Source organism: Lissotriton helveticus, chromosome 5_1 (genome assembly GCF_964261635.1).
Source record: "Lissotriton helveticus chromosome 5_1, aLisHel1.1, whole genome shotgun sequence".
Lineage (NCBI taxonomy): Eukaryota > Metazoa > Chordata > Amphibia > Caudata > Salamandridae > Lissotriton > Lissotriton helveticus.
Window position 1 is genome coordinate 2,006,722,546 of NC_136065.1, and position 144,179 is coordinate 2,006,866,724.

General features: G+C 45.2%; 1 protein-coding gene across 2 annotated transcripts; it reads right to left on the reverse strand.

Moving 5' to 3' along the window:
* Positions 1-5,889: 5,889 nt before the first annotated feature.
* Positions 5,890-119,608, reverse strand: LOC144756169 (E3 ubiquitin-protein ligase TRIM39-like). Of its 2 annotated transcripts, XM_078645749.1 has the most exons (6): positions 119,141-119,608; positions 63,061-63,156; positions 48,967-49,197; positions 44,630-44,652; positions 42,400-42,518; positions 5,890-7,701 (listed from the first exon to the last, which is right to left on the reverse strand). In XM_078645749.1, exons 1-6 carry the CDS (start codon positions 119,546-119,548, stop codon positions 7,133-7,135), a joined length of 1,446 nt encoding a protein of 481 aa, XP_078501875.1. In that variant the 5' UTR covers positions 119,549-119,608; the 3' UTR covers positions 5,890-7,132. The 2 variants fall into 2 exon arrangements, with proteins under 2 accessions (XP_078501875.1, XP_078501876.1); XM_078645750.1 differs by lacking the exon at positions 63,061-63,156.
* Between the last annotated feature and the right edge of the window lie 24,571 nt (positions 119,609-144,179).

Consider the following 144,179-nt stretch of genomic DNA (forward strand, 5'->3'; position numbering starts at 1 on the left):
TTGGTCATACGTAATAGCATCTGGGTATGATCAAACATTTCCACTGGTCTTTGACTGAGAAAGTGGTCCAGAGCACGTAAACCTAGACTGTGATCAATAATGGTATATAAGGATACCACGTCTAGTGTAACTAGTAACATACCATCATCCCAAGTTATGTCTTCAAGTAAATTCAAAACGTGTTTCGTATCTTCAATAAAGGACGGAAGGTTATATACATATTGTCTTAGGAAACAGTCTATGAATTCTGATAAACGTTCCGTTGGACCACCTATGCCAGAGACAATAGGCCGTCCTGGCGGTTTGTCTCGGCATTTGTGGACCTTTGGAAGAGTATACAGGCAAGGTGCCCTAGGACTACTCAAAGTTAGGTATAGGAATTCATCATGATCCAAAAGTGCTAGATCATACCATATCTTAATTTCCCCATTAATCTTGACAATAAGTTCAGGTAAAGGATTGGTGGTAAGTTTCTCATAGTAAACAATATCATTGAGCTGGGAGTAGACTTCATTGTTGTAGTCAAGGGTGTCTAAAACAACAACGTTCCCACCCTTATCGGCACTGCGTATTGTAATAGACTTATTATTGATAAGTTCTTGTAGTGCCTCTCTTTCACCAAAGGTAAGATTATCATGAAACCCTCTCTTGCCCATCCTACGTGATATGTCAATTTCTCTATCTATTTCAGTTCCAACCATTTTAAAGAACACATCTATCGTGTTACCTGGTATGAGTGAAGGGGTCCACTTTGACTTAGTCTTGAGTCCACTCCCTTCCCTTTGAAACCTAGTAATTTCCAGATCTTCCATAAGTTGCAACATTGTTATAGGGTCATCTTCTCTTTCAGTTAGTGACAATAAGAGTTGAGTATCTTTCAATTCCTGTATAGTCAATTCACTCAATACTTTATTAGAGGATTGTTTGTCTTTCTCAGGTACATTAGCAAAGAACTTCTTTAACTTCAACATTCTAGTAAATTTAAACAAATCAATTTTAGCCATACACCAATCCATTCTTGTTGCAGGACAAAAACCCAAACCCTTTTTGAGTACAGATAACATGTTATCGGACAAATCACAAGAAGATAAATTGATCACCTCTATGTCACATGCTGTGGTATCATCATTGGTTATTATTGTTTCCAAGATCTTAGAGTTCTTATCCTTGCGCCTGGATCTCCTGCCGCCCCTGCTACCTCTCCTTGTCTTTTTGCTGTCGAATCTCGACTCCTCAGTTCTGAGTCTCGATTCCCTCTCCTCAACCTCTGAACTTCCTCTAAAAAATTGTTAGTATTAACGGCCGTGACTGTTTCTTGTGCATCTTCATTCTCACTACTCGATATTATTGATGAAGCATCTGTATCGCTCATCAGTGGGGTGCTGCCACTAACAGTAGTAGGGGAACTTTTTTTCATTAAGTAGTCAAATCTTTTGGCGAATGTATACACTCGTCCCATTCTATAATCCCTCTCGTCACGTTTCAATTTATGTGCCTTCCTTCTCTTGATATCCATTTGGAGATCATTCAATTTCTCATCAAGAATTGTATAGTTCTTGATAGTAAGTTCTGGTAGATTCATTTCCTTAATCTCATCCTCTAATTTGTTAATTTCCACAAGTAATTTGGCTATCTTTCTATCTGCATTATCTATCAAAATTTGAATGAGATTACGCGAGCTATTATTTAGTTCCTTCTCCCATATATCATATAAATCAGGTTCCAAGTCTTCGTAAGTTGGTATTATATTGGATCTAAGTCCCCGTGGTATCCTATTAAGGATCAAATATTGTTTTAAAGTGGCCGCATCCCACCATTTGTTAAGTTCAGTGCGTTTCAACAGTTCTAATTTCGCGAATTTGGCTCTAAGGCCTTCTTTCTTAGTACTCATAGGAGGACCCACAGACTTACCTATGGTACCACCTGCAGCTAAATTCCCAAAGAGTAATTCTGCCTCCTTATCCCTATTCATATTGTAACCTGAGCGGCTGCTCTCTCAACCTTATGACAACAGCAAAAATTGGTAACGGTTAATAGGAGCGCTCCTATTAACCGTTACCAATTTTTGCTGTTGTTGATGTGCAAGGTGTTGGCGGTGTGCAGGTGTTTGGTATGTAGGGATGGTGTTGTGGGGGTTGGTGTGGTGGGTGTGTTGGTGTGCAGGTTTAATGTGTGTTGGTGTGTGTCTGTTGTGTGTGATGTGTGCCTCTTTCTTGCAGCTGTGCTGTGATGCAAAGGATTGTGGTAATGGGAGGGATTCCTTTTATACTCTGTGTGGTGGTTGTGTCCCAATGGTTTTTTGTAGTCAGGTGATCTGTGGGTGTGGAGACTTGGATGCTCTTGTTTGTGCTGGGGGTGTGTCATTGGGGCGTGGAGCTGTTGGGGATGGGTGTTACAGGTAGGTGTTTGTCCTGTTTTTTTGGTTTACTATTTACTTCCGACTGCCATTTTTGTTTCGGTTTGACGGCAGGGGTGATGTTTGTTTGGTCCTTCCGCAGCCAAGTTCCGTTTGTCAATGCTTTTTTTCCGCGGTGGTCTTGGACGGTGGCGAGTTCCGTTGGAATGGCGGGGTTATCCTAATCGTGCGGGCGGTCCCTCCGCAGGCCTGGCGGAGGTTGGGCCTGTTTCCGTGGGCGTTGCGTCTGCGGCGGACGTTTTTTCTGTGGTACCGTCCACGTGCGGCGGTCTTTGGTGTGATCTGTCCACCGCGGTCCGCGGTGCGGTCGGGAGTATATTTGCCGCGACCATGGTGGTCGGACCCGTTTCCGTCCGCCATCGTAATCGACCTCATAGTTTTGTATGTTATCTGTTACTATATCTGCAGATGCTTAATTACTCATATGCTTGTGTGAGAATGGGGTCACCTTGACTGTTCCACTGCCATGGTGTGACTGGCAAGGACAGTTGGAAGACCTGATGGATTCAACAAGGTGGGTGTCCCTTTTCCTGGGGAGGCTTTATATTTCCTTCTGCTTAGCCATCTATTACTAGCCGTGTTTATCTATTAAAGAGCCAACAGAGAACCTGCAGTTTCCAGTAGGTTTCTACAGCACACGCCTCCTCTTTGGATTACAACCCTGGATCCAGGTGAGAACCAAGGATTGAGAGATGTGCACTTTAGGAACTCTTAAGAAATGTGAAACAGAAAGAAAAAAAACAGGGGGAATGGAAGGTAAGGGCAGCCCCACAAGTGCCATCACATTATGTGGGTGCCCAAGAAGAAGGACCATCTCTGAGCTTTGTGTAGAGAGAAAGAGGTGCAGGCCAGGAAGCCTGTCCATGTGCATTTACAAGAGAAACAGTGGCTGCAAGAAGTGATGAAGCTGTTCCTAAGAGAATCTGGTTCCACATGCTGCATAGCTGCCAAGGTTTCAGATTGCTTAAATGGGATATTTTCATAATTTGTGTGAAATTCAACGACTATGAGAGATACTTTCTCGCAAGCAAAATCAAGCAATGAACTGCGCGGCAAGGAAGAAAAATACAAGAAGTATGGTGCTGCTGCTCTGCGTTTCATCGTTCTGTAGACAGGATGCTGAGGAATAGTAACAGATAGCCTGTTTTTCCTACAGCATGAAAGCAGGAGCCAGGTGTTGCTTACCTGGGATTAATGTACAAATACCAAAGTGGATGCTGGTTCCATTATCATCGGATGATCCGAGTCACCTAAAGGGGTTTATGAGATGTCCATCCATTTGAAAGATAGTGTTTATTTTAGGCATATCTTTTCTGAACGCTTTGCCAACATCAATTTTGTATGCAGAGACATATGGCTAGCCTGAAACTTGTTTTAAAAACAAGCACTGGCAATGCCAGTAGGTCTCATCTGTAGGAACTATTGGCATCCCTAATGGTTTTTAGCAATGTTGTACAGCATACTCAACACAGTGCAGAAGGGCTAAAGAGAAAACAAGGTGCAGTGATGCAGCTCATGCGGCTGCATTGTTTTGTAGGTAAGGGCCAAATAAATGATAATTTTGTTATTTGCCGACCCAAGATGAAAGGGTAATTTTTGTTTTTTTAAAGTATATTATTTTCTTTCATATATATGGGGAAGCAACACTGAGGGCTCATGTGGGGGAAGATAGATGGGCAGAAGCAACTTGGAAGAAGTGGGAGAAACGCTTGCGGAGAGACAGCAATGTGGGATAGAAAAGGCATGTGGTTGAGTGAGAGAAGCACACAAGGGAGCACACAAGGGAGACTGCTGGAAAACACATGCACTCTTGTGAATGCTTAAGCAAAAAGAAAAAAAAAGTTGTTCCCTAAAAGCAAGCAGTGGAACAAATGTAAATGTAAATGTTGTAGTATTTGTATTTGTATTTTTTTTTTATAAAGCGCTAACAATCATCCTGAGTAGGATATCACGGCGCTGCAATACTGGGATGAGCGCTGGGTTGACCAGAGTCCTACAATTTAGTCTGGTTTGGGGAAGAGGAAGGTTTTCAATTGCTGCCTAAATGACAGGTGGCAGTCCGTAAGTCAGAGCCACAGGCAACTCATTCCATTTGGTTGCGGCTATGTGGGAGAAGGCTCGCTCTCCCATCCTAGCTCTCTTCACTCGAGTTGTTCTAGCTCTTGCTGTGAATTGAGAGCGGAGATTTCTAGTTGGTGCATAAAACTTAATTCTATTTCTTAGGATAAGTGGGGCTGTTATGCAGTGCTCTGTGTGTTATACACAGCATTTTGAAGGTTGCTCTCTGCCTCATTGGCAGCCAATGGAGCTCTCTTAAGCAGCTTTTGGCTGGGTCGAATTTCCTTTTCTTACAGATTGCCTTAGCCGCCACGTTTTGCACTATTTGTAGTTTGGTGAAGAGGTAGTCTGCCATATCTACAAACAGTGAGTTTCCATAGTCCAGCCTGCTCATCAATAGTGACTGAACCATAGTACTTGTATAGCGCCCGAATCACCCCACATGGGGTCTCTCCGGTGCTTGTGTGCATACCGCTGTGGAACCCTTCCTGGTTTTTCCCTGTGAGGCGCCCACTCCTGGGCACCCCCATGGTGCAGCCAGGCATCCTAGCGCTGTTGGGGCCGTTGTGGAGATTAAGCAAGCTATTGCCCAGAGTTGCAGAGTGGGACCCATGATTAGAATAGGCACCGAGGTGAGAATTATCAGGTCTGAGGAAATTGAGCCCAAGACCCGCTGAGGCGGGAATTGAACCCTGGTCCCAGGCCAGACCTCTGCATCAGGGTCTGCTGCTCTAACCATTGAGCCACACTTCTCCACAACACACAAGCAAACAGACTATGCTCCATGGGAGGGACAGACACAAGATGAGCAAGGCAAGCCATTGAATAAGAAGCAAGAAAATCAGCGCCAATATTGCCAACCAATGGTAAGTTATGGGCAGGCGTTCAGCCCACTATAAGCTCTGGTAGCTTGACAACATGTATTTTGCAACCAGATAGCTATGCTGATAGCATTGATCTATAAAGAGGTTCAGGCAACCACTTCTCTCCTGACAACCCAGATTCTAAATAAAGCTAAGAAGGAGATAACCAAAATAATCACTAAAAATTACCCTAGGTCTGAAAGCCTTTCTGTAAAATAGCAGGATGTGCAATATAGCTATATGTTCAAATAGTCAATGCATACAAGTCTCTGTTAACTACTGGACACAGTGATCGCCTTATTTCCCAATAGTGCATCCTTTTATAAGCTGCAGCTGCCGTTCCGGTAGGGTGCAAGAGCCTAAACACCTTAGCAAAGTTAATCTGTGGAATAAATCTGAGAAAACAATCGCTCGATTATGCACCATCACATGACTCAGGGACAGTGGATCAAAAAGTACATTCCCACTGCATTCAATGTATTTAGTGAACAAATATCTATCCACGTGGAACACTTGTAAATCATGGTTACCCGAGGAAACATGACAAGATGATTTTATTGTGTTAAGATTTTATTGTATTGTGATATTAATTCATTTATTAAAAACAAGTAAAAAGAAAACCGAACAAAAGCTGATATTTGATGCCAAATAATGTATCACAAAAAAGCTGGTATTTCTGGGCACAATTGTTATATTTTCAGAAAATGCCAAAATATATTATGAAAATAAAATGAAAAGCTGGTCTTGAAGAACAAGAATATTTTCAGAAAACTGCAAGCTGGTTTTTAAGACCCAATTAGTGCATTGGTGGAAACTGACAAGCTGGTGTTCAGGGGCAAAACATGTGCATTTTTCAAACTATATTAACACTGATAGTTGTGGGATAGCTCATGTAGAATTTGGGACACATATTGTAAATATAGGCCCTAATTAAGAGGAGCACTGTACTATCTGCCTTACGTTTACCTCTACCACGCAGTCCAACTGCTACAGGGACATGCAATTATAACTTCAACCCAATGGAATCGTGGATTACAAATTCCGTGATGTCCAACACTGAGCAGATAGTAAATTATGTGGGGGCTTCTGGGTGGGGTGTACTGAGTGTGTATTCACCACCCTTTAAAAAGGGTGAGACCTGGCTGCCAAAGCCTCGAGCGATTTTACAGTGCAACCTTACCAGATGATAGAACCAGGGCTAGTGTTCAAATATACCTGGTAAATTCAAGTCAGGAACACTTATCACACTGCACCATTCAACCAGAAATACATATGGTAATCCTCCTCTGCCTAAATGAAAACCATGGCCACACTGGTATCATTTTATTGGTTCCAGAGGACACTTACCTGTGACTTTGGAAATGATTTCCGGTTTCCTCGTCAATATCTATAGATTATCATGACATTGCTGTCTTCCTGCTGTCAGAAGACTGAGCCTTCCATGTCAATGGAACCTAAAGCCCCTGGTGCTATCTGAGCATGAATGATAACTCTGCATTATAAGGCAATACATGTACATTTGATAATCTGGGCAACAGATTAATTGCCCAAATTGATATGTCTGTGCCATTTTAAATTCTCCATTGCCACAGGACTGAGAATATATTTCGAAAAACCAGAATGTGAAAATGAAAGGATATGCACGTTAGAGGTGAAGGTGTAAGCCTTGCGAGAAAAGGCAGAATGCCAGGTCAAACAGTTCTTTAAGTGCCTGTTAACACCAGCTTAAACACCCCCATGGAGTAAGAGCTGAACCTGACAGACGAGGAGTCCCGAACAGTTTAGGAGCCATCCTTCATAACGGCTTGGGATATCCATGGCTTTTTGGCAGTCTGAAAAGATATTTCACATCGGATTCCACAAAACCTGTAGTAGAACTACCAGTGGAAGCGTAGGGCACGTTTCCACTTTTAATTATTCTGGTGGACGGGGTGAGGGCACCGCAGAAGGTTCTCTGGGTGACATCTAAAGGTTCTTTCGCCAGGGGCTGAGCCGCGTCTGTTCTTTTCACAGGCCTCTTCAAAAAAATGTTTTTATTCTTTTTGTTGCGAATAGGATGTATAAATTCATCATATTTCAATTTGGAAGCCATCTTTGCGCTTTCCACTGGACTCTGGCAGATGTCAACATTACTCACTGCAGATAATTTGATGACCGAGCCTTCTAGGTTCTCGTCTGCGTCTGCGAAACTCAAACTAGTAAAAAAGGGGGGCGAAGAATCTTCATCTGCGCACAGTTCGATTGTTGAGTTAATCGATTCAGAGAACATGCGAAAATCCAGGCATACTGTCGATGGTTCTTTTGCAGGTTTCTGAGATCCACTCTTAGGTAGAGCAGCTGTGTCTGGATCCCGAGTCAACACCTCTGTAGAGAGAGGAGAAAAAGAACAAATAATGAATACGGCTACATAAACAAGAGACAACCAAGAGCTGTAGTAAGTAAGTGTTAAAATAAGTGCTAACATAGCTCTCAGACTGGGCCTGCACTGACCAACATGCTATTGTCAAAACAGCTTTAAAAGCCTTCATTGTCCTTAGAACAATTCTAAACATATAGCAAAAAACAGTTTTTGACTGAACTGCTAGCCGCTTCGGGAACTGAGAACATAAACATTCTGTATCCTTTCAAAGATTCATAGAACATTCAAAGTTATTTTGACAGTTAAAACATATGAACTGTTTTAAAAATAATGAATGTTTTCTGCCCTCTGGAGACTTAGCAGAGGTTTTGTGGTAACACTAGCTCAAGACACAAGCCTTAACTTTTGCATTTTCCGAGTTTCGCCTTCCTGTGATTTCACCGTTGTCTTTCTTAATGACACATTATTTGTTGTATGAATGTTTAAGGCTGTGTGATGTGCATCGATGGAGCTGTCCTGAGCTGGTGACGTCAGTCGTGTGACGCAGAGGGAGCCTCTAATCTCACATCAGAATGTTCTGAGAGAGAGGCCAGTTGTGACCAAGAGAAACCAGAGTTCAGGAATATGATCTACAGATCAGCAAATATTTTGCACAGTGTGTATTTAAAGTCCTCACCACTGCGCCCACCGTGCTCTTTATGGAGAGGGCGCAGGCTGCCATTTTGATAGTCCGTAGTGGCGGGACCACCTCATCTTTTGAGCAGTGCTGATTGAGAAGTTGCTGTTTCAAGAAGCTGGCAGTATACTGCAAGATTGGTAGGTAGACAGAGGACAGTTTGAGTGTGCAGCAGGAGCAAAAAAATAAAAGTATGTGTGAGCAAAGGGTTATTGGGTACTTGACTTGTTTACTACTTTGTTGAGGCTCACTATGAGTGCCCAGGTATCAGACCTAGTATTCCATACCCCCCCCCAGGAGTTACCAATACCAGGGGCAATCACTAACTTGGGGGGGGGGGGAAGAATTACCAGTTTTACATAAATTAATACATTAACAATGGAATGTGTCATTCCATACCTAATGCTCCAGGTAATCCTTCAATCTCCCCTTTTAGCTCATTGGTCAGTCGGAAAGACAACGGATCTAGGGAATTGACACAGATCTTGAAATCCTGATGGGGCCGCTCCCATTTGAACGAAAGGACAACTCGACATGATGACCCAAGTGTCTAAAGAAAGAGGTTCCATGGGCACACGTCTCTAATTACAGAGATTTTTGGGGGGTATTCATGTTTGCCCCAGATTCAGCTGTGTGTTTCGGTCCCAAGAGTAAAGAAATGTTCACAGTTTGAGAATTCAGATTGACAAGAGAATATGGATCATATTCTGATTATACGGTATGCAGCTACAGAAGAAGAATAAGCTTTTTACTACAGACCAGTCTCTGATTATGCTCACTTTGAATTTGAAGAAATTATAGCTCTAAAATGATGAAACTAAGCCGAAGCTCTCTCCAGTGGAGGTTTCTTTATGAGGAGAGGTGAGGACAGGTGAGCGTCTTGCACAGCTAGGTGGAGACCAAGCACAGGCCTCTAGGGCCTGAAGAAGCGTGAGATAAACCCCCTTCATCCAATTCTGGCGCTGCTCTCATTTAGCATGAGAGCAGCATTTGGATTAGTTAGGGGGTTCTTTCCAGTCTTCATAAGGACAGCAAGGAGGACGCGGAGCCCACGGTAAAAACAATTTGGTTGCATTTAATTAATATAATGTGCAATGCATGTACTTTTTGTTTTATTTTGGAGAGAGTGGTTGTTTTTATTTGGCCATTTGAGGGAGTTTTCTTTTTAGCATGGGTTTTGTAGGGAGGGAAAATGTGGTTTTGTTTTTTGTAAGTGGTGTCACTTATCTCGCCCCCCCACCCCCAACCCCACCCACCACTCTGAAAGGTCACCAGTTACTCCTGGTTCTGGCTAAGCAATGCGCTATACAGAGGTTTACTGAGCTTGAAGGCAGACTTTCACTTATGCTTTATGTAGCATGGAATGTGAATGAGATTTACAGCTATTGTCTTAGTGACTGAAGGAAATACATAAATACCCAGATGAACAAAGAATAGCATATTGGTTTAAACAAAGGACTGGAGCAGTACTCAACTAATTCGTAAGTGGCTGGGGAGACACCTTTCTAGGATTCTGGTTATAAATGTGGTACTACATGGTACTTCCGTGGCTTGAAATCTCTATAATTATGAGCAAGGAGGCGGCACAAAATTAGAACAAGAAATAGGTCACACTAGGCGAGGCAGGTTATTTTGCAGGCGCCATTGTGAATTGTACTGCCAAGAGTTTCATGGTCAACAAGAACTTAGGTAGCTCACCATCATCACTATAAGAGAGCCAGAACCATCTCTCATCTTGCCAAGAGCAGTAACGCAAAGTTGTTAGCACCCACAGACCAATTATATAGCTAGAGATGAGCTATTTAAAAAGGGCACTACATTTATTAGGGGGTGTTACATTTCGATATTATGAAGTCACAAAATATTCCCTTTCAAATCATAAACCCTCAGAAGAATGTATTTGATATTGTTTGAACTCACATAAATCTCAAATTTATCCACAACTCATACACACAACCCCAGACCTACGTAGAGTGCTACAAGAGTGCTACATATATCAAATATTTGATAAAGTTATTACATATCCCAATAAATACATAAAATCATCTAGTCCTTCATGTTCATAGCAAAACATACATTTAAAAAAGTGTTTTCCTACTTCTCTTTTGTTAGAAATACATGATATCATAAACATCACATGCAATTAAAAGAAGATCTAAAAAGAAAACAAGCAGAGAATACACCAGACAATACAATCTGGCTTAATCAATTGCTAATTCACACAAATAATCATACAGGCACTTTATTATAACGGAGTTCCCATCTAGTGTGTCAGTATGTTCCATAAATGTAGCACTGTATATGCGTTGACATGTTTAGGTGGTTTAAAGCCAGTTCTGACCACCTTCTTTCAGACCACTAAATATCTCTCCCCAATCATTGCTTATCGTTAAAACCAGGGGGCACCCCTAATTCAGTTCTTTTTTTTTTTTTTTTGTAAACCTTTATTTGTACAAAAAGGAAATACAAATCCGGGCCTACAACCAGACCGGCCGGCCACGATACAATAGAGCAATCCAAAAAATACAGAAGAAAAATATACAGATACAATCAGGATAATATGCAGTCAATACAGTTCGAAAAAGGAAGGGGGGGGAGAATCTGGACGGCACACAAACAGGAAGAATGAAGGTTAATTTTTATAATATTACAATAAGGAGTATAACAGGCTCGGATACAGCATAAATGAATCCAGGTTCCCAGAGCAAACTATTGGCCATAAGAAAACTAAAGGGGCAGCAATGCGGAAAATTATCACTACAGTCTACATCAATACGAAAGCAGATGCGGTTAATTCAAATCAACATACAAGTAGACTCATCGTGTGCACCTCTACCACCCAATAGCACAGCAGAGATAGGACGATGGAACCGGAACACTAACATCACTAAAGCCAACCCGTCATACTAACCCTAGGGAGAGAGAGAAAGAGAAGGGAAGGGGAAAGAAAAGGGGGAAGAAGAAAAATACAGACTGAAAGAGAAGAGCGCCGCGTCGAGACAAGCATCCCGTAGTAAGGACACAGAAAGAGCAGGAGTATTAGCAACAAGGAAGGGATGGGAGTCGGCACCGAAACGCAGCATAGCCACAAAAAGGAGAGAAGCAGCAATCCAGATCCCATCCCTATAATACCACGGGAGGCAGGGACAGCCGCGGCGCTCCTATAAAGGGATACAAAAGGGCCATAGAACAAAGGAAAATAAACCGGGAAAGAAAACCCATCCCACCCATCCCACCCAGCACCCCTGCAGAAGGCTACGGCCTACCCCCCCAGCAGCGTGCCTGTCGCCCTAATCCCGAACCCGAAATGTAGGAAACACGAAAGAGAAAAAGAATAAGGAGACAAAAAGAAGAATATGAAGACAAAAAAGATATGAGGGAGGAGTGAAGAAGTAAAAACAAAATGGTCGGCCTCAGCCCTCCGCCCAACCAGTCAATCGTAATACGTGTAGACGAAAGCGATACAACTCGAGCATCATAAAACGTACAAGGGGGTCACCCACCGCACTATGCACACGGGAAAGCTCGCCACGGATATGTATACCAGCAATCCACCGGAAGCAATGTATCTCACCCCAGGCCTTCCTTAGCTACAAGCAACTCCCACCATACGACAGCGAGAAGCGAACAACTCGGTGCAAGGCAATCACACAAACAAAAAATAGTCCGATGAAGACGTAGGCCAGGGAGGGCAATCCATAAGCAAAAGATCAAAAGTCCGGGTATACAGTTCAAGTGTCCCAACAATGTTAACAGGGGCAGGAAAAGACAGGATTTCAGTCTCGCCGCTCGGGAAAGCGGGGGTTCCCCTGCAGAGCAGAAACACGACCTCATCAAGGCAAAGAGATGTAGCAAGCCATCATGTTTCTCGGACACTCGAGTAGGATCCGACCCCAGAACGACATCCGGGCCCCCAAACTCCAAACAGTGAAGCGCAGGAGGTTCAGAAGCCAGTCGTTCGCATACCTGTCGATGGCCAGTGGCAGCAGCTCTCAGCGCAGCCGAGGGGGGTGAAGCAGAAGCATCACCGAGACGAGAGGGGACCGTGAGAGACCGGCCCTCTAAGATGGCGGCGGACCGCTCCGATACCCCAGGGGCAATGGGGGTCAAGGCCGCCTGCAAGGACCGCAGTGCTTCCAGAACGTCACCAATTGTAGGCTCGCGCACACATGTCCAGGTCCCCGTGCAGTCCAGTAGTCCAGGTCCGCCGTCCGGAGGATATCCACGGCCTATCCCGATGGCTGCCATTTTGTGGATTCAGGCTCGTCACCACCTCCCACGACTCCCGGATCAGGGCCTCAGATGCGGACCTCCACAGAAACCAAGGGGGTCCAACTAAGGCAGCCTTGGTGCAGAAAGGAGAGCCGCCAAAGTCGGGGTTCAGCCTGCAATACCTTTGGCGTGGTCGAAAAGCAGATCCCGGGCGCGAGGCTCCAGGACGGATGGACGGAGCCGCGGCAGGGGGGCCCCCTTAACACGAGCAGCCCTCTGTGCACCGTGCCCCACACCAGCTCCACGGCCGCCAAGGCAAGTCCGGATCAGGACCACTGGAATGCTCGCACAACGGTCTCCCGCCAGCAGCTCACGCTCTCGGCCGGGACCGATGCGTACACCAATGCCAGGCTGGGTCCAATAGGCGAGGCCCCGGCTTCACCACCGCGGAGGCCCCGGTTCCTCAGGAGGCACAACTTCGGAGTCGCGGCACGTAGGAGCCTCCAGGTCAGACGGTGAGTAAGAGCAACACGTTGCGTTTCAATCTCTGCTCGAGTGCATCGTCCCGGGGCAGGATATATGGCAGGATTTGCGAGTCAGGCCGGAAGGCTGACTCCTAATTCAGTTCTTGTTCTGCCTATTAGTGTTACTCTAGGTCCGCTGCATTTACATAGGCGGTCCAGAATATCTGACACATTGCGGGAACTCACACCCTCAGCCGAATCAATTTCTATCTAAAAGGAGTCTCCTTTTTTCAGTAGATACATAAGGATCTCTTTTGGAGTGGTGAGCCTCACGATTTCTTGGCCTATTCCTGCACAAGAAGAGGATTATTGGTAGCCTGATCAGCCTTCCCACTCAATGATGGGGTGCCGCTTATATGCGTCCGCATGCCTTCCTTTTTCGGATTTATTTTGTATTCAATATTATGCCACAATGTTCAATCAACTACAATTTGGGATGCTGTGTGAAAGATGAATGTGTATGATTAACGAACCAAAGACAACTCTTAAGCAAGAAGATGCTAGATATTTAATTGCTCACATGTAGGTACCCGTACACATACTCAACAATTGTATATCAAAGTACAAGACAATACCATCCTAACAATCACAAGCTATGTCCGCCTCCTTCTATGACACAACTATGCAGGAATTGCCTTTAATGAGTAGCAAAAGTACAACTTTTAATTAAATTACTTGATTTTTTTCCATTTCTTGATATTGAATTGACTTTAAATACAGTCACCGTTTAACAACTTTATTTGAGACATTTAAGCTACTGTTACCGGAGACATGTTGCTTACTGGACTATAAGTTTGTTTCACAAGCAAAAAGTTACTTGTTGAATTGCAAGACATAGTATAGTACATCCCTTACATGGGATCCTGGGTTATTAACATCCTTCATTGTCCTTCTGTTGCCCCATTTGATGGAGATCACATTGTGTTCAATTTCGCGTTTTAAATCTATTTGGGTACCAGAGTAGAGTTTGCATCTGCCATGCTGTCCCTCTTCATATAGATTTTAAGAATACATGTTTTTGATCCATCATCTATAGTTGCTCATAATTTGTGAAGTGCCTACATATGTTCCACATTTTACCCCACCACACGTGAATGGGGGAGGGGAGTAGCGTGCTGCTTCCAGGCCTGCACAGAACGGTCATCAAGGATGTAAATTCAGATGTTGCAGTGAAACTATCAATATTGTCACAGGTCATGTCATGAGTAATGCAATATGTGATGTAATTCGAGGCGCCTGGCGAGGGTGCGAATTATACTCACATTAAAGCACAATTTATATCTATATAAGCTGAATATAACTTGTGGATTTCAGCAGTTTTGTTAGTTTAAAACGGTAGCTGTGAACTGATATTTTCACCTAGCTATAACGTCCCTTTAATCTTTGGGTTTTCCATTCAAATTCTAAGGCTTTTTTTTTTACATAGAGAATGATATTATTACAATTCCTGACTATAATGTGACTTAACCCTTTATTTTTTTAAGTGAATTATTATCAGTAAGATGTCTCTCAACGTGCACGGTGTGGGGTTAGCCACAGGGCCTGTAGCCAAGCCCTGTGCCCAACCCCTTTCCGCTGCACACGGCAAAGGGTGTCGTTCGAAGTAAAGCAGACCTTCTGACATTGTCAAAGGGGCTGAACACCAAAATATAATACAAAGTGGGGCTTTTGGCTTTATCAAGGGGTCAGGACATGAACATATATTAAGCAGACTTATTGGCTTGGTCAAAGAATTACAAATAAGTGCAATAAACTGAATATTTGATATATTCACACACTGCAATGTTTAATAATCATTGTCAACAATTTTCAATAAAGCATTTGATTTTTTTTTATTGTTTCGGAGTATTTAGTAAAAAAAACCTTTTTGAGACCACAAACCATTTCTATACAACCAAGTACGAGCTGTCCCTGCACTCCAGCAGAAGAGCATATTACCCCAGTTGGAGTGCTTACCCTTTCGCTGCTAGGCCTCCCCCCTCCACCTGTTCTAAGCCTTTTTTTGGCTATTTAACGCTTAGGCCCATGTAACTTTATCCACATAAGGTCTCCACCCCAAATTTGCGTTCTTTTCTTCCAACATCATAGGTATTTTAAAGGTACCCAGGGCTCGTGGGTTTCCCTGGAGGAGACTCAGAAATTAGCCAAAATACAGCTAAATGATGTTTTTATGGAGGCAAAAATATGTGAAAAGTGCGGGAGAAGAAAGCGTCTGCTTTTTTCCTGCAAATGGTAATAAAGGGCTTGTGGTGCTTAAATCACTATCTTCCCAGGACAGACGGACTTTTGTCAGAAAACCAACAATTTTCTATACAGTTTTGGCATTTTACTGGGACATAGCCTATTTTTGCAAATTTTTAGGTTGAGCCTACAGCGCTTGCACTGTCAGGCAATTTGTTGGATGTATTTGTGGGGTCCGACTCCTCCCACGTTTTTGGATAGGCTATTGTGTTTGTCCTTTAAACATCAAAGACTGCAAAAGGCTAATTGTGGGTGTATGTCCCACCTCTTTTCAAAAGTTATCTCCCCTGGAGTATTGCCACGGTAGCGAGCAGCGGTGCGTACAGAGGCAGCTGCTGCTACTGTGGGAGACACGCTTTGCTCCGATAGCTCTGGTTAAGTATTGGGCGGGAATTATCTTTTTAAGCTGCCAAATATGAATTAGCTTGACGACTTTCTTCCCAGTTTTGCCAGCATGCTTTTGATTGGATTCCTGTACTTTGTAGCTCCTTTTTTAATATCGAGAAAAAGACAGGCACCTATTTGCATATATATTTGAATGTTTTTCACTCCAGATTAGCGCTTACTATGGACTTCTGACAGCAGCCCGCATTTACCTAGTGAATGTTTCTTCTTTACACGGCGGGGATGACTGACATCCGAAGCTGTACTTCGTCTGCCTGCTCATCTAACTGAAAGCCCAGATGAAATAAACAATATCAGGTTTACCATTCAGTTGGTGCTTGACCCACTAAAAGCATAGCATGTATAATTTAAACAACACTTTGCTATAGGTCTCATAGTCTTATTGATAACAACACAGCAGAGTCAACAATGGACTAAGGGGACATATGCCATGTGGGTCCCATAAACTGGTGAGGAGTTGATGGTCCCGGGTGCTGTAGACCAACAAACTCTGTTGGGCATCACAATTAAATTAATTGAGAGGAGGGGCTACTTTAACTCAGGTTGGGAGCATCAGGGAGTGCTGCATCCCATTCCCGCAACCAGGTTTTCAAAAGCTCCCATATATCTCTCAGGCGAGACGCTGTCTGTATCAGATCCCAGAAGGTTGCCAGCTGCTCCTTACAGCGACATCCCTCACCCACCTGGCCACACAGGGAACTCGAGGGGTGCCCCAGCATATGGCAAGTCTGCATTTAGTGAGCAGAAGCATCATGGCCACTAAATGGCGTTTCTCAGGTGGGATCTCCTCTACATGACCCAGCAGGCCCACCAGCGGGGTAAAGTTCAGCAATACTCCAGTGACATCTTGTACGGTTTCCTAAATTCAGCAATAAGAGGCCAACTCCACGCAACATGCAAGAAGGCAGCCGCCTCACGTCTGCACTTCCAGCAGCGCGAATCAGGGCGCAGGCCTAGTTTATATAACTGCAGGGGGGTGCGATACATCCTAGGAATGAATTTAAAGTGAATCAGTCTAAATTTGTAATTCGGGGATAAATATCTCAGCTGCGAGCAGCAGAATGTCCATTGGTCATCTGAGGGCAATCCCTCCAGGTCAACTCTTCACTGTGCTAGTGCCCTAAAGGGATCACAAGGGGTGGTAAAACAATATTCAGTTATATAAGGATACCTGCGGATAACTCTTGCATTAAGTGCGGCAAATGAGGGGCAGTTGGCATGCATTGTGGCGGCAGGACTACGTGAAATGACTGGTTAGCGCAAATACTAAATAGTGTTTTAACTTCCATCAAGGAGAGTTTGCGCATTGTGGCATATTAGAGCTTAACATTGTCAAAGTGAAAACACAGTTACTGCCACTTGAAAAACAACTGTTTACAACATGCCATCATGGTTCCCTCAGGTGACAACAACAAAAGGGAGATTGCTGTAGTCCTTCGCTGCTATCCATGAAATGGAATCCTCCAATGGGAGTGAAGATTGAATGCTTCCAAAATCGTGACTGTTCTGTGCCAAGTGTTTTTTAATCAACGAGTACTAAGGAAGGCAATGTAGCTGAAACATGTATGCTGTGATTAAAAGCATTTTTAACTTGACCTTGTGAGTGTGCTGCAGTCTCTCTGTCCAATGCATGTATCCATGAGCCTACCCTCACGTCAGCAGCAGCACCAGTTGCAAGTTCGACACGAGTGGGTGGGAAACGTTTTGGAATATATCTATCTATCTATCTATCTATATGTGTATTATAGTACAATATTGCCATCAAGGCAATATGATCACAGGGCTAAAGGTGAGGAGACTATATGTTATCAGAACTACGAGATGGCAAAATAGGACCATAATATTACCTATGTTACTTGTCACAACCCATTCGGGGGTGACCACAGTGCAAACAGAGGCTACTGGCTGCAGCTGTAGGGTCTGAGGTCGTTTGATGTTCTGGGATCTGTTATACTGTGAATCTGCAAACTAGACTAAGTACAACCCCTTCAAACCCTGATTCGCAGTGGTAGCGTCTACCAGCAGTCACAGGCTTCGAAGGGGGTGTGGTGTGGCGAGTGCGTTTTTCAGCCTCAGAACTCAAGAGTTGCTCAGCAGCACCTTAACTGATTGTCCAAACCAGTGCTTGCAGTACTTTAATACACTTTAAAACAGAATTTCACTACAATATGTAGACCGATTCAGCAGTGGCACAATTCCACTAAAAGAACAAATGTACCACAGCAGTGCAATCTGCTTTGACACACTTCGACAGTGCCACGGTACAGCCGCTTCAGAGCCCCAGCCAAGCAGGTGGCCTCAGGCACACTTCAGGACAGTGCCAAGGTGCAGGACACTTTTAGGGCCACAGCAGCATAATGCGATCAGGCACATTACAGCAGTGCCTTGGCACAACTGCTTCAGGGTTATAATGGCACATTCTGCTCTGGGCACAGTTCGCGACAGTGCCATGGTGGAGGCCACTTTCAGGCCACAGTGAGGCAGTTCACTCAAGCGCACTTCGGCAGTGCCACAGTGCAGCAGCTTCTCCACTACAGAAGTATATCAGTCGATCTTTCGCAAATCCCTCAGGGTGAAAGGACGCACTCAGCTCTGGGGTCAGTTAGCTTCTCCTTGCCCTGGTAGCCAGCACCTCATGGAGGGTTGGTACTTCCTTCCCGTTTCTTCTCAGGCAGTTCAGCCTTGGTTCTTCCTAACAGGCCAGACTCTAGGTGATGTCTCTTCATCTCTGGGAAATGGCTCTCCGGCAGACACCAGCTTTAGTTGCACAGCAGTCCTCTGAGTATTCTGCAGAGCCTCCCTGCTTTTTGGTCAAGGAATACTCGAAACTGGAAGAAGTGGGGCAGCATATCCCACTTTTATACAGGCAAAGCAGACAATTTGGATTCTCTCGCTGCACGCTCAGAACCTGTTTGAATTGGTTTTTTAGGTCTCGGAAGTCTGAGAATTAATGTTTCTTAGTGGGACTATTAGTCCCGCCTCAGTTTATGCCTCTCTCCCATTGGCTGGCTTCCTAAACGGAGGCCAGCCATTTGAGGAGAGAGCCGTCACTCGGATTTAGCCCCGTCTTTCTCGGATTTGGGGGCTTCATTTTTGCTGTTCTTTAGACAGTGACGTCATCCGTCACTCAGAACAGCAAAACCACGCCCCCCAAATTCAAACTTCTTCGGGCTTTGCGGCCGCCATTTTTTTTTCTCGTCTGGGGAGGATCGTCTTGTTCGTCGTGATGGCTGGCCCTTGCATCCCCGCCGCCGCCTGTCAGAAGACTGCAGTGTGCTCTGTCTGCCGTTTTTTTTTTTTTTTAAATTTATTTCACCGGAAGCCCCGCGAGTCGTCCTCAAGCCCCCCCCCCTCTCCCCCCCCCCCCTGCCGGCCCGGGGATTCTCTGAGAGGCGCTGTGGCCGCCTCCAAACTCCAGGGCCGCGGTGCGATTGGTTACCGCAGCCGCGACCCGGAAGTACAGTGGGCCAGGCAGGAAGCGGACGGGAGGTCTCCCCCTCTCTCCTGGCCGGCATGGAGAAGAAGCTCGTCCCCAGCCGAAGCCCAGCAGGCCAGCCCGCGGCAGAGAGGAGCCGCCGCCTCTCTAAACAGCCGGTGAGTGCCGTTTCTATCCCCTCTGAGGTAAGCGGGCGGTTAAAAATTAATTTAAATCTATTTTGTGGATTGTTTCCTGATTGTTGCTAAATTCAAGGTAATTTAGCAACTTTGGGTACTAAGTTATCACTACCATTCACTCACAGGGTAGGGACTCTCCCTCTGTGACCATCATTATAGAGAGGAGTTCCCGATTGGAGTGTGAGATCAGGAGGCGAGACAAAGGGAGCGAGTGTAGCAGGATTGATACAGATGGTGTGCGATCGGCAGCGGTTTAGGCTGGAGAGCAATATCAAGATATAGAGCTATCAAAACTATAAAATGCAGGCCACCAGGTACGATGCATGGACGGGGTTGAATCGGACCCTGCATATCAAGCTTCGATACACATTTGTGAAGGTGGCGAGGGTCTCAAGTCTGGAACATTGCGAGACAGTTGTCTTGCAACAGGTGCTACTAAGATTGGTTATTTCCAGACTGACCTATGGGACTTACATACAGACAGGAAGGGAGTCCGGCTAGATTTTGGTATTCCAAAACCTACTAAATTCAGCAGCGAGACTTATCACAGAGGACAGAACACATCTCACCAGGACAAAGACATCTGAACTACTGCTTTGTAGAGTCGTGCTGCATACTCATAACTGCATGCATAACCTACAAACCCATATATTGCATTTCCCATGCACACCCAGCACAGAACTACACCTCCTGGGGAGGGACAAACTCCAGGAGCAAAGGAGAAAAGGAGCGAGCACCCGCACCGGCACCACCGGCAGTCCGAGGATGCGAGGCTCTCTCACTAACTCACTCTCTAGCTCACAACTTCACTTACTCGCGAATTTGTAAGTGGAAGTGAGTTAATTTACAAGTTCAAAGTCACTTTCAGTGAAACGCTGAGATAAATTCCCACTCATAAAGGATGGTGTTTGTGGACCGAAGTGTCGGATAAGAACAAATACTGGCCCAAAAACCTTACTACGGGAAACCTTTCAGAGCAATACACCCGATATAGTGGGCTGGCCGACCGATGGTGATAAACGCAAAACCAGTGAAAGGCTGTGGGCAGGGATGTCCTGTGGTAGTTATTGCGGCTGAGCGCCGAGTCGGACATACTTCTGGTGAAGGCCTACACATAAAGGCACTTGGCATAGGGTGCACTGGTTGCAGATCCTAAGGAAAAGTCTCAAAAGTAACAGCCTGCGACATAAACTTGGAGAACTGAAAGGACTCAACTCATTGAAAAGCTGCACAGCTTATAATGAATACCGGAGAACGTGTGCTTCATGAACCAGTGGGTTGGTCTGACAGGTGGGTGTTGAGTGAGCATTCGCAGAGGAGACAGGCATGAAGGTCAAACGGCATAAATCTGACAGAAAGCAAGCCAACTAATGGAACTGAACTGAATAACAACACGGACAAGCAATTTCACAAGACAGTGGGACGGCTAACTAGAGAGAGGCTTGAAGAGGCATTGCAGAAGAGACTGGAATTTACATCAAGCTCTCCTTTGCCACCAGAAAAATAGTCAGACAATCAGGCGGCAATATTGTGGCTCATATAGGAATGCATTACAACCACTGCATTACAACCAGGGCTGCTTTATCCCTCCCTCTTTTTGGCTCACAACTACCTCACAACTTTACTCTCTATCTCACTCTCTCTCTATCTCACTAGCTCACTCTATCTATTTCTATCTCAATCTCACTATCTCACTCTCACTACCTCAGTATATCACGACTCACTCCCTCAAAAATTCACTACATCACTCTCTCACTAACTCACTCTATCTCACTACCTCACAACTTCACTCTCTCTCTCTAACTCACTACCTCACTCTCTCTCTAAAAAGTTTAGAATAACATAGCTCTCTTTCACTCTCTTTCACTACCTCTCTCTCTATCTCACTACATCACAACATCACTCTATGCTTATATCTCACTACCTCACAACATCCCTCTCCCTCATAACCTCACTCTTTCACTACCTCACTCTCTATCTCACTACCTCACTCTCTATCTACCTCACTCTCTCTCACTACCTCACTCTCTCTCTATTTCAATACCTCACTCTCTCTCTCTCCATCTCACTACCTCACTCTCTCTCTGCTAATGCAATAGGTATCACATATGCAAAAAAAAGCTAATGCCGATAGAAATGACAATGCCATTTATTTAGGGATACAAAAAAGATAAAAAAATAATGAGCAATATCAATAGCTCTACCTATAATATTGCCGAGACCATTGCATTGTAAATGCTTGTCTTTCATGTGTCCTTTTCAGGCTGTCTTCCAGACACAGCTTTTGTGTAGAGTGATGCCCCTCTTAGCCGATTCATCTCCACTTTCGACCATCCACAGCAGTTACACAAAGTGGTGTGAGCAGCTGCATCTGCATATCAACAGCCAATCTGAACAGTTGTCGGGAATAGAAACAAACGGCTGGCCTCCACTGAAGGGCCCTTTTCAACCAACGTCAGTTTGTTCACAAGGCCACCTCTAGGTCCCAAAAGATCATCCCCAAAAGTCACCAGGGTTCCATACTCCCCGGTCACCTTCATCCTCTACACTGAGCTGCTTTTAACTGCATCAAGATTCACCAAACAAGATACAGCACATACCTGGCTCAATCACATGAACTTTGATGACTTTGAACTACAACCTTCACCAAATAGCAGGTCACTAGGATTCACCCTGGCCACTAACCTCGCACTAAACACATTAAAAAAAACAAAGATGGCCTGGCTCTCTCGTTTAAGTAAGTGAAAGCATTTCATCCAGTGGTTCCTGTTGCCAGTCTACAACCTCTTTAAAACTAGCTGAATGATTTACAAAGCCATCACAACCAGCATCTGTTTTTATTATTTTTCGCACATGGCACGTCGTACATAAGCTTCACATATACATCCAACTGGTGCTTATTATAGTTGCTTTGTATCTAAATCAGCTGTTTAAATCTACTACATTTTGAACCTAAAGTACAGTCATATATTCAGTTCGCCAAACAGTGCGGCCGTCACCTACCCAACCGGACTTTGGACACTGTTTCTCTCTGTCTCCCTGCTGTGTCCCCCTCCTCCCCCCCTTCCCCTTATGTCTTACTGTGCTCTTGTAACGTATGTAATTTGAAACTTGTAACTCGCATATCCTCCGCTCCGATACCTCCGGGTCTAGCCAGCGCCATATAAAACTCTTTAAATAAATAAATAAATAAATAGTTACAGTGCTCCTTGCCTCATTGCATTTACAACTTTTTGACTGTTATGCGACTCTTTTTCTTATCTTTTTTTCTTATTACTTTTAATGGTGCACAACTCCTCTAGGGTAACTATAATTTGTGCTTTACTTCTGTTTTCTGTCTATAGTTATAAACTCAAACGGGGTAAACCATGGGGTAACGGTAACAGATATCACATGTTGGATTTCGTTCTGGGCATCAGTTGTATCACCTGGGCACACCGGTTCCTGTGTTCTTAGGGCACGTGTGCATATGGTCAATGACTATGTTGTGGTGTTGGTTGGAATGTGAGGGGGTCCCCCATTATTACCGTTTGCTCGATCTGCATTATTTCATGTTCAACTTTTTTACTTATTCTGGTAATATACCTCTACTTATTAAGTTAGCACTAATGCTAGGGGTGAGGAGGGTTCGTCACTGTTGTGGACACGGGACAGAGCTGCTAGGATCTGATCCCAGCTGTTGGCAATGGGGATCTTATGAAGGGCGAGCGTATTTTCTCTGTGGAGTGCTACACTCTCTGCTTTAGCCTAAACAATCATGTAGTGCCTTCACATTGTTATGTGTGGGGGGTGTGGGGCCTTCCACTTCCTACTTATCAGCCTCTTTGCTGCCATCATCCCTAGATCCAGGAAGCAGGATGTTACCTTATTGTTGCCGTTTCTATGATATAGATGCAATATATATATATATATATATATATATATATATATATATATATATATATATATATATATTACCTACTGGCGGTCGCCAGTAGGTATATATAGTTAGGATTTTTTCTCTATGGGATTTTTGAAAATTCTATGTCTAATAACTTTGGCGTTTGTGGACGGAATTGGCTGAAATTTTCAGGAAAATGGCACATTTTGTTTCTGAGCAGCCCCTGAAAATTGGGGGGGGGGGTTCGTCCAGGGGGGGGTCGAGAAAAAAGGGGGGTCCCAAAACGTGTTTTTAACATTGAGTTTTCCATAGGGCGGTTGGCCTCACTTTTAGCCCGAACGGCTGAATGGATTTGCACGAAACTTGGCAAAATTGTAGGGACTGGTAGCCCGATGTGCCTTTTGTAGGTCTCAATATATGTGCTCCAGTGGATTTTGAGAAATTAACGTTTAAAAAAAGATATATATCTGTAACAGCGGACCGGGCAGCGCTCCAGTTCGCGTACTTTTCGCGCAACGGAGCTTTGTGAAGCGAAGCTGATTGGTTCTTCGGCGTCTGTAAACATTCCAAACAGTCCGTAGCGGCCGCCATCTTGTCTCTCGGTAGGATCGAGAGACAAGAGGAGGCCAAAGCGAAGGGGCAAATGACCATAAGGGGGCATAGTAGATCCTCCCTGACCCCCTAGGTTTGATGTGGAGGCTTTAAAAGGGTCTCGCAGGGCAAAAAAAAAATATATCGTTTTTTTAGTTTTTTTGCGTGGAGTGCGCCCGGTTCGCGAACTGGGAAGCGTTCTGGGGAGCGTACTTTCTTGAAAATTAGTGAAAAAAGTTAGAGTAAAATAATAATTGTGAGTGATCAGATGTAGGGTAGCTCTGAGAAGAGCTTTTGGGTTTATGGTACATTTAGGTACTTATAAGTAGGTACCAATGCACAGTCTTAAATTCAGAGTGAAAATTCTGTTGCCCTCATCTGAGAAGTGAACTCCATCTCCTCTGTAGATATCTTGCATGTAGTAACGCAAGTTATTGTTGTACAGGGAGCCCATTCCATGGTCTCTCATGTAAGCTGAAACAGATTTGTTTACATGCTTCCTCGATTTCTCAATTTGTGGACAAAATTGGTTCGACCACCTCCATTTTTGTCTTTGGCATATATTTGAATATACCAAGGCAGTCTGAGGAAAAAGTGCCATCAATTGCTCAAAGGTGTCCTTTAAAATCATTTCCAGACCTACCCCAGTCAAAGTGCCCAAATCATTACCTCCACAGTGCACAATTAACAGGTCAGGTTTTGGCAAATGCATAAAGGTTTTCACCAATGGTATCAATTGGTGACATTTTAATCCTCTGTGGCCAAACCACTTAATTTCCACATCTTGTAAATTGAGGTTAGGTAAATTCCTGTTTTCAGCGTACCTCTGAGCCCAATAGATGTAACTATGTCCAACAATCCAGACAGAAAACATGGCGAGAGAAGGTTCTCCTGCAGTCAGATGAAGTGTGGCAATGAAATGGCAGTTGAAAAAATGAGAGTGTAAAATGAAAAAAACTGAGGAGTTTCTGTGTTAATGAAGCAGTAAGAGTGATTGGTGGATTTTGATTGCTGAAAACAGAAAGTTAGGGTGCATGGATGAGTTCGTTGAAAGATGTATTTTGAGTGGCGAAGAAAAAATCATTAAATGAAAGATTGCACTGGATATGCAGGTGCACTGAGAGTTCAGAGTTCAATTGCAACATTGTTGTGTGAACTTGGAAACACCAGAGGTCTTGCAAGAGGTGGTTGCTATGCAGAAAAAGCAGAGAGGGGGCAGAGGGGGGAAGGGTTTTGATTTGAAAAAAAGTGAGGGAAGAGTTTTGATTGGGTGACATGAGAGATATGTGTGAAGAATTACAGCATTTCTGTGCTTTTGATAGCTGCAGACTCTGGAGTGCATACCTTTTGCTCTGCTGAAGACAAATTGGTGTGTTTCTGAGACTGTTTTGAAACTCAAAGTATTTGCTAAGGTGAGAAAAGATTTCTTTAATTTAGATAGAAAATAGTGTGCTTTAAGGAGAAAATTATGAAGAAAGTTGTGTTTTTCAAATGTTGCTTTGTCTCAAGTGTTTTACAAATAGATTTTGTTTCTTTGAGAAATTGTAATTGGAGAAAATGTGAAGTATTAGTACTGACAGGGTTTTTATGTGCATAGGAGCTGTGGAGTGTTTTCAAATTATGACTTGTAAATCGTTTTTGAGAAAAAGCAATGGTTTTAATATTGATGATTTTTTAAATTGGATGGCTGAACTCTTTTCGGATGAAGACGGTGACTTCCTATTAGAGGCTGTTGCAGCTTATTTTGCATACACAGTTATGTCATAGACCTTTTTCATGTTTGATATGCTGAGTACTAGCATTTCATTGACAATTCATTGACTTATTTGTCAAGTTTTTATTATTTAGCTTGCCTATTGGCTTAAGCCTCGATAAAGTAGTTGGCTGTTTTATTTTTCTTTAGCATTAAATTTTCCTAGTTTTTAATGTTTTACCTTGCGGACCGTCCACATATAAAGTTGCAATCTGCTCTCATGAGATGGCACTTCTATTATCTTATTCAGTTTGTTTCCGGATCATGGGGAGGTGTCATCTAGATCCTGGATATCTTTACACTGTGTTAAGTTAGCATGGGCTCATTACTGGTTTAAACGCCATTTTTCCTTTTTTGTAACTTCTGCACACGACACTTAGTTGTTGCTTTAGCTTTCAGCCTACCTGCGTCAAGATCTATGCCTGCTTCAAGCAGGCGCAGGGTTTTGATGCAGCTTTGTCCTATCTGATTGTAAATGCGGCACACCGTGGGTGGCAGAGCAGCGGTGCACGTTAACTGGTGCATCCCTGGGGATGTGCTAGTTAATATAAATCTGCCCCTTTACATTTAATTATGTGCAGGGGACACAGAGTCGGTGAGGTTTATCCAAGGTTAAGAAGAGATGAGTCCTGTTCAGTGAAAAATTGGAGATAGGCTTCACCTCCTCTGCTCCTCAGCATCGTTGGACATGGTTAAATAATAGCTGCAAAATGTAACTCTTGTTAAACAATTTTACTATTATAATCTCTGAGATTTGTCTCTTACTGTGCAACATCTCATTGTTGTTATCTTTCTTTAAAGATAAAGACAACATCAACATGAGCGACAATCAGCAATCAGTTGATTTCGACCTCATCATTGAACTCGTAATTGAAACATCAGTGGATGTTGATCCCTTGGATGATTTCAATCCTGAGGATGAAGAAGAACGTGATGAGGATGCAGATTTGTCAGAATTGTATGACATAGGATGGGAAGCTGACGTGCTTGAGCCTATGGAACTATAAACATTTATTTTATAAATTTATAATAAATAAAAAGTAAATATGTAAACCGTTTAATTTAAAAATAAAGACACCTTCAAAAACAGGTTATGTGTAGTGTCTTCAATAAAATATTAAAATATGGTCATAAAATTAGATCAGATTCATATATAAAACAGCACAGGTAAAATGAATATAAATTCCATTTCTTTTCTGCTATTTCTGTATTCTAAATTTGCCATGTACAAAAAATTCTTCTATGTAAAAATGTTAAGTAGTGTGTTAAGTTTTTGATGACTGTTATTAATTTACTGTTGGGTAATAGTGGTTAATAACATTTTTTATTATATTTTACCACAGATTCAACTGCAGATTATTTCAAGATTTTAGGATGCCAAGCAAAGAAAGAGTGAGAAAGGCTGCAAAACGTCAAAGACAGCAGGTGAGTGAAAAAAAGCAGCAGTCCTCTAACAAAAAGATTTGTCAAGTCACCAAGAAAGCACCGGGTAAGAGTACAAAAACATTCATAAGAAATATCTCTAGTAAAAAAAATATTACTACAGAAAATGTTTCAGTCCAGAAAAGGAGAAGCAATTCAAACGGTAAGGAAAGGCCAATGAGAAATGTTACTGCTAGAGTAAGAGATAACTCTATGCATGAAAGTAGAAGGAAACAACAGTTTAGGGACATTCGTAAACGAATGTTCCGCAACAGGATAATTGGCAATTTGTTAAAAAATATTAAGAAAGGTCAACAGAAAGTGGTTTTTTATAAGAGAAAAAAAATAGTTGAGAAAGTTATTGATCAGGCATATGAAATTAAACGTAAGTTATTTATTTTGACAATCAATAGAATTAGGAAGCTAAACAAGGCAATTTATGATTTCAAAAGAAATAGTAGATGGAAGAGAATAGTTAATCGTAGTAATTTTTGTGAAGTTTTTTCTGGAGAATGGATGCATAGTTCAAGCTCTGAGGCATTTTTTAATGAGGAGAGTTATTTCCAGGATAATGATTTGGTGCATGCAGTTGACACCAGTGGTCGAGCTTATGAAGTGAAAGATGGTTGTCCAGTTGAAAAAGAAAAACTTGTGACAACAGAGATAGAAGAGGTGTTAGGTAATGAGGTTTTAGGGAGACGTCCTAAGGGTCCTGTGTACACCTGGAAGTGTAGTAGTATTTGCAGTGTACGACAGGATTCCATCAATTTGCTTTGTGATTTTATACGGTCATTTAATAAGAAAAGTTTGAAGCAGAAAATGAAGTTGTTGCAAGAATTAGATCCTTGCAGAGTGAGAGAAGTGATAGGTTTGCATGGTCATTCACTGGCTTGTCTTTCCAGGAGAGTATGCCAGAGTGTTTTTCATCATTTCAGGATGCTAGCAGTGCATCATAATAAAGTGAGGAAATTAGTTAGAATGTTGTATTATGCTAAGAGTCCAGCAATTATGCTTAAACAATTATGCGCTGCTCTTTTGCATGGTTCTGAAATAGATGTGAAGAATATATGTGAAGAAATTGAGTTTTGTTACTTTGGAAGTAAAGAGGAGAATGTTGAAATTGACCAAGAAGAAGAGAGTAATGTGGAAGATAGTGTACAGGTTTCCAGTACAGATAATTTCCAGAGGGAAATTGCGACGTTTGAGGTGAAATCAAGTGAGAGGCCAAATTTCACTTGTGTGTGTTGTCGACGCACTTATTATAAGAATCAGACTAAGTTAGTGGATTTATATGGAAAAAGTGAAAGGGAAAATAATAGTGAATGGAAGGATTTTACAACATACTTGATGGTAGAAAATTGTTTTGATTTGGGATTGGATCAACGTGTGTGTACTTATTGTTGTAACAAATTAAATCAAAACCAGATGCCTGCTAGAGCAGTTCATAATAATCTGGAATTGGTTGAGATTCCTTCTGAATTGAAGGATTTAAATACTTATGAATCTATTTTGATTCAAAGTATCCATCCCTTTCAGGCTATTGTAAGAATGGAGCCAAAGACAGGGAAATTGCCTCCATCAGATTTACAGAGAGGATTAAAGGGAAGAGTTGTTTATTTGCCTCTAGATTTGAAGAAAAACATTAACACAATTGGAGTAGAAAAAGTGGAAGAGGAACCTCTTGTTATCTTAGTTAATGGGGTTCCGACAAAGAATAAGAAAATATGGCAAGATTTAGTAGATGTTAGGAAAGTCAAAAGGGCAACATTGTATTTGAAAAAATATAATAAATACTATAAAAATGTATATGTTGCAGAAGAGGAAGTAAGTGAGGAAGAGGATAGCGATTTGTGTGCTGGTCAAATTGAGAAAGTAGAACCCTGTACTAGTGAAGAAATATATGAACATTATAGTGTTCATCCTTTGCATTCCAAGGAAGTCATGGGGAATGCTATTGAGTTGTTTCAAATGAAACAAGCGAAAGGGAGTCCCATTAGTGTTTGGGAGGAAAGTTTGGAAGCTCGGTGTTTCCCACAGCTTTTTCCAACAGGTCAGGGAGGAAGATATGATGAGCGACCTCATCAAATTCCTGCTTCTGAATACCGGACTTTGTGATTGTATGCAGGAGATCCTAGGTTTCGACAATGCATTCCTTATTTGTTTCATCTCCTGTTTGAAAGCGATCTGTCTGGACTGTCATATGCAGTGAACCACATCTTGAAAAGTGGTATACACATGCAAAACATCTCGGCAAGTGACTTTATGGATAAAGTCAATGTCCAAGACAGTATTTTGGATTCTCACCTGATTAATCTCATGGCGTGTCAGCGTGGTACTAATGAGTACTGGTACCGTCGTCATGGTGATTTAAAATGTATGCTGAGGAACTTAGGAACTCCCACATGGTTCCTCACTTTGAGCTGTGCTGAGTATGGCTGGGAAGACTTACTTGAATTTCTACGAGAGGCAAATGCCAACGTAGAAAACATCGAATTCAAGACACCCGGAGAACTGTGCTCTTTGGATCCAGTCAATGTATGTAGGTACTTCAATCATAGATTTGAAGGTATGATGCCTTTCATCATGAATAAGAAGAATCCACCTCTTGGAGAGGTGTTGGATTTCTTCTGGAGGAAGGAGTACCAAGCAAGAGGTGCTCCTCATATACATATGTTGCTGTGGATCAAGGATGCACCTAAATTTGGAACGGATGCAGAAGACTCAGTGATGAGTTTCATAGAACAGTATTCTACGTGTGCTGTTCCAAACGCAAAGGAGAAAAAAAGCCTAAGAGAAAAAGTTCTACGTTTCCAAAGTCATCGATGTGGAAAGTACTGTCGTCGTAAATTCCGGAACAAAGACAAGTTCTACACCAAATGTCGTTTCGGCTTTCCACGACCGGTGATTTCTAAAGGAAGAGTGAACAGTTTGATGTCTTCGCTGCGACATAATGTGATGAAGAAATCACCTAAAAACACATACAATTTGAAGAGGAACGAAGAGTCTAAGTACATCAACGACTACAACCCGGTGATTTTGTCCATGTGGAATGCTAAAATGGATATACAGTTTGTGGCTGATAACTGTATGGCTGTGGCTCGGTATGTGACATCTTACATCACCAAAAAAGAGAAGACAGAATTGAAGGATATGTGGGAGGACATTTCCCATGAAAAGAGCCTCAGCAAGAAGTTGTACAGTTTCAGTCTGAAGATGTTGTCGCATCGAGAAATCGGAGCTTACGAATGTTCTGACCGGTTGTCTTCAGCAAGTCTCTATGCCAAGTCCAGGAGTATCGTTTGGGCGAGTGTTGGTCTTGCTGCAACGCGTAATCGAGTTCTGAAACCTGTGCGGGAAATTGAGTATTTGGCGGAAAAGGAGCCAAACAGTACCGACATTTTGAAGAGCAACATGTTGGATACATATTATCCAAATCGAAGCAGTCACCTCGAGAATGTTTGTCTGTATGAGGTTCTGCAAAATTACATATTCAAGAGGAACATCAAAGAAGATACTGAGAAAGGAGTGTATGTTGTAATAGGAAGTGAGGGATGTCTGGTCAAGCAAAGAAAATGCCACTTGATAAACCATCGAAAATTGAGTGGCGAATCTCCTGAAAAAAAGGAGTTTTTCTATTTAGCACTTTTGCAACTTTTTAAGCCTTGGCGTGCAGAAGAGGAACTGCTTGGAGATTTCCTTTGTTACGAAGACTCATTCAATGCTGCCAAGGAGACCATAGAATGTCCTGCTTTTCCCAAATATGTAGAAATGTTGAATGTGGAAATTGAGCAGGAAGCAACGATTGCAGCCGAGATTGCCAGAGACAGTTCTCAGGACAGTCAGAGTTCTGCTTCATTGAGTCAGGATCCACTAGGAGGACCTCTTATCGAAAATGAAGCTGCCACTGCTATGAATGAAGTGGAAAGAGCCATGGCACATGCTCAGGAGGATGCGGTTAACTTAGAAGAGTTGGAAAGACAACTCAACGTTGAGCAGAGGAAAATATATGACGAACTTACCATGCAAATTGATCATGGATTAAGTCATGACAAGAAAGAGTGCTCATGTACGTCGTTGAAGCCTGTCCGACTGTACGTGAGTGGAGAAGCGGGAACTGGAAAAAGTTTCCTTATTAAAGCAATTTCATGTTATTTGCAGGAAAGGACAGAGTCATCGCTGTCTTGTGTTGTCACCGCTCCAACTGGACTGGCAGCACATAACATTAAAGGGATTACTTTACATCGTTTACTGATGCTGCCAGTGGAGCATGACAACAAATTAGAATATCACAAGCTATCTGGAGATGCTTGTTTTGAAGTTTCAAGAGTCTTGAGGAAAATGAAACTTCTTATCATTGACGAAGTAAGCATGGTTTCCAATGTCATGCTTGCCTTTGTGCATTTGAGAATGCAAGAAGTTCTCAAAACAGAGTATGATGTGTTATTTGGTGGCAAACACATCATTGTTTTCGGAGATCTTCTGCAGCTGACACCAGTGAAAGGGCAACCTGTGTTCAAAATGCTCACGCATGAAGATACCAGGAAGTGCTTAGGGAGCATTGGCAACGTCAATATATGGTTAAACTTCAATTATGCTGAACTGCATGAAAATATGCGTCAGGCAAAGGATGAAGTTTACAAGACTATTCTACAAGATGTTAGAATTGGAAAAGTGACCGAGCATGGGAAAGAAGCTTTACATGCACGATTACTGACAAATTTATATCCAGACGAAGATGTTGTGCCTGAGAATATTTTTCAGAAAGTTACTGAGAAAAAATCTGGAATATGTTTGATGCCAACTCTTGCAGAATGTGCCAAATTCAACAACAAAATGTTGCATTTAGAAAAGCAAGAGATTGTGAAACTGGAAGCTATTGACAGAGTAGAGCATATGGGATCAACAATTATTTTGTCTGAGAATCTGAAAACAAAATTGGATTCATTAGAGAAGAGTATATCTAAAACTGCGGGTTTTGAAAAGACTCTGAATGTGTGCTTGAACTGCCGTATAATTTTAAGAAGGAATTTACATGTTGAAAGAGGTCTGGTAAATGGATCAATGGGTAATGTTGTTGATTTTGTGAAATACAGAAATAGAGATGGAATTGAATTTTTAAAAATTAAATTTGATGGCATTGAGGAAGTACAGCTAATTGCTCGTTGTTCTGCTAGATTTTTGCTTGTAAAAGACTTATATGTTCGTCGTAAGCAGTTTCCTGGGCATATGCGGTGACAATCCATAAATCGCAAGTTTTAAGTGTAGACTGTGCATTGGTGAATATTGGCAGTTCTGTGTTCAAGGAGGGTATGGCATATGTGGCATTGTCACGAGTTAGAACTTTATCGGGATTGTACTTGATTGAGTGTGATGTCACAAACATTTGTGCGGATCTAGATTGTGTTAAGGAATACAATAGGTTAAGAAGAGAGTATGCGCCACATTTGCCTCAGTATCCTTTGTTTGAGAAACGTGTGGTAGGCCGGAAACGAAGAAATGTGACCAATACTGGGGAGGTTGTAGCAAAAAGACGAAAAGTCGATGAACCTGAAATTATAAGCAGAAACAAAAAGGATTCTGTTGAAGATGTTGTTGGTTTTCAATTTGAAAACAGTTCTGGTGTCAACTGCTATGCTAATGTAGTGGTTAATGTTTTGTTTTCTCTAGAAAATGTCAAAGAAGAGATTGTGGTCAATTCTGATCAAAGATTTTGCAGTTTGTTAAATTCTGTGTTAGAGAAATGTAGCACTGATAGACCAAACATAGAAAGTGTGTCTGAAATTCGAAATCTGTTAGACAGATGTTCAGGCCAAACACAATTCTCTCAAAATAGTCAGCAAGATTGTCAGGAGTTTTTAATGTATATGCTTGATGTATTGCATGATGAAGGTGTAGATGTAGATCACCTGTTTGGGCTTTCTTATCAATGGCAGCATGACTGCGAGAACTGTAGGGTATCAAGTACTACTAGTGTAGACTCAGAAAGAGTTATATATTTCACTTTGCCAGACAGTAAATCAGTCTCTTTTAATAAGCTAGTAAAAGCAGCTGATCACAACATGGAGTGTAGCCAATGTAAATCTGAAATGATGTCCACATTATTTATACGAACATATGGCCAGTATGTCATTTTAATGTTCCAACGATGTAGGCCTGATGGAACAAAATTGACAACTTTAATTAAAAATTTTGTGGCTTCACAGTTGTCAATATCAGGAAGGACTTTTGTAACTGTAGCAATTATATATCATGATGGTCCTTCAATAACATCAGGACATTATACAGCTTATTTAAAGTGTAGAAATGGCTGGTCATTCTGCAATGATTCTGTTTTAATTTTCAAAACAAAATTGCCGTATGACCTTAAAAACTCTTACCTGGTGTTTTTAAAACCAAAATTTTAGGGAAAGAATCTCGGGATGTGCTCTGAGGAATTTCAAGAAGTTCTAATGGCTCCTACACGATTTGGCCTTGAGGATAAGTGTAGTACAGAGACATAACTTCTTACCATAACACTGGACGTCATGGAGAAATACGTGCACTTTGAATGAGTTCAGAAAAACTGTTTCTTTTTATAAGCTAATTGAAGCAGCCAATCAAAACATGGAGTAGAGGGAATGTAAGTCTGCAATGCTGTCTACTGTTTTACATTGCTTTGTGATTAAAAGTGATGTAGAGAATTAAATAATTGTACTAGTCATAAAGGTAGTGTAAGTCTGCTTCATAGTAAGCAGTATCAGTGTGATAGGAAATGTAGAACATGATTGAGCAAGAAGGGGAAGATATTACTAGTCCAGGATTGTGAAAATGATCTTCAACATTTTAATTGTGAAAGTTGCGGAAATACAACATGACGGGATTGGCTTAAAAGAATTCTAAGAGTTATAAATGGCTCAGACACGATTTGGCCTTGTGGAAACGTGTGGTAGAGAGCGAGAAGTCATTTATTGTATGTAACATGTTTTTGAAAACGATGGAGGTTTTCTTTCAGAAAGTGGCGGGTTGAAAGTAATAACAGCACAACAGAGTGTAAGCTGTTCATAGGACATCCTTGGCCGTCATGGAAAGTAAGTTAACTTTAAGGAGTTCTGAATTCTGATTTGTTATGTTGTATGGGTTTTTTAAACACAATCATTTTGATTGTGTTTTTTTTTCCCCGCTGTTATATGATGAATACCTTCAAGTCACTGTTTTAGTGAAATTTGATACATTCTGAGAACAGCAAAAATAAACCATTTAACATGTATAATTAATTCTGTTCTGTTTGCATTTATGATGTACATGTAGAACTGTGTAGGAGGCATGGAGAAGGTGAGGCTTCTGTAAGTGTCAAAGTTGTTGCATACAGTGCTCATATTCTACGTAGTCTTTTATATTTCATTACTTTCACTGTTTCTGACTGATCTAAAAAAATTTTTTTAAAAAGAACAGTAAGTATAAGGGAAGGAAACAGACAGTTATGTTAAAAGAAACACAGCTATAGGGAATAAACTAGGGATACTGTTACCCGCAATCCTCTGCTGATGATGTCACTGAGCATGTCATGAATGATGTAATATGTGACATCATCAGCAGTGGATTACGGGTAATAGTATCTCTAGTTTACTCCCCTATAGCTGTCTTTCTTTTAACATAACTGTCTGCTTCCTTCCCTTATACTTACTGTTCTTTTTAAAAAAAAAAATGTTTGGTTCGCTTCCGGTTCGCGTACCGGGGAGCGAACTGGGAAGCGAACTAAGAGAAATAGAGGTTGGCACAGTTCCAAATATTGTACCAATTTTTTAATAACGGGGAGGTAGTTCTGAAAAGAACTTTTTTTTTATTGTTTTTGTTTTATATTTTTTTTATTATTTTTCTGAACATTTTTTTACTTTTTTTGAATTTTTCTGAACAGTTTTATATTTTTTTGGGTTTTTTTTCGGAGGGGGCAACGAAAACGATTCATTGTAAAGGGCTCAACAGGAGCAACAAAACAAAAAAAAAGAATTTATTATTTGGGGCGTTTCGTACAAACTTGCATATGATAGTCAATAGCTCTGTTGATCAGAGTGATGCTACTTTCTCCGTAGCAAATGAATCCACTGCAATGTACGCAGACTTGTTTTACTTCACGAAATCTCGTTTGTATATTTGGCACCATCTCCCTGCCCTCTGGTCCCGTTACTTCCGGTACAACAGATCTTCTGGCCATAATAGGGAGATTATCTAGGTCGTTACGAAACTGTGCAGCACTGTAGTTGTTAGGATGCCACCTAGTCATATGGCGATGCATTGTGTAGTTTCCGAAACTGTATTTTTTGTCGGTCCCTCTGGACAGTCTATCTTGACATATAAGGCAAGTTACGTATCTTGCATTTACTTTTTTCTGACCTTTGGGAATTTAAAAAAATTGCCAAATGAAGTTTTCTTTCCGGTGAGACGTCCTGGGCTCCTCAGGCAAAAAGTGCCTCTCTTCGTGCTCGTCGTCCTGTTCCTCTTCTTGCTGAATTATAACTTCAGCAGGTGGTCCACTCTTCCTTGGATGTGGTGGAGGTGGTGGGGAAGCACCAGCTGAAGCTACTAAAGAAGCCATTGCTCACTGGTAACAAAGGGTCTTTCTCTCACAATGATGAAAGTCAGAGTGAGGAAAGAAGGAGGGATTTTCATCATTTGGGAAAAACAATAGTTCTCAACCAATGAAAAGTGTTCATTTTAGATTATATGACCTAGTCTTACATCATTAGGAAACCAAAAGTGAAATGAACCAATGAAAAGTGTTATTACCAAGTCACATGACCTGCTGTGTTTACATTACGCGCTTTGCAGGGCCTCCCGGTTTGCTTCCAGAAACCTGTGCTTTGCGACTCGGTAAGCGTACCAGTTCGCTAACGTAGCACGTCATATGACGTATCACGCGACAACGCGAAACGTCATGCGGACGGGAGGCGTCACGATGTTGTTTTCTAACGCGGCAGTTGCGGTAAAGAAACGTTTACCGGCTCGCGGTCTATTTCGCGGCATCAAGGTCAGCTAACGGGAAGCTTCCCGATTCGCGAAGCGGGAACGAAGAAAAAAAAATATTAAAAAAAAAAGTTATTAATAAACATATAAAATATATTTTTGGATTTAAAGAAGAATACATTTTACAGCTACAGATATTAGCTGTTAAAAAACCAATGAAATTCACTGAAAAAACCATAGGTTATAGACCATATATAGTTAGGAATTAGCATTTACAAAACCTTGAAAATTCACTGAAAAAACCATAGGTTATAGACCATATATAGTTAGGAATTAGCATTTAGAGAACCTTATTTTACTCACACAAAACCATTGAAATTCCATATATAGTTAGTTGCACTAACTATATATCGCGCACCCGCAATCCACTGCTGATGATGTCACATATTACATCATTCATGACATGGTCAGTGACATCACTGATGACATCACTGATGACATCTCAAATGACATCACTGATGACATCTCAAATGACATCACTGATGACATCATGACACACCAATACCAGTTACTACATACGCACTCACTGATTCCTACGTCTACACACACATTCACTCATTCACCCATACAATCACTCATACATACAGTCACTCATTATTACAACACTATCATATGCACTCATACACCTATGCAGACAGTCACACACTGCCACTCATCCATGGAGTTACTCACACACCAAGTCAGTCCTGTAAAGAATCAATCACACTTCCATTTCTTCATCTATACAGTTAAACACAGAACACCATACTTCAGTGACATCACTGATGACATCACTAATGACATCTGAAATGACATCACTGATGACATCTCAAATGACATCACTGATGACATCATGACACACCAATACCAGTTACTACATACACACTCACTGATTCGTACGTCTACACACACATTCACTCATTCACCCATACAATTACTCATACATACAGTCACTTATTATTAGAACACTATCATATGCACTCATACACCTAGTCAGTCCTGTGAAGAATCAATCACACTTCGATTTCCTCATCTATAGTTAAACACAGAACACCATACTTTTCACACATATACTAACACATACTTACTCTCTTATACAATCACTGATACAAGTACACATTGATATGCACAGAGTCACACACCTCCCAGCCAGCCACACACACACTCAGTCTTCCATACATCCAGTCATTCTTCAATATGTAAAACGTATTTAAACTTTACAAAAACACACAGACACTAGATGATGTCATCAGTGATGTCATTTGAGATGTCATCAGTGATGTCACTGACCATGTCATGAATGATGTAATATGTGACATCATCAGCAGTGGATTGCGGGTGCGCGATATATAGTTAGTGCAACTAACTATATATGGAATTTCAATGGTTTTGTGTGAGTAAAATAAGGTTTTCTAAATGCTAATTCCTAACTATATATGGTCTATAACCTATGGTTTTTTCAGTGAATATATATATATATATGTCTACTATTCCCAGGAGAGGTCCCTGTTCATGCAATGTGCTAGATCCTCTGCTATTTCTGTCCAGTATTCTATCAGAGCGGGGCATTCCCAGAGCATGTGCAGTAGGTCTGCATCTATGAGTGAGCATCTTGGGCATTTTGCATCTTGGCATTTGAAATTCTGGTTAAACTTTGCTTATGTGCGATATGCTCTGTGCATGATGAAGAACTGAATCTGGGGAATGCGCATGTTTCTGGGAACCTGTGTGGGGCTCTGTAGTATTGAGGACCATTCAGAAGTTGAAAGCTGCCGGCCCATCTTATTCTCCCAGTGCTGCCTAATGGTCGACAGATCAACAGCAGTGTGATGGCTCAGTGAGGCCGCAAACCACTTGATTAGGTGCCCCCCCTTGACCCATGACATGTTTATATTGCACTGTGAGGTGCATGGCTGGCTCTGTAGTTAAATCCCCCCATTTGGCGGCAAGTGCGGACATGAGGGACCCGTGTAATAGGAATTGCCCAGGGGGCAGTTCCCCCTCTTCCACGAGCAAAGCGTACGGCTGTAATACCACTTCACAGTATAAGTCTCCTATGTCTTGGATTCCTGCGTCCAGCCATTGCTGTAATTCTGCCGCTGAAGTGTCTTTAGTGCCTCTAGGAGTTCCTTCTAGCGGGAGGGCGTGGGCGTATGAAGTGAATGCATGGGTTATATTTAGAGCTTTATGGAAGCATTTATGTGCCACGTGCAACAGTAGTGTGTCGGGAGGTTTCATTCTAGCACAGGGATGGAAGAGCTTCATCAGGTTTGGTAGTTGCTCGGGTGGGAGTGCGGTCGTCGTATCTTCTCTGTATCCGTCTGCCATCCACCTGGCCACCCACTGCAGTTGGACAGCAAGGTAGTACTCAAGGTTTAGGACCACAAGGTCTCCTTGGTCAGTTGACAAGTATAGTTTTCCAGTTGCTACCCTATGCCTTGAGTTTCCCCACATGAAATCCCAGATTATGCTCTCTAAGGGGCGTAATAGGATGGGGGTGAAGGGGGAAGTATAATTGGAGGTTTATAAAGTAGTATAGGAACCTAGGGAGGATTACAATTTTAGACAGTGCTATTCTTCCTGTTACTGACAGTGGCAACGTTTTCCAAAAGGCCATTTGGGACCCGACAGCTGTTATGGGTTTGCCTAGATTTCCGTCCAACAGGTCTGGCGGGTTTAGGTTTAGGTTTAGAAGTATCCCAAGATAACAAAATGTAGTGGCACACGACTGAACCCGTTCTTCATTTAATGCATATCCGGGTCTATGGCGCATTGACTGAAGGAGTATAGTCCAGATATGGAGGCATTCACCTTAAGCCCTGATACAATAGCAAACCGGTCTAGTATTTGTGCCAATTGTTGGGGTATTCGGTAAATGTTACTTACGTATAGCAAGAGATCATCAGAATATAATGATATGACATGTGTGCCATCTCCTAGATTAATGCCCTCACTTATTTCCGATCTGCAAGTGGGTCAATTGCTAAAGCTAAGAGCAGCGAGAGGGGGCATCCTGGTCTGGTTCCTCTGCACAATCTTACCGGTTCCAACATGTAGGGACCTGTCTTTACCCATACTGCTGGCGCATCAGTAGTCTAACCATTTTAAGGAAGTTGTCCCCCAGCTTGTATTTTTCCAATACTGCAAATAGGAACCCCCACTCCAGCGAATCGAAGGCCTTCTCTAGATCTAAGATCAGGCATCCTGCATGTGTCCAATTGTTTTGAGAGTAAGTAGATAGTCTGAAGAAGTGCGTTTAATTTAATGAGGTACTCCTAGAGGGTACAAATCCGTTCTGATCTGTGTGCACTAGTGTGGGTACCATTTGCACAAGCCTGTCAGCCACTAGCTTCGCAAGGATTTTATAGTCTACGTTTAGAAGGGCTAGTGGTCTGTAAGATCCCATGTCTGTAGGGTCTTTATCCGGATTAGGTAGGGATACTAGTCTCACCTCCTTCGTAGATGGGGAGACTCTGCGAGCTGATTGCTTCTGTGTATAGTGTGTGTAGTTGGGGGAACTAATGGTGTGGCGTATCCTTTATAGAATTCAGTTGGGAGTCCGTCTGGGCCAGGTTTTTCCCCCATTCGCACTTCTAATTTCTTCAGGGGTTATTTGTGGGTTCAATTGTTGTCTTTCCTCTACCATCGCCACGAGTAATCGCACGAGTCCAGGAACGTTAAAAGCAACCTTTCATCTTGCGGTCTCCTGGATTGGTACAGCTGAGCGTAATGTCTTGACAGTGCGTTGTGTATTTCGTGTTGTGTGAATACTAGTTGCCCTGTCTCAGTGCGTATGGCCCCTATAGGGTGATGGGTCTGTTCCTGTCGTAGAAGCTGCGCCAATATTTTACCTGCACGGTCTGCTGTGGTGTGTGTGTGCACGCTGAGTATGCTGCATAGTTGTGGCAATGAAGCCGTTCCAGCATTTCTACGTGTTCGGCTCATAATGTATCTGGCTTCCTCGTATTTTGGCTACCCGCTGACTGTTTTGTTTCTTGCTCCAGCAGTTTTTCTATTCGGCTGAGCCTGTCATTTAATTAATTTCAGGTGTTCAAGGGTGCTCCTAAGCAGTGGCCTCTCGTAGTCACCTTAAAGGTGTCCCATTCTATCACAGGGGCTTCTGCTGTGTGTTCATTTATCTCAAACTATTCTAATATGGATATCCCCAGGGATGCGCAAAATGCATGGTCTTCTAATGCTATTGGTTGTAGACGCCACGTAAGGGCAGGGGGAGGGCCAATGTCCCATGTGAGTTGCAACAGCTGTCGGTTGTGGTCCGAATGCGTGTGTCCTAGGTAGTCGTAGCTCACCCACTCTGATGCTACTCAGCACACCCACATCCAGACCTCAGACTTAATGTAAAACATAGAAAAAGCAAGGTAACAGGTCTTTTCCATCAATGCAACCTGGATTTGGAACATCATTCCCACATCCATTAGGATCACCTGAGCGCAGCTCCAATTTAGTAAAGAGTTGAAGACGTACCTCCTTAAAGAACATTACATGTTAATGCTTTAACTCTCCACAAACAGGCTACCTCCCTTATCACTCCTTTATTTTAAGCCCGTCTTTGACCCTGGACAGCGCTCTGCTGTCTTTTAGGTAGGTTTGTGCTGTACGAATACCACATGCATACATACATACATACATACATACATACATACATACAACAGAGACTGCAGTTCCATCCTGCACCCAAACCCAGTACCAGCTGTGCTCAGGAAGACTAATTAGTAGAGCTTTTCTAGGTTAGCATGTACCAGTGAACTTTACATGGATTGCCTAGTATGCCTTCACTCTTGCGACAGATAAAAAGGTCTTGCCACAACTACTGATTCACACAACATTGTATGTTGGCATCACCACACCCACAACAGGTTGTCCACTGTCCAACAAATGAAGGGACGCTTTGTCTCTCCGTCCTGTTCCAGGGCCTCAATCATGTCAAAGAGCAAGCCAAGGCCTCCATCAACATATTAGATTAGTGTAAGGCTGGGGGCAAAAAAAACAAATTAAAAAACAGAGTATCAGATAATTGCAGTTGGGCTCTCAGGGCAGGGAATGACAACTGTACACCATGCGTGGGACATTCTCATCCCAACATTACCAGTTGTGTATTTTTTATATTTATGGAGGACTATTCATAAGGTTTATTTAAGTGTAATTAGCTTGAACAAGCTGTTCTCTTAAAATTACAGAGAACAATGACCAAGGATTCGAATTAGAATGTTTAGACTTTGTTTACCTTTCACAAATATATTATTGACAAAACTGGATTCTACCAAGGGGCCAGTGGATTTACAAGATTTTGTTGTTGAGTTTGCCGCATAGTAATGGGTTTACTGCATTCGACACATAAGTTGCAGATTTCAACAAAATGTTATTTCTTGGTCAAATAAATTGAAACAATATTGCCAGAGAACATACTGAATAATTTGCCTTTTCTTGTGGCATTATTTAGATAACCTTACTGCATAATTTCATCTTACACTTACTCTTAGCTCTAGTGCCCAGACAATAGTTTTTGGGGCTGTCATGGTGATGAAACTCCTATTACACAGAGGAAGCTTCAAATATTGTCCATATTTGTCAGTTCACAATGAAATACGAGTTCATATACCATTGCAGTTTGTTCAGTAAAAGCCCATACCATAATATATATTACATACAATAAAAGGGTAATAGCCAATGGATAGCTTTTATTATGTCAGACCTTCCCAGAAAAGGCTTTTATGTTTTCTTAATAACTTTGGCATTATGAACAAATGAGCATAAACCTTTCCAAAACCAAGTACATCAAATTTGGGGTTGGCATGGCAACGTCTATGCAGAACAGTCAAATTTGAGTTAAGGCGGTCAGAAAAATGACTTTTCCCATTTTTAACCCCTTCGACGCTCATGACGAGCTGGGCTCGTCATGCAGTAGCCTCCTGCTACGCTGATGACGAGCCCAGCTCGTCATGTAAAGTGGTATCTGTAGAATCCCAGCACAGGAGAAAAATCCCCATAGCGTTCAAGGTGTTAATTCAATTGGAATTTTTGCTCTCAACTACAGAAAAAAAGGTGAACAGAATTACAGCACACTTGGCATGTAAGTAGAACTTTCCTCAAGTAACTGCTTTGTTTGGTTCATTGTAAATCTACTCAGTAGTTTGAGCGTCCAAGAACCAATTAAAAAAATAAACTAGTTTGATATGGCTGAGCAAGCTTTTCAACCATTCTCCATTTTGGGGCTGCGGACCCAAGAGAAAAATCTAGTGCACCCACCACGGTAGGACAAGGCTCTATGGCCTGTATCTTGAAAAAAAAAATGAAGATGCAATAATGGACAGCTGGAGCATCCCGACCCACTGGCCAACCTTCACTGCGCGTGGCGAAGTGTTTCATAGATTACTTGGTATTTACCTTTAAATTCTTTGATCTTTTCCTGTATATAGGCATGATGGCTGCTGAAGCTCTTCAGACTCTGCATATTTGAGCCAACTGAATCATTCTTTGGCAACAGAACCTTCACGCTATCAGACCTGTAAATAACACAAAAATATTTATTAAATCTGTACATGTGTATATGTTCTTGCAAATTAATGAACATGCAGGTGCTTATACCAGCTTCTGACTGGTTGTCACTTATTAGAAGTCACTAAAGACCAAGAATCGCAGAGCAGGAATGGGCTGTTGGAGCACTGAATAGCAAGAGAGAAAACCTCTGGAATCTACTCAACGCATTTTTAGATAGTTCTGTTGTGTCAGGACCATGCCCTTCTCAGATTCAAAGAAGGAAGTAAATCAGCAGCATGCCCTCACTGGCTCTCTTGGTGAACTTTTGTCTACCATGCCAGATGCAGCGGGGATGCAATTCATTGAGATTTGCCAAATATAATCATGTGAACTAATAGCCTACATTGTGCATCTTCGGACTAGTCTCCCTAAATTCAGCAGCCGCCACGGTACGCTTAGCCAGGCCTTCACCTTTGCTGCACTTAGGTTGAACCTAGTTGTGCTAAAGTATCAATTTATGAATGTAAAATCTGAGTTCTAAATCACATATTCAAAAGTAGTGAAATGTTGCATTTGTAAATACACACTTACAAAGTTGTAACTTCTGCCAATATGCTGGATCAGCCCTTTATCAGGGATAAGGGGCGGATTGTGGATGTTTCTAGGTGGGACAGCATACGAAAGTAGTCTAAACTCATAACGTAGGGGGTATTTACATACCTCTGAGAGGGCGAAAGAGGTTTGGACTAACAGTTTTAAAAGGGTGAGTCATTGGGGAAGAAGATTCTTTATAAGAGAAAAGTGGAATTAAAAAGGGAAAAACAAGTTAAATAGGCTGATGAATAGTTGATTTTTGTTTACGTAGACAAAATGTTATACCTCTGCAAACCGGCCTGCAGAAATGTTGTATTTGTGAGTACTTGGAGAAGCCTAAAATTATTTTAGTTATCTTGGAGGGATCATTGGATTCTTTGGAATTTGTGAATTACTAAAATGTCAAATTTGCACCTATTGTAGTAACCCTACGGGGCAGATTTCTGAAATGTTATACATGATTTTTTGAGGATCAAACCCTGTGCTTGCTACCGGTCTGCTGACTGGCAAACTAGGTTTTTCTAGATCTATGCTCTTTGGAGAGTAGCTACACTGTCCCCATTAAGAAAATGTACACTAAATGCATAGTTACTTTATTTAGGGTCCAAGGAGGCAGAAAGTAACAGATGAGACTGATAAAGCATGATTTAAAAAATTGCTATTTTTAAATGATGGCAATTTACAGAGAAGCAGAAAATTAAATGTGCTTGAGTGACATGTAAATGGTTAACAGGAAATGTCTCCTACAATACAAAAATATAGTTACATAGCAATGAGTCTCAGAAAACCACCTTTGTAAGGTAGTCAAAGACAAGCCATTAAAGAAGAGTGTTTGGATGGAAGCACTTTAAGAATTGCACTGGTTAAGAACTGTTCGCGGAGATTCAAGTTTCTGTCCTTATTGTTTTGGTGATACCACTCAAGTCACTCTTCCTTCTCCTGACCATCCGAAGGTCCCTTCCCAACTCCAAACTCCCGGAACTTCTTGCGACCTTAATTTTTCTACATTGCATTAATCAAATTATAATTTGGATGTGTTTCACTTTGAAAAGTTATTTGTAAAAAAGGTTAACTCTCTTACTGGAACTGTTAGTTTGATATAATGCACGTTCGCACTCCCTGGTAAATCTGTGCTATAGAAGAATGTAAATCTATCAAATAAATAAACAAACAGTTTTTATTTGATCTTGAAAAATGTGGTCAACCTTCTATTGTATGCCTTTGATCACACCTAAGTTTTGGTTAACAACAAAGGGCATTGTTAATTATTTGGTGGTCAGACCGTCCTTCGACAGGGCAACGGAGTACAATTCTTGGTCCCTTAGTATTTAATAAAGGAGCTCAGGACTTTCATATTAATAAGTCAGATGAGGTAGAAAAATAGGAGGAGGTGATCATCTGACCTTGGGTCGGTAACATTATCAAATCTAAAGTACATAAAAAGGACATCTTAGAGTAAAGTGGGCTACAACTGACCCGGGGAACATAAAAATCTGAGAATGGTGTGTGTTTTACGAGACCTTACCTGAGAAAACAACCATACCTGTACAAGACGTACCGCACATTCTAGAGTGAGGAAGACAAAAACAGAGGGAACAAGTCAGTGTCAATCCATATATAGAGTCTAGGTGTAGTTGACCAGATTGATAACATTCTAAAGTATGACTAGTAGAAACGAAGTGAAGTTTATTTTGTGCCCGCGAGTCCAATGATTCTTATTAAAACTCAACAAGCAGTGACTCTCTTCCTCCTTGTTTGGTATATTTGAAGTGGCGTCACGCAATGCACTTATGAAGAGCACTTTACAAAATGATTTCCCTTTTAACTTTAAAACAGGAAAGTACTACACTGCCCAGAAATGATCAGTCTGGAGATCAAAAGTATCTAGGATATGGGAATGTCAAAACACCTGCCGTGCTCAAAGATCCGTGGGTTTTCGCTCCCTCCTCCCAGTCTTCCTCAAAAATACTGGTATATTAACATTTGCACACCTTGTTGCAAACCAACGCTAGGCATGGGTAAAGCCACAATGGAGCAGCTGCTGTCCTGCCACACATCAGGCGTTAGACTAAAGCATTTCAGTATGGTGCTCCACATCACTGCACTGAAATGCAATGTCACGCATATGCATAGTGTCTCAGCTATCACTGAAGCGCTGCGTGGAATATGGCAGCACATAGTGTGAGCGCACCGCTCCCTCAGGCTTGGGGCTCACGGCTTACTGCTGCAATGTATCAAGTCTTGATTCCTACAGCGCGGCTCTCAGGCCTGACGTCACATTGAGGTAGTGCGCAATGGCTACTACCGAGACAAGACAGCCTAACCGGAGCCCAGTCAGTTTGTATGATATAGTCTGGCGCTGTGTGACGTGACAGGGCAAGAGGCAAAACCTTCACCATTATCTTTGAATAGGGGCAGATAAGAGAACAGAACTACTTTATCTCTGCCTCTTTCACCCTCATTCTCCCCGTGCTTTATGGTTTAATTTCTTCTTTCAGTACATATCCTCTCCTCCATCCACGTTGGTCGCCCCCCCGCCACTTTCATTCCTTTGCTGACTTCGGAACCTTTCTCGGTATCCATCCTTTCTCTTATCCTTTATCCCCGGTTTTCCCCTCCCCTTCCCTTCCCTTGCCTCCCTCACTTTCTCCCCTTTGCTCTCTCCCCCCTCTTGCTCGGGGCTTGTTCTTGACCCTGGCTAATCCCTCTCACACTGAAGCTTGTCAGAGGCAGTTCAGACAGGGCTCCCACATTAGCCAGCCCCACGGGCACGGAATAAAAAGGGTGAGTGGCCAGCCCGAAAAATGGAGAGCAGAACTCAGAGAAGAGCACAGTCTGGGGCTCCAGGGAGCCTGCGCCTAGAAGAAATATTGAACAAGAGAGGTGCTAGGTCCCAAGGAAAGGAAATGACTCGCAGGTGAGTAGCGAGCATTCTGCACACGAGAAAAAACACACAAAGGGAAAAATATATAGACTTGTGGCTCAAATGTTGCGTTTGAGCAGCACAGAGACTGGAGTATGTAAAGCTACCAGATGTCTCCATAGTCTAACTCTGTCCTTTTCTATATCAACCTAGTGTATCCTGGGAATTGTATTTTTGGTTAATTTTAACTGATCTAACTAGCCTAACACAACTGAGAAAATTACTTCTAAAATAAAACTCCAATTCTGGAACATGGGGTTTCTGGTGACATCAAGTCATCATGTACTTTTGGAGTATAGGACCTGCTCACGCTACCCATCGGCATTGGTTAGACTGGTTAAAGGGGCGCTGAGACTTCCTTCCCTTAAAATTATTGGCCTCTCCACTGAAGGCTTCTCTGAAAAAAGACATAACAGAAGTGCCAGTTTAAGGGCTCCCAAGTTTCACGAGAAGCTCACCAAGACCAGGTGTTTTCATCATGAGAACTGTTGCCCGGTTTTATCCTCTATAAAACTGGACCAACAAGTCCACAACACAGAGCTAAGACTAGGACTAAAGGAGCACCTCATACGTGGACCTGGGCAACGTGACCACTAGCGAACGTGTATGCATGTAAAATGAAAGGATTGAGGGATCAAGCGGAGACTACTGTTCAGCATTATGAGTTCTCAGCACACTGCTTTCAGGAAACATGAAACGTTTTGACAGGACGTTGCAACATTAGGCCTGATCTAGAATGGCAAGCGGGGAGCAAGCTTTGGAAGGATAGTAAAGAATGGACGGGGTAGGACGGGAGTAGATACGGGGATGCTGGTGGGCTGTATCTTCAGTCAATGAACGTCCAAAGAAATGAAGAGGTCTATCAAGACGTGTCCTCTCAGCAGCAACTTTCCCTGTGGTACGGTTGGAGACTAACACTTTAAGGGGATGGCATTTCTTTGCTTGTAGAAGGAACTATGGCAGCCTATATAGGCCACAGAGCATTCTGTCCCTAATTACGATTGGCGCGAAATAATACCAGTCATCCGTCCTACCCATGCCTACAATAGCCCCTGGAATGACCGGTACTGGGAGGCAGCCCTAATTCCAGGGTGCCGGCAGAATAACAGGTATGTCCCATGGCAGCGAAAAGCAGTGCCTACAGGCCCACTATCAATAGTAGGACCCCCCTGTAACATTCCCACAAGTCTGGATTCCATTGTGGACACTGCTTTATATAGGCAGGCATAGCTGGTACTGAGTATTTGCGCTAGCAATTCTCAGCACTGCTACAATGCTTTTAATGGGCGAGTACTGGCACTTCTCAGCAGCAATCAAGTACCTCTGCACAGACTGAGGGTCAGGAACTTCTTGCTGAATGGCAGTGTCTTTCATTTCTGTGTGCCCTGGACAAATTTAGGGAGTTCTTAGGTAAGGTTTTAAAGTTGGTTTAGGATTGGGAGGATCCAGTGGGCAAAGGCTGGCTATGGCAGGAATCAATTTAATTGTTTTTCTGCCAACCCGCCCAGCAACACCACTAGGAGGCTGAGAAGAATTTATTTTAATCCGATCAGATCAAATCAATACAGTAGGGATTATCTTTAGTGCACGGTATACTTTAAAATGAATGTCTGTGCAAATACAATAGTCATTTCAATTGAAAATGTGTTTCCTGTAATGGCAATAAGCTCTACACCACTCCACTCTACAAAACTTTACTATACTACACGATACTCTATGCCACGACACTCCACTTCACTGTGCAACATGCCACTCCACTCTACATAACTCCCTCTATGCCACTCCATGCCACTTTACTATACTCTACTCCATGACACACTCCCTGTCTCCCTGTGACTCTACGCCACTCCAAAGCACTCTACTCCACTCTATATCACTCTATATCACTCCACTCTACTCCACTCTTCTCCATTCCACTGTATTACACTCTACTCCACTCTACCCCCTCCACTCTATTCACTTCCACTCTACTCCCTCTACTTCACTCCAAGACATTCCACAACACCCTTCTCTACACCACTAGTCATATTGAACAGCAGCCACATTGGTGTACATCATGGCTAAAACACATTGAAAAAGTCAATAGCTCTTGCATAGCGCGACCTATTGGCTTTGACAAATCTTGTTTTTTCTCCATGTACTGTCAAGCAGACAAGAGAAGTTTATTGGTAAGTGGTTGGCAAACGCACCCGCTTGGGAATAATGCAGCAGCAGGTCTTGCAGCCTGCGCATTTCTTTGTATTATTTTCTTCCCAGTGTTGGAAAACAATAGGGGGAAAACACTTGTTAGTGTAAAGTGTGCGTGCACAAATCGCTGTGAGGCTGGAGAGTGAAGGAGTGAATGGGGAGGATAAACCTGTGGGGGAAGAAAGGTAGTGGTAGGAAAGATGGGATAAAAGACATGGCTAAATATGGACACAGATGGACTAGGCAATTATAACTGGTATGTGTACATAATACACATACTAACGTGGTCTACAATGCTTCTGAGATGAGCAGTCCTAAAAGAAGCCAATGTCAAATCAAGGCTGGCCACATTGACTAAAGGCAAGCAGCTTGCTATAGTTCCAATACGGACTATCGAGTTCAGACTCTAGAATCTCTGCAGCTTAAATATGATCTATCCTCGACATCAACCGACTCTCTTTCCTTTATCACGTGACATAGTGTTGCTGTGTGGAATGGAAAGGCACACCCTTCACTTTGAGCTATAAAGCAGCTATTCTTGATCTGTAGATTTTGGGGCCCTTTCGCCATCCTTAACTCCATAGCTTGCTCCCACACTTCCCTCCATGGCACTGGGGCATGGGTAAGTCATGCTGCTGTAGATTTCTAACCTAGTTACCTTCAGGACCTCCATATCTTGCTACCAACAATTCTCTAGCTGGATTAGGTTCCTGAGTAGGGTATGCAGCTCTTACAGATGTTTACATTTGTAAACCCTCACACTCCCTCACCGTCAATAACTCCACATCCTGCTGATGACACACTCCCTCAAGCTCTTCGATCAGATTCTTGAGGCAGGCATTCTGTTTCTCCAGGTCAGTAATTTTCAGGGAAATCTTCTGTAGATGCTCGGTCTGTTCCGTCTCCAGCTTGCCAAGTATGTTTTTCTTTTCTTGCTCTAGAAACTGCTGCAGATCTTCAAAGGTTCTTGTGATTTTTTCAGCTTGGCTCAGATATTCACCCTAAAAAAAACAGGTGGACATTAGTTCAAGTTGATGAAAGTATCAACAGATTTCTTAAACATAAAGAAGTCAGTAGTAATTCACTCATGACATTACACAGCTCATAGCTCTGATGTGGCACGTGCCCTCACAAATGATGTAATTGGTTACTTCACAGGTGACCTCACATCTTAAGACTGAAACATGTTCATCAGATAAAGGAAATAGCTCCCCTGGCTTCTGCCCCCACTGCAATACGAAACAATACTCTAATCATGAGGAAACGTGTATATGGTATTTCTGTGCCCCAAACACAGGCAAACTGGAGCATAGCACTTCACTTGGGGACAGTTCTGCATAAAATTAACAACTAATAGGAGAGGTTGCTGGGTTGTAGTGATGGAGCGAGGTGGAGAAACACAATTTTGTATACCCCTCGTAAAGTCACACTTCCATAACCATAACTTGAACTAATTGAGTGATGTGTGAAATTAACCAACATAGAATAAAATTTGCACCTACACGAATACACGTGGGAAACTAATTTTGCTTATGTTGCAATCAAAAATAACTAATTATGTGATTCTGTCATGTCCTGAACTAATAAGCAGCTTTGAAATAAAGAAATGCAGCATAAATGTGCTTTTTGTTTACGTATTTGTGGCTGGAGGTTGGAGACAGGTGAGCATAATATGCATAAATGTTGCTTATTTTGCTAGGTAACAACGAATAGGGAAACCTTAGTAAGGGGGGAGGTAAACAGAAGGGTTATATTTCGAAAATTAACATTCATTTGTGTTTGTTTCTATGATAGTTCCCATTCTGGCCTGTGAGGCCTAGTGAAAACATGGCTGTTTTCTTAAACTGCGAATAGAAGATGAACTGAGCATGCGCAGCCCAAGTCCGAGTTTGAATGGGAGTTGCTTCTGTTTGAGCGGAACCCAGTTCAAGGACAGTGTGCCCTGGAAGTCCTGATGACTGCCAAAAAGGATGAGCGCAAGGGCTACTGAATGTGAGAAAAATCCACAGAGTTACTAGTTGAGAACGTGACAAGGCCGGACATTTCTTGAACAAAGAACTCTTTAAAAATGTAGCTGACATAATAGAAATTAATATTGTTATGATGAGGTGATGCTCATCCACCCCCAAATTGTCCAATCAGAACTCGAGTTTATGCTGAAAGTTACTTTTGGAGATAGATAAAGTTTGTGAAAAAGGTATAAAAAGTGCTGGTTTTACTTAAGAAAAAAATCCTTTCCGATTTCCTCCAGAGATGGTGCCGGAATGCTGATTTTTCCTGAGATGTAAGACTTTGAATAATTTTCTATTTTCTTTGAATGAGAAATGAGCTTTAGATGAGGGTTTTAGTTAGGGAAAGTTAGGAGAAAATGAATTTTGGGAACTATCTGTCTATTGCTAATATTTGCGTTCTGATTCTAAATAATAATGCCTATTTTCTGGATTTCTGAAATAAATGAAAAATCAGTTTGAGATAAAAAAATGTCTTCTTTAAAAAGTTATTCTTTTGAAACAAAAAAATAAACAAAGTGAATAAACTGTTAGACATGCAAAATTTGCTTTAATAAGAATTAGATAAATGGAGAATCAGAAGTGTTTTGTGAGTACCTCTCAGTGATATGGGCCCCACTGATGAGTAAAAAATGTATGATTTGGTGATTCAGGAAAAGGTGATATGATTTTAGAAATTATTTCCGGAGTAGCGCTGCATCACTAGATGGTTAATTGAGATGTACTTTTCTTTAACCCCTCCGCTGCGCTGAACGTTCCGCACTGGTGCGGAACGTTCTATTGCGCGGGCGGGGCCGGAACGTTCAGCGGAAGTGCGCAGCACTACCGAGGTAGTGCACACGACGGCCAGCACTGAAGGGGTTAAAGAGGAGAGTCCTTAACCTTATTCTTAAATTGAAGCACTATGCGGAGGTACTGATGGATATAGGGGTGTTGTTCCACTTCATGGGTGCATAGATGGAAAAGGTCCACTGCCTTGATTTTTTTCATTTTTACACTTCTTAGTCTGTAATTCGATGGTAATCAAGTTTGCAAAAGGTGAATTCTTTGTAGCCAAGGAAAGACTCTCTTCTTCTCCAGTGTGGGTATATGCCTAGTCTTCCTTTTTTGTCATCTCTGTAGCAGCAATTCCCTATTTTAAGTTCTTCTCTATATTACGCTGCTCCTCTCCCCCTCCCCAAGGTCCCCATGGAAAGGCATCCTTCCAGCACACCCCATTAAGGGCCCGATGTAGGTAATTCTTATTTACCACTTCTTAAATACCGAATTTTACCGATTCGGTATTTAAGAAGTGGTAAATATGAAGGGGGGAGATGTAGGTATTTCCAGATGTGTAAATACCGAATCTTTAAGATTCGGTATTTACCGAATCTGGAAATACCGAATCGGTATTTCCACAGCCCATAGGAATCAATGGGCAATACCGATTCTGTAATTACAGAATCGGTAATTACCGATTTTAGCAAGGGTGCAGGGGGTGTCACTTTGACACCCTCTGGCCCCCCCAAAACAGGCTCGGGTGCCATGTGGCAGGCATACATGCCCCAAGGGCAGGTCTGCCTGTCATATGGCAGAGGTGTGCATGCATTTTACCATCAAATTGGATTTGATGGTAAAATACCGATTTTGTAAGGCTTGTGAGTCCCACCTACATCTCAAATTTACCGAATCGGTAAAAATACCGATTCGGTATTTTACAGAATCGGTAAAATTAAGGGCCCTACATACCATTTCTGGAATACCGGTCGGTAACGGCCGAAAATACAGATTTTCAGCCGTTACCAACCGACCTACATCTGGCCCCAAATGCCTGAAGAAATTTGTCCATATCAGCTCAACTCAACCTTAAAAAACACTGGCTCTGTCGCAACTTTAAGGTTAGTTCCATCACCTAAAAAGGCACCCAGCAGCCCCCCAATACCCCCACCCCAGAGTACCTGGTACAGAAATTAACCATCTTAGACAGATACTGACTCACAAGAACCCATGACATTGTCAGACTGAAGAAACAAAAATTAAGCAATAGGTGGAGGCTGGGCTATGGTTATCACATTCCGCTTCTCTCTTTGTAGTACGCTGGGGCTCTCAGGAATTGTGCCCACTTCCTGTAATGGCCCAGCCAATGTTATTTAACAGGAATAACGATGCACAGTGGTACCCAGCATTGCCTCCCCTGCCTTACATACACCAGATAGAGATACATATATTACCTACTGGTGGTTCTAGTTCTAGTTAGGACCATGTTTCCATAGGAAAAGCATTTTTTTGACTAGCCTAGAACTTTGGTTCCAGTTGACGAATCTTCACCATATTTACCCCAAAAAAGTATTTTGGGTGATCTGTCAAAATCTGGGGCTGAGAACAAGGTGTGTCAAAAAAAAGTGGGGTTACCATGTTAATTCCCATAGCACCTTTAGATGCGCCTGCAGCCCGAACTGGTGGACAGAATTACACTAAATTTGGCAGAAAGGTAGATTTGGTTACTCAGATTGTGAGTTTTGTTATTTGGTGTAAATCAGTTCAGTAGTTTTTGAGAAATTTAACAATATAAAACCAGCAAAATCTGTGGGTGTGAGGGCTTCGTGAAAAATAACGAGTCCCTAAGGGGAATTGCAAAGCTCTGATTGGCTGCTAACACTTCAACCAGGAAAAAAAGAAAAGGGGGCAGAGTAGGAACATACCCTGGCCTAAAGTTGGTCCTGGGGTCCCAGAGGGGCCCAGAAAGGCCAAAAATGCATTTTAGAAAAAACAATCTCATTCTTGTTCTTAATTAACCCCAAGGTGGGCCAGGTCCATTGCTTGTGAAACAGGAGGAGGGGTCCTTTGGGCCCCCTTCCTAGGGTTTATGAAAGCCTTGAGAACTGCTACCTCCCCGGGGCATTGGTTTTTATGTATGAGGGGGACACCCACATGGTACCCCTGCACCCTGGAGTACCGCTACCTCCCCGGGGCAAATGTTTATAAACTAATGCGCTGGCCATGAGTCCACATGCCCTGCAGCCCCGGGCACCGCCACCTCCCCGGGGGACTTAACAATATGTATGTGGGTGGGCCCGCTAGGCCCATTCATGCCCTGCTGCTACCTCCCCCGGGCAAATCATACTAAAATAATGCAGGGGTCCTTATGGCCTCCACCGCAGTCCTTACCCAAGGCTAATCATAAAATGAATCCCCAAAGGCCGGGTGCCCCCTTCACAGTCACAAGGACCACCATGCCCTGCTGCTACCCATCCCGGGCAAATCATACTAAAATAATGCAGAGGTCCGTTTGGCCTCCCCCGCAGCCCCTACCCAAGGCTAATTATAAAATGAATCCCCAAGGGCCGGGTGCCCCCCTTCACAGTCACGGGACCACCACCTCCAGGGGCAGTTTATCAAAAATAAGGAGGGGGAGGCACGCAGCACCGCCACCTCCCCCCACACCACCAGGAACCACCACCTCCCTGGGCTAAAATACATTAATGTAGGGGGTCAGTCGCAGACTCCCGGGGGCGGCTCCTACTTCCTCCTGAGGTACCCGCACTCATGAGGTAGCGGTTTGCTGACAGCTCCCTCCAAGCAAAAGCAAACATAACTTCGCTTTCTGCAAGCCGGAGCTGTCAAACAGCTCAGACTTGCAGAAAGCAGTGTTTTCACCTGTTTCACTGCAAATATACATCCAGTGAAACAAATGAAAACATTTGCTCTGACAGACAGAGAGCTGCCTTTCAGCAGCCCACTGTCTGTCAGGGTAATGCTGGCTCCACAAGAGGCGGGGATCCGGCAGGCACCGCAGGGGCCTTAGGCTTCGCCCGCGGTCCCCAACAGAGGTCACTGGGTGCCCTGGGGACAACCAGAATAAAGAGGACCGGCCCCGGGCGATGGGGTTCCTGTGGCTGAAATGGGCCTGGTTTGGAGCTGTGTGACCCCCCCCCCCCCCCCCCTCACCCCCCCCCCCTCACCATAGTGTAATGGCGAGGCCCTGGGGAATTGGGTCACCAGGTCTGAAATGAGACCACGGTGGGGGCTGCTCCTCCCCAACCAATTAATTTTTTTTTAATTTTCAGGTTGGCCTTGAGGGAGCACTACTGGTTGGGGAATGAAGTCCCCATGCCTGCTGAAGGTCCTTGGGGTTCAAGAACCCCTCCTGTTACCTCTAGTAAGTCTGCAGGATTGCTGAGAGCTCATCTGAGGCCCGGCCTCCATCACCACCACTCTGAAAACGGGACTCCTGGTATACTACTGATTAAGGGGTGACATCCCTTGGTTTCAGAGGGTCCTTGGCCAACAACCCTCCTGTTACCTCCAGTAAGTTCCACACTGCAGAACTTCTGTGAGCTCAAGGGAGGCCCGCCCTCTTTCTCCACTAGTTAGGAAATAGAATTAAAAAAAACTCAGAAATTCACTGAAATAACCAAAGGTCACAGGGGTATTATTGTTAGGCTCACATTTCACTTGTGCAACACCAGAAAAATAAAGCTGTTATAGTTAGCTGACCTACCTATAACTTATACCTCCACAATGCGCCACTTATGACCTCGCACATTACAGCACTCATGACCTGGTCAGTGACATCACTCAGGACTGCGCGGATATAGATCTGTGACCACTGCAGTACTGCTGTACTCATGAGGTATATAGCAATATCATTTCATTAGTTGATTGGCGAATGACTGCCTTTACAAAAGTTAACAGCAGCATTCTTTTTTTTACGTGGAGTTTCCCTGTGTGCGGTATATTATTTAATATAGGTAAGTATTAGGTTTGGTATTGCGCCACTTATGACCTCGCACATTACAGCACTCATGACCTGGTCAGTGACATCACTCAGGACTGCGCGGATATAGATCTGTGACCACTGCAGTACCGCTGTACTCATGAGGTATATAGCAATATCATTTCATTAGTTGATTGGCGAATGACTGCCTTTACAACAGCAGCATTCTTTTTTTTACGTGGAGTTTCCCTGTGTGCGATATATTATTTAATATAGGCAAGTATTAGGTTTGGTATTTTTCCCATACCTATTACCACTTTATTAAAGTGGTATTAGGTAGGGAAGAATATTTATAAGCTTATGTATATGTTGCTTAAAAAATACGGAGTTTAGCGAGAGTACCGCTGTTACCCAATAAAAAGAAAAATTAGGAAATTAACTGTAAGACATATTTTATTAATAAAGTGCGCTAACGAGTAGCACCGTAATTACAAAAAAATACTGCACGACTTTAAAAAAAAAAACACTATCGTACAGTGGTATAAAAGTTATAAACCTAAACGTTAACCTTTTAAAGATATTTTGGGGGGGACGCAGTACTCGAGTGCTACTCTAGATTTTTTTTTTAAATACCTCGAAATGTATAACTATTTTGCTCTACCTATTACCACTTTACTAAGGTGGTAAAAATTAGGTCAAAAATACCAAACCTTATACTTACCTCTCCCATGACAGACTCACTGCCCTGTTGTTGCCACGCCCCGCCCTGCCTTGCTGAGCACCGCCGTCGGAGGAGGTGTGAGGAGTGACGAGAGACGCTCGGAGTCGAGCCGAGTCGAACGCAGCCCAGCAAACCGAACGCTGCACATGGAGGACACGGAAGATACGCCGGAGAATACGCCGGAACAAACGGCCCGAAAGCACCGCGGACCCAACAGACCCGGGAAACGAGCGCTGAACGCCAAACACCAAACGCCGTGAACTGTACAGCTGGGGAGGGCGAGTTGAGAGGTACATCTCCCTCAGTCTGCTCGAGCCGCTTGTGCCGCGAAGTGCGGTGCGAAAAAGCGGTGGATTCAATCATTACCTTCACCCCGCGCCTCCCGATAGGGTAAAGACCGCGCCGCTCGGAAAAGCCCCCAAGCGCCCCCGGTCGTGACCAGAGAAACCAACGACCAGGAGACTGAGAGGGGCGTGTGTAGCGGCCAGCTGCAACCCCAGGGGGCCATCATAGAGTTGTAACCCGAGTGCCCCAATAGGCCTGAGGGGGGCAGCCCGAAGAGAGTATCCGAACCAGGGCGAACGGCAAAAAAAAAAAAGTTAATAGGATAGGCAAAAATCTAGCCTAGTCCTCTTAAAAAGAACTTTTGGATACTCCTGTCTAGGGGTAAAAGACGGAAAAGACTGCCAGAGGAGAAAAGTGAACATCATTAATCCTCGGCAAGGCAGGCTGGTGGACAGTGCACAACAGAGGTAAGTGAGCTGCAGTGTGCAGGAGTGTATGTTTTAAGCTAGAGTATATTAGTATTAACTGGCGATTACTTACTCACACTGTAAAGTAAGAAGAAAACAGGGAGCCTAGTAGAGACAAAGCAAATAATCCCCCCAGTATAATCCCATAAAAGGGTATGGGCCCTAAATTAAGACAGAAAGCACGGAAGGATACGCAAGATAATAGCCTGGAGACAAGTGAAGTACCGGTAGGATCAAGGTCAAGGGAAGAGAGCCAAGAGAGTCTGATTTCCCATGAGGACATTTCCGAGGGGAGACGTAAGAAAGGGAAATGCAAAAAAGGATCAAAAAAGGCCCGCACGCAAAAGAGGGGTGCACCTTAATATCTTCTAAAAAAAGACCATTGAGCCCTCTAACCCTGTAAAGGACTTCTTAGGTAAACACTATAAAGTCCAAAATCCAACTGCAATCAATGTGGACTCGGAAGAGGAGGATAGCTCCGATACAACAAACAGAGAAACAGATGACGTGCTTCAAGTGGATCAAAACATGAGAGAAGCGCTAGAAAAAGAACGGGAAGATGAGATGGAGGATCCTCTGTTAATACATTTATCACTTCACAGTCAGAGTTCAAATTTGTTGGCACCTCGGCTCTCTTCACCCCCAAAACTGTTTTCCCTCCAAGCTTCGGGGAACGAAGAGCATATGAGAAGAGAAAGCCTTGAGACAAGTTTTTTTTGGGGGGCAACCTCCAACCAAGTGCTACTGAGTGATGAAAGGGGAAATAACTCAAATAGGCAGAACCCTAGAAAAACCGGAAGCCAAACAATCCCAGAGAGAAACAGCCTACATGATCCTGATCTTTCAGCAGCCCCTACCACCTCAATGATGGACCTACTATTAATGTTACAGAAAACTCTGCAAGGGATCCTCGAAGTATCACTACTGAACAATGGGGTCCTGAATGCTCAAAAGCAATACCTAAAGAAGATAGAAGATGAGTTGTCTGGAATTAAAGGACAAATGACTACCTTGATAAGACCAGTAGGAACTCCCCAAGTTATTGAACAAAGCTTGGGAAGTGAATTGGTAGAGCCTTCAGATGATGTGTATATTTCTAGGCGCCCAATGTTGGTAAGAAGGGAGGTGTGATCATGTAAGAGCCCGCACCAAAGGTAGGGCAGGCAAAAAGCAGGCCACACAGGTAGCGCCAAAGGAAAAGATGAAGAAAAAGGAACCTGGAGGTACACTAAATGTTACGGCTTGGACCTTTGTCCCGACCAGACCCTCGGCAATAGAAGTGATAAGGAAGGTTCAAAACACACAAAAGAAGAGTCAGAATAGCAAGAACCCAAAAGAGATAGTACAAAAGAATAAACCTATAAGTCAGAGAATAACCACCTCACCAAAAAGCCAAATGCAGACCCCCCTGAGATATCGTAACTTGGAAGAAACATCTCAGTCACACGAGCTAGAAATGGGCGCAACAGGGAAGAAAGGGCAAAGACAGATAATCATAGCATCCCCAGAGAAAGGATATGAACAGGGGAAAAATAAATGGGTCTACTTATAACCAGCTGAAGAAGGCCAAAGGGGTAAGAAATCAAGAAAAATAAAACCCCTAAATAGATCACAAATCCTGGCGATCTTCTCCAAATGTGCAAGCCTGAGTGGGATCGATACAAAAGATCTAAAACAGGTGGGATTCATAGATAGTACGCCAGGTAGGGAAATAACAAAAGTATTGTTACACTCAGATCTGGTAAAAAAGGCAATTATGAGGGCAGCCAGTGAGATTCTCCAAGAGGGAGTAAAGGTGATCACTGAAAAAAACTTAAGGGGCAATGCACTACCAGGAAGGGACTTCCTAAATTGTCATGCAGGTCTGAGGACGAGACAGGTGAGACTACATCAGGGTAAAGATGAAGGGGGTAACCGACTAAAGGTAGTGATAAATAACACAGCGAAAGAGGATTGGTCGGGCAATTTGAGCCAATGCAGTTATCTTGGTGACTCAAATGAGTGCGATCTGGATGGAAGTGGGGTAGCTGGTGGGTTAAGCGAGATAGAATAGGAGAGAGGGGTGCCGCCTGCCCTAAGTCTCTTAACGTGGAATGTAAATGGGCTAGGGAATGACTTAAAAAAGGAACAGATAAAGAACCGAGTAAATGAAGTAGCAATTGCCTGCCTACAAGAGACCTGGGCATGCGGCGAAACCCCTATTTTCGAGGGCTACTACCAGCTAAATCGACCGGCAACGAGACAAAGATTTGGCCGCCCTTCGGGGGGAATAATGACGCTTATCGCGACGAAAATATTAAGAAATGCGACATTGCTAAAAGTAAAGTGTAAATGGTTATTGGTGTGCAGGATAAACCATCTCTCCCAGGATAAGACATATGAAAAGTTAATTGTCATAAATGTATATATATGCAGTGGTACAATGTGGGTGACTATGTAAGAGAGATGGGAAACTTCAAACAGGATGTAGATGATATTTCTGAAATGTACACCTCAGACATATTGTTAATTTTAGGGGATTTTAACCATAAGTTATATCCAATGAAGGCCGACCGTTGGTACACAGAATTATTAGACACCTATGGAATAAGCTATGCTAGTTTTCCAACATGTGACCCCTCAAAGCTGGATTGGGAATTGGTCAATTACTTGGGGGAAAAGGGACTTTTTTGCTTAAACGGAAGGTTTAAAACAGACTGCCCTGCAAAGAAGACTTTTAAAAAAGGATTACAAAATTCTCCAATTGACTATGTCTTTATGCCAGCTTGGAACTTCCCCTTAGTGCAGGATTTCAAGGTACTTCACGGTGACGGTAGTGACCATAATCTGTTATCCGTGAGATTAAAATGGGGAAGGGTGGAACCAAGGGAAAAGGCGATTCACCAAGAAATGGATTACCCAAAAAGGGCAACAACCAGAGTAACCGAAGAGTATGTGGAAAAGTTAAAATCGTTCCAACAAAAGACAGAATTAGTAAATCTCGAGAAGCTAAAACTAAAATGGTACGAGGAGAAAATAGCCCAATTAGTCCAATGTCTTAGGATAGAACTAAAAAGAATAAAAGAAAAGGTTCAATAAATCGTGTCAGCAGTCTGAAATGGTTTTCAATGGACTGCCAAATTTAAAAAAGGGAGATAAGGGCAGAAGCTAGCTAGGAAACAAAAGAAAGAATTCAACCAAGAGAGGAAAAATTATATTATTTCTCTGAAAGTAGAGTTTAAAAAGATGATCCTCGACGCAAAAAGGGAGTATAAAGAGAAATGCTGGGGAAAGCTGCTAGAATCAATTGAAGATAAGAACTTGAGACAATTTTGGAAATTGATTAAATCAGCATCGTCTTCCCCAGCTGGAGACATGATCTGCGTCGTAAGCGAGGTAGCCTGGGATAAATACATAAGGGAACTGTATGAAGCTAGATTAGTTTTAGGAGCTACAGTACCCCCAGGTTGGCAGGAAATGTCAGATGAATTTAAATTAGACTTTGCAGAAGACCATGTTGCAGAAATAATTAAGACGTTGAAGCGAACCAGAGCGGCAGGGCCGGATAACCTCCCAGCTATAATTCTTAAATCCCAAACAAAATGGTGGGCAAAGTTTTTTTCCCACCTTTTCCAACTAATCTTAACAGAGGGAAAAATGCCAATAAATTGGAAGGGTGCAATAATTAGACCTATCCACAAAAAGCGTAGCCATGGGGATCCGCAAAACTATAGATTGATAAACCTCCTCGACATAGGAGAAAAGGTCTTCTCAAAACTAGTCTTAAACAGACTAAATGACTGGGTCGAGGAGGACTCAATAATACCGATTGAACAGGGAGGGTTCAGAGAAGGACATTCAACGATAGATCACTGCTTCTCCCTATGGGCAATGGTAAGGAAGTCGACTGAGCAAAATGGAAAACTCTGTTGTTGCTTTGTGGACTTCCGAGCCGCATTTGATTCTGTGGATAGGGACTGTCTCTGGGAGATATTAATAAAGAAAAATATCCCAAGAGACCTGTTGACGGTACTAAAAGAATTGCACCGGGAAAATTGGGCTCAAGTGATTAGGGATACTGAGGGGTCACTGACGCCAAAAAGTCCTATTGGAAACGGTCTGAGACAAGGCTGCGTACTGGCCCCCCAGTTATTCTCCATCTTCCTATCAGAATTACCGAAATGCCTTGAAGTGAAGGGTAGTGCCAGTCCAAGAATGAATGGCAAAAAGGTGACGTGTCTGCTATACGCAGATGATCTAGTAATAGTGGATCAAACAGAAATTGGCCTTCAAAGGAAACTAAATTCTTTTAATGAATATTGTAAAAAGTTATTTTTAAAGGTAAATCTAGACAATACGAAAATCCTGTGCTTTGGGAAAAAAGCGACTAAGTTTAATTGGTTTTTAGGGGCTCTTAAATTAGAATCTGTAAATTAATACCGATACCTAGGTGTGTGGTTTGATAAAAAATTAAATTGGCAAACACACCTTGAAGCCCAAAAAGCAAAGTCACAAACTTCAATTGCTGGTTTAAAAATGTTAATCAGGATTATGGGGATAAGTCTCATCGACCATTATTAAAAGCTTTTAATGCAATGATCCCACCACAAGTACTCTATGGAGCATAAATCCTTTATTTGAGCGGTAAGGGAGTCTGGGACCTAGAGGAAGGAAAATGCTTGAAAAATCTCTTATCCCTCCCCCCATCGGCAATGGTGCAAGCCATAAGAAGAGAGCTAGGGACAACTGCTTGGGGGGTTCAGGCACAATGCGCAGTAATTAGATTTTGGAAACGCCTTGAAAATGATCAAAAATTTGCACATTGGCGTCGGAATGAAATACAACAAAGTAACCTAAAATGGGCAAAAATGTGTATGAAGAGAATGCTACAGGCCTGCGAAAATATAAAAGTGGATATATCCTTAACAATAGAGTGCTCAAAACATGAGCTAAAAATTAATGGACAAGCTGATACTAGAAGCATGGATAGGGAATATCTTGGTAAGAAAATATCGGTGGAATTTATGATGAATGCATGGGCAAAGGAAACTTGGTTCCCTTACTTGGGTCTATTGCCAAACCCGTGGTTTAGACAAGAGATCCTAAGATTACGCATTGGGATCAATCCATGGATATCAAATAAAGAATTTAAAACCAAAATGTTGGACCCTAATGGGCACTGTAAATGCAGGTTGGGTACAAAAGGGGATACCGTGCACTTTTTGTTGGATTGTATAAATATTTTAGAACAGCGTAAACTTTGGCTGCGTCCAATATTTATAAAATATGATATAAGAAGTAGGAGACAAGCACTTGAGCTAATTACAGAACTTCCAAGCATTGATATTGCAATTGCACTTGGGAAATTTATAAAGGTTGTACAGAGTTTTATAATAAGTCAGAAATAGATTTTAATGTTTTAAATAGAATTGTGTCTAGAGATAATCGGTTTTATTAATTTTATCAGGATAAAAATCATTTGGAGGAATCGATAATATGTACACCCAGTTCTAAATGTATATGACTTGGGGAAGACCATTTACACCTTTCTTTTAAAGGAATGAGATTTTAACGAGAATTTTGTATGAATTGATGTCGATAGATAATATTTTAATGCAATTAAGTGCTATGTATTGGTTTAAAGATTACGATCTAAATAAACTTACCCTTTTGACTTGACTTGAATACTTACCTACATTGGAAGGCAGAACACACAACATGGTGAAAGTGTACCAAATAACAACAAGTCTGCCTTTAACTTTTTTATGATTACCTAATCAGCTAATGACCGTGGTAGGCGAAACACTGGCATTTATACAAAAATACTGCAATAACAAATAGTACTAACTTTTAATTCATTAAAACGTATAAAATATTGACAAATCATACCTGCACAAAAAAAGCATGTGCACACCATAATATATAATCCTGAACATGTTAACAAAATTCAACTCTTGGCTTTCACACAATGCATAATTTAGAAGTATATGTTTAATATATTCGAATTTACAAGTATATATTTTAGAACCTCCATTTTCTCATTACACTCCCTTCAGACAACCCTGAAAACCGTTACTTCTTCCACAATTAAACCGGTGGGAAAAGTCTGCTAAAGTGTGCCGGCATTCATCAAACAGGTGCAAAGATATTAAAGCATCAAATTTTTTAAAATCCAAACATCGATAACTATAACATTTTCAAAACAAAAACGTTAACCTATTACTAGTTCATGAAAGTGGTAATAGGTTTTTAACAATAATAAAACTTAATAATTAACTATATGCAACACCCTTGCAATGCACTTGTTTGCCCTTGGTTAAATTGGATTGTGATGGAAGTCATGTGCTAGCCATCATGGCCTCCTTTCATTTCTATTCTGTGCTAGGCAGATTAGTCAATCAAGTGCCTGTTCTTTCCCTCCAGCTGATGTGTGACCTCAACATCAGCGTCTCCATCCAACCAATTTAGATTGGGCGCATTTGTCATTATAAGGTCAGTTTCCAAACTCTTCCAAGATCATGGTGTACTGTAATGATACGTTATGTGTAAACTCTATCTCCTATAGTAGGTCATACTCTGGGATATATACTCATCCATCATCTTCCCCTGTATTAGTCACTAATGACAAGAAAGTCCTAGATTATGCCCCTTTTATTTCTGGCTGCTTCTCTCACTACCGGGGACCCCCAACTTCCAATGCCACTCACCTCCAGCTCTGATTTTTTCTTGTCCTCATCTGTTGCGAATCTCTTCACGTCTTCCAGGTTGCTTCTCAGCTGAACCAAGCGACTTTGCAGCATTTTCTAGAAATAATTGTTTTAAAAAACATGATGATTCAGCACCAATGCTTTGCGGGAGCTATTTGCATTTCCCTACTTTCAGACTAAGCACCAACCAACCACATTTCCTATTGATAACATGAGAGCTCAGTTTGGGCTGGAGCCCTTACCATTTGATGCACGTCTCCCAGTCTGATCAGGACTCCATATCTTCAATGGATAAGCTACACAATGTTGTGAAAGATCTACTGGCGAGTTCCGACTCTTATCCGCAATAAATAGCACTTACTAGTGGAATTACAAAAATCTCCCCATAATGATTCAGACTTCTTCCCACACAAACAAGGCTGAGCCAAAAAACCTGAATTCCTTCCCCTTTTCCACCGATACCCACAGCGGGAAACAATGCCATTGTCGCAAGGATATGGGTAAAGTCCTATACTGTTTGGAAAAAGGTCTGGCTTTTGAGTGTGAAATGTGAAGCGCTTAAGATGATGGCTCTGAGCGGGAGTACAGAATTACTGAGATTGAGAGATGGCGCAACACTCATTGAAAGCACTTCATCTTAAACCCCCATGATTAAGAGGAGAGTTCTTCTGCAACTTTCATCACTTTTTTAATACCCCTTTATTATTCATTTTTAGATATACACATGCATAATGGCATCAGACGCATGATTGTGAATAGCATGTTAAATAAGACCATCCCACATTAACGCCAGGATCACCAAGAACTGTTAAACTTATACAAACAAATCGAGAACCTTAATATGTTAGGCCCCTTTTTTCCAAAAAGAGGGCTCATTGTTCCAGCAAGTATCTGCTCCACCCTTAAATCTGATATATCACTGCAACTCACATCTCTTGCTTTATGCAATCGATTGTGGCTCAAAGTATATATGGTGAACTGGAAAGGAATTTGTGTAAACAGATCTTTAAAGTGTTGAAGAGACATTAGGATAAAGAAAACCACCTACTATTGAAAACAGTGGTTGTAATTAGATACAAGAAAACATATAGCTGTAGTCTCATCATGATAGCTTTTGATAAAAATGTTTAAGGGAGGTTTAAGTCAGTTGTATGCAAGGATGTGGGGATAAAGAGTGTTTGAAATCGGACTGGCAAGGTATGGGGAGAGAAGTCAATGTCTTGGTTTGAGTTACAACTGTGAGGAGTACCCAAATCACTGATTTGCTAGCTTGCTCAAGCAGCATGGTTTAACTCAAAAACATACATGCGGTACACGCGCAACAGCTAGGCAGCACATTAATACTGTTGGGACATAAAGAATTTAAAAGGTCCAAATCTTATTAAATAGATGCAAATTTAAAATACCAGAAAAAAAACTAAAGAAATCTGAAGTAGGTATCAACTGTTATACCAAAACTACATGATAAATAAGTATTGGTAAAGGCAGCAGAGAGTAGTAAAATCAGATACTTTTTTTCTCAAATTTCTGAAACAAGGCATATGTATGTTCCTTCTTTATATTGTGATATGCTTCAGGCCATCTGCTTCAGGCATTTCTACCTTGTGGTTAAAGCAGCATATTTAAAAGGGTCAAACCAGTTAGTGAGTTACCAAAATCTCATTTGTTTCAAAGCAAGTGTGTTCCTTGCACCACAAATATGAATGTTGTGGATTTGTTGTGGAGAGCCCCCCCCCCATCTTTGGCCTCCATCCCAGGATGCCCAAGCTCAGACTACAACACATCAAAAGTAATCTTCACCCCAGAAACCACCAGATTGCCAGAACTCTTTCTTCCTGAACCTGGCCCAAATCTTCTGTCTTCGCTCTACAGCCAAAACAAGAGACAGCACTGCAGGAGCTATTCAAAGGCAAATGTGACAAGAACAGCCTGGGGGCTAGTGTTCTCCCCATTATGAATATTGTGTGGCATGTCTTTGAAGTAGCAGAAGGTGGCTAGGTTCCACTGAATGTGTGAACCTGGGGTTTAGCATACACGCCAAAAGACCTGATTCAGGAGGGGGACTCACGATTTTTGAAGCAAAGAAATTGCTGCATTTTGGTTGTCTCACGCCTGAAATTGTCTCAGCTTCAATAGAAGTCAATGGGAGAAATACATTTTCCCAATATTTGTTTTTTAAATCGCCCCCTACCTCTTCGAAAATGTTTGCATGTATTGTTTCTTAAGCACCTAATTATGATATATACCTATATAATCCAGATGTTCAGACACCTTCAAAGTAGAAAGTAGCTCGGGGCCTTGAGTTCACTTTTATTTAAGCACAGCGTCCCGCTTTTCTAATGTTGAGGAAGGCCAAGGTTTACTTTACATTTTTAGGTCTCGGGCCTAACGTACACTGCGCAGCAGTGTCGCGCAGCTAGAGTCCTTTTCTCGGGGTTTTGAAAATGGACCTAGGAATTCCACGCAGATCGTGCGTGTTATTTCCTAGGTCTAGTTTCATTGGCCTTTGCGTGCGTGTACTTTTAAAACAGAACACACAATAAGCCATTGGCGGTCGCGTAGCTCCGCCCATGGCCTATTGGTGTCTGCTACGTGCACCAAAGGCCATATGTCTTCAATTATCGCGGCCGGACGTGGGCGTTTTTTTTTTTTTTTATGTTCGCATCTGCTGGTAGAAGTGCTTTCTGCCGGGCAGGGGGCAGGCAGCGGGTTGTCCACGCCTGGGGTGCATTAAAAAAAAAGTGGCCCTGGTAAGTCGTCACACTTTATTCACTTTTCTGTGGCACTAAAGTGAATTCTGCCTTCTCGTGGCTGGCTGTAGTCACCGTTTCTGGGAAGCGGGGCTTATGTTGAAGGTTTGTTTAGTTAGGACCCTCCCCTGGGGTCTGATATATGGGCCCCCGGGCAAGGCATGTGCACACCCCTCCTCCCTGTGTCTTTCTGGAATAAAAGTAACGAGCTGCGCTGTGCCCTCCGGGAATCACCCACACCTGTTCAGGGAAGAGGTGTGTGTTTTGGGGGAAGGGGCCTTGTTCTGCCGACGTCAGTAGAGTCAGTCCATGGTCTCCGACAGAAGGGATACTCAAACTTGGAGCAGAGCCCGCAGCTCCTCTGTGTCCTCGTCAGTTTGTACCATTTTTTTTTCTGTCAGTTGTCATAAAGTCTCGCCGTCATTTTCGTAGGTCGACTTTGAATTTGTTGTTTAGTTGGCTGCAACACTCATCACGTGAAATACTGGAAGCATTGCCTTGTTTTTTTATTTATATAGCGTTTCATTCCCTCGAGGACGCATCGAAGCGCATGAATTGCAATGGTCTTTAGCTCTACATTAAAACGATCGCCGCATGTGAAACGCACTCGTCAAGGTTATTGGATTAGTTCAGTCATATCTAGCGGAGCAAGATGCTTCGGTTGCCTCATGGCACAAGAGACAGAACTGTAACCAAGGGGCGACGGGCTGTGGAATGATTTTAATACTTGAGTGTTGGACAGGCCTCGTGGCTGGGCCGTCCCCCCTCCGCACAACGGGGCCCGGACCCCGGCTCTCCCTGAATCCCCAGCAAGAGCCACCCCGGCAACCCACCACCCGTCCACAACGGGACGCCAGCTCCTGAACCCTCCCGTACCGGCTGGCCCTGGTCCCCGTCAGCACCATGGCCCCGGCCCAGCCGCCATCTTTGGACACTACAGCACGAGGCCGCATGGCCTCGACTCGACCCCAACCCTGGGCCTGGCCCGGCCCCGACATCGAGGCACCAACCTCCACACAGGAGGTAAAGAGACCACTTGGCAGGTCAATGAAAGAAGAAGGCGTCAACGGCTCTCCTCCGCCGGGTGTCGATCACCCCCGGCCTCCCTGGGCGCTGGCTCCAACCCCCTGCTGGGTGTCGGGACCCCCTCATTCCGGACCTCCCGACCTTAAGGCGCGAGGGTCCGGGCATCAAAGGTATCCAGACCTATAACTGGGGAAGCCCCAGACCAGGAGGGCAGTTGTATCCTGGAGTCGAGAGACACCGAGAAGAACTCATCCTTGACGGACTGCTGGCGCTGCCGCAGCCCTGCCCTGTGAAACCATCATCTTGGCCTGCTGGCGCTGCCGCGGCCCACCCTCGTGAAACCATCATCTTGGCCTGCTGGCGCTGCCACGGCCCTCTGCAACGTGAACTACCACCTTGGCCTGCTGGCGCTGCCGCGGCCCTCTGCAACGTGGACTACCACCTTGGCCTGCTGGCGCTGCCGCGGCCCTCTGCCCATTGAACCATCGCCTTAGCCTGCTGGCGCTGCCACGGCCCTCTGTACTTGAACCATCGCCTTGGCCTGCTGGCGCTGCCGCGGCCCCTTCGTTGTCGACCTTCATCTTAGCCGGCTGGCGCTGCCGCGGCCCGACCTTGCAGACTCCTAAGCTCGAGGATTGTGAGCTTCTCTCTTACCACCCCCTGTACCGACCCGGTACCAAGACTGTCCCGCTACCCCTTTCCCTACAGAGACTAGAATTGAGAGGACCCTCGAGTCCTGAATCTCCTGTACCGCTGATAACCTTGCCGCAAGAACCCTATATAAAGAGTGTCGATCTCATCCTGGTGTGGTGTCTATCTGTGGGGAGGGTAGTGACTTGTCTGTACGATCACCGGAGACGGCCCTCATCGGAGGCCTCTCCCCCAGTATTCGGCCGACCCTCTGGGTCCCCGTCTAACATTGGTGGCCAGCGGCGCGATCCGAACCTACGCATAATCGTACAGAGGGTCACTCGCCCCACGACACACAACCACCATGACAACAAAAGAGAGCAGAGCAACAGAAAAATTCCAGATGGAAAAGCTGGAAGAATACAACCACAGAGAACTGAAACAATTTTGCATGGAATTAGGCATTTCAACCACAGGACTGAGCACGAAAGAGGACTTCAAACGAGCCCTGGAATCTTGGGCGGAGACGGGTACGACCGTACCCCAAACACAAAGCCACGAGACACCCGAAACAAGCCCCACGCCGACGGAAGAAAGAAGATCGGGTCTCTCCCCAGAAGAGGTCCGGGAACGGGAAAAAAGCAGGCTCCATGAATTAGAACTGGCACGACTTCGCTTAGATGGAGAGCTCAAATTGGCGGAACAAAAAATAACGTTGGAACACTTACGGCTCCGAGAGGAGCGAGAAGAGAAACAAAGGCAGAGAGAGCTAGAAGAGAAGAAGCTAACCTACGAACATGAGCGCAACCTCAAAGAACTAGAGATTCGGAAGCAGAACAAGGAACTCGGGGTCCCCGAGCGCACGAACACTCCTGCCCCTACAGACCCCAAGGTCCACATACCCAAAGATGTCGTCAGAGAGTACTACAAGAACGATGACATCCAGCAATGGTTCAAAGCGTACGAAGTAGCCATGACCTCCCACCGGATTCCCCGAAGCGACTGGGGAGCCGGGTTATGGGGGAGGTTTGTCAACGAAGGGCGAGACGCCCTGCTGCAACTCCCGGACCATCTGATGACATCCTACGACCACATGAAGGCCGCCCTCCTCACTCGATACGGACTCACACCCGAGATGTACCACCAGCGGTTCCGCGACTGCAAACGGATCCCGGGTACAACTTGGGTGGAATACGTGAACTTCTTTAGCCGGGCCTTCGAGGGGTGGATCAAGGGCAGCAACGTGACCACCTACGAACAGCTCTTTGACCTTGTTGTGTGGGAGCACCTTTCTAACAACTGCTTCATCGAACTCAGGCAGCACCTCCTGGACAGTAAACTAACGGAACCTCGGCAACTCGCCGCCGAAGCTGACCGATGGGAAAGCACCCGAGTTGGCCGAAACGGACCCAGCGAAGGGCACAGAACTGCCCAAGGGCCCCATCGCCCCCGTGGAGGAGGAGGCCAGGGCCGGGGTAGGGACACCGGCCCGGTGACTCCCGCCAGCAACACTCCGCCCCCGGCCGGCAGGGGAAACCCCCCGATGCGACCCGCCTTCCGAGCCAACATCACTTACCACCGATGCCAGCGACCCGGCCACTACGCAAATGATCCCAATTGCCCAAAGAACCCGAACCCTTTACCCCGCCAGGTCGCTGCTGCAGCCCTGGGGGAAGAGCAGCACCCAGAATACCAAGAAGAGTACGAAAACGACCAGCCTGAGTGGGAACCGGCCGCCATGTCCCTGGTTTGCTTAGGGGAACGAGACCTGATCCCTCGGGCCCCCCTTCCCGCCAACACGCAGAAGTACAGCCAGTGGGTCAACATTAATGGCCGCCGGGCGGAAGCCCTCCGCGACACCGGGGCCAGTGTGACCGCGGTCCGCTGTCATCTGGTGGCCCCGGACCAGATCTTGCCGAACATTCTTTGCCCTGTCCGGTCGGCCGACAACTCAGAAAGTCTATGTCAAATGGCCTACGTCCCCTTCGAATGGGGAGGAGTATCAGGGATGCTGAAAGTAACTGTCCGCGATGATGCCCCCGTGGATTGCCTCCTGGGGAACGATCTCGAAAGTTCTCCCTGGGCAGCAGTCGAACGGAGAGAGCACCTGGGGATGCTGGGCCTCCCCGAATGGGTCTGTGCTACGACCCGGTCCATGACCGCCCGTGCCGTCCCCAGTCCAGAAGAACCCGAGTGGCCGGAGCCTCCTCCCGCGATTGTCCCGGAGGAGGCCACCCCAGAAGCAAGTCTCCCGGCCCAAACCGAAGAAGGACCCGGTCGGCTCCCGGACCTCCCCGACCTGGCCCAGTGGCGTCAAGAGGGGGGCCCCACCCAGGAACAATTCCAACAAGAACAAAGAACCTGTCCCTCCCTCGAGGGACTCCGGCAGCAAGCCCTTGCCCAGAGCGCAGGGGACACCTCGGGGGCCCACTGGATCTACTGGGACAATGACCTGCTCTACAGTGAGCAAAGGATTGCAGAACTGGGGGCCAGTCGGGTGCTGGTGGTGCCCCTCCGCTTCAGAGATTTCCTCTTGAACTTAGCCCACGATATACCCCTTGCCGGACACCTGGGACAGGACAAAACGTACGACCGCCTGGTGACCCACTTTTACTGGCCCCGAATGCGAAAAGATGTCACCAACCACTGCAGGGCCTGCCCCACCTGCCAGGCCAGCGGAAAAAGTGGCCGAAAAACCAAAGCACCCTTGCAGCCTTTTCCCGTCATCACCACCCCGTTCGAACGGGTGGGAATAGACATTGTGGGGCCCCTGGACCCCCGAACCGCCCAAGGACACCGGTTCATCCTGGTCCTGGTGGACCACGCCACCCGCTATCCCGAGGCTATCCCTCTTCGAACCGTGACGGCGCCTGTGGTAGGCCGAGCCCTGATGGGGATCTTCTCCCGGGTGGGCTTTCCCCGGGAGGTCGTCAGCGACAGGGGCACGAACTTCATCTCGAAATACATGAAGTCTCTCTGGCAACAGTGCGGGGTCACCTACAAATTCACGACCCCCTATCACCCACAAGGAAATGGATTGGTCGAGCGGTTTAACCGCACTCTCAAAGGAATGATCATGGGCCTAGAAGAGCCCCTCCGTCGCCAGTGGGACGTGCTACTCCCGTGCCTCCTGTTCGCCTACCGAGAGGTCCCTCAAAAATCCCTAGGCTTCAGCCCATTTGAACTCCTGTACGGGCACCCCGTCCGGGGTCCCCTCAGCCTAGTCAAAGAAGGTTGGGAGAGGCCCCCCCAGAAAACTCCCCCGGATGTGTACAAATACCTCTTGGCCCTTCGCAACCAGACCCGGCGATTCAGGGAGATCGCCAAAGTCAACCTTGAAGCCAGTCAGGAAGACATGAAGAAATGGTATGACCAGCACGCCTCCTCCCTCGAGTTCGAGCCGGGACAGCAGGTCTGGGTGATGTCCCCGGTTGAACCCTGTGCTCTACAGGACAAATGGTCCGGGCCCTTCAAGGTGATCGAACGCAAGGGGCCCGTCACCTACTTAATCGACATGGAAACTTCCCGGAACCCCCTACGGGTCCTCCACGCCAACAGACTCAAGCCCCATTTTGTACGTTCAGAACTCAGTCTCCTGATGGCTACCGATAATGGGACGGAAGAAGACTCCGAGCCCCTTCCGGACCTGCTGAGGACCCTCGAGCAGGATGGCTCCGTGGAAGGGGTCAGACTCTCCGAGGCCTTGGCCCCGGAGCAACGTCAAGACTGTCAAGCTCTCCTGACACGATTCGCATCCTTGTTCTCTCTCACCCCTGGGGTCACCCCCTGGTGCCTTCACGATGTGGACACCGGGGACAGCCCCCCTATTCGCCACAGGGCGTACCGCGTACCAGATCGGGTGCGCGCCTGCATCCAGACCGAGGTGTCCAAGATGCTAACACTGGGAGTGATCGAACCCTCGGACAGCCCCATGGCCAGCCCCGTCGTCCTGGTCCCCAAGACCGCCGCCCCGGGCGTTGCCCCTGAGCTCCGGTTCTATGTGGACTACCGGGGACTGAATGCCGTTACCAGGACCGATGCTCACCCTATCCCCCGGGCAGATGAGCTAATTGACCGTATGGGGGCCGCCCGCTACCTGAGCATCTTCGATTTAACAGCGGGCTACTGGCAAATCGGCCTCACCCCCAGGGCCCAAGAACGATCCGCCTTCTCTACCCCGGACGGTCACTACCACTTCAGGGTGATGCCATTCGGCACCACCTCCGCCACCTGCGGGAAGTTCTACACGCCCTCCAGCAGGCCGGGCTCACCCTCAAGGCCAGCAAATGTCAGGTGGGCCAAGGGTCCGTGACCTACCTAGGACATCAGGTGGGAAGCGGTCTGGTGGCCCCCCTCCAGCTCAAGATCGCTGCCATCCAGGCCTGGCAACCCCCTACGACCCAAACCGAGGTCCGGGACTTCCTGGGGCTCACCGGGTACTACCGGCGGTTTGTGAAGGACTATGGCAGCATCGTGGGGCCCCTCACGGAGCTCACATCCAAGAAGAGCCCCAAAACGATCAACTGGACTCCGGACTGCCAATCGGCCTTCGAGAAGCTGAAGGCCGCCATGTGCACTGCCGACTACGGCCGGGAATTTATCGTGCAGACGGACGCCTCCGATCATGGCGTGGGGGCCGTCCTCTCCCAACTCAACACCGAGGGAGTCGATCAGCCAGTGGCATTCATCAGCCGACGCCTGCTGGCCCCGGAACAGCGCTGGAGCACCATCGAGAGGGAGGCCTTCGCCGTAGTATGGGCCCTCAAGAAGCTCCGGCCCTACCTCTTCGGCACCCCCTTTCGGGTGCAGACAGACCACCGACCCCTGCAATGGCTGATGCAGATGCGGGGGGAGAACCCGAAACTGTTGCGCTGGTCCATCTCCTTACAGGGGATGGACTTCACTGTGGAGCATCGTCCAGGCCAGGACCACGCCAACGCAGACGGCCTGTCACGCTTTTTCCGCCTCGGCGAGGAGAGTCCCCAAGAGGATGGCTGACTCTCCCTGCCTTCAGCTGGGGGGGACGCATGTTGGACAGGCCTCGTGGCTGGGCCGTCCCCCCTCCGCACAACGGGGCCCGGACCCCGGCTCTCCCTGAATCCCCAGCAAGAGCCACCCCGGCAACCCCCCGAGGCAACCCACAACCCGTCCACAACGGGACGCCTGCTCCTGAACCCTCCAGTACCGGCTGGCCCTGGTCCCCGTCAGCACCATGGCCCCGGCCCAGCCGCCATCTTTGGACACTACAGCACGAGGCCGCATGGCCTCGACTCGACCCCAACCCTGGGCCTGGCCCGGCCCCGACATCGAGGCACCAACCTCCACACAGGAGGTAAAGAGACCACTTGGCAGGTCAATGAAAGAAGAAGGCGTCAACGGCTCTCCTCCGCCGGGTGTCGATCACCCCCGGCCTCCCTGGGCGCTGGCTCCAACCCCCTGCTGGGTGTCGGGACCCCCTCATTCCGGACCTCCCGACCTCAAGGCGCGAGGGTCCGGGCATCAAAGGGATCCAGACCTATAACTGGGGAAGCCCCAGACCAGGAGGGCAGTTGTATCCTGGAGTCGAGAGACACCGAGAAGAACTCATCCTTGACGGACTGCTGGCGCTGCCGCAGCCCTGCCCTGTGAACCCTTCGTCTTGGCCTGCTGGCGCTGCCGCGGCCCACCCTCGTGAAACCATCATCTTGGCCTGCTGGCGCTGCCGTGGCCCACCCTCGTGAAACCATCATCTTGGCCTGCTGGCGCTGCCGCGGCCCTCTGCAACGTGAACTACCACCTTGGCCTGCTGGCGCTGCCGCTGCCCTCTGCAACGTGGACTACCACCTTGGCCTGCTGGCGCTGCCGCGGCCCTCTGCCCATTGAACCATCGCCTTAGACTGCTGGCGCTGCCGCGGCCCTCTGTACTTGAACCATCGCCTTGGCCTGCTGGCGCTGCCGCGGCCCCTTCGTTGTCGACCTTCATCTTAGCCGGCTGGCGCTGCCGCGGCCCGACCTTGCAGACTCCTAAGCTCGAGGATTGTGAGCTTCTCTCTTACCACCCCCTGTACCGACCCGGTACCAAGACTGTCCCGCTACCCCTTTCCCTACAGAGACTAGAATTGAGAGGACCCTCGAGTCCTGAATCTCCTGTACCGCTGATAACCTTGCTGCAAGAACCCTATATAAAGAGTGTCGATCTCATCCTGGTGTGGTGTCTATCTGTGGGGAGGGTAGTGACTTGTCTGTACGATCACCGGAGACGGCCCTCATCGGAGGCCTCTCCCCCAGTATTCGTCCGACCCTCTGGGTCCCCGTCTAACATTGAGCCTCAATTATGTATGAGCCCATAGACAGCACACTTTCACGTGAACATTGTGTGAGTGTGCAGGGTGAGCGCTGTGCAGGGTGAGCAGTGTGTGAGTGTGCAGGGTGAGCAGTGTGTGAGTGTGCAGGGTGAGCAGTGTGTGAGTGTGCAGGGTGAGCAGTGTGAGTGTGCAGGGTGAGCAGTGTGAGTGTGCAGGGTGGGCAGTGTGAGAGTGTGCACGGTGAGCAGTGTGAGAGTGTGCAGGGTGAGCAGTGTGAGAGTGTGCAGGGTGAGCAGTGTGAGAGTGTGCAGGGTGAGCAGTGTGAGTGTGTGCAGGGTGAGCAGTGTGTAGGGTGAGCAGGGTGAGAAGTGTGTAGGGTGAGCAGTTTGTAGGGTGAGCAGTGTGTGTGTGCAGGGTGAGCAGTGTGTGAGTGTGCAGGGTGAGCAGTGTGTAAGGTGAGCAGTGTGTGAGTGTGCAGGGTGAGCAGTATATTAGTGTGCTGGATGAGCAGTGTGTGAGTATGTAGGGTGAGCAGAGTGTGCAGGGTGAGCAGTGTGTAAGGTGAGCAGTGTGTGAGGGTGCAGGGTGAGCAGTGTGTGAGTGTGCAGGGTGAGCAGTGTGTGAGTATGCAGGGTGAGCAGTGTGTGGGTGTCCAGGGCCAGCAGTGTGTGAGTGTGTAGGGTGAGCAGTGTGTGAGTGTGCAGGGTGAGCAGTGTGTGAGTGTGCAGGGTGAGCAGTGTGTGAGTGTGAATAACAAAACACAACAAAGCTTAGCATAGCATAACAAAACATAGCATACACACACAACCGCACACAACCACAACCACACAACCACACAACCACAACCACACGCACAGCCACCAGCACACACACAACCACACACACAGCCACCAGCACACACACAACCACACACACAACCACAACCACACATAGAACCACACATACACAACCACACACACCCACAAACCCTCAACCACAAACACAACACACACAACCACACACAACCACACGCACACAACCCATAGACAGCACACTTTCACATGAACATTGTGTGTGTGTGCAGGGTGAGCGCTGTGTAGGGTGAGCAGTGTGTGAGTGCGCAGGGTGAGCAGTGTGTGAGTGTGCAGTGTGAGTGTGCAGGGTGAGCAGTGTGAGAGTGTGCACGGTGAGCAGTGTGAGAGTGTGCACGGTGAGCAGTGTGAGAGTGTGCAGGGTGAGCAGTGTGAGAGTGTGCAGGGTGAGCAGTGTGAGAGTGTGCAGGGTGAGCAGTGTGTAGGGTGAGCAGGGTGAGAAGTGTGTAGGGTGAGCAGGGTGAGAAGTGTGTAGGGTGAGCAGTGTGTAGGGTGAGCAGTGTGTGAGTGTGCAGGGTGAGCAGTGTGTGAGTGTGCAGGGTGAGCAGTGTGAGAGTGTGCAGGGTGAGCAGTGTGAGAGTGTGCAGGGTGAGCAGTGTGAGAGTGTGCAGGGTGAGCAGTGTGAGAGTGTGCAGGGTGAGCAGTGTGAGTGTGTGCAGGGTGAGCAGTGTGAGTGTGTGCAGGGTGAGCAGTGTGTAGGGTGAGCAGGGTGAGAAGTGTGTAGGGTGAGCAGTGTGTAGGGTGAGCAGTGTGTGTGTGCAGGGTGAGCAGTGTGTGAGTGTGAGCAGTGTGTAAGGTGAGCAGTGTGTGAGTGTGCAGGGTGAGCAGTATATTAGTGTGCTGGATGAGCAGTGTGTGAGTATGTAGGGTGAGCAGAGTGTGCAGGGTGAGCAGTGTGAGAGTGTGCAGGGTGAGCAGTGTGAGAGTGTGCAGGGTGAGCAGTGTGAGAGTGTGCAGGGTGAGCAGTGTGAGTGTGTGCAGGGTGAGCAGGGTGAGAAGTGTGTAGGGTGAGCAGTGTGTAGGATGAGCAGTGTGTGTGTGCAGGGTGAGCAGTGTGTGAGTGTGCAGGGTGAGCAGTGTGTAAGGTGAGCAGTGTGTGAGTGTGCAGGGTGAGCAGTATATTAGTGTGCTGGATGAGCAGTGTGTGAGTATGTAGGGTGAGCAGAGTGTGCAGGGTGAGCAGTGTGTAAGGTGAGCAGTGTGTGAGTGTGCAGGGTGAGCAGTGTGTGTGTGTGCAGGGTGAGCAGTGTGTGAGTATGCAGGGTGTTAGACCTGTCAGCCTTAGGGTGGTCTCCCCTACATTTTTGCCCTTTTTGCCTCCCATTTTTATCCTATGTTTTGTTGGACTTAGGACTCTGGGCGCCTCACCACTGCTAAACAGTGCTGAGGTGCAGGTGCTCTCCCCTAAAACCTTGTGAGACTGGCATATCTGCCACAAGCCACTGCTACCGCAGTAAGGTTTAATCCTCCATAAGCTAACATTGGGAACCTCCCCTTATGGACTAACTTCTGACAGGGACCTAATAAGTCTATCATGTTTGGTCTTGTTGGACTCGGGGCGGGGAACCCTTTCCAATGATATATAGGGTTTGGGCATTACTACGCTAGGGATCCCACTTTTATAAAGGGGACCTTTTCCTGCCTACACTTAGATTAGGCTGCAGACTCCCCCCTGCCCTTTGCATACTGATAGCCTGCCTGGGTTGGGAGGTGGGAGTGGTGATTCACACCTTCTTCCCTGGGATGAGCTGTGATGGGCTGCCCACTGTAGCCTTAACGGCCTGTCTCTCGTCACTGTGACAGCTAGGTCAGGGAAGGCAGGGAAAATACCAGAACTCCCTGGACTCTTCCAGAAGCCCCTGTCCCCAGACCCTTCCAGAGACTTCCACCACTTTCTAGCCCTTAGACTAAAAAGATATATAAGGGAGGGTCCTGGCCTCACATTCTTGTTACACTGCTGGACCTGGAAGAATCCCTGCTGGAGTGAGGACTGCTGCGCAAGAGGATTGCCACTGGGAAGGAGGCTGACTGCTCCAAGGAACTGCTGCCCCACAACCTGCTGAGCTGCCCTACTGTCTGCTGATCCTGCCCTGCATGGGAGACTGCAACATCACCACCAGAGTGTCTCCACAACATCCCAAAGGAACTACTTTTCTTTGAACAGCATTTTAAAGAGTCTTCAACCTTTTAAAGATTGCCTTTTTGGAACTGCACCCTTTTTAAGCTAAAGGAAACTACCTGTCTTTGGACCACAGCGTTTTAAAGACTGCCCTTTGGAACAGCAACAACACTCTCAAGATTTGCCCTGCAACGCTGTGCCTGCCCTCAGCACTGCTTGCCCCGTGATCCTCCCAGGGCTCTGTGATTGCCTCTGCTTCTGGCGCAAGCCCACTGAAACTGGCCCTGAGGTCACCGCCACTGGGACCGGAGCGCGCTGTGTAGACCTGAGAAGTGAAGCGCTGTGTGGCAGGAGGCTCCGTCGTTGCCCAGGACTTGGAGGCACTGTTAAGCGCTGTGCTAAAGGAGCGCTGTGTGGCTGTGACCCCCACCCGTGCAGCGCCTGCTGAGCCCAAGGCCCCAGGGGGAGAGGAGCCTCGCACCTGCGTCCGCAACCACCACCCCAGGTAACGCCTCAGTGCAACCAGGCTGCTGCGAAGGGGTGGGGTGCGGGTTGGCCGGGTACCTGGAGTGTGAGCTTTGTGCTTGGCTGGGAACCGTCCTTCACTGACTGGCCTACGGGGGCATAATTACTTGGTAATTGACACTGGGGCAATATTTAGCATTAACAGCAGCGCCTGGGCAGCCGCACTTCCTACGCTAGGAGCATCATTTCTATGGGAGGCACACTTATTACGCTACAAGGGAACTTTGGCCTAAGAACCTTCCCCCAGTGAATTTTGACCATAAGAACCTACCTCAAGTGTACTTTTACCATCCAAGGACACTGTGAGAAAGACATTACCAGCAAGAGCCCTTGGCACACATGAGCTTTTGGTGATTTGATCAGGCCTGGGAACTGGATTCATTCTTATTGATTATTGATCTTGCTTGGAAACTGGAATCCTTTTTTTGTTATTGATCAAGCCTGGGAACTGGATTCATTCTTATTGATTATTGATCTTGCTTGGAAACTGGAATCCTTTTTAGGGCTCGGACTCCTCCCCACTGAAAGTGGGAGGAGTTTCGAGATCCTAATGTTAAAGAAAAAAAAAAAGTATCTCCTAGGGCTTTGGCGAGACAAATTCCACACATTCCTTAGCGTGTTCTGTCATCTGGCCAGTGATTCGTCTTCGTTGTGTTGTCGTTTTAATAGGCTTGAAGTGATAGGGTAAATGTAGTTTTGTTCCGCCATCTTGGGCATTTTTCGTTCGTGCTCGCGCAAAGAAGTACATTAATTATAATTAGGAGCTGTCAGGGTGCCTCCGTAAGTGAATCCAGATGGCCGGGCGCGTTCACCATTCAGCAGCGCTCAGCGCGCAGCTGCTGCATGCCAGGCCGGGAAAGGGCTTCATCAGCCTCACTCATCCGGATCACAAACTCGGATCCTCACCATGATGGAACACACCCCTTGCTGATCTAAACTGTTCCAGTTCAGACTGGGCTTCCAGACGCAACTCTTATTTCAAAGTTCAGGTAAGGTAAACCGAACTGCAACTCCAAGCTATATTTGGTTTTTTTTGGTTTCGTAATTGAGGCCAAGACCGAACTTTGCAAAAAACACAGGCTGTGAACACATTAGCCCCAACGCTGTGAAGAGCAAAAAAAAGGCGCGCTCAAATACAGTGCGTCGCCGTTTCAAATCGTATTTTTCAGCCTGTCTTGGGTTCACATTAGATTGACGCGCAGCGCCCCAAGAGACCAGCAGAAAGTACAAGTGCCGCCCCCCAAAGGACTGCTACTTCCCCAGGCGTGTGATCTGACGGCTAAATTACTTAAAAGCAGATGCCCTTTGTGGGGAATCTGCCCATCTGTTAACGCCCCTTAAGGGTTCACTGGTGACAGCTGGTGTTGCAGCGCACGGGGTCAAACCCTGCAGGGGCCAACTAACCCTTTCAGCCTTCAAAGGTCGACAAACTGAGTACTAAGACACTGGGTAGTAATAACACCCGTTAACCACCGTGCTTAGAAGCGGCGTAGGAATTGAGCGCTACACAGAATCAACATCTTGAAACCCGGACAGGTAAAGTCGCACATAACATTTTTTTTTTATTACAAATAATATTAACATATTAGACGGGACTAAAAGAGCACCGCCCCCACAGAATATGTTATGTGATCCTGGACAAAATCTCTTTATTTTCTGCACCTAGTTCCTTTATCTGGCAAAACTGTTAGCGCGTACATACTGCAAAAGGCCGACATTGGGCGCTACACATTAGTTGCACATTTACTAAAAGGAGACCGGGGGCATTTGGCCGTTTAAGAAAACAGGCACACCTTTGAGAAACAGACTCCATTTGCTACCAGCAGCAATTACCAGGGTTGTAGTAATTATGCGGTAATATTAATGCGGCGTTTTCAGCATAATTATGGCTTTGCCACATTCTGCTGTACAATTATCATTTGACAGACACAGTTTCTAGCTCAATAGATTCAACAGTTACTAAAACTAGAGATGCCACTTCAAAGGTTAACTGTTCACCTTTTAGTAGCCGATTGGCAAAATTGTGAGCCGAATGCATAGCAATGAGCTGAAACTTATGCCCAGACAAAACTACTCGTTGTTCCAAAGACAACAAAGCGAGATTAGATTGACACAATGTGCCGCCTTATGCCATATAATGTGCATTTCCTTGCAATAATGGAGACTGGATTTATGCGGCAAATTCACATATCAATGCCCACGGCTAGAAATTAGAAACACATATACCACAAACGGTACTGTTAAAAATAGTTATATACTCCTAGAATGCGTCTATCACGAATCACTCCTACAGACTACGGTGCATTGACACGAAAGCGCAGAGACAGACACCTGACCCATCCCGCTCAGGCTGCTGCCACATTACAGCCACATAAACAATAGGACACCTCGCTCCAGTCCTGCAATCCTGTCCGGGTCTTCCAGCGTTAAACCTGGTCCTTGCTCCGTGAACAGGCATAATTGTTTGCTGGCTCAAAGTTTGATAGAAACTTTAATCTGCCGACCACGCCTCTACTGTTTAAATATGTTATTGCGAAAATAGACTTCGGCACACCACACCAGGCTCGTCAATATTCAAAACATTAAAATATCTTTAAGAGGAACTCGCGAATGTGCCTATTTTTCTTCGTCTAATGCCTTCAATATTTTTTAGGATAATGAGCGGTTTCAGTCAGCGCGTCCAAGCCTCTTCTGGTGCTGCAGAGTGTGAGTGAGTGCAGCAGAATGAGTGCTGCAGAGTGAGTGCAGCAGAGTGAGTGCTGCAGAGTGAGTGCTGCAGAGTGAGTGCTGCAGAGTGAGTGCTGCAGAGTGAGTGCTGCAGAGTGAGTCCTGCAGAGTGAGTGCTGCAGAGTGAGTGCAGCAGAGTGAGTGCAGCAGAGTGAGTGCAGCAGAGTGAGTGCAGCAGAGTGAGTGCAGCAGAGTGAGTGCAGCAGAGTGAGTGCAGCAGAGTGAGTGCAGCAGAGTGAGTGCTGCAGAGTGAGTGCTGCAGAGTGAGTGCTGCATACACTCCATAACACATGGCTAAAAGACATTACCATTTACAATGCCATTAGCTCTAACTCAAATAAATCCGAGACCTATTGCATTTCTAATGCTTGTTATTATTGATCTTGCCTGGAGCTGGATTTACCTGCTTTTGGTTCTCGCATAATTTTTAGATAAAGAAATTCTTATTCTTATACAAAACAGGTGTGGTGTTCCTTTTGTGAGTGTTTTTACTGTGTCATCGTCGTTGTGTGTTGCACAAATACTTTACACATTGCCTCTGAAGTTACGCCTTTGCTGCTCTGCGCCAAGCTACCAGGTCGGAAGCGGTGGTCCCTACTTGGACTAGGGTGCCTACCCCTGCCAACTAGAGACCCCGGTTCTAACACAGGGTGAGCAGTGTGTGAGTGTGTAGGGTGAGCCGTGTGTGAGTGTGCAGGGTGAGCAGTGTGTGAGTGTGCATAACAAAACACAACAAAGCTTAGCATAGCATAACAAAACATAGCATACACACACAACCGCACACAACCACAACCACACAACCACAACCACACGCACAGCCACCAGCACACACACAACCACACACACAGCCACCAGCACACACACCCACAAACCCTCAACCACAAACACAACACACACAGCCACACACAACCACAACCACACACACCCACAAACCCTCAACCACAAACACAACACACACAACCACACACAATCACACGCACACAACCACACACACAACCACACACACACGTACTAACAATTCCAATCCAACCCACATAATTCCACTACACACCACATGCATACACTCCATAACACATGGCTAAAAGAAATTGCCATTTACAATGCCATTAGCTCTAACTCAAATAAATCCGAGACCTATTGCATTTCCAATGCTTGTTATCATCAGGCTGCATAGAGCAGAACCCGATAATGAGCAGTGCTCAGTCAGATTTATGAGCCAGGCTGGGTCAGAGGTAAGCACTGAGGTATTTAACTGTTAGATATAAGTCCCTATTGACTCAATATTGGAGCATGAAAACAAAATGATGAGTTTGAATGCTTTTAAAAGAGAGAAAAGTCAAACGAAAATGTATCTTAATGATTAACTCTACATTTTACTTTTCTCCCATTTCAGTGTTGCATTTACAAACAGCAGGCCGTTTGCTCCTAGTGGCTAGCAGACAGAGTGCCATAATTATAAAATGGGAGAAATTTAAAGCCAAGAAAACCTTTTATATGAAACATTAAGTATTAATGTTATTCTCCTTTTTCAATATAGCCAAACAGTCGTAATGTTTTATGGAGCATGTTTATTCTCTTGAAATTCCTCCCATTTAAACAAATGTATTTTTCTGTTAAAAATATGGCACCATGCCTACAGGCCTCTGGGAAACACAACCAGATGATGGACGGAGTGCTGACACCTTTCAACATCTCACCCCTAGTCAAGAGATCTGGATTAAATCCATCGTTCTTTTGCTCACAATGCCACCCTGGTTTGAACTCAGCCATATGAAAATCACTCTTGACCATGCTCCTCATAGGAACAGTCCATGCCAAACTGCCAGGCCAGGTACTCCCTGGAACGTAAACAAGCCTCCTGGGACCGGTTTTGTGGTTTCACCCCTTATCAGCCAGGCTAGCTTGAGTCCAGTGGCATAGCAAGCAAGAGACCCACGTCTGGGCATGCCCTGGGCCACATAGGGCAAACATAGCAAACACAACAAAATGATCGCCGGATTCCTGGTGGCATGGTGAGACAAAACAATGATCGATTTAGGCCCAGATCTTTGTATTGGGGGTGAATGTTTGACATTGTTCAGCATTCCGTTCATCATTTTTAGGTCGAGCAGCGTCTGCTTCGAGACCTATTGCTGCCCGTATTTGGGAATGTAGACACGAGAGGGGCACGAGCGCAGATTTGACCTCGTGGGCGCGCACGGCGCCGTGCCCCTCTCGTGCCTCATATTCCCGTGCGCACACAGCCAGCCCCCACACCCCTGCACACACACCACACAGGCACGCATACACACGCCGCCGCCCCCAACCCCCCCTGCACGCACACACAGACACACCCCCCCACCCCATGCATCGAGAGATCTGCCATACCCCCGAATCTCGGTACTTACTAGTTAGGCGCCGGAGCGGTCAGCGTAATCACCACCTCTTCCTCCTCGTACTCCGGCCCGTCTAGAATCAGGCTCCTCTGCAGCTCCGGAGGCTCCGGGTGGAGAAGGCAGTGGTGGGAAGGCGGGCCCGGCTTCAGGGGAAGGACCGAGAGTGGCTGCAAAACCGGCAGCTTCCCCCAGACCGGAGGCACATTCCCGCCAGCCTCCGCCAACATCGCAGGGAGCGGTGGTAGCAGGCCCCCAGCGTAGGAAACAGGCCCCCGCGGTGCGCACACTGGGAAGAGGAAAAGGGGAGGAGACCCACGGCGCGCGACACGGCACAGGGAGGCGGTGCGCGCCAGGCGTCCGTCGCTGCCTGGGACGTGTGCGCATGCTCCCCAGCCTGTCGCGAGCACGCCTCCTTCTGGCTACTAGCGTGTCCCAGCCACCGCGGTCACAGAGCAAAAGTGGTGGCAGCATCTTTTCAGAAGTGAGTACTAGGCACACACATACTCTCGCGCTTTAGCTCACGAGTGTGTAAAAGGACATCTTGAGGCAGAATCTACCGAGCATATGTTTATACTTAACACTCAAACGCAAATACATTGTGACTGCCATGGAATTCTGAAGTTTTATTTGACATACCTGGGGACCAGGCTGCAGTATTACGGCACTAGGCAACAACTCCAGCGGCGGCCACCCACGATTCTGCCGGGGTTTGGTAGCTTTGTAGTAAGTGTTCATTACCACGCTGGGAGCCCCGGCAGCAGTGCAGCACAACACAGTCGGAGCTGCAGCAGAGTCGGGCTCCCGGCTGCGTGCTCTGGCTTCAAAAGTTTAAACTATGCCCGCCCTAGCTCTCCCACAGCCTATATGTGCACGGGATTCACAGACAACGTGTGTCTTGGCAGGATGACTCGACAGTATTGATTTGGGAATAACTTACTCAACTCACGAAGGCTTCCTGAGCGAATATGCTGCAGCTCTGGGATCACGTGACGTGGGAATGTTTTTACAGTGGCCGCAATGACTCGTCCATCGGCGGCAAACCGCGCCACCCGAGCATGATTCTTCAGGCCCTCAGTCCAGTCCTCGGGGTATCATGATGTTGATTAATTTTAAATTTGACCCGTGACTCCAGTCGAGGCCCCAGCCCCGCTCAGCTTCTGACCGACCTTGCCTGTTCCAGGTCTCGTGAGGTCACATCCGATCACCTGCCCCCCACGCGGGGCCACAGCCTGTAATGCAAAGACTGCTAAGGTCAGGCCCCGCCCGGGTCACCGTAATTGGGCAGTCAGAGGCAGTGACTCACTGTACTACCACGCCACCAGCGGGAATGTTAATGCTAACTTTTATTTAACTATTAATTATTGTAAAAAATAAAAGCCATTGTTCTTTGTAATATCAATACATCTAAGTCATGTAAATACAACACATATTGCATTACAAATGCTAAAGATGTCACATTTGCGAAAGTTAAAACTATTGGCATTATAAATGACAAAGCTATTCATTTCGCTATTCTCAAAACCAACACATAAATAAAAAATTTGTCATTTACAATACTAATAGCTCAAACTTTCCTAATGCGAGACCTATTGCATTGCAAATGCTTGTTTCTTTTTGCATTTGTTACCCTTAGTGGGACAGGTATGCCCAGACGTGGGTCTCGTGTTCACCATGCCACTGGAGTCAAGCTAGTCTGGCTGATGAAGGATGATACCCCGAAACCGGTCCCAGGATGCTTGTTTCCAGAGCAGGGCGAGTCTGGCCTGGCAGTGTGGGCAGGACTGCTCCCATGGGGAGCAGGGTCAAGGCTGATATGCATATGACTGTGTCTAAACTGAATTGGCGGGGGGGGGGGGCAAAAAAAACAATGGATGTAGGCCCAGATCTCTGTACTAGCAGTGAATGTTTGACATTGTTCAGCATTCAGTCAATCAATTGTCACTGGGAGCAAGAAGCTTTGTGTTTGTAAATGTGTCACATGGAAATGGAACAAAATTTAAAGGAGCTTTATGGAATCCATATGAACAAATGTAAACTCTACAGTTTTTCTTGATATAGTGGCATATGTATAAGTGAAAAATACAGCCGTTAGTTTAAGTTGGAGAAAGCTAAAGTACTGACATTTTTTCCACATTCTGAACATTTTTGCAGAAAATGTTTCTGCAGGGCCGAAGCTATGAGCGGGGCCAGCGGGGCCGGGCACCCCTATATTAGTGCCTAGCCCACCTAAGTCTGAGGCAAGAATGTTGTTGAATAATCCTCTATGGGAGTTAAGTAGGTATCTGTTTGCTGTTTAAATTTCATCTCCCCCAGAGAGGCCATCCTGCATGTGTTTTTTTTTTCTTTTTGCACTACATTTTGCCGTGACTGCCAAATACTATGGCACCACGCCTTCAGTCAGGCAACGAGGGTAGGGGCGTATCGAGGTAGCTCTATTTATTCAGCTGGGCTCGGTGTTACAATCAGCTCACAGTTCGTGCCGCCCTCAAAAGTGCACAGAGAGGGCAGAAGCCCAGTGTATATGTGGAGTGCTGTGCCGACACTAGTTGGTTTCCTTATTATTGTATTTTCCCTGACCATGGCAGCAGTCATTTATGGAAGTCGGAGTAAAGTTGGGTCTCAGCCTCTCCTAGTAGCGATCTCTGGCCAGCCTAGAAGAAAGACTAATGAATGCACACAGAATGGTTTAAGAATGTGAGTCCCTGACATGTGAGGGAAAATGCAAATTCAAGATTAATTCTAAACTAGCATGGTCGTCCAGTGCAACAAATGGTCTGTAAGGTGAATGAGGCACTGGCTTCAGCGTGAAAGAAATGTTTTGGAGAGTGAGCTGTGGGTGCTATCAGTGGCAGGAAGAAATGATTGCAAAGTGTAAAAAAACATATTGTGGAAGCCCTTTGTATCTATCGCTATAAAAATGTCACTGTGAGAAATAAAAAATGGGTCCCATGAATCAATGTCTTTTAACAAATGCCATGGAAACGGTCACATCAACAACACAAACACCAGTCTCAATGAAGAGGCTTAGGAGGTGGAGTGTCTGCTGCTGTAATCTGTGAGAAACATACTGGTCATAATTTACAATATCAGTAATAGGGTGTGGTGGGTTTATGCACACATTGCATGGATTGGAATATCAAGTTCTCTTTTTTACGTTATATATTTTATACAGTGTAAAGCCAACTCGAAGGAGAGGTGAAGCACTACAGAAAAGATTTTTGGTGTCAAGTCATTTTATTTGAATTTAGAATAGAAGAAGACAATATACAACATCCACTACAGTGTGCCCAGATCTAGATCTCATTAAAAAAAATTAACAAAAATATATAGCCTGGCACAGCAGTTCTGTTTTGAACGAAGCCAGCACTAAAGCAAGTGAGTAATGACACTGCTCCACATGGTGACCCCATTACCAACAAGCATTGGAAATGCAATAGGTCTCGCAATAGAATAGTTAGACATTTTTCGTTTTGCAAATGGAAGAGTGGTGTTGCATGGATGAGTGGCGTTGCGTGGATGAGTGGCGTTGCGTGGATGAGTGGCGTGTGTGAGTGGCGTTGCGTGTGTGAGTGGCGTTGCGTGTGTGAGTGGCGTTGCGTGTGTGAGTGGCGTTGCGTGTGTGAGTGGCGTTGCGTGTGTGAGTGGCGTTGCGTGTGTGAGTGGCGTTGCGTGTGTGAGTGGCGTTGCGTGTGTGAGTGGCGTTGCGTGTGTGAGTGGCGTTGCGTGTGTGAGTGGCGTTGCGTGTGTGAGTGGCGTTGCGTGTGTGAGTGGCGTTGCGTGTGTGAGTGGAGTTGCGTGTGTGAGTGGCGTTGCGTGTGTGAGTGGCGTTGCGTGTGTGAGTGGCGTTGCGTGTGTGAGTGGCGTTGCGTGTGTGAGTGGCGTTGCGTGTGTGAGTGGCGTTGCGTGTGTGAGTGGCGTTGCGTGGATGAGTGGGGTTGGAATGCAATAAGTATCGCATTAGAAAAGTTGTAGTTATTGTTCTTGTAAATGACATAATTTATTTATTTTTGCGATGTTAAAATTGCTATATTGATGGCTTTGTCATTTAGTGAGAGTGAGGGTGAGTGAGGTGTTGAGGGTGAGGGGTTGAGGGTGAGTGAGGGGGAGGCTGAGGGGATGAGGGTGAGTGAGGGTGAGTAGTTGAGGGAGGGTGAGGGTGAGTGAGGGTGAGTGAGGGTGAGGGTGAGTGAGGGTGAGTGAGGGTGAGGGGTTGAGGGTGAGTGAGGGTGAGGGTGAGTGAGGGTGAGGGAGGGTGAGTGAGGGTGAGGGTGAGTGAGGGTGAGGGGTTGAGGGTGAGTGAGGGTGAGGGTGATTGAGGGTGAGGGGTTGAGGGTGAGTGAGGGTGAGGGTGAGTGAGGATGAGGGTGAGTGAGGATGAGGGTGATTGAGGGCGAGTGAGGGTGAGGGTGAGGGGTTGAGGGTGAGTGAGGGTGACTGAGGGTGAGTGAGAGTGAGGGTGAGTGAGGTGTTGAGGGTGAGGGTGAGTGAGGTGTTGAGGGTGAGGTGTTGAGGGTGAGGGGTTGAGGGTGAGTGAGGGGGAGGCTGAGGGGATGAGGGTGGGTGAGGGGTTGAGGGAGGGTGAGGGTGAGTGAGGGTGAGGGTGAGTGAGGGTGAGGGGTTGATGGTGAGTAAGGCTGAGGGTGAGTGAGGGTGAGTGAGGGTGAGGGTGAGTGAGTGAGGGTGAGTGAGGGTGAGGGTGATTGAGGGTGAGTGAGGGTGAGGGTGGGTGAGGGTGAGGGTGGGTGAGTGAGGGTGAGTGAGGGTGAGTGAGGGTGAGTGAGGGTGAGGGTGAGTGAGGGTGAGGGTGAGTGAGGGTGAGGGTGAGTGAGGGTGAGTGAGGGTGAGTGAGGGTGAGGGGTTGAGGGTAAGTGAGGGTGAGTGAGAGTGAGGGTGAGTGAGGGGTTGAGGGTGAACGGTTGAGGGTGGGTGAGGGTGAGGTGTTGAGGGTGAGTGAGTGTGAGGGGTTGAGGGTGAGTGAGTGTGAGGGGTTGAGGGTGAGTGAGGGTGAGGGGTTGAGGGTGAGTGAGTGTGAGGGTGAGTGAGGGTGAGGCTGAGGAGTTGAGGGTGAGTGAGGGTGAGTGAGAGTGAGGGTGAGTGAGGGGTTGAGGGTGAACGGTTGAGGGTGAGTGAGGGTGAGGGTGAGGTGTTGAGGTTGAGTGAGGGTGAGGGGTTGAGAGTGAGTGAGGGTGAGGCGTTGAAGGTGAGTGAGGGTGAGTGTGGGTGAGGGTGAGTGAGGGTGAGTGAGAGTGAGGGTGAGTGAGTGAGAGTGAGGGTGAGTGAGGGTGAGTGAGGGTGAGGGGTTGAGGGTGAGTGAGGGTGAGGGTGGGTGAGGGGTTGAGGGTGAGTGAGGGTGAGGGTGGGTGAGGGGTTGAGGGTGAGTGAGGGTGAGTCAGGGTGAGGGTGAGTGAGGGTGAGGGTGAGTGAGGGTGAGTGAGGGTGAGTGAGGGTGAGGGGTTGAGGGTGGATGAGGGTGAGTGAGGGTGAGGGGTTGATGGTGAGTGAGGCTGAGGGTGAGTGAGGGTGAGTGAGGGTGAGTGAGGGTGAGTGAGGGTGAGGGTGAGTGAGGGTGAGTGAGGGTGAGTGAGGGTGAGTGAGGGTGAGGGTGATTGAGGGTGAGTGAGGGTGAGGGTGGGTAAGGGTGAGTGAGGGTGAGGGTGAGGGTGGGTGAGGGTGAGTGAGGGTGAGTGAGGGTGAGGGTGATTGAGGGTGGGTGAGGGTGAGTGAGGGTGAGGGTGAGTGAGGGTGAGGGTGGGTGTTGTGCATACAAAGAAGAATGGTCGGGCTGGAAAGATGATTGACTTTGTACATAAGTCAACCATATTCTCAGAACTATTACAGGGAAGTCGTTGAGCATACGGGAAGGCGACTTGCAACATAAAGAGAGCAGCACGTGAATAGTTCTTCAGGTATGATTGTGGGGGTGAAAAAAAGGAGAAAGGGCAAGCTCACAGTGTGTGGTCAATAGTGCGTAAGATGGAGAGTACATGGGTGGAAAGGACAGGTACGATTGAAAATTGGGTTTCCCTCATTAAAGAAAACACAAATTGATTATTACCACGGCCCATTTGATAGAGTTGCTGTATCAATAAACCAGTGTTTATTTACCTAAAAAAGAGTTTAGAGATCCCTTTTTATGTTCTTATAACAAAACATGCACACCAAGCGTTTCTTTGAATCTGTAGTAGAGCAACCCCAGTGGAAAGAAATCGAAATCAAAAAGATTTGGATGATATGCAGTCTTGCAGCAGAAGTGGAAAATATATTTATAACTTTATTTACAGGAATGGATTAGTGCTGAACGGGGACGATGGGTGAAGCTGATCACATTTTCACGGTATGTTAGCAAAAGGTATTTTGAAAGCCAAGGGAAAAAAAACTTGGTACAAAACGATGTAAATCAGAGAAGAAAGAAAAAAGGCATCTGAGGGCTTACATTGTAGCGAATCAAGACAAGCGGCACAACAGTACGACAAACAGGAGATGGTGACTAAAGTTTCAACCATGAGGTTGGAAGGCAGTGAAGTGAAATGTGAGGAGGCACTCCGATTACCTCTTCAAATTGTAAAACAGACGGAGGGCATTGCTGTGGGGAGGGGGTGTAGGAGAAATGCACACGGCGGGCAGGGGAGGGGGCGGAGCGGGGAGAGCGGCATGTGGGTGTGAAGAAGCCGGGGCCTTTGAAGTGAAGCTAAGCTTCACTTCAAAAGGTGTCGGAGGAATGCGGCTGAGGGAACAGACGGCGATTGCGGCTGAGGGAACTGATGTGCACGCGCTTTTAAGCTCAATGCACATGCGCATTGAGCTTAAAAGTCACGGGCACTGCAAGGAATCGCCACGATTCCTTGCTTGTTAGTTAAAGGTTGTTTAAGCCGCAATAGGCTCGCAAGCTCGATGCGCATGCGCATCGACAGGCGAGACCTAAAAATGCCCACTACGAAATGCTGAAACAGGAAGAAACTGCATGAAAAAAAGGGAGAAGAGAGAACAGAAAATCCAAGGAATAAGGGAAAAGGCGGAAAAGAAGGAATAAAAGGCTGGGTCTTGCAGGTAGTGTAAAAGCACAGAGAAACCACATCAATATATTACCCATTTATTAGTGCTATCAACCTATATCGCTCCCCCAAATAGCCCCTTATGCCTAGAAGGGGGATCAAATGGTATTGTCCAACTCAATAGTAGAACCTCTACTGCAAAATAGACGTCTGAGTTCAACAATCCAGTACTTTTCTTGATGCTCTCTCTCCTTTCATGACCTTCAGCCTTCCCAATAACATTAGAAGCATGCGATAGCCAAGCAAGCAGTTTTAGTGCCATAGTCTAAAGCGCCTGCATATTGGCCTTAAGCGCCAAGCTGATACACTGGAACAAGGGGATACTCCTACCTTACACTTGCAAACCATTAATCAGAAGCACCACCTTTTTTTATAATAAGGTAATGAAAGTCCAGGCCACAATGGAACACAATGACAGTACCAGCACCATTTTCTTTGGGAAGCTGCCTCACCTAGAGGGGAGACTGTACACTTTCTTGATCAGAGTCCCCAGGGTGGAAAAGGTACTCAGAAAACAACGCTTCCATCTTTTCTATCACAGACCCACCAGCGGATATCCCAAAACTCTAATGTTGGATTGGTGTATGATTTTCCAGTGCATTTATCCTTTCTTCTACCACCAACATCGCCCCTATCACCCACTTCAAACTTAGCCTACACCCCATTTCTTCCTCTAGCCTGTCCTCCTTCCCCTCTTTGCTGTGTTTTCGTTCTCATATGCTTCATCGTGGTAGCCATGCCATTCACTTGATCCTCAACATATTCAAGTGGTACCCAAGCAGCATGTTGTCCAACTTTAAAGAAAATGTCTGACAGCTGGCTCACTGCTATCATCACCTCCCATCCCTTTCTTCCTGCAAGGGAGCCTCTCAAACCCCTCCCCCCCACCACTACCACCACCATGGCAAATATATTTTGATACCGTGCAGCCATAGTAAATGCCTTGTCTAGTCTACCCAAAAGCAACAAGGGGAAAACTTAATGGCATGCACTGGATACAGGTAATAAAAGGAAATGGCCTGAAACGCCCACTCGGGTTTGTCAAAGGAGTAAACAGAGTAATGCAGCTGTTTACAGGCAGCCATGGTAAGTGCTATTTCAGGTCTACCCATAAGCAATATGGGGCAACCCTGGCAAGCACAAGGGACAGGCAGCACCGCAGAGTAACTGAAGAGTCCACCCAGGATAACAGTGTTGGTAATTTGCTGTGCAGTGTAAAGAATATAATTACTAGGTTAGACAAGATGGAGGAGTAAGGGGAGGGTCTGGCCCTAGTCCCTATCATAACATAAGAGACCAAACAGGTATGATGCCTGAAGAAGATTCAATTACCTTCCAGCCCTTCATCAGCATGACTGGGCTGGACACTCTGAGAGCAGAGGTAATATAGATGGTTGGAGACTATCACTTGTAAAACCAAGGAGGTATGAGATTGTGAGGAGTAAGTGTTGTTGCGGGGGGGGGGGGGGGCGTAATGAAAGAAAAACAATCAAGGAAAGAAAAACAGAAGTTCACACAAAAGCCAACAGAGTTGGATCTTGCACAGAATCAGGTCTGACACAGTTATTCGGTTGACTGGTTGCAATGAACATTTATTTCATTACTTTCATTGAAATATCCTACTTACTTTATGGTTACGGTCAATGTAAGTGGCACCTCTGTGCTATGAGAAGGCAATGGAGGAAAATCGGGTGGTGGTCTTAGTTGCCTCTTCTCTCTACCTGTGAACTAATTTTCAAATTAATAAAATGCTCTTCTCTCAACCTGTGAACTAATGATCAAAAACAAGTGAAACATCTCTTAGAGAAGAAAGGTTGAGAACCATGGTTTTTAATTGGGCTATTTTTTCTGCATCAACTCTTGTAGAGCTTGAGGTCTACAAGACAAGTGCATGTTAACCACTACATTTATATTCCCTGCAGGATGTGAGGGAGTAACTGTTTGTTAAAAGGAACATTTAAGGGGCGTGGCTAGCAGCCGGAGATGGCGGCAGCATAGAAGGAGAGCTCCGCGGTTGAAGCGGCCTCCTTGAAGATCCGTATACTAATCCGGTGACAAATATTTCCCTGCGGGAAGGTACCGAAGCCCAGGACCGGGCGGCGCAACCTGAGACCGGCAGAACGTCATTCCGACGGAGGGAAGTCGAGTTAAGTGAGTGGCCCGCTCAGGCCGCTAAGAGGAACTGGAGCCGGGGAGCTGCCTGGCGAGGCGGGCGGTCAGGAAGTGCGGCAGGCAAAGCGTGGAAGCACCGGAAGCGCCCGCTAGTGGAAGTGCTCGAGGAGACGGAGGGTGCAGCGGCCCAACGCCGACGCCGGACTAAGGGTGCCCAGGATCGAAGGGACTACCAGCACTGCCGACGATTTGGCGAGCAGCGGGAGAGCACCCGGCCAGCAGCAGGATCGGGCGGCCCTGCCGACTCTAGGGCCGGAGCCGCCATCTTGACCGCCGAACACAATACAGCCTGGGGCGTAAAACTGTGAGAGAGCCGTCCCGTTGGCAGGGATCACAGGGTGACACCGCACGAGCTACGTTTTTCCCAGGAGAGACACGATACCGCCCCGGGGCTCCCATCAACCAGTGGCCATTGTAAGAAGTGACGCACCTGCGTATAACCCCGACTCGGTCCCCGCTGGTGGGAAGCGGTGCTCCGAGCACAAACCCGGCCTCCTGGGACCCCGCATCCCTTTGTGTGCAGCAGTGCCACGGACTTTTACACCGGGATTGAGACGCAGGCAACCCAGCTCTTAGCCATACTGCGGGGCGGTTCACATTGCAGGCGGCAATACCCCCGAGCACAGCACTTGAGAAACGCCGCACACGCCTTTCCAGCGGCAGACACGCGGACGCCTACCGGCTGTGGCCGGAGTGAGACCGGCCTTCAGACTGAAGCGATAGCCAGCGGTGCCTGCAAATAGCTGCTGAGGGGGACACGATAAAGACGGCATCCGGGGCTACTCCACCCCGAAAACCAATCCCGCAGGTGACGTGCGCCAGGAAAACATAAGGGAGGGGTGGCTGCAGGCCATCAGACGCCATAAACACTTGCTTTAGACCACAAGCGGTCTGTACTCCGAGCGAGGCATAAGGTGATGTTCGCACCCACTAGGGACTTGGTAGGAAGGGAAGGAAAGTCTGCTGACGAGTGGTCACTGTAACTGCTCGACCCAAGCAATCCGACGGCCAGGGCAACGGCCGAAGGCCTCCACCGGGGTTGCTTCCCAGCAGCCTTAGCACCACTAGGGACGATACCCACAACAGGCGGAATTCTGTGGGACGTTACGGACGTGCTCACCAAGATGGCCGGCAAGGGGCCGAAGGGAGGGACCACGCAATCCCGTCTTGATAAATACGCTTATGATAAAACAACTTCCTCCCCAACAGACGCCAAAACGCAAACGGGCAAAACCGCGGAATCAGCGGGGGGGAAAAAAGCAACCCTGGATGATGTGATGCGGGCCCTAACCCAAGTTCAGGCAACAGTGGGGTCGATCTCAGCGGAAATAACACTAATAAGAGCGGACTTCCATAAAATGTCAGAAAAAGTGACTACAATGGAGGTAGTAACCAAGTCCTTGGTGGAGGATGTCTCAGAACTGCAGATAAGCATGGAACGGATCTCGAAGGAAAACAAGGAACTGCGTGACAAGCTGGACGATCAGGAGGGGCGCTCGAGACGGAATAACATCCGCATAATAGGGGTTCCGGAATCGGAGGACACAAGAGCGATGGACCTGTATGTGGAGGAGCTGATCAAACAACACTTGAAGCCTAAAGGTCTCTCGGATTTTTTCACAGTGGAGAGGGCGCACCGAGTCCCGGGGGGACGCCCAAAAACAGGCGCTAACCCTAGGCCGATCATTGCTCGACTCTTCAATTTTAGAGACAGGGATGCGATCCTACAAGCAGCGAGAAACTCACCCCCCGTCAAACTCCAGAACTCCACCCTGGCGTTCTTTCCTGATTATACGGCGGAGGTTGCCCGCAGAAGGAGGACATTCTTTGAAGTTAAAAAAGAACTGAGGGCAAGAGAGATTCCGTATTCAATGCTCTTTCCGGCCAAACTAAGGATAGTAGCAGACAATAAAACGTGGTTCTTTGACTCGCCGGAGGCAGCACAAGATTGGCTAGAAGGCTGGAGATCAGCGGGGCAACCTTGCCGTTCTAACAGACCGAACAAGTACCGCACCACTGGATCCCGTCCGGGCTCCCAGGCATCCGGAGGAGAAGCGGAAATACACTCACCTCTGACCGACGTACCAGAAACGGAAGATAATGAAGAACAATGACTTCCTGATGTGGCCTCTGTAGGCCGATTGCAAAGCTGAACGGACATGCCGCCAAGGACACTGGGCAGAGGTCCTCCGTGAACAAGGAGGGGGGCCGCCGACTCCGGAGAGTCTTTCACCCAGGCGAGCAAGTACTGTGTTTTGGGCTTGGGTCAGGCACTCTGCTGAGTTGGGGGGGCGGGCAGTTCTAAGTCCGTTTAGCAGGGGGGCAGGGAGGGGGGGGGAGTTGGGGGTTGGGAGGTTATGCAATTTTTAGTTAGTTACACTGGTCAGGATTGGAATGACATGGCACATGCGCGTAGTGTACCTGGAGCCTGGCGACCCCTTCGAACGCAGCCAATGCGGCACATGCATGCTTTCAACCGCAGATGCTATGACACACACCACACGAGCTGAAGTAGGGAGGGAGGATTCTACACTGGGGCAGGTGACACCATTGCAACTCATGACATGGAATGTGAGGGGGCTGGGGGATAAGGTCAAACGAGGATTAGTACTGCAAAGCATAAGAAGATTGAGTCCGGCCCTAGCCCTACTACAAGAAACACACCTGACCGGCACAGCAACGCAAGCCCTAGATAGGAAAGGCTACCGTATGATTGTTCACTCAGCATTCACTAGGGGGTCTCGTGGTACAGGGATCCTCATGCACCGCTCTTCTAGGTTCATAGTCCAATCCACAAAAACAGACACGCAGGGACGCTTTGCAGCGATACATGGACAATGGGAGGGAAGGCCGCTCAATGTGGTCTCGGTATATATTCCACCGGCACTGCACGCAGTCGCTCTCCCAGAACTGGGGAAGTTTCTGCTGGACCTCCCGGAGGGAGATCTCATCTTAGGAGGGGACTTTAACGCGGTGGTACACAACACACATGACAGATTCCCGGTGCGAACACAGACCCCCGGGCCTTCCCGGCTGCACGGCTTCCTGGAGGCACAGGGTTTGGTAGACCTCTGGAGGCAGCTCCACCCGAACGATCAGCAGTACACGTACCACTCGGCGGTCCATGATAGCTCATCACGGATCGATTACTTCCTCACACTGGGACACGGTCTTCTCACTATCGATGACGTGCAAATTAAGCCGAGGGGTGTCTCGGATCACTCCCCGTTGACACTGGTTCTTTCCAACCCTGAGCGGACCCGGAAGCGGATCTACCCGATCTACCCGGGATACCTTAGGGTGCAACAAGTGGCTAAAACACTGAAAAGAGAAACGAGGTCTTACCTCGCTGAGAATGAAGGGTCGGAGCGTCTCCCTCTGTTTTATGGGAGGCCTACAAAACGGTTCTTCGAGGGCGAGCCATCTCCACTATCACAGGATATAAGCGCACCCAAAAACAAGAACTATTAGACCTAGAAGACAAACTCGCCAGGGCTACCGAAAGCCATGAGGCGGACCCGACGAGAGACACGCTACGCGCGCTCCGGCTGTGGCAACAGCATCATGCCGACCATGTACGCCGCAGAGTAGTGGATAACATAGCGACCACAGCGCACAGGATATACGATGTAGGTGACAAAGCTGGTAGACTCCTTGCATGGCTGGAGAAGAAACGGGGTGGACAGAGGAATATACTGCAATTGAAGGATCCTGCGGGTATGCTACAAACCCGCCCGTCACTGATAGTCGAACTCCTGGCGGACCATTTCCAAACAGTCTACTCCCCTGAAATCGATGTTACACGGGAGATGGCAGAGACTTCTCTCATGGGAGTACCCACTCGCACCCTGTTACAGGACGAAGTGGAAGAGCTGGAAACAGACCTGACCGCTGAGGAGATACAGATAGCTATCGCAGCACTTCACTCGGGGAAAGCGCTAGGTCCCAATGGGATACCGATTGAATGGTACAAAACCATGTCGGAGACGCTCTCCACGCCCCTACTTAACATGTTTAAGGAAAGTCTGGAACTGGGACAATTGGCGCCCGACCAACGTGCGGCGACCATCATCCCAATCCTGAAACCTGGCAAACCACCTGAGGAATGCGGCACATACCGTCCGATATCCCTCCTTAACGCCGAAAGCAAAATCTTGGCAAAACTCTTGGCCAATAGATTGATTCCCCATCCGGCGCGCTTAATACATCCGGATCAGTCGGGATTCATGCCGCACAGGAGTACGGCACTGAATCTCAGACGATTGCATGGGGTGATGGCGCGAGCCCCGTTATTGACGGAACCAGCAGCAATCCTTTCGCTTGACGCCAAAATGGCGTTTGACCTTGTAGAATGGAGCTATCTCTTCGCGGTCTTAGAACGGATGGGCTTCGGCCCGAAATTCATAAAATGGATTAGGCTGCTGTATAAAAACCCTGTGGCGCGAGTGACAGCAAATGGCCACATCTCGAGAGAAATATCGTTGGCGAGGGGTACGAGACAAGGCTGCCCTCTCTCGCCACTACTGTTCGCCCTAGTGCTAGAACCTTTGGCCACTGTCATTAGGACCACCCGGCTACTGCGGGGCATAAATTGGGGAGACGGTTGGGAAGACAAGGGGTCACTATATGCCGACGATATGTTGATATACTTAACGGACCCAACAGCGGGTATTCCAGTATTACTGGCATTGTGTGAGAGACACGGGTTAGCCTCAGGGTACAAAATCAACTGGACGAAATCGGTGCTTTACATGCTGCACGGGACACCACCGGTCCTGGGTGAGGAATGCCCATTGCTGCTGGAGACCGCCTCTTTCAGGTACTTAGGGATCCAAATCACACGTGATCACATGACCTTTCAGGACCTGAATCTAAGGCCGCTGCTTGAAAGGCTGAAATCGGATGTGCGACACTGGAAGACCCTCCCGTTAACATTATTAGGCAGAGCGGCGCTATTCAAGATGATGGCGCTGCCCCGTTTCCTATATGTTTTGGAGAATACGTCAGCGATGGTCCCATCGTCGTTCTTCCGGCAGATATCTAGTCAACTGTCTGGCCTATTATGGGGGACTACACCGCCTAGGATCGCGCATATTAAATTGATTAGGGACTGGTACAGTGGAGGGATAGCACTCCCGAATTTGGAAATGTACTATTGGGCGGCCCACCTCAAGGTGGTCAACCAGTGGATACATAGACCGCAGGACGACCCGGCATATGTAGCGGACAGACGTCAGCTAGGCACTAGCACCCTACTGGCCCCACTCTACAACAAAGGTATGACGGCTAAACTGAGCGGTCCAACTAGACACACTGTGACGCTGTGGCATAAAGCCCAAACCCGACTGGGATGGGAGGGTGTGATTACACGACTTACACCCCTGTGGGACTCCAAAACCCTGGGTAACCTGAGGCACAGTAAGGGTTTTACCCAATGGGACAACATCGGGATTGCCACAGTGGGGGATGTGTGGACGAAGGACGGAGTGGTTCCATTTGAGACTCTGAGGGCGCAATACGATATGGGCGTTACTGAGACATACCGATACATACAGATGCGACACGCTTTAATGACAGCAATAAAACCGGGTACTAATGTCCCAGAGTCAGCTCCGCTGGAAGACCGACTACTCACAGACTATATGGAAGCTGGCGCTACTTCCCTCACCTATCGCAAACTGATAAACAATTTGCCCGACCCGTTGCAGAAACTGAAAGAGAAATGGGAGAACGAGGTAGGGGAGATGGATGAGACGAATTGGAACGCTGCAATGGCGTCTCCCAAAGAAGCCGGTATCTCGGCAAGATTTCGGCTAGTGCAACTTAAAATATTACACAGAGTATATTACACACGCACTACCCTACATAAAATCCAGAGGGCAGACCACCCATACTGCTTGAGAAACTGCCGGGAGGAGGGCACGTTGTTCCATACCCTATGGTCTTGTCCCAGCATGGTAGAATACTGGCGGCGTGTGACGCGCACTGTCGCCCAGACTTTACAAATCCCAGTCACACCTGACCCTAGAGTTTGTTTGTTGAATGTATGGGGCCCAAACAACCTGACGCCACATGGACGAAAATGGGTGGTTATCGGGATGATGTTGGCAAAGCGAGATATAGCGCCAAAATGGGGGGCAGCTGAAGCACCGACCCTAACACAATGGTGCAGGAAAATGGATATGCTCATGATAGTGGAGAGGGCGGTATATCAACAAAGAGCCAACCCACGTAAATGGAACAAATTATGGTCACCATGGAACACATATAGGGGGGACCTGTGTGAGCCATTGCCAGAGGAGGGAGACATGGATAGTTCAGGGGAGGAGGATGAACTTGAATAGGAAGAGGAAGGGAGGTGGAAGGGTGAAAAGACGGGGAAAGCCCCAGGATCTCCCGTGTTCTCCTAGCTGAGATGCTGCGTAAGTGAACGGAGGGGTTACGATACACTAACCGCTATACTGTTACTAATTAACACAAGATTGTTTGATCTACATGATGCTATACTATCCAATCACTGACCTTTAAAGTTAGAAGTTATGTTTAGAAAAAAGAACAGGAAAAGTGGAAAATTGCACTAACGGTTGGTGATGGCTGAATGTTGACGCTGCACCGACGATTATATATACTTACAATCTTTACTCTGTGATGCAACAATAAAAACAATTTTTAAAAAAAGGAACAGGTTTAGGGTGATGGGCTGCAGATCTCAGGGGGAAACCCAACACAGACATTGCCCAACATGAAGCAGAGCCCCTGACTCATCTATTAAACTGAAAATGTATTTATTAAGGAGTGGCTGCCCATTTCCACATCAAGACATGCTAGAGTGAGTATTCCTTATTCTATGTGACAGAATTACATAAAGTTGCACAAAAAGATCCCCACAGTTTAAATTAAATGAACTGTGCCCTCCCGCCACCCTTCCCCGCTTCAATCAACATGGGTTAAAAAAAAGAAGAAAACAAGCATTTACAATGTAACGGTTTCGCCTTTGGAAAAGTTAAAGCTATTGGCAATGTAAATGACAACATTTTTATTTATGTGTTGGCTTTGAAAACCTAAATAAATGGCATTGTCATTTACAAAGCCAATCGCCTAATCTCTCGCAAATGCGACATCTATTGCATTTGCACCCACACACACACAAAACCGGGTCACAAGCAGGCAACAGAGGCACACACAAAACCGGGTCGCAAGCAGGCAACAGAGGCACACACAAAACCGAGGGGGCAGGGAAGCAGCTCTACTTGATAAGAATAAATCAGAGATCTGGCAAGTGTTTAAGTAAAATGTTTAATTAGTTAATACACAGGCCACATTATAATATTATGATCAAGGCCAATATCTGGTGAGCAGTGCAAACCAGCCGGACAGCTGTGGTATTGGAAGTATGTGGTTAGTAGTGGGCTAGATTTCAATGTAATGAAACCATAAATATACACCAAATATTGAGTCCGGAAATGGAAAACCCTTGTTAACAAATAAAGTATTGTATGCCATTAAAGGCTTGTGCTTAGAATAATAAGTGCTGAGCAGAAATGCTATGTTGACTCTTGCCTCCTTCAATGTACGTCATCATATACACACACTAGTACCACATACATCACCAAATACATAATTCACAGTCAGGAGCCACATACTCAATTACATACAAATAAACGCATACTTTAAAATGCACTTGACCAAGATGTACATCATTACATGCACAAGTCACGGCAGAACATAGCATAACCCATACAAAATATTGCCACAAATGTCATCACAAACACGTCACACTGGCACGTAACTACCACATGCATAAGTCACCACCATGACCATATCACAGACACACATCATCATAATAAGTAAAGAAAAGACATTGCACTGCAGTAACCCAAACAAAGTAAACTGCAGCATTTTATGGGGTTTCAAGAGGGAAGGGAGAGGAGAGAGTGGGAAGGATAGGATAGAAAGGAAGAGCGAAGAGGCTAGGCAGGGAGACAGTGAAGGGGTAGGCAGTCGTAGTGTAAGGGACGGGAGCAGAAAAGGAATCTTCGAGCTTGGGTACGTTACGGCTGTACGTTTGTACGCCGAGGCCTTATTCTTTGTGACCCCTCTGAATACTTTGACAAAGACAGCCACATTTGAAATAACAAATAACAAAAATGTCAGCGCTCAGGCTCGCCCCTTGCAGGGACCAGGACACTGAGCTCCGCCTGACTGAAAGCAGACTTCAGGCTGGCGGGAAAGACCTGATCAGAACCCCGTGTCACATCAGCAGTCACTTCATTCTGACAACGGCACATGTGGTACAACATAACATTCATGTGTATGTTAATCTTGACAGAAGGGACAGATTGCATTGCCCTGGACACGCACACACCCATGCACACAGGCACGTACACACACACACACACACACACACACGGATGCGCACACACACACACACCTACACAAACACACAGGCAAACACACACAGGCGCACACACGCCCAGGCATACATAGGCGCACACATACACAGGCGCACACACATACACAGATGTGCACACACCCACACAGATGCACACACACAGATTCTCACATACGCCCAGGAACGCACACACACGCAGATGCGCACACACACACAACCACGCACGCACCCCCACACACAACCACGCACGCACCCCCACACTCACAGATGTGCATACGCCCAGGTACGCACACATGCAGATGCACACACACGCCCAGTCATGCACATACACAGGCACACACATACACAGATGCACACACATACACAGGCACACACACATACACAGATGCACACACATACACAGGCACACACACATACACAGATGTGCACACACAGAGGCACGCACACACAGAGAAACATATGCACACACAGACACATACATGTTTCCGTCTGCGAGGCTGGGAGAAAGAGTTAATTTCAAACTCCCGGAGTGTTCACATTTAAGACAAGAGCATAATGTTCTACAACAAAACTGGCCAATCAGAGGCTCTGGCAGGAAGTAGTGTCAGAGCTCCAAGGGGCCGAAAACAGCATTTCACAGCAGCATCAAAGACTTAACGGAAAGAGAGGCCCAGTGTTTGTTGTAGTCTGACTACCGCAAAAGGGACACCAAAAAAAACATTCATTTTCAGTTACTAATGACAGCAGTCCCTACTATTTCAGATTCCTTCCAAACCCCCCTCATGCTCTTGCATGTGACACTACAGCGCTGCCTGAATGAGGAGAGCAGTGTACTTCAGCGGAAATATCTGAATTCGAGGCGCATCTGGGGAGCCAGCAGAGCTTTACATGGAATGAAACAACTGGGACAGATGCAAATAGGGGCGTGGCTTAAAAATATACGCGCATAGAGCCCCCCCACCCCCCGCTGGTATTTTGCTGCTTCCGTCATTGCCTCCAGCTATAGAATGCAATAAGTAACATTACACCTACAACAAGACACACACAAATGCTTTCCAATACACAGGCAAACACACACACACGGATGCGCACACACACACACACACACACACAAACACACAGGCAAACACACACAGGCGCACACACACAGATGCATTCTCACGATTCTGTTTTTTGTTTTTTATCTACCCCTTACCTCCTCTGAAATGTTGGCATGTGTGCCCATTGGTTCCCTGTTTTCGGCCATGCTCTTAAGTGAAAGCTGCTCCCTGGAACCTCTGACGCAGACGGGAGGAAGGACTGCCGGACTCCGCATCTCACCAGGACGTAGGACGGGTGCAAGGACTGCCGAACTCCGCATCTCACCAGAGCGGGGGACGGGTGCAAGGACTGCCGGACTCGGCTTCTCACCACGGCGGGGGACGGGTGCAAGGACTGCCGGTCTCCGCATCTCACCACGGCGGGGGACGGGTGCAAGGACTGCCGGACTCAGCTTCTCACCAGGGCGGTGGACGGGTGCAAGGACTTCAGATGGGGCAGACGGGCTTTCAGCAGATGTCCCCCATGCCCAACTTTATACCCTGTACAGACTATCTCCCACCCTGCTGGCATCCATGCGACCCTCAGGCACCCCACAGACTATACTTTGTGGCCCTTGGAACAATGTTTGCGAGTATCCATGCACTAGAAGGTCTTGCAGTTTCCATGTGAACGTGACACCGATTCCTGCAGCCACGCATGAGCCATCAGACCCAACAAGCTCGCCTCACTGCGTATGTGCTCCAGCCTCACAATATGCCCGTGTGACATCCTTGACCCATGTCCCGCCCCACACTATGTTCGTGTGAACCCAATCGCTTTGCGCGTCGTGTGTATAAAACCCAAAGCTTCAGACACTGTCCAAGTGTCCCGTGTTCCTCCTCTCGCAGTCTGTCCGTCTGTCCCCGAACCTCCTCCAATCGCTTCACAATATGCCTGTACTCCGAGGCTGCTGACAGTCTCTGGATGTGCCCCACACAGCCTTTCCTTGCACCCTGCTCAGATGAGGGGAAGTGACATGCCCAAGCAAACGCTGCACGCAGAGCCAATGACCGACCGTGTAGCATCGGATGCAGCCCACCAATGCAGCCCGGGCCTCTTTCACACCGGTGCCACCAAAAACTGCCCTACCTGGTGCTCCTGTGCCAAGACCCTCCTTCTCCTGGTGCTCCTGTGCTAAGACCCTCCTTAACCTGGTGCTCCTGTGCTAAGACCCTCCTCCTCCTTCTGGGGGGAGACAGACTGGCAGTGCACCCACAGGACACCCGTGGGCCCGCAGCCCCTCCGCATGTAACCGGAGCCTCGTGACCCACACTCAGAGACCCCGAGGCGCAGCAGGTGGGAGCGAGGCCTCGGGGGCTAAATATACCGCAGACTGGGCTGACCTCGGCCTGCAGGTCTCGCCCTAAATACCACTAGCCGCGCCGCGCCGCGGCCGCACCTGGCCCGCCCGGCTGTCCCACTGTCTTTCAGAGTCGTCTGTCTCTGGAGTGTTGGCCCCGTGTTCTCGCGCCGCTTTTCCACGAGTTTCGCCGCGCGCGCGCCTCCGAGTCCTGGCTGAAGACGCCATTGATTCTAGCGAGCTGACGAGTCCACTATATTCGCCACTTCTGGGCAGCAGGTCTGAGTCCTGGCAAGTCCTCTGCCAGCATGCATGTTTGTGAGCCCTGGCCTACAGTCTTAGACTACTCACCCAGCCCATGACGTCTGGGTAGTGAAGAAAGACAACTCACAGGTAAATGTGTAGATCCTATTGGAGCAAGCTGCAAGAAGGCGTCCTCTCTCCCCCAGTCCTGCTCCAACTGCCCCCTCGCATTCCATTCTAGGACATGTGGTAACTTGCCACCAGGATACGCTGACCATGGTTACCAAGACACCACGTCTCCACTTCGTAATTACATTATAAATAACACTAATTGACCAACAACTAAACTACTAATAAAACAAGTCAGGTCCCGGGCCGGCAGCCAATCACAGCGCGGCCCGGGAAATGACGTCACTGGGGTGTCCCGGGTCGGCAGCCAATCACAGCGCGGCCCGGGACAAAGGGGCGGGGCCTAAAAAGGCCGAGAAACGCCCCCGAATCGCGTTTTCCCCGAGAAAGCGCGATTGACAGCCTCTTGTCTCCCAATGGCTAGCCTCCATTTATGGAGCTAGCCAATGAGAGACAGAGGCGGGTCATCGATCCGATATAGAACTCAAGAGGTTTTTAGCGCATGCGCACTACGTGCACACTTGCAGGCAAAACCTAAAAAGAAAAAGACATATAACATTTACCCTCTGCTACAAGCAGGTGGTATATATTTGACAATATGGGCCCCATTTTTCTAGGTGGGGCATGGGGGGAGGGGGACGACGACATGCAAGATCAGGTCCATTATTACAAGGTCCCCATTCCAGGTTCCTGGGGGAAAACGCGTAATCCTCATTATTTCAAGGGAGATACTTTTCGAGATCTTAAATTCCGTCCCACGTATCTCCCTGCATATAAAATGGGGAAATTAAAATGAGGCCCTATGTGGGTTCAATATTCGGAGACGTTGGGTAGTTTACCTGAACAGTGACTTGGTTCTACGCACAATAAGCAGGTCTATGTGCTGTGCATATTATAGCTTGCTTAATCTCCACAACGGCCCCAACAGCGCTGGGATGCCTGGCTTCACCTTGGGGGTGCCCAGGAGTGGACATTACACAGGGAAAAGCCAGGAAGGGTTCCTAAGCGGTATACGGACAGCGCCGGGACACTTCCGTTGGAGGTAGCTTTACAAATGCTGGCATTTACATTTGCTGGCATTTACATATGCTAGAGGCTGTGCACTTTTGATATGCCTGAGGATTTCCTTTTGCTTATACGTAAGGGGCTGCCTTTGCGCATATTACAGGCCAGCCTACATACTGTGAGTGTGTGGCTGTGCACCCAGTTCCTATTTGGCAGGCTGACAGAACTGCCACTCATAATCAATCCAGTGATACTAAAGTTACCGCCTTTATTAACAGGGAGCTCATGGGGTGGCACTGCTGGTCACTGACCAAACGGTTAGCAGATAGGTTGCCTAGCAATATTTTGGAACCTTAAAGATCACATTTTTGAGTGAAGAGGAGGAAGAACAATATTTTCCTAAAACAGTGATATTTATTTTGAAAATGTGATGTAGCACAGGCAAGTTCCAAGAAGCAACAGAGGACTTGGCAAAGAACATTTTTATTCTGGCAGGAGCATCTCTAGCATGTTTGGGGTTTTGATGACACCAGAAAGTAGAAACCTGGATTTTGTGATAGGGGAGTGGGTTGAAAGTGATATTTTGAAGTATACCCTGTGCATGTGTTCTTTTCACATTGTTTTAATGACCAGTTGCAGATATTTACAATGTAAAGTACATGAAGAAAAACTCATTTTCTCAGAATCGCACAACCTTTCGGTAAACCTTTGAATCAAGAATCTCCTGAGATGCTCGGACTTCACCTTTGTAAATTTGTTAATATATTACAATTAGATTTGACCAATGTACATTAAAACGCAGGAAGGATTTAACTTATTTACAAAACTATTTAAGGGTGAATAATTCTATATTGATATAAATAACAGAATATGCATTGTTTGCATTGAAACTTATGGACATATTTCATACTTTTTTCACAACGATTGCTCTCCCCTACACCCCTGGTCATGACGGAACCTGAACTTTTATGTTGCCGTCATCATTTGAATGGAATTTCTGAACAGTCCTCTCCGTTAGGATTACAGAAGTATAATCACCTATTCCTATACAAGAACTCAATCTTGTAATTCACAGACCCACCACACCGAGCAAGAAGAAAGCTAATGTGAATAACAAATGTCCAGTACATTTATACAGAATAAATATATAGACACTGTTTTTTATAGTTTATATGATTAAAATAATATATGTTTTAATCATAAAAAATATAAAAAGCAATGTATATATATTACAAATCTACAAACAATATATATTTTAATTATAAAAAATATAAAAAGCAATGTATATATATTACAAATCTACAAACATGAGGCGCAACAAAAGGTGGTTAATGAAAAGTGGTAGTGTAAATGTGTCAACGAAAAACACTACATTCCTTGAATTAGGAAAAAAGTATCCATCAGATTTATACTCGGTACCGCCCTAGTCATCATTTGGGCTCTCCGTAACCCAGGAGAGTAGTGTCCGTCACCAGATATTCATATGACGGACAAATAATACAGGAGGAGTATGTATTTGTGTAAAAGGGGGTAATCCCGGACAGATTAATGGTAGATAACAGACGATTCACTATCCCTGTGCTTTTATTAAAACTTGTGCTTCACATACATAATTAAAACTCTGATATTTATACTGGGAGATTAGGTAGATCCCAACCATATCATGCCATTCATTGTGCTTTTACCAAACTTCTGACCCACAAAGATAATTACAACTCCCATATCAGTGCTGGTAGATCATATCATGCCCTTTATTGTACGGGGTTAAAGGAATATCCCAAGAAAACATATAAGTTTTATGTATTCTTGTTTTTTTCCTAGATCCCGTTTTTTAATAAAACCCTCCGTTTCATTTCAACTCTGGTATATGAAGAAGCGCTCTGTAAAATGAGCTCGATACAGAGGGTTCAGTTATTCTCATCACGCAGTAGAACTACAACGCCCGACTTTCTTTGCAATGTCTGTAGTTGTGGTCACGCGAGGACTAACAGGATATTTCTATTGCTGACCGCTTTATAATGTTGGTTAATGTCCACAAAAGGTTTCGGGCATAAATGATCCTTGTTGTATGTGATCTGGATGTATGACATTACAACGCATGCTTTTACCACGCATGCCTTTACAACGCGGTTTTTACAACGCATAGCGCTTTGGGGTGCTGGATAGTGAATAGTTTAATTTACTATTCCAACTCCAGTCCCAGTGGACACTAGGGAAGGTGTTGGATAGTAAATTAAATCTATTCCCTATCCTAGAGCGCCCCCCAGCGCAATGCGTTGTAATGGTTTGCGTTGTAAAAGTTGCGTCGTAAAGGCACTGCGTGGTAAAAGTTGCGTTGTAAAGGATGTTTCCCATGTGATCTATGTCTCTTTTCCCCTAGTTGGGATTTCCCTGTGACTTACATGATGTCACTGTTAGAATACTTGGTGACATCGTAGAATGTTGGGGGCTTGGCCAGTAGCTGACTGGCAGTTGGTGGCAGGCAGGCTGAGTGACAGGGAGGTCACTCCTGGTGGGGTTTTTATTATATTACCATCTTATGATCTGGACCAGCAACCCAACTTGAATAAAATAGTAACTTGATTATATTCCTGGCTCAAGGACCTCTTTTATGTACAACAATCCTCTCTCTTACAAACCTTGTATAAATATGCAGAAATTGAGCGGACGGCTGCATACACTACAACTCTGATAATTGGGGTAGCCTTCTGTAAAACGGTCTTGCTGGCGAGGGTCTACCGATAATTGTATACACTACATTTCCCTATTTCATTCAACAGTTTTGTAGTTTCATGCCACGTGTCTTTTGTATCATGTGTCATTAGCCTCTATGGCAGCTGTCTTCAATCTGTGGGGCGCGACCCCCAGAGGGGTCGTGGAGTCCTGGGAAGTGGGTCGCAGATTCTGCAGAGTGCAGTTCCTGGCATTGGGATGATCGAGGGTGCTCACGGTGGAGGCCTAATTCACACCGAGGTGTGAAAAACATCAACGCCTCATTAACAAGTAAAAGGTCTTTTAAAGACCTGTCAAGTACTTGGGTGTGACTGTCTGTGTGTCCCTGAAGCTGTTTCAGCCGGGCTCACATACACAAGCTGGGGGGAGCTGGGGGGGGGGGGCTGGGGTAGCAGGCTGTAGTGTAGCCCTTTGAGTTCAATGGATGTTGCGCACCTGGAGCTGTGGGTCCCGTGACACGTCCCCCGCCCCCAGCAGGGAAGCACAGAGATGCCCTCCCATGAGCGGGAAAGAAGAAGGAAGACGACGCAGAGAGATACTGATTTCCCCGTCCCCCCCCCCCATGAGAGAGGCACAGAAAAGGTGGGTGGATGAATGATGGATGGATGAAAGGCTGAAGGATGGATGGATGTGTGAAAAGGTGGGTGGATGAATGATGAGTGGATGGATGGATGAAAGGCTGAAGGGTGGATGGATGTGTGAAAAGGTGGGTGGATGAATGATGAGTGGATGGATGAATGATGGATGTATGGATGGAAGGATGAAAGGGTGGATTGATGAAGGATAGATTGGTGAAGGATAGATGTATGGATGGAAGGATGAAAGGGTGGACGGATGAAGGATGTATGGATGGATGTGTGAAAAGGTGGGGGGATGAATGATGGGTGGATGGATGAAGGATGGATGTATGGATGGGAGGATGAAAGGGTGGATGGATGAAGGATGGATGTATGGATGGGAGTATGAAAGGGTGGATGGATGAAGGATGGATGGATGTATGGATGGATGGGAGGATGAAAGGGTGGATGGATCTATGAATGGATAAAAGGTTGCATGGATGAATGATGGATGGATGTGTGAAAAGGTTGGTGGATGAATGATGGGTGGATGGATGAATGATGGATGTATGGATGGAAGGATGAAAGGGTGGATGGATGAAGGATAGATTGGTGAAGGATAGATGTATGGATGGGAGGATGAAAGGGTAGACGGATGAAGGATGTATGGATGAAAGGGTGGATGGATGTATGGATGATAAAAGGTTGCATGGATGAATGATGCATGGATGGATGTGTGAAAAGGTGGGGGGATGAATGATGGGTGGATGGATGTATGGATGAAAGGGTGGATGGATGAAGGATGGATATGGATGGGAGGATGAAAGGGTGGATAGATGAAGGATGGATGAATGGATGGGAGGATGAAAGGGTGGATGGATGTATGAATGGATAAAAGGTTGCATGGATGAATGATGGATGGATGTGTGAAAAGGTGGGTGGATGAATGATGGGTAAAGGATGGATGTATGGATGGAAGGATGGAAGGATGAAAGGGTGGATGGATGAAGGATGGATGGAAGGATGAAAGGGTGGATGGATGGATGTGTGAAAGTGTGGGTGGATGATTGATGGAGGGATGTGATGAGGTCTAACAGGCGCATTGATGGTTGTCAAAAGTTGATGATGAGGAGTACCAGTTTCTAGAAACTTTTGTCGGAAGGGGGTCCTTACGCCTAAAAAGGTTTTACAAGGGGGTCTCGGCATCAAAAAGTTTGAAGACCTCTGCTCTATGGCAACAAATATGGCGGAGGCACAAACACCGGCGCCCACCCAGATCGCTCAGAGTGACGCCACGGTGTACCGACGGAGAGGTGAAAGACGCTATATGTTATGATGCAATGTGCATGCAGTGATGACTCTTCCTTGATACTGGCGAGCATATAGAGCAATATCTGTTTGCCACGTTTAAACTGGAGCGCACAGTGTATGGGTGACATCATTAGGCGGGTAGAGCGTAGCACTAAGGTTTTGCGCATATATGACTTAACATAGAGAACAATACTTTGTTAGGCCGAATAACGATCAAACAACATAGATTAAGGCTGAAACTTGAGCGCGCAATATACGGTTGACATCACTATGCCGGTAGATGGTGACATTGAGTATTTGCGCAGATACTGGAGTGCATAGTACAATTAGCACAAGGCAGCAGTATTTAGAACAAGGACGTGATCCAATGCAATTGAGAACACCGTTTCTTGACCTTAGAAGTTTTTTGTTTGTGATTGTGAATATGTCTGTTCTGTTTTGTTTTGTTTATTTAGAGCGGTGCTCCACTCGCCTGAGCGACAGCCAGGTAGGGTGATGTTTTGTTCTACTAAATTGGTAAGTGAACCGTTAGTTTGAGTAATGATAGAGTTAACCATACTCACCTGACATGTGGTACAAATTGTATTATATGACTTGACAACGCAGTAATGTGCGTCTCTTTTCCTTCTTTTTCTTGTATGTGTGGTTCTTCGTGTTTCCTGTTTTGTGGTGCGACACTTTTCTTCAGCGTATTGGAGAATACATGACTTGAAGCATGCAGGTGATATAATTTTTATATTTATTGCAGTAGCTGTAACACTCTGGAAAGCAGTGGCTGATCTTTTTGCCACCGATGCTGAAACATGTTGACCCCTCCTGCTAACAGATATTTTGTTAAATCTGTTGTCACTTTATCTTGTTTTTAATATTGGGAGGATTGAGAGAACCCATTAAAATTTGCTATTCTCTACTCAGTTCTACCCATTTTTATATTTTCACCAATTTTCACTATAATTATTTTCTTGCACTGCAATTAGGTTACCCTTATCTACCATCCTTGGTGATCTAAATCTCCATCTAGATGATGACCTATGCAATGCTAGCAAATTATTTCTATCCGAGCTAGAAGCTCTAAACATTTTATTATGCAATTCAGGGCCAACACACTCAGCAGGGCACTTACTGGACCCTGTCCTTTCCAACCTTCCATTCGAATGCGCCTCTGCCGCGCGTCCCTTGGAGTGGTCGGATCACTATGCCGTGCACTTCGCCTTATCTCGAGCCATAACTATGACTAGTGATAATGGAAGTCAGGATGTGCTTATACGTCGATGGAGCAAGCTTGATATAACTGATTTTAATATGCACTTGATGAACACTCTTCCTAACACCGATACATGCACATCCGTATTGAATACTAATGTATCCAAATGGCTGAGTAATACCATAGACAAACTTCTTCCATTGACATCCAAGAACTCTACCTCCCATCAACCTCCTGCACCCTGGTTCTCTGAAGACCTAAAGCGCATGAAATCCACCTGTAAGGCCTTCGAAAGGAAATGGAGGCGCTCTTACTCCGCTTCCCGTAAAGTGGCCTATAAGGAAGCCCTTAAGAACTACCACCATCAATGTAAAATAGCCAGAGCTACTTATGTTGCTAACACGGTTGCCAACACCCAAAACTGTCCTCGCACACTCTTTTCCATTGTGAAAAAACTAACAGGAGCGGCCTCAACACCGGCTCCCCCTGCCCTTGATGCGACTCAATGCAACTCTATAGCTGATTTCTTTATATCCAAAATAGAGCGTATCTATGACTCACTAAGTCCCTCCACATCCGATGATACATCGATGCTTGAATTAGTACTGACTCCAGAACATCTGCCTTCCGCAACGGCCAAACTCACAAATTGGTTACCCTTTGACGATGTTTCATTTTCCTCTTGCCTGAACAGCGTTAAATCTGGTTCCCCACGGGATCCGGTAGCAGCTAAAATTTTCAAACAACTTGATCCTGGCCCACGCCACGTGCTAAAACAACTTCTTAACTCATCACTATCTGAGTCACACATTCCACAGGAATGGAAACATGCCATGATTGTCCCCTTACAGAAAAAGGCTGGAGTTGACTCTGCCAACTTATCCAACTTCAGACCAATTTCACTGCTTCCCATCCTATCAAAAATCCTGGAAAGGCATATTAACGCACAACTAACCCATCTCGTCGAGAGCTCGGGATTTCTACATCCATCCCAGTCGGGCTTTAGAGCACATCACTCGACAGAATCCACACTTCTAGGAGTAACCGAGAGTCTACGACACAGTGTCGATCGCGGAGAGACATCCGCTCTTTCTCTTCTCGACCTGAGCGCGGCGTTCGACACTGTGTCCCATTCCATCCTTCTTACAACTCTTTGGTCCCTGGGTGTGGAGGGCGCTGCCCTTGCCTAGATAGCCTCCTTTCTGAGCGGTCGAACCTTTCAGGTTTTCTCTCCTTCCGCTACCTCAAATATCTGTCCGTCGGCGTATGGTGTCCCTCAAGGATCCATACTTAGCCCTTTATTATTTAATATATATGTAAGACCCTTGGCCACCATTGTGGAAGAAGTTGGTCTTACCTTATACTCCTACGCCGACGACACACAAATCATTTTCTCTCTTTCTAACAAAGAGAGTAATGACACCTCTGTCTTGAAAGAAGGTCTGACCAGAGTCTCTAGGTGGATGAAAAGCAATTTTTTAAAATTAAACGGAGACAAGACAGAGGTTGTAATACTAGGCAAGGACAAAGATCTTTGGGGCCCACATCATTGGCCAAATGACATGGGACCTACACCTCAGCCTGCTACTGTAGTGCGCAATTTAGGATTTCTCATAGATGATAAACTTACAATGAGACAGCAGGCTGTGAAGGTAGCCTCCATCTGTTTCGCCACTCTGAGATGGCTCCAAAAAATTCTGTGGATGTTGCCCCCTTCCACACAAAGAACTGTAGTCCAGGCGTTGGTTGTTTCCCGCCTGGACTATGGCAATGTCCTATACCTTGGAGCCGATATGACAACCATAAAAAAACTTCAGGTTGTCCAGAACGCGGCCGCTCGGCTACTTCGCAACGTTCCTAGGAGAACAACTGCCTCCTTAGCACTTTGTGATCTCCACTGGCTTAAAATCCCTAACCGAATTAAGTTTAAAGCCCTTTGTCACGTTTTTAAAATTAAACAAGGCTCAGCCCCCAAATATCTTCAGGGCCTCATCCAGGCCTATAAGCCCAGCCGAACCTTGAGATCTTCCGGAAATGGTGATTTTTCCACTCCTAGATTTAGGCTAGCAAAAATGGGAGGTCGATCCTTTGCCTATCTGGGTCCGAAATTGTGGAATACTCTCCCCGTGACCCTGAAAACCGAAATCAACCTCTTCCGTTTCCGCAAGGGACTGAAAACCTGGCTCTTTCAACAGCAAATAGAAGCTCTTCATCAGTAAGATCAGCATGCAAACGCCTTCTTCTTTTCTGTCCCTTAGCGTCGGGAAACCCACTGCGGGTAGCTGCGCGCTTGATAAGTTTAAATAAATAAAAATAAAAATAATATGTCCGGGATTACCCCCTTTTACACAAATACATACTCATCCTGTATTATTTGTCCGTCATATGAATATCTGGTGACGGACACTACTCTCCTGGGTTACGGAGAGCCCAAATGATGACTAGGGCGGTACCGAGTATAAATCTGACAGGGACTTTCTTCCCAATTCAAGGAATGTAGTGTTTTTCGTTGACACATTTACACTACCACTTTTCCTTTACCACCTTTTCTTGCGCCTCATGTTTGTAGATACGTAAGAACCACTGTTTGACCCCCAGACACTCTTTGTTGTTATGATGAATGATTGGGGCTTGTGTCTGTGTGTAGGTCGTTAAACTTTGCCCTTGGACCCTCCCTTTAACTTTTGTTGTTTGTATACATGTGCAGCTGATGCTGCGGGTCCTCTGTTGTTAAATTGAAAGACACCTGATTACCACTGGTGTTTAATGTCCTGCTTGTTACAGACAGGGCAGACATACAATCACAGATGCATTTTCTCTTGCAAAAAAATCCGATTAAGAGGATTTATTTTCTGCGCCACTTTGATCATTGTTTATCCTTAAAGAAATGGCTACTAACTGGGGTTTGGCGTTCGAAGAAACTGAAATACAATCTATCCTCGATGAGAATCCGAGTTTATTAAAACATCTTCCAGTAGCAGTGAGTACTAATGTAGAAGGTTGGGCCAAAGTCCTTTTTTTGTAAAAAAGTCACTCTAGAACTATCATTCACGGCATCACCATGGCTGAATATCTACGTGACAACTGCGCTCAGACAGGTTTAATTGTCACCAATGCCCCCAAGCTATTCTTGGACGACAAAGATTTTTTAAAAGACTGGTCCATGATAGCCTGGAGGTGCACAAGGGACTGGCTAGTTTTGATTATCAAAACCGCTAAAAAGGTGGCAGATAAAATGTTGGTGGAAATACAAATCTTAGAAGGCCAAATAAAAACAATTATCAAAAGCACCCTGTTTAAGACCAATCAGGATGAAAGCAATAAGAGCAACAAAGAATTTAAGGAGTCTATCTTTCTCGCCAAATTAGAGAAATGCAAGAAAGACCTAGCGAGATTTTCCACTGAAAAGATCTACCCCTATACAAGCGAGTCCTATGTCCCAGTACCTTTCAATAGGAATGGACGCAGGGGTGGATCTACCTATGCCACCTCAAGCTCAGAAGAACTGAGTAGTGACTCAGATACCGCACTACCTGGAAATCAACCTACCAGAGGTAGAGGGATGAGGAATAGAAGAAACTGGAGACACAACTACCAGACTCACAATCAGGCCCCACAATGGTATCAGCTGAACCCTTGGATGTACATCGGCCCCGGTTTTCCACCACCCATGGGACAGTTTGGTCCACCCCAATTTCAATATGACCCAAATATGCAGCCTTTTTTAGGGTTTGGTCGGGGAAGATTAAGGGGCAGAAGGAGACAAGGACCGGCCCCACAGGTCCATTGGGGTCCACAACCACAACCGCCCACAATGCACCCAAGGAGCGGGAAGAAGGTGCCTCAGGAGGGAGCGGGAACAAGCAACGGGACGGTCTCGTCATAAATCTCAGTTCCCACAACCTGACGGATACTGAAGAGGCCCTATTGAATAGAGGTGTAGGGTTCGTGACGACTCAAACAGGCGACCCCTTTCTTGCACAATTGGAGATGGCCACGTTTTTTCGGAAAATTAGGTTACAATTCTTCTTTGCAAATAAAAACCGAGAAAATCTGGAACCAGTTGAGAAAAATACTGGTTTATAGAAGCCCTCAACCTACAATCCTCCCACGATTAGTGTACCAGCTAAAGTAATAACATTTGAACAAGCTGTAGAAAATGACATAAAACTGTTTTTCCAGACACAAACCAAATCCTTCGTCAATTTACCAAAGAAAGAACAATATGCCCTACGCTCTTTAACATCTAACGAAAATATAATGATTAAACCAGCCGACAAGAGCGGAGCTATTGTCCTACTGGACACTACTGTTTACCATAGTGAATGTCTGCGACAACTGCAAGACACCAAATCCTATGCTTCTCTTTTAACGGATCCTACTGAGCGACTCAAACAGAACATCGGTCATCTAGTCGAGGAAGCAGCTTCAGAAGGTTGGATTACCTCTCATGAGGCGCAGTTCCTACAGACAACGCATCCATCAGTACCTTATTTTTATATACTACCGAAGGTGCACAAACCACAAAGGCCCCCCTCCTGGACGACCCATAATATCTGGGATCGGTTCTCTCTTAGAACCGCGGTCCACCTTCGTTGATTTTTTTCTTAACCCAATGGTTAAAAAGATGGCTACATTCTTACAGGACACAAAGGATGTCCTCAGACTACTTCCTGATGAGGAATTTGATATATCTACTGACATCCTGGCATCTTTCGATGTGGAATCTTTATACACTTCGATTCCACAGACCGAAACACTGGAAGTAGTGGGCAGACTTTTGGAACAGCGAGAGATGGATTCCATCACTCCGGTTGCATTCATTATGAGTTTGGCTGAAATTGCTATGAAAGAAAACTATTTTAAATTCGAGGACACCACCTATTTACAAATTGCTGGGACCAGCATGGGCAGCGTTTTCGCTCCAAGTTTGGCGAATTTATATGTACACCATTTCGAACAGGATATCGTTTTAACACCAACGAATCCTTTTCATTAATCGCTTCTAAGCTGGAAGCGTTATATTGATGATATCCTGGTTATTTGGCGTGGTAAGACAGAAGACCTCCTAAAGTTTCATCAATGGTTAAACACAAAGAACGCCTACCTGAAATTTACGGTTGAATATAGCAAAACTCAATTGCCATTTCTAGATCTACTCGTTATAGCAACACCAAATGTGTTAGAATCTGAATTGTATAAAAAACCAATGGCCAGAAACTCACTCCTCAGTTATGACAGCTGTCATCCTCGGTCCCTGAGGAATAATTTACCGTATGGCCAATTCCTAAGGGTGCAAAGGAACTGCTCAAAGAAAGAAGCCTTCAACGTACATGCACACAATCTGGAGAAACAACTGCAAGAGAGAGGATACCCGAGACAGATCGTCCGGCAGTCAAGAAAACACGCCTCTAATAACAATCGGGAGGCGCTCCTAGAACCTAGGATGGAAAAAGAAAATCTAATCGACTAACGTTTGTCAACACGTTTTGCACCAGATCTAATCAAGTCCAGAAGATCATTTTAAAACATTGGTCCAACTTGAACACTGGAGGTGACCAAATACCACAACCCCTCTTTGCTTTTAAAAGAGGCAGCAATCTGAAGGACAAGTTAGTCCATACTGGACCAAAAATCAAGATGTCTCGTCCAGTGGGAACCCTTTGGGACCTACCGGCAGTAGAAGGTCACCATCCTTGTGGGACATGTGCAGCGTGTCGTCAGACGTCAAAATCTTTGAGTGTGGACATAGGCACCAACAGAGCCTGGCAACAACATAGATTCACAAACTGCAATAGTCTAAACTTAATATACTTAATCACTTGCCCCTGTAGACTACAGTACGTCGGTATGACGACAAGAAAAATTAAATTACGGATATCGGAACATAAGAGCACAATTTGATGCAGGAAGCAAGCCACACGTCTTACTGCACACTTTCTGGAAGTGGGCCATAGTCCAACAGACTTTCACTGGACAGTCCTTGAACAGCCCAAAATACCCGACCAGGTCACTGACATTGGAAAATACCTATTTATGAAAGAACAAAAGTGGGTATACAAACTGAACAGCGATAAGGATGGCCTTAATGAAGAGATACCGTGGATGTCACTGTGAGAACGTCTATATACGATTGGCGATTGGGAAGAGGTGTGGCGCCGCGGCTAGGGTGACTGACTCCGGAATCTGGGGATCACGGTTCGATCCTCGGCACCGGCGGCAGATTGGCCCAGCACCATGTGACTCTGGGCAATAGCTTGCTTAATCTTCCCTACGGCCCCCAGCGCCTAGAGACCCTTACGGGTGATTGTGCACTTTACAAATGTGGATTATTATTATATTCGATGAAGCGCTGGTACAAGTTATTCAACTATGCACTAAAGTCCAATAAGAGCTGTCACCTACGCCTTCTTGCACTATCCTAATCAAGGGATTAACGGAGAATCTTCTGATATATCATGCAGTTTATAGTCCTCTCAGTAATCTTCCACCTGGGGTTCATATACGTCACTAAACATCTGTTGATCAATAATTAGATCTTCACCTCAAGCGTTGTCCTGGGATAATAATGATATAACGCCCTTTAAAAGAACAGACGATTCACTATCCCTGTGCTTTTATTAAAACTTGTGCTTCACATACATAATTAAAACTCTGATATTTATACTGGGAGATTAGATAGATCCCAACCATATCATGCCATTCATTGTGCTTTTACCAAACTTCTGACCCACAAAGATAATTACAACTCCCACATCAGTGCTGGTAGATCATATCATGCCCTTTATCGTACGGGGTTAAAGGAATATCCCAAGAAAACATATAAGTTTTATGTATTCTTGTTTTTTTCCTAGATCCTGTTTTTTTCCTAGATCCCGTTTTTTAATAAATCCCTCCGTTTCATTTTAACTCTGGTATATGAAGAAGCGCTCTGTAAAATGAGCTCGATACAGAGGGTTCAGCTATTCTCATCACGCAGTAGAACTACAACTCCCGAAATTCTTTGCAATGTCTGTAGTTGTGGTCACGAGAGGACTAACGGGATATTTCTATTGCTGACCGCTATATAGTGTTGGTTAATGTCCACAAAAGGTTTCGGGCATAAATGATCCTCTCTCTTACAAACCTTGTATAAATATGCAGAAATTGAGCGGGCGGCTGCATACACTACAACTCTGATAATTGGGGTAGACTTCTGTAAAACGGTCTCGCTGGCAAGGGTCTACCGATAATTGTATAAACTACATTTCCCTATTTCATTCAACAGTTTTGTAGTTTCATGCCACGTGTCTTTTGTATCATGTGACATTAGCCTCTATGGCAACAAATATGGCGGAGGCACAAACACCGGCGCCCCCCCAGATCGCTCAGAGGGACGCCACGGTGTACCGACGGAGAGGTGAAAGACGCTATATGTTATGATGCAATGTGCATGCAGTGATGACTCTTCCTTGATACTGGCGAGCATATAGAGCAATATCTGTTTGCCACGTTTAAACTGGAGCGCAGTGTATGGGTGACATCTTTAGGCGGGTATACCGTGGCACTAAGGTTTTGCGCATATATGACTTAACATTGAGAACAATACTTTGTTAGCCCGAATAACGATCAAACAACAAAGAGTAAGGCTGAAACTTGAGCGCGCAATATACGGTTGACATCACTATGCCGGTAGATGGTGACATTGAGTATTTGCGCAGATACTGGAGTGCATAGTACAATTAGCACAAAGCAGCAGTATTTAGAACAAGGACGTGATCCAATGCAATTGAGAACACCGTTTCTTGACCTTAGAAGTTTTTTGTTTGTGATTGTGAATATGTCTGTTCTGTTTTGTTTTGCTTATTTAGAGCGGTGCTCCACTCGCCTGAGCGACAGCCAGGTGGGGTGATGTTTTGTTCTCCTACCAAATTGGTAAGTGAACCGTTAGTTGTGAGTAATGATAGAGTTAACCATACTCACCTGACATGTGGTACATATTGTATTATATGACTTGACAACGCAGTAATGTGTGTATCTTTTCCTTCTTTTTCTTGTATGTGTGGTTCTTCGTGTTTCCTGTTTTGTGGTGCGACACTTTTCTTCAGCGTATTGGAGAATACCAAGTATGACTTGAAGCATACAGGTGATATAATTTTTATATTTATTGCAGTAGGTGTAACACTCTGGTCCTGATGAAAGCAGTGGCTGATCTTTTTGCCACTGATGCTGAAACATGTTGTCCCCTCCTGCTAACAGATATTTTGTTAAATCTGTTGTCATTTTATCTTGTTTTTAATATTGGGAGGATTGAGAGAACCCATTAAAATTTGCTATTCTCTACTCAGTTCTACCCATTTTTATATTTTCACCAATTTTCACTATAATTATTTTCTTGCACTGCAATTAGGTTACCCTTATCTACCATTAATCTGTCCGGGATTACCCCCTTTTACACAAATACATACTCATCCTGTATTATTTGTCCGTCACATGAATATCTGGTGACGGACACTACTCTCCTGGGTTACGGAGAGCCCAAATGATGACTAGGGCGGTACCGAGTATAAATCTGATGGGTACTTTCTTCCTAATTCTTTTTCGTTGACACATTTACACTATCACTTTTCCTTTACCACCTTTTGTTGCGCCTCATGTTTGTAGATACGTAAGAACCACTGTACTTTGTTAGACCCCCAGACACTCTTTGTTGTTATGATGAATGATTGGGGCTTGTGTCTGTGTGTAGGTCGTTAAACTTTACCCTTGGACCCTCCCCTTAACTTTTATTTTTTGTATATATTACAAATGCCACATTCATGAAAGGAAGGAACATATACTTACTACAAGTCATCACAGAAGAGGAAGATTTTTGTAAGACAAATGAATCTGTCTATGAACATATACACCTTTACCATACATATCACTAAGCATCCTTGAATATGATCACGTAAGAACGTCCAAGTATCGGTAAGTTGTGTAACAGTAATTTGTTGACAAGTTTTGGTGGGATTTATTCATAAGATCCACCTTCTTTAGGAATATGATACATGTATATGTCTTCCATAGAAGAAAAGCTATTTTTGCACAACATCTTATACTACTCCTATCACATATTCAGAATGTACCACCGGGAATCCAATTCTCCAATTAAAGAATTCAAGGGTCTATATATCTCTTCTCGGAATGACTCAGCAGTAGATGAAAAGCATCACTCAACCAAGCAGTAAATACAAGCTCTACTTTCAGGATTTGTCTTATATGCCACATGCTAAAGGCAAAAAACTTCTGCAAGTCCGTAGATTCTGTATGATCTTGTTTAAATCGGGATCATTAAAGCAATAATGTTATAGCTCAATCTCTACATAGGGGATTACTCTAGCATTAATGTGCTTCAATTATACTCTCAGATTCATCGTGCTCTAGGAAGCACATTATAGCACCAGGCCCGGGGGTCCAGACAGAATCCCAGCAGTTTCTCACACAGGCCTTGTGTTCTTGGGCACGGTTATGCAGTAAAAGAACTGAGGTCCCAACGATGCCCCCACACATGGCTTGTACTCTTAGTCGCAGCCTGTCAAATAGTACAGAATTGATGGTAAAAGTGCTGCGATCCCAGCAGTGCCTCACGCATACCTTGTACTCTTGGGCAGCCTCCTCTACAGGAACGACGGTGTGAGCCCGGTGGTCCCTGGACCGGTCACACACCACACAGATGGGCTCCTGGTCATCCTCACAGAAGAGCTGCAGCCGCTGCTGGTGTTTCTCGCACACATTCTCCTGAGGCTTCAGGGAGGGGAGGTGATTTTTTAGCATTTCCACGAGGTTTCCCAGCTGCCGGATAGGCTGAAGTTTTTTCTCTTGGGATATTTCCCTGCACTCGGGACAGGAGAGATTTGTATCGGAGCCCTGCCAGCACCGTGAGATGCAGGACTGGCAGAAGATGTGTCCACAGCCAATGATCACCGGGGTCTTGAAATATTCCAAACAAATCGAACAAGTGACTTCGTCCTCCAGGTTCTGAGACTGAGCTGCCACCGCCATGATGCAGGAAATAGACTAGTTTCGTTTCTGCTGTTTGTGTCCCGGGAGTATCCCAGCTTCCTGTCACTCCCACTGCGCAGGCGGCCTGTCACTCTATCCCTGGGAGCAACCGGAAGTCGAACTGCAACACAATAAAAGTGAACGTGAGAGCACGTGAGCAACGTGTACTGAGTACGGGGGGGGGGGGGGGCATGTACTCATAAGAATGGGCGAAAGGGCGAGGCAAAGGGCAAGACACGATGATACTGAATGTCTTCTATACCAGCTGCAGCACGTACCAAAAGACAAGAAATACGTGTCTATAAACAAAACAGATCAATGTATTACACAAAATGAAAGTCAAACGCAATGATGTGTTAACATTTCCTTTTTGTAACATTTGCAGCTTCACCACTGTTTTTTTGCTGTCTTTGGCAGAATACTAAATATTCTCGAGCGTGCACACGCAGAAAGAAACAAGCAGATATGCACACAAAAAGCATTGCACACATTTCTTTTAAAATACCTCTCAAAAGTGTCCTCATTCTCTCCCTCCTTTCTCCCAGTCAAAAACAGCACACATAAGCAGGCAAACACACACATTATATTCAGATTGGTTTAAAGCAATTTTCAACACCATGGCTTTCTTTTTTTTTAAGTTTGATAATGCTTTATTGAAGAAGATACAATAACATACAGTATTACAAGTAGAGGGTGTGGCATAATGGCCAGAGCGACTGACCTTGAAACTGGGGGAAATAGGTTCAGGTCTTGGCAGGAAAATGAAGCATTCCCCACACCCCACCGGAAAAATGAATGTGTCCATCTGTAATCAACTGGTAGTCATTTAAAAAGATATGATACCTTCGGATCACATTTGCGCTATATAAAACTGACACAAAAAATAATAATAATGAGTATGCATAAGCCGAAAGATAACTCTTACAGATTCCTCAGTGCCCATAATAAAGGCACAGCAGCAAGAGCTAGCTAGGGCAATGGAGAATCTGAAATATTTTTTCTTAACAGAGGAAATTGCAGGAAGTAAGGCTTACCAACAAAAACGTTACGAAGAGAGACAGCAGATTGGCAGATTTCTGGCTTGGTCCACGAAATCACAAAACGCTTCACAATTAATCTCTCAAATGAAAAATCCAGCAACAGGTCTCCTAGTCGATGATAAGCAGGGTATTGGTGAGGTATTTAGTTCACATTTTAATCATATCTATGGAGAAACGCAGGGGGTGGATGAGGCAGATCTTGAGAGATATTTTCATTCATTGGAGCTACCTTTGCTATTGCAGCAGCTCTCAGAGGCATTGAACTCTCAAATAGGAATCCCTGAAGCACAAGTGGTATTAAAGAGTATGGCTAATGCTAAAGCTAGTGAAGCAGACAGGATTCCTGTAGAAATGTATAAGATGTTTCATGTTGAACTGCTTCCCTTTTTGGTAAGATTGTTTAATGAAATCAAGGATGGTATAGATACTCCCAAAAGTTTTAAGGAATCAATAGTAATAGTTTTTCTTAAAAAGGATAAGGATCCTGCCGATCCAAGCTCTTATCGTCCTATCAGTCTGTTAAACACAGATTATACATTTCTTATGAAAATTGGGCAAAAAGGATAGCTCCCTGTGCACAACAGGTAGTTCATAACGATCAAAATGGTTTTATTCCTGGACGTTTAATGGTATTGAATACTTATTTTTTAATGCAAGCCATCAATTACTTTTCTATTAATCAGACTGATGCGGTGATTATGATGATGGATGCTGAAAAAGCTTTTGATTTGGTATACTGGAGTGCGTTATTTTTTATTTTACGGAACTTTGGTTTTCCACAACAACTTATACAGATGTTAAAAAAAATGTATAGAGGGGCAGAAGCCACAACCATGATTAATGGTTTAGTAAATGGTAAGGTCACTATCAAACGAGGCACCCATGAGGGGTGCCCATTGTCTCCTCTCCTATTTTCATTGTTTATCGAACCCCTAGCTGAGAAGATCCGGAATAACATAAGTATCGTCCCTCCAATTGATGGTATGGCAAAAATTAAGCTTTATGCAGACAATATAATTTTATATCTGAAGGCAGGGGCAGATAACCTACAGAATGTGTTGGATGAAATTCAAAACCTTATGCAAGTCAGAGGTTAAAAAGTTAACCATGCAAAAACCGAAATTTTAGCATTTAATAAGACTCCTTTGGATTTTCCACCAGCCATCCATCCAAAACCTCCGCACCCAATCAGATATTTGGGGATAAATGTCACCATTGATTTTGGGCGATTATTTTCTTTGAATTACACTAGATTGCTCACGAAAGTCAAAAAGGTATCCAATAACTGGTCTCTGCTTCAACTGTCCTTAATTGGGAGGGTCTCAATGGTTACAATGATGGTCCTTCCACTGTTTTTGTTTCTATTTATTAATCTGCCCATGAAAATCCCAAATTATTATTTTAAGGAGCTGGATCAATTAATAATGAAGTTTGTTTGGAATAATAAACAACCTAGGGTTAAGTTCTCTATATTGCAACTTGATGTAACTTCAGGAGGACTGGCACTCCCACATTTTTTAACATATCATCATGCTTTTTTACTTAATTTATTTTCCCAATTGGGTAAGGAGAATTCTGCTTTTGATATTTTTTTTTGGATACATATGTTGAAAGAAAGCGCAATTGGACTCCCTGTGTTCCTATGTTTGGCGACACTCTCCCAAAAGACGTGATATAAGGTTATCTTCACACTGGCTGATAGAATCACGAGATGTCCCTTTATTTCACGCTTACACCCCTATAAAGGATGTCTTAAACTCTCCAGAGGGCTTTTTCAGGACTGGCAAGAACTGGGTTATCTCCAGCTCAGGGATTTCAATAACATTGGTTCCTTAATTAACTGGGAAATGGTTTGACTCTAGACCACTACACCAAATACCGCACTGGCCCTGAGCTTTGTACAAATATCCAACTTTCTTAAAATTAACTACGCAATGCTAGATGAGACGGTAAGGCCAATTGTCAAGCAGATAGTAAATAAGATGGTAGGGTTTGGCTGTTGGTATCACTTACGTCATCAAAAAGCCAACTCAGAAGAGATCCTGACGAAAGAGCTCCAAAAAATGAATTCAGAGACAGGCTGCAAGTTCAATACTAGAGAGTGGAAACAGCTTAATGATCTAGTGAATAAAGCTCTCAGAGGCGCCAATTTTAAAAGAAGGAAGTTTTTATCTAGATGGTTACTACATTTTACACCCCTGAAATTGTCTAAAATGTTTCTAACCTGCCCGAATAAATGCTTTCGCTGTAACAGAGAGGGTGAAGGGGGCTGGGTACGTATATTTTTCGAATGTAATGATTTACAATATTTGTGGAAGAGGATTTTTGAGGAAATTTCTTTGATTCTATCCTTGGAAATCAATCTGTCAGCCATGCTGGTGTTATTTGGTTCTTCAGGAGAAGTGAAATGTTTTACAAAAAATCAGCAATGTTTTATATTAATTGCCATTGCAGTTGGCAGATTACTTGTTCTGCAAAATTGGAGAACCAGTCTACAACCTAGCATTGAACATTGGTTTAATAAAATGACCTGGACAAGTAGACTTGAAGAGGCCTATGCCAAACGTATAGGAGCTGTGGTTAGATTTAGTGGTATTTGGCCACCTTTTTTCCCTTATGAACTAGCTAAAAATAAGTTATATATCCACGCAGAACTTTGTAGAAGTTACGGTATTCCTATATTCGTCAGACACAAAACAAAATGATTTCCACTTGGCACTTGGCACTTTATTTATTAATCCTATTTAATGTAACTTATTAATTAAAAGTTTAGTCAGGATATTCTAGTTAAGGGCTGTGGGAGTCTGATTATCTATTGGAAATTGTAATTTGGAATGTGTTTAATAACTGTTGACTATGCAGGATTAATTTATTGGTCTTGCTATTGATATGTAAACTGACATGTAAACTATTCACTTTCCTATTTTTCCTGTTCTAATAAAAAATGTTTTGTTAAAAAGAGTATGCCTAAGCACTATATATATATATATATATATATATATATATATGTATATATATATATATATATATATATATATATATATATATATATATATATATATATATATATATATATATATATTCCACAAATCAGCTCAGCTAAATGAATCCAGGGCACTACAGAGTAATGTCCAGGTGAAAAGGACCGCCACTGGGGAAGTCAAGTCTGTCACAGCAAAACCTGGCTGGATCCCTAAAGTTGGGGATCTGGTCAGAGAGAAAATAGCGGACCAAAAATAATTTGGGCCATCATATAGAGAGTCAGTACCTCTCCTGGCAGTTGAAGGAACATGAACAGTACTTCTGCCACCTCTCACCGGTAAAAAGGAGAAAAGATTTGTCTCAATTGATCTACTCAAACCACACTATGTGACAGATACTGAGTAGTAGGCCATGTGGACTCCGGAGTAACAGACACCCTTCTCTCACAACTATACAAGAATTTCAAACAGAAAGACTCATCATGTTTGAAGGGTCACCTTCACGGAATGATGGATATGCAACAATGCGATGGAACTCGTTCCTCTTGCAACTGAAGTTCTAAATCAAATCCCAATTCACAGACAAATTTATATTCGACCAAACAAGGATATCTACGTCAACATGCCCCAACATGAGCAAGCTACAGTTTGCACAAGACCTGCGGAATTGCCGAAAATTGATCGAACTGCATCTGGCTATTTCACTGACCTTGATACGTTTTCATTGGATCCAAGTGAAACTGAAACGATGCCAGGCACAAAAACTCGTCTACAGCGATTTAAGGATTTGCTGAACTTTCTTAAAAAGACTTACCTGGTATCACCTTGGGTGGAATTCTGGGTTTCTACCGGAGTACTTTTGTTTCTTTTCTGGATGGGCCTAGTAACTGTCTTTAGTATGCTTATAAATGGAACTTATCTTCGAGTAAGCTCTGCAGCGCGAAAAGTAAATGTGATTCTGAAACCACATCTATCATCACATCATGAAAAAAGAGACCTATCATCAGTGAACATTACAGCAGTTCCTATACCATACGGTATAGTGTGGGACACAGTTGCTTACGATATATTTTACCCGACAGAACTTTTAAAAATACCACATTTTTTAAAAATTTCATTGAGTGATATCATTACCTCCAGTACATTTTCCAATGACTGGGATTATGAAACTTTAAATAATATGTTGTCTGCTTTTGAAAAATCTGCTGCTTTTTCTAATAATGAGATGTTAGAAGACACGTCAGACTTTGAAACAATGTATTGCTATCAACATTATGGTCATCACTTTCTGCATAAATCTGCTAATCCCAGAAATGTGTTTACAAACCACCAGTGGGAACATGGCCCGAAACCGAAGAAAAGCAGTTCAAAGAAATTTGCACTGAAATTTCCATATTTTTCAGGGCTTAACGCGTCAGACCCAGACTCATATTATTATAAGGTTGCACCAACACCAGTACAGAAAAACATATTGACAAACACCAAACAGATTCATTCTGCTTCCTTTATTGCCCAGCTATCTATACAAGGTTTCGATTTATGGAAAGACAGCATAGAATTAACATCCATCTGGGGTACTAAAGACTGGCAGATGCTGGGAAGGAGGGCACTAATTAGAGCATGCCTGATTCCTCAACAAATAATGTTTTTGAATGAAACAGTGCAACAAATGATCTGTCTTGGATTGGCAGGGAGCAAACATTTGAATACACCTTGGGTGCTTGCACCATCACACACTGAGGATAACATAACATCACAAAAAGAGGTTACACTAGATGACATCATGCAATACTATAGATCAGACCCCGATTTGAAGGGATGGTTGATTTGGCCCAGAGATACCAATAACTGTCAGGAAGCATTCTTGGGTAAAACCAAAAGATGATATCATACAGTGTTGGAAAGTCATGCCTCGATTGGCTAAAGACCTCAACACTCACACATGTGAAACAACACTTATCCTTACTTTCAGAGGATGTGGACCTATAGGATTTTTGATTAGGTCCTAGGAAGCCACGTCACAAACGTTTCTTTTATGCTGTCTATAATGAGATTTGGAAAATGTCACAACAAGAGGCCGCGGAAAGATCACGAGAAATAAAACTTATAAACCTAGAGAAAGCTCTAGCCGTGGTCGACAATGGGTTAACAACACTAACCTTCAGGATATATTCACTGGGCAACATTGTATCTTCTGCTGTTGATGTACTAGAACAGGATTTGTTCATATTACAACACGGGCAATCACAATTGCGTTCTAATATGTAATTAAGCTGGACGCTGCAATCTTTGTGCGCAGGCTATGTGCTTTAGCGTTTCATAAACAGCACGTCTCTGTTTCTTCAAACAATCTGACATAAAAACAGATAGAAATGGCACAGAGGGGAGCAAAGTATACAATGCTGCGTATTGAAAACTGGCCAGATTAGCATTTACAGTGGCAGAGTCACCGTCCACACACTGGATAATCCATGGCCACATAACTCTTCCGGTAACAACTTTTCAATTCCAATATTGCCTTGAACAAATGCAGGCATATATGAAGAAATGGGGAGGGAATTCATCAAGGAATTTTGGGAATTACTGTACAGGTTTTGATGCTGGAGTGGGGAAAAATAAGTATTTCTAAACCGCACAAGCTGCAAGAATACTTTAAGTGGATCACTCATATGCCAAGATATAATGCTTCATGGGGCCTGTAATGGTTTGGTAGCAAACTTATCCTGTCACTTAAAGGGTGCCGCCAGCTGCCGTGATCACTCCAGTGTCCGGACTACTTTCGAATGGGAGTTACTTGATGCTGAACGATCAAGATTGCTGTGGGATGCTTCCGGGCATCGCACATCTGGTAATCGTGAGTTCCAGGGTTACTAGCTGTATTCAAGTATTGTTTCCACCAACACATAAAGTCAGGGAGGCGCCGTTATGGCCATTGCTAAATATTTCATTGATACAGTTTGATGCTTTGAGCAGAATGAAAGCCATGCTTATACAGAAATCAGTGCCCTTAACCTCCGCTCGAGAGACTTTTGATCTCCAAGTCGCAAGGTCTTCGGCAGAGATACAGGCACTTATACGTACAAATTTCCCCTTCCATTTTGCAGAAATGGTAAATCGTTTCTTTAACATGTCTGATACGACAGGCATCGTCCACCAATTTAAGACCATACATTCTGGACTATTAAGCACCTTTCAGAAGGTCCTCGGAGTTATACCAAACTTTATACACTCCGTATTTGGATGCATATTTGGAGGGCTGCCGCTGAGCCTGTTTCTAATAGCAGGTATCCCAATTGTAATTTTTCTGCTACGCAATGGACGTCCCAGTCGCCAAGGAGATGTAAACAGTACTCCCGGAGTGAAAATACCCTGATCGCATGGTACAACACCTAGACACAATTCCCCTAAGGGAACTAAGTGCATCTTGGTTCTTGTCATTTAGACCAGTCTAGATGGACTGCATCTTACCTGTCCTCCGAGGCCTGTTTTGCAGAGAAGAATGCATGTTGGACCTCTGTCTGACACTTCCATCATGTGCGCAACCGGACGTTGATGCTTTACTGGACCCGATAACGGCCCATGTTCTGCAGTGTCCTCAGCGTATTCCTATGTTGCTGGTGGCATTCCTAGAGCCACCACAGGTAGTATCAGCTCCTGTTGGTATAGACATCAGCTCCCCCTCTGACAGCCAGGCCTTGGATGGTGCACAGGCTGCCCAGCATCGGTTGCAGACAGCTTAAAAGATCATCTGTGCTCAATTGACATAATCTGGGAGGTGTTACAAGGACCGTCAACTGCAGAGGCAGGCAACAAAGATGTTGCATCTACCAGCCAGGACACATAAACATTTGACTCAATTGGCCTGTCGTGTGCTGGAAAATTCAACGTTTGAAAAACAAACAGAAAATTGGAATTCTATTACAGGACAGGAGGCTTCGTATTATGCCTCTCTTTCTTTTAATGCTACACACAGCAGCCAATGTAATCTTTGTATATCACAAAATAAACTACATTTCCCGTGATGCAAACACTACATCACTTCCTGTATAAGTCCATAATACCTCGGCAACACCGGATATCCCCCTCTTTCTTTGCTGCTCACGCAGCCAGTTAAGTGCCTTTTTCGTTAATCCCATATTTTATCTTGATGCACTGTATGTGTTTTTATATGACAAATTTGTGTGCATTGTGTTATTGGTGACGGGTCGTTTGCGCAAAATTGCGCTGTTGTTATAGTGCCTGCATTGTTTTATTATTGTCCAGCGCGGCTCCGCGAAGACTGCAAGTTCATTATAGCGATTTGAGTGTCAGCACCAGTACCGACCCGCCAACGGTGGGAAGTTATTAACGATCACATTTTGAGTATCAAGGCCCCCCTCATTGGCCGGAGGACGCCGGGAGAATTTAGTTTCGCTTTCTGTTTAGTTCGACGTGCGTAGTCCAATTGGGCTTGTTTTTGGTTGGATTGGGCTACGCACATCGTTACTGCCGGAATTTTCATTAGGTCTTCTCATTTTCTTTCGGATTTCAACTGAGCTGGTTTCGACGGTTGGCAAGCTGTAAGAGAAGCTGGGCCTGGAAGGTGCACACCTCATGTGTACGATATATCTGCTCTTTTTGCTCCATCTTATGCCGTCTGGGCTGCAAAAATTGATTACAGCCCTTGGCTGAGGAGCAAGGTACTGGGTGACTGTTTTTTGTGCCGTGGGGTAGCTCCCTCCTTTACTCCTCTCGATCCTATTACATTTTTTGGCTTTATGAGCAAATCCATGTACAAGTTTGGTACATCCATGGAGGATTGGGTGACTTATGAGGAGGATGAAGTTTGTGAAGAGGAAGTGGCTCCCCCTTCCATCGAAGAGAATATTGTTGAGGCCCTGGACGCCTCGGTCCAGGACTCCGTCAACAAGGCCCTGGAGAAGGCCGTTCCGGGAACTGTTCAACAAGCCTTGGCAACTGCTCTGAAGCCCATCACAAAGCAGTTGGAGAAATTCGCCAAACTTCATGGGTTTACCTCCCCTGCTAATCCTGACAAGGATGATGTCCCTCCTGCTACTCAGGCTAAGCCTTGGCCCCACTCCTATTCCCTGACCTCACTGCCTGGTCTTGATCCTAACAAGTCCAAGGTTCCGGACACGGATACAGACACTGATACTGCAAATACTGATACTACTGATGACTTCCCTCCCAGAAAAAGGCCTAAGAAGTCCAAGAATGTGGAACCGGAACAACCTGTGTCCACCCCCTTTACCTTCAACCCCGCAGATATTGTGCACCCAAGGTCATCCGATTGGCTACCGTCACGGGAGGTCGCTGTCAATATCCATGACAATCTCAGGAAAAGTTTTGACAAGGAGGTCAGGAATAGACTTAGGTCTGAGTGCCCTCGACCGGACATTGCTAATAAGGTAGCGGAGACCCCCAACATAGATTCAAGTATGCTAACCTTTTTGAAGAAATTAGCGAAAGACTCTAAGAAGGGCATTGATCGCGCATGGAAGGGATGCCAGGATAAACTCCTGGATGTTGTGGGGCCTCCGGCCAAGATACTGGAAATGGCCCTGGAAGCTCAGGAATCAGGCACGGCGATGGACCCTCACGTTCTGGCTGGGTGGACCCAGAGGGCGATATGTCTTTTGGCAACACGAATTGCGCTATATCAACCGAGCGCCAAACATCTCTCCTCATGAGGATGGATTCTAACCTCACCGAACTTGCGGCAGCTGAACCAGGTCCTCTAGCGGACGGCAATCTATTCGGTGATCGTTTCGTTAAGGATGTGGCCAAATATGTGGGTACTTTCACTACACTCGACAAGGCCCAATCAAGGATAAAGCGTGCCCTTCAAGATGGTGTTTTTCACAGGGCCGGACGAGGCCGGGGACGCTCGTTTGGCCCCCAGTCCAACTAAGGCCCCCAGAGAGGTGACTTTGGCCGCGGTAGAGGCGATTGGGATTCCACCCATGGGGGAACCTTCTACCCTACCAGACAGCGCTTCAATAAACGTCGATTCCATAGAGGACCTTACCGTGGTGGTTTCCAAAGCACAGAATCGTCAGGTGAGTGCTCCAGATATTTTGACACTCCCTCTGGGGGGTCGTATTCGTCATTTCTTTCACAATTGGGTTCATTTGTCTCAAAATGCTTGGATCTTAGAAATAGTTCAGGGTTTTCGTCTAGATTTCTTCCAGATTCCGGTCAAGACAGGTATACCAGGCAGCTGTGTTTTTCCCAGACAGAGTGCAATTTCATAAATTCAGAAATAGGAGAATTGCTGCAGAAACATGCAATAGCACGTTGTGACGTGGGCCCTCGCGGTTTCTGCAGCAATATTTTTCTGGTTCAGAAGAAAGGTGGCGCTTACAGGTTGGTACTCAATTTGAAGGAATTCAATGGGTACATGGTTTAAAAACACTTCAAGATGGAGGGTATCCATCTCTTGGCAGATCTTCTGAAACAGGGGGACTGGATGGTCCGTCTGGATCTGAAAGACGCATATCTATCTGTTCCAATCTTTCCTCCACATCGGAGGTTCTTGCAGTTCCAGTGGAAAGACCGATGGTACGAATATTTGGTCCTTCCTTTCAGTCTCTCGTCAGCTCCATGGTGCTTCACCAAGGTTTTGAAGCCTGTGGTGGCTTATCTCAGGGAGCAGGGAATTTGCATGATCGTGTATCTGGACGATATATTGATCATGGCTCAGACACAAGACATGGCAATGCAGCAGCTGCACATGACCATTGCTACACTGCAGAATCTCGGATTCGTGGTCAACGACACCAAATCCATTTTCTGTCCAACCCAAACGATAGATTTTCTGGGTTTTGTGATAAATTCTCGCTTGGCGCAGCTAAGCCTTCCCCGGTCGAAATTACGCGACATACAGAAGGAGTTACGTGCCCTGTTGTACAGGCAGACCGTCTCCTTGAGAGCTATTGCCAGAGTAGGGGGTCTCCTGGCGTCGTCCATTCAGGCGATTTTCCCGGGCCCCCTTCATTATCGGGCCCTTCAGAGATTGAAGATTCAGCATCTGCAGAAGGGTCTCTCATACACGGACTTGATTCCTCTGTCGGCGGAAGTCCGTCTGGAGCTTCAGTGGTGGCTAAGCCACGTAGAAGCATGGAACGGTCGGGCCATTTTCAGCTCCATTCCAGAAATAGTCATCGAGTCCGATGCCAGCCGTTGGGGCTGGGGTGCGCGTTGCGGAAATATTTCCACAGGAGGGCGATGGTCTCTACAAGAGCTGAATCTTCACATAAATTGCTTAGAGCTTCTAGCCGGATCATTCGCGATCAAGACTCTGTCGCAGAAGAAAGTATCGTGTTGCATCCTCCTCAGGATGGACAACGTCTCGGCAGTTCGCTACATAAACAAACTGGGAGGTACAAGATCCTCCATGTTAGTAGAGATAGCGAAGGACTTTTGGCACTATTGCCTAAGCCATCAGATATCGGTAATAGCCGAGTACATTCCGGATCAATCAAATGTGGTGGCGGACTGGTACTCACGCCATCTCAGGGACTACAGCGATTGGCAGCTCCAACCGCACGTGGTTCAATGGTTATAGATGATTTAGGGGACTTGCCAGATCGATCTTTTTGCTTCCAGATTGAATCGGCAGATGTCTCAATTCTTCAGTTGGAGACCGGATCCGACGGCTCAGGCGACGGATGCTTTCACACAGGACTGGTCTCAGGGCCTGAATTATGCGTTTCCCCCATTCATATTGATTCCTCGAGTCTACTCACGGATAGTGCGTCAGAGAGCGGAGGTGATTCTTGTAACTCCCCTATGGAAATCGCATCCTTGGTTTCCAAGTCTCCTAGAGGTGAGTTGCGATCTCCCCAGTAAGATCCCGGACTCGCTGATGATACTCCAGGGCCCTCAGGGAGAGTTGCACCCGATGGTGCAGTCGGGGCATCTGTCCCTGATGACCTGGAGACTTTCCGGAAACGCTGGCAAATGCCAGAATTTTCGGAGCAAGCTTCAGCCTTTATCGATCAAGCCTGGGCCCCTTCTACCAGGAAGAGGTACGCTTCAGCCTGGAAAGGCTGGATTCGTTGGTGCGTGGAACAACATGTGGATCCCGTGGGGGCAGGCCTACCCTGCATTGTGAACTTCCTTTCTATGAAAGCTTCGGAAGGTTTAGCATATTGATCAGTTAACAACTTCCGTTCTGCGATTTCGGCGGGTCATTCTCAAATTGATGGTAAACCGGTAGGTATGCATCCGCTCGTTTATAAACTTCTAAAAGGGATCAGGTAGCGAATCCGCCCAAACCCAAATATACTTCACTATGGGATGTCTCTTTAGTTCTTTCTCTGTTCAATAGCTGGCCCCAAAATGATTTGTTATCCAGGAAACAACTTTCAGCCAAATTGGCTATGCTGTTATGTCTTGCAGCATGTCGACGGTCGTTGGACGTCAAACCCTTGGACATTACAGGTAGAGTGTTTACTCCAGAGGGAGTCTCTTTTAATATTACTGCCAGGACTAAGACAATGTCTAGGAGTGTTGATTATCATGCCTTTCCAAGCAATGCAAAGCTTTGTGTGGTGCAATGTCTTAAAGTCTATGAAGAGTGTACAAAGTCTCTTAGACCTACAGGTGTTACGCAGTTATTAATTGCTTTGCAGAAACCATTCAAACCTATTACTGCGGCTACTATAGCCAGATGGTTGAAATATGTTATGCAAGAAGCGGGTATTAATACCCAGGTGTTTGGAGCGCATTCTGTACGTGGCGCTATGGCCTCTAAGAGTTTCATGTTAGGATGTACTGTTCAGGACATTATGCATTCAGCGGATTGGTCCTCAGAATCTACTTTTAAACAGTTTTATTATAAACCGGTGGGTGATATTTCCTCTGTAGTGTTTCAAGAGCGTTAAACTAGCATAATACGAAGCCTCTGGTCCTGTAATAGAATAAAAAATTAGCTAGCTATCGCGCCAAGAATTTTCAATTCTATTAAGGACACGGAGGCAAGGATTATCCAACCCGGTTATATTGCATGTAATGTAACATTTTGCACACCCATGATTCTAGTCTGTTTTTGCAGATTTTACGGGCATTCTTTCTCATTCTTCCAGGTTCTGAGAAGAAGATGGACTGAGTATGTTTCCGGTTAAAGGAATTCTTTCCAGTTGACTGTTCTTCCACGTTGGGGGATGTGTATGCTGGACTTCAGTTATTTATGGACTTATGTTCGAAGCAAAGAAAGAGGAGGATATCCGGTGTTGCCGAGGTCTTATGGACTTATACAGGAAGTGATGTAGTGTTTGCATCATGGGAAATGTAGTTTATTTTGTGATATACAAAGATTTCATTGGCTGCTTTGTGTAGCATTAAAAGAAAGAGAAGCATAATCCTCACCTCCGTGTCCTAAATAGAATTGAAAATTCTTGGCGCGATAGCTAGCTAATTTTTTAATCCATATCAAGATTGACATTCTTTTTGAGTGTGCATGGCTTTCAAATGCTTGTAGTAGTTTGGACTATACCTACCGACATATTAGAACTATAGCTTAAGTGTCAATTTCCATTTTTTCCCCTTCTTTTTTTAAAACATTTTTTAGAAGCTTTTTAAATTTTTAATCATTGTTTTTAACACAATTAGAAACTAATGTTTTAGCTATTTGCTTATAAGTATCTAGTCCACCTAGTAGTACGTTTAGAAATTAACTATGTTGTCCATTTGGAAGAGGAGTCGGTGTTATATTCCATATAGATACCATAATATAGGCCTCGGTAGTACCATTACCCTTCACCTATATTCTTCCCTACATTACACTTGTCACGGTTTAGAGGGACTGACCTTTTACCTAGATATGACACTGCATTCAGAACACAGGTTTTCCCTAGTTCGAAATCTCATACATTATGCATGAGGATTCTTGGGAGCACGGCAGAACTACCATCTCCTGTATAATATCTATGTATAAAGTTCATGCCCAACGTCATCCTTAGGCTGACACAGTAATACAGCAAGGTAGGACCCCTGGGAAGACCTATGGATATATATACATCACATCTTGCTAAGATTGATAGAGGAGACCTAGACCTCTCTGCCGACACACTGACCAGAGACGCTGAGGTTCCTGCATACAGACAACTCCAGCTCGCAGTGGTCTAATACATCCCTTACGGGGTGTCCAACTCAAGGACAGGATGGGGTCCCACAGTCTCTCACTTCAGGTAATGAGGTTGACTAAATCCTAGAGGGATTCTTGGCTTAACACCTATACACATGCTAGGTACATATAAGTACATCTAGTTAGGGAGGCATCGTAGGAGTATGCATCTTTTTATCTTGTGTTTTATATACTCAAATGTAATTAGGACTATTGTAGGATGGTAGAGCTATACCATCCATTTACCTTTATAGTACTGCTAATCCTTTATATCCTTTATTGTCTAATGGTTGTTGCAGCTCATATCTTATACACCAGATTGACAACGGTTCAATAAATACTTATTGAAAACGTCCCGCCTGTTTATTCTGTGTATCTCACTGAGACACTAAGTAAGCACAAGTGACTGAGCGAAAGGTAGTATATTGTTTTCACGGTCCTGAGGGATCAGGGTTGTCATGTTTGATGGTTGCCAAGGACTATTCTCTCCTTGGTAAGAGGAGATTCTAGTGGCACTGTGAGCTAGTTGGTACAAGAGGCCAACATACCGATGGGGGTGTACGGAATCAGTCCGATGCCAATCCTACAGTGTATGTTGTCTAAACACGCAGATCCTGTATATTTCTTATAGGATCTACACAACAGTCCTTGACAGGGTAAAAGTGGCAGGAAACCAAAATGTGGGACAATTTGCGTCCCTCTGTGCAGTGCCTCTGTGTGGGCAGCAGTACAGTAGCCAAGATTGCGGAACAAACCTGAAAATGCAAGATGGTTGAACATTTTGATGTGTAGCTCCTCCATTCTAGGTTTTTTTGCTGTGCATCCTAGGATTTGTAGTTCTGATTTATAACGGGGGAACCAATACCACAAGTCCAAGAACACAAAACAAAAATCCAGACTGCATGAGCTACTCACACATGGACTAGGGCCACTTGAAAGCTCTGCAGGTCTACTCCCTATCATTTGATCAGCAAAGAGGTATAGATTTTTCCGTCTGGTGAAACCCCTATATGCAGTGCTAAATTTATTAAAAAGTAAGTGCTTGGGCCCACAGTATTAGTCCACTGCAACTAACTCCACTCACTTGTCAACTTAAACTGTAGGTTTATGTCCTGGTTTTATAACATTTTAAGGTACATTAAATACCAAAATGCTTAAGTAACAAACTCCACTAAAAACACATACACACAGCGCTACCATGAGTAGGATTCAAAAAATAAATGCCGGTGTTTACAAATAAGTGCCAAGGTCGAGCACCTGCAAACACCGGCACAAATTAAGCACTGCCTTTAGGCCCCCAATATACATGGGGGTGCTCTCTCCTGGATGTACGACACTATCCCGCCTGCATTTGGTATGCATGCCTTTACAATGCCGACTTTAGAACGAATGCTTTGTTAGGACACGTTCCTATAGCACAGTAGTTGTTACAATGACTTACCTTAGGGAGGCGCTGGACTATGGAATAGTATCATTTACTATTCCAACTTCAGTCTGCGCAACAGTAGGGAACACCACTCCACCTATGCGCCCCCTTAAAGCAAGTCGTTGATACAACTTGCGTGCTAAACAAATGCGTGCTAATTACATGTTCGAACTATTGCCGGTGTTGGTCTAACAGATGTTTCCCATCTCTCCTCATTCACATAATGATTTACTCCTGCCTTTGCAGGAGTACAACTCCAACCATTTCCAGGGTGGGACTGTGTCTACAGAAGTTTGAGGGTATTCATTAAATTTCCTTTGCGCCCCCATTCCGAAATGCCCAGCCCAAGTGTTACTCCCTGTAATATTACCCCATACTGCTGCAGTGGCGACTGAAAGTGGTAATATCTGCTTCAAAATGACCTGAGAGAATATTGAAAATAATGGGATTACATAGTTCATTTTACAGCACCGTTTTCACAGAAATTAGGTAACAATCTAGAGATTATGAAGGGACACTTATAAAATATTCTGATATTTTCCGGCTGCGCCAGACAAGCTATACCCTCTTCCTTGGTACTGGGGACTCAACTCCCTGAAGTAAACCTTTTTTTTTTTTAAAAGAGAGCTTTTTCAACACAGTTTCATAGTTTCATGCCTACATTATTTGTTAATTGAAGACAACTGAGGTTAGAATCCAACATTTTTCTTCACAAAGGAAAGGCTTCTTCCCTCCGCCACCGCAATCCTTGGATAGCAACATAAGTAATTGCTGAGTAATAATTAGGAAGGTAAACTGGATGCATCTAGCAAGTTTTTCATTAGAAAAAGCTGTAAGCTAGGAAAAAACCTCAGGAAAGTTGGCAAGGTGGAAGATCTGAAGATATAGAAAAGTAAGGCAAGCGTTATAGAAGGTATAGGCCACCAAATAAGAGGATTCCATAAGAGGAAACAAACTGAAAAAACTTCACAGGAAGTTGAGATACTCTAAATGCCAAGATTGACCTGCAAGCTACTTAAAATAGAAAGATAAAGTAATTAGCATCTATTTTATGAAGGGAATGTCATATAGATAAGGTAAAATATGTCACTTCCCAGAGAAAAATTTGGACCTGAATTTGTGGAACACAAAACACATAGCAAGAAAAAGTACCTCAGACTAAAGAATGGCTTTGTGAACTAGGCCAAGTAAATGAGATGAAAGGCATTATGTGTAATGTGAGAAGTCTGCGGAAATTTAAGTATAGCTGCTGTACGACGACATGGTGCCATTTTGGTATGGGCAGATGCTCTTTGTGCTGGACGAAAGTCAATGTGACATAAAAGCCATCCTGAAGGCAAGTTGTATGGCGAGCCAAATGAGTATCATCAAGTGGAGTGTCGTAGAGTACAGTGGAGGACAGTGTTGTGGAGTGGTGTATTGCAGACAGTAGGCGAGTGGCATATAGTGTAGTACTGTGGCGTAGAGTGGACGTACATTGAGTGAAGTAGAGTGTCATAGAGTGTAGTAAAGTGTTGTAGGGTTGAGTTGCATACAGAGGACTAGATTGTTAGACAGTGGCGTGGCCTAGACCAGAGTATAGAACAGTAGTGTATGCCACTACAGTGCACGCCACTCCACTCTGCAGCCAAGGAACAACACCCCTGGATCACCAGCTGTGCAGACAATCCTGCACCCCTCCGCCACTCCGACAGACATCGCCCCATGAAGGCTGCCTGGTTCACCACTGACCTCCAAAAATCCAGATGCTCCTGCTGACGTCCCAAAAAATGCTGGAGAAACAGCAAAACCACCAAAGACTGGAACACCTACAGGAACGCCATGCCAGAATACCATCAACGCATAAGAGCCACCAAGTGGACCTTCATCCGGAACAAAATCCTCACCAACGCCAGAAACTCAAATGAACTCTTCAACGTCATCCAGTAGTTCTCAAAACCCCCTAGCAAGGCCACGGATGTCATGCCATCCCAGGACCTCTGCAACAATACCGGTTCATACTTCCACCTGAAAATCAAGGCCCTCTACGACAACTTCAGCGACAGACTCCAGAAACCACCCTTCCTTCCAGCAATGACAGCCAGCCGCCCATCTCCACCTGGACACCGATCAAAACCGAAGATACCAACACGACCATGAAGAGCACCCACTCAGGAGCAGTGCCCACCGCACATCTTCCACAGAGCTGCTGCCGCCATAGCATAGTCTTAAGTGAACGTGAAGCAAAAGCTACTGTCTGTTCGTTGCCTCTTACTTTTTGAGTTAATACTGCACCCAAACCAGTGATACTTGCGTCAACTGTTATGACGGAAAGACAATCATCTAATTCAGGGGACCAGGTGAAGCTGCATCCTTTTCTCAACAAACCGCGAAGGGGGTTCAACTAAACCGAACGAATCTTGCATAGTACTCAGCCAGACCGAGAAAAGATCTGAGAGAATCTTTGTCTGATGGGGGTTTTGCATCTTCGATGGCTCTAATCACTGAGAACTTTGGTTTAATCCCTTCACGGGATACGGTATGGCCCAAATAATCTAATTCTTTAACTGCAAATCTACACTTGTCTCCGCGTACAGTCATCTTTTTAGACATTAAAATGGTGAGAACACGTCGTAAAATCGTATTATGCTCTTCTAAAGACTTAGCATAAATCAGAATGTTGTCTAGATAAGCCTGAACCCCAACCACCCCACTGAAAAGGAAATCCATAAGTTTCTGGAAAACACTTCCATCTGAGGCTAAACCAAAGGGGAGGCGCAAAAATTTAAAGGCTCCGAACGGGGTGATAAAAGTAGTCAACTCTTGGGATTCTTTTGATAATGCGACCTGATGATCAAAGAAAACCACCTAGCCCCACCCAGATTAGCTAGCAGTTCATGGATCTTTGGTAGAGAGTGGCAATCGACTATAATATTTTTGTTTAAACCGAGTAAATCCGCAAAGAGCCTAATTTCGCCGGATTTTTTTCGAGTGACCACGATTGGAGCCACCCACTGTGGAGAATCAACTGGCTGGATGATTCCTTGATCACACAATTCCTTTAAAGAACCTTTCTAAATCTGCACGAACACTTAAAGGGACAGATCTAACCTTATGGGCCACAGGTTGGGCTCCTGGAACCAATCTTATCTTGTGCTCAAAACCCTCCCCACTGCCTACTTTGGCGCTAAACACAGGTTTAAACTCATTAATAATCATTTTTGCATCAAATGTTTGATCATCAGACATGCACTCCACACTTGACACAGGGAGATCCCCAACCTTAACTGGATTATCATCTCCGGGAACCAAATATAAACCCATGCGGGCAAGATCCTTCCAGCCAACTATATTTTTGCCTTTCTCAGCAACATAGATTTTTGTGACGGTTTCTCTACCTAAACATTGTACCAAACCCTCAAAATACCCAATCATGTTGATGTCCTTTTCCCCAAAGGCTTTCGGGTTTACATCTGAATGTAACAATTCAACTTTTCTCTTCCATAAATCATAGAAGGTAGAATCTCTTAAAATAGTGAAAGGGGAACCAGAGTCCGCCATTACCTGTAAAGAAATACCATCAATTATAGCAGAGCACAAAGGACCTTTTATGTCACTAACTTGACCATTATCATCTAATGTGACAACAATATTACTAAAAGAGTTGGCACAATCATCAATATCATCAGATTCTATATAGTTGACTGCAGGTGTTTTCCTCGAATTTTTACAAACACCTTGGAAATGGCCTATCTTTTTGCAAATAACGCAACGTCTGTTAATAGCAGGACATCCCTGAACATTTCCAAAGTGGTTCTTTGATACACATCTGTAACAAAAATTAGATTGTTTCTTTTGAACAAATTTAGCATTTTTGTTTTTAACATTCACAGAACACACAGAACTGTCTTGATATGAGTCAGTGTTATTAATTGAATTGACTCCACCTTTTGAAGTGTCATCCATTACTTTACTTGTAATTGCAGAACGTTTAATGCTTAAGGAAAGTTCGATTACTTCATTCAGAGATGGATTTTTGCAACCAAGAATTCTCTCTTTAATCTTTCGTGAAGAACAGCTGAAAACAAACTGGTCTCTAATATAGTTATCGCAGAGAGGACCGAACTCACATGTGGTTGCTAAAACTCTCAGGGCAAAAATGTATTCTTTGACTTTTTCTCCCTCTCTGTGTTTCCTAGCATAAAAATTATGTCTTTCTAGCATAATATTCGGCTCTTCAGCAAATTGTTTTTTTAAACGAGCCACTGCCCCAAGATATACATTCCAATGACGGTCACCACTTTGTGAAGGAGGAGGAGGAATTGGAGGAATACTTTTAAAAATGCGTTGTGCTGCTTGACAAAGGCACCCAAAAAGGATTGCGAATTTGCGTTCAGAGGAAAAATCTATAGCATCTATAGCAATGAGATGGTTCTCAAACAAAGCAAACCATTCTTTCCAAATTATTTCAGGGCTTCCAGGTTTACTCAAAAAGGGAGGAGGTTGGGTGATTTGCTGTAAATGTAGATTAGCCATAATAAACTAAACAAATAAAGAACACTCTCACTGTTAAAAACACTCCCTATAAATGTGGTAATAAACACTAACATAAAATAGAAGTAAACATTGAATGTGAAACTGTATTTCAGGTAGTTACGATAAATGAATTCTCCTCCGATGTGATGATGCGCTGTAACTGTACGAGGAAAGCGTGCGCGTCGCTGTAGTAACGCACTGACAGTCACAATAATTCCAGTCCAATAGCGTGCGTGCTGCAGTGAAAATGCGCTGCAATGATGGAATCTATAGAGCGTGCGTATCGCTGAGACGATGCGCAGATGACAAATTCAATTTCAAAATTTGGTAAGTATACAAATGTAAAAGCGTGTGCGTCGCTGTAGCAACGCACTGATGTCTCGTCAAATTGACATCTCAAACAATGCTTGTGACGCCCATAACACCTTTCTGAAGAACAGGGCCAATAACGATTGGATATATCCAACGGGCGAATCACTGAGTCACAGGCAGAAAGCAGACCAATAGGCGATCTCAGTTTTAGTCTCTTATGGCCAATCCTCACGTTTGTAAGATAAAACTGTAAGTTTCAGACTCTTATGGCCAATCCTCACGCTTGTGAGGTAAAACTTTGAGCTAATCGCGCATACTGAAGAAAGTTAATCGACATACCTCGTTCCTCGGTGAAAATGATTGAAAGCCTCACCGGAATGTTTCAAGGAGTGAAACTGACGATAGAACTGGTCGGTACGTCCTTAATTATACATCATGGATTTGATGAAAATTTCTTGCGTGGGTGTGGGTGAAGTTTAAATCCCGATCGTCGCCAAATGTTATGTTGAATGAAATCCACAGGAAACCGCAGATTAGTTGAAGTTAGATTTATTCTACATGAAAGTAAACTTCACCCGATGCGCAATGCTTCCATCCAGAGGTAAACCTCAACGGTGACTGGCCACACGTTGAAGACAACCACCGAGCGGACACATCGCGCGTGGATGCATAATCAAATAATAACACATTGCATGCGACCACGTCGCGCGTGGACGCATAATCAAAAGATAACATGTTGAATGCGAGTACATCGCGCGATACACCGCGCGATGATTACGAGCAAATAAGTAACCACTGCATTAACTCCTAACTTTTAGAGATGAGTTGTGCACAGCACTGTTTGTTCGGTTTAGGCAAAGATAAATGAAATGTTACATAATAGTGTCTCATTTCTCTAATGAACACTAATGGTAAACTTGGCTAGCCACAACACTGTGATGCTTGAAACAAAAGACAAACTTTTTGCTCAGCAGAGGATTATCCAGTTTCTTGTGTCATATTTGTTCCACAGCAAAGTTTATTTTCGTACATTAGTGGGTAATGATGATCAATATAGACTCACCATTGCAATCAGGTCAGACAAACAGCTACGTCTTCAATGTATTCTAAATTCACATGAGCATGACACAGAGGCATCTTTAGCCTCATCCTGTGAGCTCTAGACATAGATGACAGGGTGAGGATGAAGGCTTTGTTACAACTACGAAGACTTCATTTTGCTAACAAAGATAGCTCAACTATGTCAGAATTTCCTGTTATAACTCGAATTGCTTCTCCTGTGCAAAAGTACACCAATTAGCTCAATCTAATCACATCTCTCATCAGAGGTGGATTATGATGATATGCATTTGCATATGTACTTTCTCAAATAACAGAGATCAACCCCGATCCTAGTCATAGAAAACCTGCTTAAATGCTATTGAGTTAGTAATTGTATCAGTGTCCTTAAATTGCCAGGATTCTTTCCTCCTAACAATTGAGATCCAGTAGCAATTTGGTACGTGATCTCACCGAGATTATAATAGATTGAGACAGGGAGGACCATTGAAATGTTAAGTTCCTCACCTTCTTCATGCGGTTGAAAGGAGGAGGTAGCGCAGATATATATACAATGATGTTGATCTATGGGTAGGGACTGTCATTTAGGCCCCCCCTTCTCATCAGTATGGAATAGCATTCTGCTGTGGAGTGTTATTTTATTGGATTTGTTAGAAACAACCACAGCAGCAAGTCCCTGTGTTTGTTTTCTTGCTTCATCTACTAGCTGGGACGAGCCCAGAGCTCAGGATGGCTCTTGTATTGATATTTGAATTATTGCTCATTCCTATGGTGGGTGCATCGCATGGTTATCTCATGAAGATCCAACTTTTCTATTCTCTTCTGAACTGTATGCATTACTGAATGCAACGAATCTTAGGTGGCAAGGACTCCAGTGCTTGGCCACTTGGACCAAGAAAGTGAATCCTCCAGCGGATTTCTTATTGAAACCTGATTTGAGGATCGGAGGTGCTACCCCGGAGCGAAGAGCCCTGTTTTTGTCTGCATTGCTTACATTTTGTTTGTAGTGGTACTCCTTTTCCTTGGGATGCTCTGTAGATGGTGCAGATTGCCTTAAACATTGATCACCTAGCCAGATCAGGTAGCCATTGAGATGCTGGTGGAATTGGTGTCATGTGTTCTTTGGGGAAATTATGTGAGCATAGTGTGAGAAGGTTGCCTGGCATATGCTGTACACTATTCTAGTGGGCACATTGCACCAGTCCAAACGACCCTTATTGAGGGTAGGTTAAAGACAACCTTATTAGAAAGCTATCCTAGTGGTAGCTGTGGAGAGCAGCCTTCAGGCTAAGTCTTGATGGAATGTAAAGCAGCTTGTTTTACCAGTCTATAATCTCATGAATGAGTAAATGAAAGGAGAACCACACCAGGTGTATATAGAATTTATGTAATATATGTAAACTCATTTAACACACAGTAAATTAGCACAATATACGTTGAGCCCTAAGGGCGTACCAAACCATATATCAAGAAAGTGGTATAAGAACCACGACTGGCATACAGACAGAGCCTAGAGCCTGTACAACTGCTGGGGCCACCAGGAATCACCCAAGGTAGTGACACATGGGGACCCACGCGGAGGAAAAGCTTTTATCTCACAAGTTCATCTCATTTTAGAATTACTATCAATGGCATCAACCGAACTGATAGTTACAACAAGCGTGGGAACTTCTCCACGCTAATGACCTCTTTCTTGGGGTGCTGATATTCCGACACACCCTGGCCCCTGTTGGCATTCCTTCAAAGTTGTCCCGGCGCCCAGTTACGGCATCACATAGGCAGTGGGGGGCCGGTGTATGAAGCCTTAGGCTCCATGTGCTGGTAGTGTGCTCTGGTAGTGACAGTAAGTAATCATGAAGGGGCTATGGCAGGCTTTTCTCAGGCGAGGTTATACTAATAGGCACCCCCCGGTAGCATTGGATTGAATGCGCTACATGTGTCACAAACTGATGCTATGCTGACCACTCACAGTGGCGAGTAATGAGGGAAAGGCATCTGGGGTTAACCTCAGCTAAGGCGTAGCATCTGAGGACGATGAATGCAGACACGTGTGGGGCAGCTTTCGTTAGGGAGCCAGAAATCTTACCTAACCATACAGCACATGGCACGGCATTTCACACTGTGTATTGTCCTGAAGTAATCATGGATGGGCTATTGCATTCACGGTGGACTACAGGTCTAGGCTTTCATGGAGGTCATACTACCAGGCACCCTTATGGTAGCCCTAATGTAAATGTTCCGCGGGTGGCACAAGATGGATGCTATGCGAAACACTGGCGGTTGCAGGTGGGATGGAAATGCATCCGGGGGCAGACCTTAGCTAAGGCTTAGCGTGCGACGACAACATAGTACGTGCATGTGTACTGTATCTTTCGTCCGGAAGCCAGAAGCACTAATCGTCTGTGTTTGTTTTTATTTTATGTCTGACCGGACCCAGGGTTGATACCTGGGAAGGGCTCCACACCACAACTGCAGGAGGTGGACAGCCAAGAGGATCGTTACACCAGGATCGGGAGTGTCAAAGAAAAGCATCAAGTGTGATGAGATGCCATTTCAGCGTTTAAGGCGGTGCCGGCGGGTAAAGGTGCTACCCATGTATCATAATTGTAGTGTGTGATGGTCACTCATTTGGGTTGCCAGGGGCAGGGCAATGCATGTCAGGTGAATGCCGTCGCAGTTTGACCAGGAACGCAAATCACGGAGGGGGAGTAACAACATCACCCTCGTTGGGAAATGGATACGGCTAGGGGAGCGCTTGGGCTCACAGGCGCCCTTTTTCATAAATAACACTGCGTGGGGTTAGGAGGCTCCATGATAAGAAGGTAGGCTGGCGCAGGGCTTAGCCTAATAGTGTTGCATCAACAGCATTAGCATGGACGTGGGAAGTGTTAAGTCCGGCGTACCACGAGGCGGACGCCGGAGGCCAGGTGGCGGCACCGTGAAGGGGTGTTAAGTGTCTATGAGTAGGCCAGCCCCAGCTTTAGACCCTGCAATTTGAACAGGATACTGAGGTAGGTTGGGTGTACACGTCTAGGGCCAGGATACCCCCGGTCACAGCAACTACAGGGACCCCAAAGATGGGGTCTGTCCGTCCAGAGTGGGGAAGGAGAGGTACTCAATAGGCACACCCCACCACCCTCAGTCATTATCTGACATGCGGGTAGCAACG

Excerpts from the sequence above, each read along its gene's own strand:
- LOC144756169 (XM_078645749.1), bottom strand. The coding sequence starts at position 119,548 with ATGGCGGTGGCAGCTCAGTCTCAGAACCTGGAGGACGAAGTCACTTGT. Across the intron at positions 44,653-48,966 it reads AGGATGTGGAGTTATTGACG|AATGTGCGGTACGTCTTGTA; the intron begins GTGAGGGAGTGT and ends TCCTCACTCTAG. Across the intron at positions 7,702-42,399 it reads AAAGATCAAAGAATTTAAAG|AGGTGTTGACTCGGGATCCA; the intron begins GTAAATACCAAG and ends CTCTCTCTACAG.